Below are 144,179 nucleotides of genomic sequence, written 5' to 3'. Positions count from 1 at the left end.
AGTCCCTCGCCAAATGCCCCACACCGTTGCACTTGGAGCATTTTTGCGCGGGGCAGTCCTTGCTAATGTGGTGAAAATCACCACATCTGTGACACATGCGAGGCTGACCCGGGTAAAAACACTGAATCCGGTCCCTGCCAATGTAGGCGGCCGACGGGACATGGACCGCATGCCTCAACCGAACCTTGGCCTCCCAAGCACCGCCCCACACCTCCAACGACCCAGGGGCCTTGACCAGGGGGGTCTGCAAGGAGTCAACATATCGCAACAACCAAAAAGTTAGATCAACCACACTTATTGACTCGTTTCTGACCAAAATTGTTACCTTTACTGTGTCCTGACGCGTAATTGCAAGTGCCTTGAACTTGCACCAATAAGTCAAATTTTTATAGACTGGCCAGTAGGACCAGAACATCTGTAGACCGTTATAGGTCATGAAACTGAGATCAAAATCCGGTGTTCCCACCGGATGAATGCAAGCGAAAAGATAATCCGCCTTAAAGCCCATCTTGAAAAATTCTATTAGAAAGTCAGTACGAGACGGGGGGGTACCTTCCCCCATCCACTTGAGCTGCACTGCATTGCGGCGCTTCACAGGCTGCCCACCACCACTAGAGACCGGTGCAATCCTAGACCCGCCACCAGGCACATCCGTCACCACCTTGGCATAGGAGTTATCTGATCCTGAGACCACCACCGGAGCCACCACCGCACCTTGCACCGATTTACCACCACCACCTTGCATCGATTTACCACCACCATCACCACTAGAGGAAGCAAGAACACCACCACCACCAACAGCCCGACCTACTAAGGCTTGCCCCTGCGCAACCACTTTCTTCTGTTGCTCCGCCAACAGCGCCAGAGCTGGTCTAGCCCTAAGTGGAATCTCCAGACTCCCATATATTGAGTCCACTACAGCCATCTCCTGAACACCCAACACCTCCTTATTCAGAGCTAGCAGACCTTGGGCCAACCTATCACTGACCACACTGCAAACATTCTTAGGTACACCATTGGACAAAATTCCATCAGCTGCTGGGGTAACGTCCTCAGTACCCACCGCAGATGGCTTCGACGGCGGCACCTCCTTTCCTTTAACAGCAGAAATGACACCAGCCGCAGGCATATCAGAGACCCTCTCTAACTCAAGAGGGGTCATCACAACGCTGCAAGGCCTTAAAGCAACAGTCTCAAACGATAGTTCTTTCTCAGGTAACTCTTCCTCCAACACCCGAATCTGAGCGTAGAAGGGGTGCTCCCCCTCCACCACCTCAATGTCCTGAGCCACCATGTTAGGCGGCAAGTCCACACTCAGAGCCACCTCCGTTGACCTTGCTTTAATAGCAGCCACCACAGACTCAAGGAGACATTCCTTACTCCGCAACTTCTCCTCAATCCAATCTCCTCCAAGTCTTTGGTAATGGCAGGCCTGTCCCTACTGTAGGAAGTATTACGCTTCTTTCTCTTCGCCGCAACTACCCTCGTAAGTCTTGCAATTTCCGCCTTGAGCTCGGCTACCGAAGCCTCTGCGCTCGATGGGTCCGCCACACCTTGCGACGCATCAGGCACCTGCGACATGGCCATCCCTGACTGCATTGGCGGTGAAGGACCACACTCCGAGGTCTCACCCGACGGGCTGACATCACCACCCACAGCAGGCGCAGAAACTTCCACAAGCATGTCAGGCTCCTCTTGACACTGCAGCGCTAAATCCTGCACCGCAAACTCAGCCACGCCAGGGACCCTGCTTGGCACCCCGTCAGATCCAGAGGACTGCAGATCCCCCACAAGGGTCGCCTCCACCTTCTCTTGCGGAATGTCCCCATATGCAGCAAGCTCCACACACATAGACTCAGCAGATATTTCTTCAATGCAGGCAGCACTACATATATCAGCTCCAGCAACATCCACCATCTGAACAACTGGGGACATAGAGACATCCATCACTGTACTTTCAGCATTCGGATCCAACTCGCCAGGACCCCCACCACCTTCAGCCACAGATGGCAGAACACCTGCAGCCACAGAGGGGGCTAGAACAGAGATGCCAGTAGCACCTGGCAGGGCACCTGCAGCCACCATCCTTAAACAGGGTCCACTATGTCAGGGGCAGCACTATCGACCAAGTCCCCAGTAACACACTACAGACCCCCCCCAGACACACCTGCAGCCGCCATTTTAGAAGCGGGACCCGCGGGTGTAGATGAAATAGGCACATGAACAGCTTGCCCCTCACAGTCCTGTCCCCCCACAGCCCCAAACATGGTACTTACGTCACCCACGGCCGTGGGGGGGGGGGGGAGGGAACCAGCACTGGTCTCTGGCTGCAAATCCTCCTTAAGCTGCACAGACGCCGCCAGGGGGGGGGCAACTTGCATGGGGGAATTAACTGCCTTCCACTAGGCAGAATTGCATGAAACTTGGCAGGCTTGTTTATATGTGTTGGAACTTCACTCGTGTGAGCCCGATAGTCCCTTGGCCCACGGAGATAGACTCCTCCAAACACAGTTTCATATCTGTTAAATCCACGGCTGCCATTTTGGGACACACTGCAGCAGCATCAGGCACAGGCTTGTTGCAGACTTTATCCTGCTTTTCCACACTTTTCCCTGGATTTAATGACATATCCAGGGGCTCCTCCAACTCCTCTCCCCCTGGGGAGTCCATTTCCACTGGGGTGGCACCCCAAAAAAAACTCCAAACAGGATTTTCCACACTGATTTGAAGAGCTCCTCTCACACCTCACCGCAGCTGCAGGCACCAGACTTGCCCTCCAATGGGTCCTCGTTAAAGGATTTAAAGTGTACTCATTCCAATTACAGGGTCTCGAAAGAGTCCTGTATTGTTATTTTTCGTCACTACCTCCCCGAGTCGGGAGTGGGTAATTTGCGCGCCTGCTGCCTTCCTTGGATGTGGTAGCCGTTTCTCAGGATCCCTCTCCGGAATCGAACCCTGATTCCCCGTTACCCGTGGTCACCATGGTGGGCGCAGAAAGTACCATCGAAAGTTGATAGGGCAGACATCCGAATGCGTCGTCGCCGTCACGGGGACGTGCGATCGGCCCGAGGTTATCTAGAGTCACCAGAGAGGCCGGGGGCGGCGGGAGGCCGGGGCCGACCCACCTGGAACCCCCGGATTGGTCTTGGACTGATAAATGCACGCATCCCTGGGGGTCAGCGCTCGTCGGCATGTATTAGCTCTAGAATTACCACAGTTATCCAAGTAACAGGGTCGAGCGATCAAACTGATAACTGATTTAATGAGCCATTCGCAGTTTCACTGTACCGGCCGTGTGTACTTACACGTGCATGGCTTAATCTTTGAGACAAGCATATGCTACTGGCAGGATCAACCAGGTAGCTCTCGGTATCGGCCAGCGCGTGCCCAAACGGGGGCCACGGCACACACCGTCTCGAAAGCGGCGGGTCCGCCGGACCGGGCTCCATCCGCCGGCGCACAGCAGGGCGGACCGGGGGCACCGGGGCAGGTCTCGAGCCAAGGGAGCCCTCAGAAAAGGGGACGGGAGGAGGAGGACGGCCATCCTGGTCGGGCCAATTGGGAAGCTCGGAGTCAGAGTGGATGGCGGGGCCAGGCCGCCCCGCGCCATCGGGCGGACACCCCAGGGAGGGGGACGTTACCACGCTCGATTTCGCCTGTTTTCGCCTCACCCAACAACCTGTTCGCTAGGAAACCGGTGCAAGCCGTCCTGGGGGGTGGTTTTTTTCGCTGGGATGGCAGCAACTGCCCCCAGCCCCACCTCATCCCGATCTACGCCTGACAGGTTTCATCTTGTCCCGGGGGGGTGAAAGGGTGTAAAGAGGTTCCATCTTGCAGGGCTCCATCGCCCTTCCGGGATGCCGTCACCTGGCACCCAGGCATCCGCGGCTTCCGCCGGCTTCCTCTGAAAAGCGTCCTGGTCGGGCCGATTGGGAAGCTCGGAGTCAAAGTGGACGGCGGGGCCCGGCCGCCCCGCGCCGTCGGGCGGACACCCCGGGGAGGGGGACGTCGCCACGCTCGATTTCGCCTGTTTTCACCTCACCCAACAACCTGTTCGCTTGGAAACCGGTGCAAGCCGTCCTGGGGGGTGTTTTTTTCCGCTGGGACGGCAGCAGCTGCCCCCAGCACCACCTCATCCCGATCTACGCCTGACAGGTTTCATCTTGTCCCGGGGGGGTGAAAGGGTGTAAAAAGGTTCCATCTCGCAGGGCTCCGTCACCCTTCCAGGATGCACCCGCCTGGCGCCTGGGCATCCGCAGCTTCCGCCGGCTCCCTCCGAAAAGCGCCTCCCGCTCTCCCTGTCTCCTGGACGGTCTGCTGCCGGCCTCGCTCCGAGTCTGCGCTTCTCTCCCGCCCTGCCGCAAGACTCGACTCCTCTCCCGCGCTCTCCCTCTCTCACTCTGACCTCCGCCCCATCTGGCCCTCCCGTCCGTGGCGGGGGGGGGGGGGGGGCGGCGGGCAAACCCTTCCATGCGGCCGCCTTGCCGGAGCATGGGTGGCACGCAGGGCCCTCTCCTGGGGCTGCGAGGAGCGGTCGTCGGGGTGACCTCGGATCTCGATGCGACGCTCGTTCGGTTCCTGGGAAATCGTGTGCTCCGCCAGGGTCCAGGGGCAAGCGCCCTTCGCTGGGCGAGGGGGGCGCTTCCCCGGCACCCTTGGCGGCATCAGGCACCTGCGGGTGCTGACAAACGGAGCAGACCATGCCGCATGGAGTCGGGTGCAAGCCCGCCCGGCTCCGGCCCAGAGCGCTCGGGCAGGCACCTGGGGACCAGACACCCTCAAAAGCAGAGGGGTTCCGGGAGCGCCATGGGCAGAGGGAGGGTCGGTTCGCCTGAAGCCAGCCGAGACCCCTGGGTTCCGGACGAGCGATCGTCCCTCCCCACCGGGGTGCAGGGTGCCACATCGATCGGGTTGCAGAAAGAAAAGAGTCATTTTCATTCGGTTCACTGTTTCCATACCGTAATCCATCCACCACCTGTAGATCTCGCTGAGGAGTTCTCTTGGACGTAGTGGGACAGGAGGCGCGCGCGACGCTTTCGCGGTGCGCTCTGCAATTTTTCCCCGAGGCCTTGGAAGTGCCTCCCAGCCTGAGGAACACCGGTCCGCACTCATCGGCGAGACTTCAACAAATTGCAGTACCCGATTTGGGCCGCTGGGGGGCGCTGCCTCCGGGGGAGAAGGAGACGTGCCCGGGCCGTACAGCGGGCTCCAATGGACGCCCGTCGCGGACCCTTTATAGGCCTCATCGGGGAGATGGCCCTGCCCCTGCTGTTCTCCGAGCTCCGCAGCTCTCCTGTCACGAGCCCCTTCACAGGAGCTCCAAAGGATTTTGCTTTTTGGAACCCGGTTCCTGGAGCCCTGCCTGGGCAGAATCGGGTGCAAGAAGGCCCTGCCCATGCTGATCTCTGAGCTCCGCGCAATCTTCTGTCACGGGTCCTTTCGCAAAAGCTCCAGGGAACCAGGCTTCTCGGCCCCTGCCCTCCGCTTGCTCCTAGAGATCCGCCGGAGGTGTGCTGTGGCGGGTAGCGACACGAGTGACCGAGGGCGCGCTTGACCCAGGATTCCTCCTCTCCTCCCCGAATCCCTGAAAGCGCCGGCTGGACCCGGGCGCTTCGGTCCGCACTCATCCGCAAAACTTCCGCACGGGATGCGGCCGCGTTCCCGGACCTGGGGTCGCCCGAGGAGAGGACCGGTGCATGTGTGGGGGAGGCACCGAGTGGCGGGGGCGTCCCAGCGCCACCCGCCGGCACCCCCCGGTGGCCGGAGTCGGCTACGAACCGCGCCGCTGTGGGGAAAGGGGGAAACGGTGGAGCGCTACGTGCCCCCGGCCCCCACGGCCGGGCGGACAGGGGGGAGGCGCTCGGCCTGTCCCGGGCCGCTGCTGCGGCGCCCCCCGCTGGCCGCCTGATGCCACTGCGTGGAGATTTCACGCGTTGTTTCGGGGGGGGGGGAAATAAATACCACAGGTGGACGCAAGACGGACAGAGGGCCCAGGACCTCGTATGTCGAAGCCCGGGGCCCGTATCTCCGCCGCGGCGCCCCCCGCTGGCCGCCCGATGCCACTGCTGGGAGATTTTACATGTTCTCTTGGGGGGAAAAATCCCCCGGGGCAAAAGAAAGCGGGACACGGGGGGCCCGTGCCCGGATCCCCGCAGCGGCGCCACCCGCTGGCCGCATGGTGTAACTGCAGCACTTCGCAAAAAAATAAAGAAACAGTGAAAAAAAATTATACAGTAAGTGCCGAGTTGGGAAAAAATATTGATCCCACTCTCCCCGCCCGGGCAGCCAGGGGAAGGGTGCAATGAGGTAGCTGTGTGAGTAAGCTAAGCGACCCTAGTGGCCGACACAAACACCTGGCCCATCTAGGAGTGGCACTGCAGTGTCACGCAGGATGGCCCTTCCAAAAAACACTCCCCAAACAGCACATGACGCAAAGAAAAAAAGAGGCGCAATGAGGTAGCTGTGTGAGTAAGATAAGCGACCCTAGTGGCCGACACAAACACCTGGCCCATCTAGGAGTGGCACTGCAGTGTCACGCAGGATGGAACTTCAAAAAAATACTCCCCAAACAGCACATGATGCAAAGAAAAATTAAAGAAAAAAGAGGTGCAAGATGGAATTGTCCTTGGGCCCTCCCACCCACCCACCCTTATGTTGTATAAACAGGACATGCACACTTTAACCAACCCATCATTTCAGTGACAGGGTCTGCCACACGACTGTGACTGAAATGACGGGTTGGTTTGGACCCCCACCAAAAAAGAAGCAATTAATCTCTCCTTGCACAAACTGGCTCTACAGAGGCAAGATGTCCACCTCATCATCATCCTCCGATATATCACCGTGTACATCCCCCTCCTCACAGATTATCAATTCGTCCCCACTGGAATCCACCATCTCAGCTCCCTGTGTACTTTGTGGAGGCAATTGCTGCTGGTCAATGTCTCCACGGAGGAATTGATTATAATTCATTTTAATGAACATCATCTTCTCCACATTTTCTGGAAGTAACCTCGTACGCCGATTGCTGACAAGGTGAGCGGCGGCACTAAACACTCTTTCGGAGTACACACTTGTGGGAGGGCAACTTAGGTAGAATAAAGCCAGTTTGTGCAAGGGCCTCTAAATTGCCTCTTTTTCCTGCCAGTATAAGTACGGACTGTCTGACGTGCCTACTTGGATGTGGTCACTCATATAATCCTCCACCATTCTTTCAATGGGGAGAGAATCATATGCAGTGCCAGTAGACGACATGTCTGTAATCGTTGGCAGGTCCTTCAGTCCGGACCAGATGTCAGCATCAGCAGTCGCTCCAGACTGCCCTGCATCACCGCCAGCGGGTGGGCTCAGAATTCTGAGCCTTTTCCTCGCACCCCCAGTTGCGGGAGAATGTGAAGGAGGAGATGTTGACAGGTCGCGTTCCGCTTGACTTGACAATTTTCTCACCAGCAGGTCTTTGAACCCCAGCAGACTTGTGTGTGCCGGAAAGAGAGATCCAAGGTAGGTTTTAAATCTAGGATCGAGCACGGTGGCCAAAATGTAGTGCTCTGATTTCAACAGATTGACCACCCGTGAATCCTTGTTAAGCGAATTAAGGGCTCCATCCACAAGTCCCACATGCCTAGCGGAATCGCTCTGTGTTAGCTCCTCCTTCAATGTCTCCAGCTTCTTCTGCAAAAGCCTGATGAGGGGAATGACCTGACTCAGGCTGGCAGTGTCTGAACTGACTTCACGTGTGGCAAGTTCAAAGGGCAGCAGAACCTTGCACAACGTTGAAATCATTCTCCACTGCGCTTGAGACAGGTGCATTCCACCTCCTATATCGTGCTGAATTGTATAGGCTTGAATGGCCTTTTGCTGCTCCTCCAACCTCTGAAGCATATATAGGGTTGAATTCCACCTCGTTACCACTTCTTGCTTCAGATGATGGCAGGGCAGGTTCAGGCGTTTTTGGTGGTGCTCCAGTCTTCTGTACATGGTGCCTGTACGCCGAAAGTGTCCCGCAATTCTTCTGGCCACCGACAGCATCTCTTGCACGCCCCTCTCGTTTTTTAAATAATTCTGCACCACCAAATTCAAGGTATGTGCAAAACATGGGACGTGCTGGAATTTGCCCATATTTAATGCACACACAATATTGCTGGCGTTGTCCGATGCCACAAATCCACAGGAGAGTCCAATTGGGGTAAGCCATTCCGCGATGATCTTCCTCAGTTGCCGAAAGAGGTTTTCAGCTGTGTGCGTATTCTGGAAACCGGTGATACAAAGCGTAGCCTGCCTAGGAAAGAGTTGGCATTTGCGAGATGCTGCTACTGGTGCCGCCGCTGCTGTTCTTGCGGCGGGAGTCCATATATCTACCCAGTGGGCTGTCACAGTCATATAGTCCTGACCCTGCCCTGCTCCACTTGTCCACATGTCCGTGGTTAAGTGGACATTGGGTACAGCTGCATTTTTTAGGACACTGGTGACTCTTTTTCTGAGGTCTGTGTACATTTTCGGTATCGCCTGCCTAGAGAAATGGAACCTAGATGGTATTTGGTACCGGGGACACAGTACCTCCAACAAGTCTCTAGTTGCCTCTGCAGTAATGATGGATACCGGAACCACAATTCTCACCACCCAGGATGCCAAGGCCTCAGTTATCCGCTTTGCAGCAGGATGACTGCTGTGATATTTCATCTTCCTCGCAAAGGACTGTTGGACAGTCAATTGCTTGGTGGAAGTAGTAAAAGTGGGCTTACGACTTCCCCTCTGGGATGACCATCGACTCCCAGCAGCAACAACAGCAGCGCCAGCAGCAGTAGGCGTTACACGCAAGGATGCATCGGAGGAATCCCAGGCAGGAGAGGACTCGTCAGAATTGCCAGTGACATGGCCTGCAGGACTATTGGCATTCCTGGGGAAGGAGGAAATTGACACTGAGGGAGTTGGTGGGGTGGTTTGCGTGAGCTTGATTACAAGAGGAAGGGATTTACTGGTCAGTGGACTGCTTCCGCTGTCGCCCAAAGTTTTTGAACTTGTCACTGACTTATTATGAATGCGCTGCAGGTGACGTATAAGGGAGGATGTTCCGAGGTGGTTAACGTCCTTACCCCTACTTATTACAGCTTGACAAAGGCAACACACGGCTTGACAAATGTTGTCCGCATTTCTGTTGAAATACTTCCACACCGAAGAGCTGATTTTTTTGGTATTTTCACCAGGCATGTCAATGGCCATATTCCTCCCACGGACAACAGGTGTCTACCCGGGTGCCTGACTTAAACAAACCACCTCACCATCAGAATCCTCCTTGTCAATTTCCTCCCCAGCGCCAGCAACACCCATATCCTCCTCATCCTGGTGTACTTCAACACTGACATCTTCAATCTGACTATCAGGAACTGGACTGCGGGTGCTCCTTCCAGCACTTGCAGGGGGCGTGCAAATGGTGGAAGGCGCATGCTCTTCACGTCCAGTGTTGGGAAGGTCAGGCATCGCAACCGACACAATTGGACTCTCCTTGTGGATTTGGGATTTCGAAGAACGCACAGTTCTTTGCTGTGCTTTTGCCAGCTTGAGTCTTTTCATTTTTCTAGCGAGAGGCTGAGTGCTTCCATCCTCATGTGAAGCTGAACCACTAGCCATGAACATAGGCCAGGGCCTCAGCCGTTCCTTGCCACTCCGTGTGGTAAATGGCATATTGGCAAGTTTACGCTTCTCCTCCGACAATTTTATTTTAGATTTTTTAGTCCTTTTTTTACTGATATTTGGTGTTTTGGATTTTACATGCTCTGTACTATGACATTGGGCATCGGCCTTGGCAGACGACGTTGCTGGCATTTCATCGTCTCGGCCATGACTAGTGGCAGCAGCTTCAGCACGAGGTGGAAGTCGATCTTGATCTTTCCCTATTTTTGGAACCTCAACATTTTTGTTCTCCATATTTTAATAGGCACAACTAAAAGGCACCTCAGGTAAACAATGGAGATGGATGGATACTAGTATACTTATGGATGACGAGCGACTGCCGACACAGAGGTAGCTACAGCCGTGGACTACCGTACTGTGTCTGCTGCTAATATAGACTGGATGATAATGAGATAAAATTAAAATATATATATATATATATATATATATATCACACTAGTACTGCAGCCGGACAGGTATATATTATGTAATGACGGACCTGCTGGACACTGTCCGTCAGACTCAGCACTGCAGACTCCTAAAGTAAGCTACTAGTATCAAGAAGATAGAAAAAAAAAAACCACGGGTAGGTGGTATACAATTATGGATGGACGAGCGACTGCCGACACAGAGGTAGCTACAGCCGTGGACTACCGTACTGTGTCTGCTGCTAATATAGACTGGATGATAATGAGATAAAATTAAAATATATATATATATATCACACTAGTACTGCAGCCGGACAGGTATATATTATGTAATGACGGACCTGCTGGACACTGTCTGTCAGCACTGCAGACTCCTAAAGTAAGCTACTAGTATCAAGAAGATAGAAAAAAAAAAACCACGGGTAGGTGGTATACAATTATGGATGGACGAGCGACTGCCGACACAGAGGTAGCTACAGCCGTGGACTACCGTACTGTGTCTGCTGCTAATATAGACTGGATGATAATGAGATAAAATTAAAATAAGAATTTACTTACCGATAATTCTATTTCTCGGAGTCCGTAGTGGATGCTGGGGTTCCTGAAAGGACCATGGGGAATAGCGGCTCCGCAGGAGACAGGGCACAAAAAGTAAAGCTTTAGGATCAGGTGGTGTGCACTGGCTCCTCCCCCTATGACCCTCCTCCAAGCCAGTTAGGTACTGTGCCCGGACGAGCGTACACAATAAGGGAGGAATTTTGAATCCCGGGTAAGACTCATACCAGCCACACCAATCACACCGTACAACTTGTGATCTAAACCCAGTTAACAGTATGATAACAGCGGAGCCTCTGAAAAGATGGCTCACAACAATAATAACCCGATTTTTGTAACTATGTACAAGTATTGCAGATAATCCGCACTTGGGATGGGCGCCCAGCATCCACTACGGACTCCGAGAAATAGAATTATCGGTAAGTAAATTCTTATTTTCTCTATCGTCCTAGTGGATGCTGGGGTTCCTGAAAGGACCATGGGGATTATACCAAAGCTCCCAAACGGGCGGGAGAGTGCGGATGACTCTGCAGCACCGAATGAGAGAACTCCAGGTCCTCTTTTGCCAGGATATCAAATTTGTAGAATTTTACAAACGTGTTCTCCCCTGACCACGTAGCTGCTCGGCAGAGTTGTAATGCCGAGACCTCTCGGGCAGCCGCCCAAGATGAGCCCACCTTCCTTGTGGAATGGGCCTTAACCGATTTAGACTGTGGCAGGCCTGCCTCAGAATGTGCAAGTTGAATTGTGTTACAAATCCAACGAGCAATCGACTGCTTAGAAGCAGGCGCACCCAACTTGTTGGGTGCATACAGTATAAACAGCGAGTCAGATTTTCTGACTCCAGCTGTCCTGGAATATATTTTCAGGGCCCTGACAACTTCTAGCAACTTGGAGTCCTCCAAGTCCCTAGTAGGTGCAAGGCACCACAATAAGCTGGTTCAGGTGAAACACTGACACCACCTTAGGGAGAGAACTGGGGACGAGTCCGCAGCTCTGCCCTGTCCGAATGGACAAACAGATATGGGCTTTTTTGAGAAAAAACCACCAATTTGACACTCGCCTGGTCCAGGCCAGGGCCAAGAGCACGGTCACTTTTTATGTGAGATGCTGCAAATCCACATATTTGACTGGTTTTAAACCAATGTGATTTGAGAAATCCCAGAACTACGTTGAGATCCCACAGTGCCACTGGAGGCACAAAAAAGGGGTTTGTATATGCAATACTCCCTTGACAAACTTCTGGACTTCAGGAACTGAAGCCAATTCTTTCTGGAAGAAAATTTACAGGGCCGAATTTGAACCTTAATGGACCCCAATTTGAGGCCCATAGACACTCCTGTTTGCAGGAAATGCAGGAAACGACCGAGTTGAAATTTCTTTGTGGGGCCTTCCTGGCCTCACACCACGCAACAAATTTTCGCCACACGTGGTGATAATGTTGTGCGGTCACCTCCTTTCTGGCTTTGACCAGGGTAGGAATGACCTCTTCCGGAATGCCTTTTTTCCCTTAGGATCCGGCTTTCCATCGCCATGCCGACAAACGCAGCTGCGGTAAGTCTTGGAACAGACATGGTACTTGCTGAAGCAAGTCCCTTCTTAGCGGCAGAGGCCATAAGACCTCTGTAAGCATCTCTTGAAGTTCCGGGTACCAAGTCCTTCTTGGCCAATCCGGAGCCATGAGTATAGTTCTTACTCCTCTACGTCTTATAATTCTCAGCACCTTAGGTATGAGAAGCAGAGGAGGGAACACATACACCGACTGGTACACCCACGGTGTTACCAGAACGTCCACATCTATTGCCTGAGGGTCCCTTGACCTGGCGCAATACCTGTCCCGTTTTTTGTTCAGACGGGACGCCATCATGTCCACCTTTGGTATTTCCCAACGGTTTACAATCATGTGGAAAAAACTTCTCAATGAAGTTTCCACTCTCCCGGGTGGAGGTCGTGCTGAGGAAGTCTGCTTCCCAGTTTCCATTCCCGGGATGAAAAACTGCTGACAGTGTTATCACATGATTTTCCGCCCAGCGAAAAGTCCTTGCAGTTTCTGCCATTGCCCTCCTGCTTCTTGTGTCGCCCTGTCTGTTTACGTGGGCGACTGCCGTGATGTTTTTCCCACTGGATCAATACCGGCTGACCTTGAAGCAGAGGTCTTGCTAAGCTTAGAGCATTATAAATTTACCCTTAGCTCCAGTATATTTATGTGGAGAAAAGTCTCCATACTTGATCACACTCCCTGGAAATTTTTCCCTTGTGTGACTGCTCCCCAGCCTCTCAGGCTGGGCTCCGTGGTTACCAGCATCCAATCCTGAATGCCGAATCTGCGGCCCTCTAGAAGATGAGCACTCTATAACCACCACAGGAGAGACACCCTTGTCCTTGGATATTGGGTTATCCGCTGATGCATCTGAAGATGCGATCCGGACCATTTGTCCAGCAGATCCCACTGAAAAGTTCTTACGTGAAATCTGCCGAATGGAATTGCTTCGTAGGAAGCCACCATTTTTACCAGGACCCTTGTGCAATGATGCACTGTTTTTAGGAGGTTCCTGACTTGCTCGGATAACTCCCTGGCTTTCTCTTCCGGGAGAAACACCTTTTTCTGGACTGTGTCCAGAATCATCCCTAGGCACAGCAGACGTGTCGTCGGGATCAGCTGCGATTTTGGAATATTTAGAATCCACCCGTGCTGATTGTAGCAGTATCCGAGATAGTGCTACTCCGACCTCCAACTGTTCCCTGGACTATGCCCCTATCAGGAGATCGTCCAAGTAAGGGATAATTAAGACGCCTTTTCTTCGAAGAAGAATCATCAATTTGGCCATTACCTTGGTAAAGACCCCGGGGTGCCGTGGACAATCCAAACGGCAGCGTCTGAAACTGATAGTGACAGTTCTGCACCACGAACCTGAGGTACCCTTAGTGAGAAGGGCAAATTTGGGACATAGAGGTAAGCATCCCTGATGTCCCGGGACACTATATAGTCCCCTTCTTCCTGGTTCGTTATCACTGCTCTGAGTGACTTCATCTTAATTTGAACCTTTGTAAGTGTTCAAAAAAAAATATATTTTTTTTTTAGAATAAGTCTCACCTAGCCTTCTGGCTTCAGTACCACAATATAGTGTGGAATAATACCCCTTTTCTGTAGTAGGAGGGGTAATTTAATTGTCACCTGCTGGGAACACAGCTTGTGAATTTTTTCCCATACTACCTCCTTGTCGGAGGGAGACTTGGTAAAGCAGACTTCAGGAGCCTGCGAAGGGGAAACGTCTCGACATTCCCATCTGTACCCCCGGGATACTACTTGTAGGATCCAGGGGTCCTGTACGGTCTCAGCGCCATGCTGAGAACTTGTCAGACGCGGTGGAACGCTTCTGTTCCTGGGAATAGGCTGCCTGTTGCAGTCTTCTTCCCTTTCCTCTATCCCTGGGCAGATATGATCTTATAGGGACGAGAGGACTGAGGCTGAAAAGACGGTGTCTTTTTCTGCAGAGATGTGACTTAGGGTAAAAAACGGTGGATTTTCCAGCAGTTGCCGTGACCACCAGGTCCGATGGACCGACCCCAAACAAGTCCTCTTCCTTTATACGGCCATACTGTGCCGTTTGGAATCTGCATCACCTGACCACTGTCGTGTCCATAACATCTTCTGGCAGTTATGGACATCGCGTTTATTCATGATGCCAGAGTGCAAATATCCCTCTGTGCATCTCGCATATATAGAAATGCTCTATAGTCAATAAAATACTGTCCCTGTCAAGGGTATCAATATTTTTAGTCAGGGAATCCGACCAAGCCACCCTAGCTCTGCACATCCAGGCTGAGGCGATCGCTGGCCGCAGTATAACACCAGTATGTGTGTATATACTTTTTATTATATTTTCCAGCCTTGTCAGCTGGTCCTTGAGGACGGCCCTATCTATAGACGGTACCGCCACTTGTTTTGATAAGCGTGTGAGCGCCTTATCCACCTTAAGGGGTGTTTCCCAACGCGCCCTAACTTCTGGCGGGAAAGGGTATACCGCCCATAATTTTCTATCGGGGGGAACCCACGCATCATCACACACTTTATTTAATTTATCTGATTCAGGAAAAACTATGGTAGTTTTTTCACATCCCACATAATACCCTCTTTTGTGGTACTTGTAGTATCAGAAATACGTAACACCTCCTTCATTGCCTTTAACGTGTGGCCCTAATAAGGAATACGTTTGTTTATTCACCGTCGACACTGGATTCAGTGTCCCTGTCTGTGTCTGTGTCGACCGACTAAAGTAAACGGGCGTTTTAAAACCCTTGACGGTGTTTTTGAGACGTCTGGACCGTACTAATTGTTTGTCGGCCGTCTCATGTCGTCAACCGACCTTGCAGCGTGTTGACATTATCACGTAATTTCCTAAATAAGCCATCCATTCCGGTGTCGACTCCCTAGAGAGTGACATCACCATTACAGGCAATTGCTCCGCCTCCTCACCAACATCGTCCTCCTACCTGTCGACACACACGTACCGACACACAGCACACACACAGGGAATGCTCTGATAGAGGACAGGACCCACTAGCCCTTTGGAGAGACAGAGGGAGAGTTTGCCAGCACACACCAAAAACGCTATAATTATATAGGGACAACCTTATATAAGTGTTTTCCCTTATAGCATCTTAATATATATATATAAGCATATCGCCAAATTAGTGCCCCCCCTCTCTGTTTTAACCCTGTTTCTGTAGTGCAGTGCAGGGGAGAGCCTGGGAGCCTTCCCTCCAGCCTTTCTGTGAGGGAAAATGGCGCTGTGTGCTGAGGAGATAGGCCCCGCCCCTTTTTCGGCGGCCTCGTCTCCCGCTCTTAACGGATTCTGGCAGGGGTTAAATATCTCCATATAGCCTCCGGAGGCTATATGTGAGGTATTTTTAGCCAAAATAGGTATTCATTTGCCTCCCAGGGCGCCCCCCTCCCAGCGCCCTGCACCCTCAGTGACTGCCGTGTGAAGTGTGCTGAGAGGAAAATGGCGCACAGCTGCAGTGCTGTGCGCTACCTTTAGAAGACTGAGGAGTCTTCTGCCGCCGATTCTGGACCTCTTCTTACTTCAGCATCTGCAAGGGGGCCGGCGGCAAGGCTCCGGTGACCATCCAGGCTGTACCTGTGATCGTCCCTCTGGAGCTGATGTCCAGTAGCCAAGAAGCCAATCCATCCTGCACGCAGGTGAGTTCACTTCTTCTCCCCTAAGTCCCTCGTTGCAGTGATCCTGTTGCCAGCAGGACTCACTGTAAAATAAAAAACCTAAGCTAAACTTTCCTAAGCAGCTCTTTAGGAGAGCCACCTAGATTGCACCCTTCTCGGCCGGGCACAAAATCTAACTGGCTTGGAGGAGGGTCATAGGGGGAGGAGCCAGTGCACACCACCTGATCCTAAAGCTTTACTTTTTGTGCCCTGTCTCCTGCGGAGCCGCTATTCCCCATGGTCCTTTCAGGAACCCCAGCATCCACTAGGACGATAGAGAAAATATATATATATCACACTAGTACTGCAGCCGGACAGGTATATATTATGTAATGACGGACCTGCTGGACACTGTCTGCAGAATGCGTTTATAAAAACACCACACGACGAGTGTTTAACTTTTTCAGGCAGACAATCACAATATACTGGTGGTCAGCAGACAATCACAATACTGGTGGTCAGTGGTCACTGGTCAGTCACACTGGCAGTGGCACTCTGGCAGCAAAAGTGTGCACTGTACTTAAAATATGTACTCCTGCTATAACTGCTCCCCAGTCTCCCCCACAATTAAGCTGTGTGAGCAGTGAGCACTCAGCACAGTCAGATAATGATATACAGTATTACATATGATGCAGCACACTGGGCTGAGCACAGATATGGTATGTGACTGTGTCACACTGTGTATCATTTTTTTTCAGGCAGAGAACGGATTAATTAAACTGGTGGTCACTGGTCACACTATCAGCAGCAAGTAGTACTCCTCCTAATAATATGCTCCCCAAAATTTGTGTCTCTCTCTAGTACTCTAGTCTAAACGGAGAGGACGCCAGCCACGTCCTCTCCCTATCAATCTCAATGCACGTGTGAAAATGGCGGCGACGCGCGGCTCCTTATATAGAATCCAAGTCTCGCGATAGAATACGAGCCTCGCGAGAATCCGACAGCGGGATGATGACGTTCGGGCGCGCTCGGGTTAACCGAGCAAGGCGGGAAGATCCGAGTCGCTCGGCCCCGTGTAAAAAAACCTGAAGTTCGGGCGGGTTCGGATTCCGAGGAACCGAACCCGCTCATCTCTAGTTGAGACATGACTCCCCTATCACCTCCCAGGGTCAGACTCATGGGGACCTCATTTTAGGTCCCCACCATGTCGGAGGTCCCGCCAGTGTTGGTGTGCTGTCCGGCCATTGTCCCCATTAGGATATATAAACAAGTGCACACACACACACACACGCACACACACACACACACACACGGCCATTTCTAGATAATTTAAATTCCAGTGCTAACAGAAACAAAATGCACCCACCCCATGCACATTATGAAAACCAAACAATAGCAAGGTACAAAAAAAAAAAAAGGGGTATGGCCCTTCTGCAATGGGTGTGGCCTTGCTGCAAGGGGCATGATCTTACAGGAAAAGACTTCCTTACAGCCCAGTTTTGCACCCTGCACCCCCAGATATTGATTTATGACCCTTACATTATTTGTCATTTTTCCTCCTTATAGTAATGCCCCTTACGAAATATGCCATGCAACGTAATGCCCTTACACATTATGCCACACACCATAATGCCACTTATGACATTAAGTTCCACATAAAACTTATTATGCCCCACAAAATAGTGCCCATTAACATGCTCCACGCAAATAGTGCCCCTTACACCATATTATTTATGCCCCACACAATAGTGCCCCTGACATCGTGATATGCCCACACAGTAATGCCCCTTATAAATTAAGGCCCTACCTGCTTTCTGTCTTTTTGTCAGGGGTTACATGAAGCATGCCAGCATCTTGTTTGCACCCTTTCCCCCATAAGTCAGGGGTCCCAGCATGTCCAGGGTGTGCAGTTCAATAAGTTGGTCTTGAGAGACAGGTTAAAGTTTTGTTAACAGGTGGTGCGTCTGATTGGGAGAGGTAGAGAATTCCAGAGGTAGGGAGTACCACGCCCAAAGTCTTGGAGGCAGGAATATGAGGAGGTAATTGGCGTCTAATAAATGATCACATGGACCCCAATATGTAGATCAAAGTTTCAATCGTATTCAAAGATTTTTGTCAGGATAAACATTAATCACACCATCCTACCTTAAATAAGACCACCACGTGAACCATGCCCTATACCCATCTCAGACGCAGCATCAGAGATGTCATAATTGGATACATGTGCACCCATCCCACAAATTAAACAATACAAAAGTCCATAATAGTCAAAAAGTATCAGATACATACAGTATAATACGTATGGGTGGTCTTCAGTTTGCCGGCTGTTGGGATCCCGGCGCACAGTATTCCCGGCATACCGACACCTTTTCTCCCCCTGGAGAGAGAATAGATAGCGTGGAGCGCATAGTACACCACCGTGCCTACAAGGGGCTCATTTGCGCTCACCCAGCTGTCGGTATGCCGGCGGTCGAGATTCCGGCTCCGGTATGCTGGCCGCCAGGAGCCCGGCCGCCGGCATACCATACTACACCCAATACGTATACATGGTAGAAAAACATCACAGAACGCTGTATAAGCTAGACGTGAAAAACACTGATATATGTAGTAAATGTAATTCATTAAATATAAAGTAATTCATTAAGTATATGGAAAATCCATAAACCTCAAGACTCATAGTGCACCTTCCGACAAAAAAATGACATGGGAACTAGAGAATAAAGTGGTGAACATAGAAAGAACACTGCGCTTGGGACACTGGTAAATATAAATCATTAAATCTCTAAAAGTGCTGTCTGTCAGAATGAATAGACTCCGTGAAGCTCATTCATATAAAAAGAATCTTTGTTTTCTAAACATAAATTCACAAACAACATACTTGTTTTCATATAAAAACAATTAGCACATGTCTATGAGCTTGCAAGCTCCAGATATTGGTTATTAAAACAAACTGCTTTACAATAGAGATAAAGTGCAATAATAAACAGTAGCAATTTTAATACTAGTTAGTAAAATTGCTGGGATAAATGTCTCTCCTGAATGATATGTAAAACTGCTGGCGTCCCAGTGGAGTTCAGTTGTAAGTAATCTGCTAGTTGGCTCTCACAGTACATGCGCCTAATGATTAGTATGATAGTAACAGCATGCAGTCACGTATTGACATGTATAGTTCCCACCGTGCTGGTTCCTGTATAGCAGTCAGGGATCCTGTAACAATAATGTGCACATGGTATGTAAAGCAATGTTCATTTGAAAGGGCTGCAGCCTTTGAATAGATCAGTGCACTGCCTGTCCACTGTATGAAAAGACCGTCTCCGCGATGTGCACAAAAAAAACCCTGCGGCTGTGTATATCTCTGCAAATGTCAACCGCCGCTGTGAGGCCAGTGGAGCGCGCACCCCACAGACGGACCCTGAACGCGGACCAGCCAGCAGCAGGAGAGTACGGTCGGGCAATGGACGTATGATGTGAGAGCCAGATAGCTGTAGAAGGCAGCCAGAAGGTCCAACAGCGAGAGAGAGTGCAAACGAAAGGAAGTGGGCGTCAATGCATTTTGTTTCCTAACAACCGGAAGCTTCATTTTAACATCATTTAAAGTGGTAACAATAACTCAGTCCTGACAATGCAAGTACACTCGAAATTGGTCATCTGAATAACTGAATATAACAGGCACTCCAGTAACGATTCTAGCAAGACATTATAGTAATATTAGAATGCTATCTCATAAGAATACATGTAGGCCAAGATTTTCATTCAAACCTTGTTTAGTTTGTGGTGATGGGTGCACATGTATCCAATTATGACGTCTCTGATGCTGCGTCTGCAACGGACATAGGCGTAGTTCAAGCGGTGGTCTTGTTTAAGGTAAGATGGTGTGATTAATATTTATCCTGATGAAAATCTTTTAATAAGATTGAAACATAGATCTACATATTGGGGTCCGTGTGATCATTTACTGGACGCCGTGAGTGGCGCCTCTCTGCAGTATATATGGTGATTGACCCATCGGGGCTGAATAGACCTGGAGGGCACCGGGCGCAATTATCCTTACACAGCATTGGAGTGCTGGCTCGTGCATTGATACACACATATAGGGGGTCATTCCGAGTTGATCGCTTGCTAGCAGTTTTTTTAGCAGCAGTGCAAACGCATTGTCGCTGCCCACGTGGGAGTGTATTTACACTTTGCAGGAGTGCGAACGCCTGTGCAGCAGAGCGCCTGCAAACACATTTTGTGCAAAGCAAGACCAGCCCTGTAGTTACTTATCCTGTGCGATGATTGCTGCGACGAATGACACGGTAATGACATCAGATACCCGCCCAATCACGCCTGCGTTTTTACAAACACTCCCAGAAAATGGTCAGTTGAAACGCCCTCTTCCTGTCAATCTCCTTGAAATTGGCTGTGCGTTTGGAATCGTCGCTAGAACCAGTGCAAAACCACAAAGGACTTTGTACCCGTACAATGCGCGTGCGCATTGGGGTGCATACGCATGCACAGATTAGCCATTTTTTTCACTGATCGCTACGCAGCGAGCAACAGCAGCTAGCGATCATCTCAGAATGACCCCCATAGTCATTTTGGACTTTAGGAGCCTGCCTACTGCATGCGATGAGTGTCTAGCATATGATTTTATCTTTATTGCTCCTCTCCCTGATGTCACATCTAGATCATCCATACCTCAGTTTCTTTCTAGGTAACAAAGCTATACAATAGTGAAAACGCTATCCAAATTCATCCAGTGGTTTTTGCATGATATTGGAACGAATAAGTGATAGTACTTTATAACTGATACCCTATAATAACATAAAACTGCATAAACATTGGGCCTTATGCAAAATTATGGCATTTGTATAGAAAAACTGGAGAAGTAAAATATGTTCACCATAAAAACATAATTGCAGCATGGGGTCCCCTTTTCATAATCTTACTCTACCCTAGCTTGGTCAAGACAGGACTGAATTTCTGTGCAGGAACAAGCAGCCCTGACCTCTAGAAGAAAAAAAAAAAAACCCAGTGCTGAAAACATCACTTGTTAGTGAATGCTAGGATATTTAAAGTTAGATTTAGCATTTTATTGTTGAATGGTGCACTAATGGTTCCAGCATGCCCTGGAAGGCCTAAACTCTTACAACAGAATGGTGCCTGAAGAACTAAAAGAACCAGCAATCCCATGGCTGTCAGATCAAGCTGCTGCTTGTAGAACTACATAATTGCTTTCATGCCCTGGCATGCTGCATCAGCCACAGGAGTCAGTTGAGCAGATATGAGAGACCAGGCACCAAAAGTTGTTGCAGGGTTTGTTATTGTGTAATACAGTACCTACTGAAATATGAGCAGAGTGGCGCTTTAACTAGCACAATAATTATGGAGAACTAGGTACAGCTGGAATCATGTTTTTGCAAAATGTCCAAGAATTATTGCTGGGAAAGTGGCTCAGATAGGGAGGGGTAATGAAGTCACTTATACTATTAATTACTGCCTTTTCCGGAATTGCACATTTACAGTATTTTATGAAAACCAGCCAAATATTTTTTCAAATGGCGTGTTTACTATCTGCGCACACTCAAAAAAGTAAAAATAGAGAAAATAGAAATGGGTTTCTGCCACAGTACACACTAGTACCTCTTCTAGTGAGAGACATAGGGGGTCATTCCGAGTTGTTCGCTCGTTGATGATTTTCGCTATACTGCGATAAGTCGCAAACTGCGCATGCGCAAGGTTCGCAGAGCGCATGCGCCTAGTTATTTTACACAAAAGTTAGGTATTTTACTCACGGCATAACTAAGCTTTTTCATCGCTGTGCTGATCGTAGTGTGATTGACAGGAAGTGGGTGTTTCTGGGCGGAAACTGGCCGTTTTATGGGAGTGTGCGGAAAAACGCAGGCGTTCGAGTTGCAAAATGCAGGAGTGGCTGGAGAAACGGGGGAGTGGTTGGGCAAACGCTGGGTGTGTTTGTGACGTCAAATCAGGAACGAAAAGGACTGAGCTGGTCGCAATGGCTGAGTAAGTCTGGAGCTACTCAGAAACTGCTAAGAAATTTCTATTCGCAATTCTGCTAATCTTTCGTTCGCACTTCTGCTAAGCTAAGATACACTCCCAGAGGGCGGCGGCTTAGCGTGTGCAATGCTGCTAAAAGCAGCTAGCGAGCGAACAACTCGGAATCACCCCCATGGTCAGAAGACTCGTTCTTAATGATAATCTCAATAGATGTACTGTTAGCGCACAAAACCACTTAAAGGAAGAATAGGGTATGAAAGGAAAGGGAAAAAAAGGTGGATAGAGAACAGGGCGGGGAGACATGGACTGAATCATTACCATCAATGGTTAAAACTCACGTTTAATAAAATTGGTCTGTCAAAATGGGCAGGCAGGGTAAAAACACACATACTGTTTTGTAGCTAATACAAAAATTATCAATTCATTATGCAAAGAAAAATAATCTTATACATTGTTTCCTAATTTAACCCTGGGTTAGTAGTACTAGTTTGCCAAGTCAAGGTTAGAAAAATGGCCTGTGGATAAAGTCATTTCTCTAACGTCCTAGTGGATGCTGGGGACTCCGTCAGGACCATGGGGAATAGCGGCTCCGCAGGAGACAGGGCACAAAAGCAAGCTTTTAGGATCACATGGTGTGTAATGGCTCCTCCCCCTATGACCCTCCTCCAAGCCTCAGTTAGGTTTTTGTGCCCGGCCGAGAAGGGTGCAATCTAGGTGGCTCTCTTAAAGAGTTACTTAGAAAAAGTTTTTAGGTTCTTTATTTTCAGTGAGTCCTGCTGGCAACAGGCTCACTGCATCGAGGGACTTAGGGGAGAGATTTTCAACTCACCTGCGTGCAGGATGGATTGGATTCTTAGGCTACTGGACATAGCTCCAGAGGGAGTCGGAACACAGGGCTCGCCCTGGGGTTCGTCCCGGAGCCGCGCCGCCGACCCCCCTTGCAGACGCTGAAGATGAAGAGGTCCGGAACCAGGCGGCAGAAGACTCTCAGTCTTCATCAGGTAGCGCACAGCACTGCAGCTGTGCGCCATTGTTGTCAGCACACTTCACACAGCGGTCACGGAGGGTGCAGGGCGCTGGGGGGGGCGCCCTGGGCAGCAATGTATAATACCTGTATGGCGAAAAATACATCACATATAGCCCTTGAGGCTATATGGATGTATTTAACCCCTGCCAGATATCTAAAACTCCGGAGAAGAAGCCCGCCGAAAAGGGGGCGGGGCCTATTCTCCTCAGCACACAGCGCCATTTTCCCTCACAGAAAGGCTGGTGGGAAGGCTCCCATGCTCTCCCCTGCACTGCACTACAGAAACAGGGTTAAAACAGAGAGGGGGGGCACTGATTTGGCGATATGTATATATATTAAAATGCTATAAGGGAGGAACACTTATATAAAGGTTGTCCCTGGATAATTATAGCGTTTTGGTGTGTGCTGGCAAACTCTCCCTCTGTCTCCCCAAAGGGCTAGTGGGTCCTGTCCTCTATCAGAGCATTCCCTATGTGTGTGCTGTATGTCGGTACGTGTGTGTCGACATGTATGAGGAAAATATTGGTGAGGAGGCGGAGCAAATTGCCTGTAATGGTGATGTCACTCTCTAGGGAGTCGACACCGGAATGGATGGCTTATTTATGGAAATTACGTGACAATGTCAACACGCTGCAAGCCGGTTGACGACATGAGAGGGCCGGCGAACAAATTAGTATCTGTCCAGGCGTCTCAAACACCGTCAGGGGCTGTAAAATGCCCATTTACCTCAGTCGGTCGACACAGACCCAGACACGGACACTGATTTCAGTGTCGACGGTGAAGAAACAAACGTATTTTCTTTTAGGGCCACACGTTAAGGGCAATGAAGGAGGTGTTACATATTTCTGATACTCCAAGTACCACAAAAAAGGGTATTATGTGTGAGGTGAAAAAACTACCTGTAGTTTTTCCTGAATCAGATAAATTAAATGAAGTGTGTGATGATGCGTGGGTTTCCCCTGATAGAAAATTATTGGCGGTATACCCTTTCCCGCCAGAAGTTAAGGCGCGGTGGAAAACACCCCTCAGGGTGGATAAGGCGCTCACACGCTTATCAGAACAAGTGGCGGTACCATCTACGGATAGGGCCGTACTTAAGGAGCCAGCTGATAGGAGGCTGAAAAATATCCTAAAAAGTATACACACACATGCTGGTGTTATACTGCGACCAGCGATCGCCTCAGCCTGGATGTGCAGAGCTGAGGTGGCTTGGTCGGATTCCCTGACTAAAAATATTGATACCTTTGACAGGGACAGTATTTTATTGACTATAGAGCATTTAAAGGATGCATTTCTATATATGCGAGATGCGCAGAGGGATATTTGCACTCTGGCATCAAGAGTAAATGCGATGTCCATATCTGCAAGAAGATGTTTATGGACACGACAGTGGTCAGGTGATGCAGATTCCAAACGGCACAAAGATGTATTGCCGTATAAAGGGGAGGAGTTATTTGGGGTCGGTCCATGGGACCTGGTGGCCAGGGCAACTGCTGGAAAATCCACCGTTTTTTACCCTAAGTCACATCTCTGCAGAAAAAGACACCGTCTTTTCAGCCTCAGTCCTTTCGTCCCTATAAGAGTCATATCTGCCCAGGGATAGAGGAAAGGGAAGAAGACTGCAGCAGGCAGCCCATTCCCAGGAACAGAAGCCCTCCATCGCTTCTACCAAGTTCTCAGCATGACGCTGGGACCGTACAGGACCCCTGGATCCTACAAGTAGTATCCAAGGGGTACAGATTGGAATGTCGAGAGGTTTCCCCCCTCGCAGGTTCCTGTAGTCTGCTGTACCAATGTCTCCCTCCGACAGGGAGGCAGTATTGAAAACAATTCACAAGCTGTATTCCCAGCAGGTGATAATAAAATTACCCCTCCGACAACAAGGAAAGGGGTATTACTCCACACTATATGGTGGTACTGAAGGCTAGGTGAGACCTATTCTAAATCTAAAAAATTTGAACACTTACAAGGGTTCAAATCCAGATGGGGTCACTCAGAGCAGTGATAGCAAAGAACAAGGGGACTATATGGTGTCCCGGGACATCAGGGATGCTTACCTCCATGTCCCAAAATTTGCCTTTTCTCACCAAGGGTACCTCAGGTTCGTGGTACAGAACTGTCACTATCAGTTTCAAGACGATGCCGTTGGATTGTCCAAGGCACCCCGGGTCCTTACCAAGGTAATGACCGAAAGGAGGATTCGTCTTCAAAGAAAATGGACGACCTCCTGATAAGAACAAGGGCCAGAGAACAGTTGGAGGTCGGAGTAGCACTATCTCAAGTAGTTCTACGACAGCACGGGTGGATTCTAAATATTCCAAAACCGCAGTTGTTCCGACGACACGTCTGCTGGTCCTAGGGATGATTCTGGACACAGTCCAGGAAAAGGTGTTTCTCCCAGAGGAGAAAGCCAGGGAGTTATCCGAGCTAATCGGGATCCTCCTAAAACCAGGAAAAGTGTCAGTGCATCATTGCACAAGAGTCCTGGTAAAAATGGTGGCTTATTACGAAGCGCTTCCATTCGGCAGATTTCACGCAAGAACTCTTCAGTGGGATCTGCTGGACAAATGGTCCGAATCGCATCTTCAGATGCATCAGCGGATAACCCTATATCCAAGGACAAGGGTGTCTCTCCTGTGGTGATTACAGAGTGCTCATCTTCTAGAGGGCCGCAGATTCGGCATTCAGGATTGGATGCTCGTGACCACGGAGGCCAGCCTGAGAGGCTGGGGAGCAGTCACACAAGGAGTGTGATCAAGTCTGGAGAATTCTCTCCACATAAATATACTGGAGCTAAGAGCAAATTTATAATGCTCTAAGCTTAGCAAGACCTCTGCTTCAAGGTCAGCCGGTATTGATCCAGTGGGATAACATCACGGCAGTCGCCCACGTAAACAGAAAGGGCGGCACAAGAAGCAGGAGGGCAGTGGCAAAACTGCAAGGATTTTTCGCTAGGCGGAAAATCATGTGATAGCACTGTCAGCAGTGTTCATTCCGGGAGTGGACGACTGGGAAGCAGACTTCCTCAGCAGGCACGACCTCCACCCGGGAGAGTGGGAACTTCATCGGGAAGTTTTCCGCATGATTGTGAACCGTTGGGAAAGACCAAAGGTGGACATGATGGCGTCCCGCCCGAACAAAAAATGGGACAGGTATTGCGCCAGGTCACGAGACCTTCAGGCGATAGCTGTGGACGTCCTGGTAACACCGTGGGTGTAACAGTCGGTGTATGTGTTCCCTCCTCTGCTTCTCATAACCAAGGTATTGAGAATTATAAGACATAGAGGAGTAAGAACTATACTCGTGGCTCCGGATTGGCCAAGAGGGACTTGGTAACCGGAACTTCAAGAGATGCTCACAGAGGACTAATGGCCTCGGGAGCTAAGAAGGGATTTGCTTTCAGCAAGTACCATGTCTGTTCCAAGAGGAACCGTGGCATCGGCCTTTAAGAAAGAACCTGCTCCAGCAGGGACCTTGTCTGTTCCAAGACTTACCGCGACTGCGTTTGACGGCATGGCGGTTTGAACGCCGGACCCTAAGGGAAATGGCATTCCGGAAGAGGTCATACCTACCCTGGTCAAAGCCAGGAAGGAGGTGACCGCACAACGTTATCACCACATGTGGTAAAAATATGTTGCGTGGGTGAGGCCAGGAAGGCCCCACGAAAAAATTTCAACTAGGTCGATTTCTGCACTTCCTGCAAACAGGAGTGTCTATGAGCCTCAAATTGGGGTCCATTAAGGTTCAAGTTTCGGCCCTATAGATTTTCTTCCAGAAAGAATTGGGTTCAGTTCCTGAAGTCCAGACGTTTGTCAAGGGAGTATTGCATATACAGCCCTTGTGTGCCTCCAGTGGCACCGTGGGATCTCAACGTAGTGTTGGGATTCCTCAAATCATATTGGTTTGAACCACTCAAATCTGTGGATTTGAAATATCTCACATGGAAAGTGACCATGCTGTTGGCCCTGGCCTCGGCCAGGCGATTGTCAAAATTGGCGGCTTTGTCTTACAAAAGCCCATATTTGATTTTCCATTCGGACAGGGCAGAACTGCGGACTCGTCCCCAGTTTCTTCCTAAGGTGGTGTCAGCGTTTCACCTGAAACAACCTATTGTGGTGCCTGCGGCTACTAGGGACTTGGAGGACTCCAAGTTGCTAGATGTTGTCAGGGCCCTGAAAATATATATATATATATAATTCCAGGACGACTGGAGTCAGAAAGTCTGACTTGCTGTTTATATTGTAGGCACCCAAAAAGCTGGGTGCTCCTGCTTCTAAGCAGACTATTGCTTGTTGGATTTGTAGTAGAATTCAGCTTGCACATTCTGTGGCAGGCCTGCCACAGCCAAAATCTGTAAATGCCCATTCCACAAGGAAGGTGGGCTCATCTTGGGCGGCTGCCCGAGGGGTCTCGGCTTTACAACTTTGCCGAGCAGCTACTTGGTCAGGGGCAAACACGTTTGCTAAATTCTACAAATTTGATACCCTGGCTGAGGAGGACCTGGAGTTCTCTCATTCGGTGCTGCAGAGTCATCCGCACTCTCCCGCCCGTTTGGGAGCTTTGGTATAATCCCCATGGTCCTGACGGAGTCCCCAGCATCCACTAGGACGTTAGAGAAAATAAGATTTTACTTACCGATAAATCTATTTCTCATAGTCCGTAGTGGATGCTGGGCGCCCATCCCAAGTGCGGATTGTCTGCATTACTTGTACATAGTTATTGTTACAAAAAAAAAAAAAAAAAAAATCGGGTTATTATTGTTGTGAGCCATCTTTTTTAGAGGCTACTTCATTGTTATCATACTGTTAACTGGGTTCAAATCACAAGTTGTACGGTGTGATTGGTGTGGCTGGTATGAGTCTTACCCGGGATTCAAGATCCTTCCTTATTGTGTACGCTCGTCCGGGCACAGTACCTAACTGAGGCTTGGAGGAGGGTCATAGGGGGAGGAGCCAGTACACACCATGTGATCCTAAAAGCTTGCTTTTGTGCCCTGTCTCCTGCGGAGCCGCTATTCCCCATGGTCCTGACGGAGTCCCCAGCATCCACTACGGACTATGAGAAATAGATTTATCGGTAAGTAAAATCTTATTATAATAGTACACAGAGAAATTCCAACAACAGCCTAAACTGCTCAAACAATGTCCAGAGAACTGTATATCCTGCCAAATAGGCTATCCTTACGGTGTTGGTGGTCAAAAGGATGCCTCTAATATGGAGGCTTATCACTCAAGTGGTGCATTCAAATAACTAGGCAACAAAGGTTGTACTAACAGTCACAGTACACCTGTTGCTGTGGTAGTTTATGTCATCCCTCTGGATAATGCAGGAAAAATGCTGCGTTAACCTGGGTGATATGTTAAGTTGTTATGTCCTGCTGATAGATGTAGATATAGATCTAAGCCCACTTACCAGATGTTACCGGGTGGGACAGGCGGTGTTCCTGTAACAGTTTTTCTGTTGTTATGAACTTGATTATCTGGTACACTGGAAAGTGGGTGGCAACTGGGGAGTTCCAGAAGTCATGTGTGGAACTGTGGCTGGATATAGATAATAGCAGCTAACCCTATTCTAACCACTAACTCCGTTATTCCTCCCAGTAGTCGGTTGGTGCCTGCAGAGCTAGTCTTTTCCTATAGCAGCCGCGTTTGAATGGGCGAATTAGGTCCGCCCAGACTCCGATGCCCCCAGGTCTTACAAGGAACAAGGCACTAACTGAGACTGAGAGTAAATAAGGGGAAATCTAACTAAGACTAACATGACCACAACGGGAGAGATTACAAAGAAAACAATAACAGATAATGTGCGGCGTAGCCACCAAAACCCCAACGCAGGAACCAAGGCAAACGGCGAAACCGAAGAGGACGATTCTGGTGCTACTCAAGGTGAACAACAAAAAGTATCGTGGCCTAGCCACAACATGCGATTCCATCGCAAAAATAAACAACAAAGGCCGCGAGGAACTTACGGTGCCACGAGAGGCGAACAAAGAAACTACCGGAGTTCCGAGGTGTACTAGAACCAGATATACTCCACTGGAAGCAGACCAGGAGACAAGCTGGATATGATCCCTCCAATTAGATGCAGATAACAGGAATAGCAGGCTGGAACTGAATCTACCAGAGACAAGCAGACTGGCTCACAGGAAGCTATCACTGGCGGGGCTGTACTATCCTGGCTTCCCTAAAAAGGCCCTGCCATACAATAATGTGAGGACCAGGCAGCCCAGCCCCCCGGGACCCTGATGATAACAGCTGAACCTATGCGCGCTAAGCGTGGTGTCCCGGCTGCTTAGTAACAGCTGGGACAGAACTACAGAGCGGCAGCATGGTGTCTCCGGTCGCCAAACAACCACCCAGACCAGGACGCCCGGCGACAGAAGTGACGCACCAGCCCCGTCGCCTAGCAACGGCTGGGGTGACTTACATCTGTCCACTTACCCGTTCCTGGGGGGATCAAGTGCTGTGCTACTGTTGCAGGCTGGTTGAACGTCGGAATCTCCAAAGCCGCTGGGTAACAGGTGTGGCACCTTTGTTTCAGGCTGGCCTCTGGGATACTGTGTGTGGGACATCACGGGCGACACCACCTCTCACTGGCCGCCCAGCCGGAAGCTGCAGCCTGCACCACTGGTCCCAAAATTAGGGTCCCCCACGTCACCCAGCCCAGAAGTCTCTGCGGGGGGTGTTTAGGGAGTGGCGTGGAAGAGGCACGAGAGGTCTGCACGTGGAGCCCAGCAAGTGAAGGACGTCTGCTGATGCTGCTGCTGCTCCTCACCCTGGTGTCCCTGCTGTCCAGACTTTGGCTGCTGCTGCTGCATTCACCACTACCTCTGCCCCTGATGAGGAATAGAGAGAGAAGAAGGTCCTGTGACGAATGGACCTCGAGCACTACGGGTCCGGCGGTCCAGGTAGGCCCTTAGTGAGGCTCCCTCTCTGTATTGTCTGATTGTGTTTCTTTGCATCACTCTAGATAGCATATACTGTAGGTATTGTGTTTCACTGTATTTCCATAGACTGTTGGTATTGTGTTCCACTGTATTTCTATACACTGTGGGTATTGGGTGTCACCGCATTTCTCTATGATGGGTGTCGTGCTTTGCAGTATTATCCTGTATCATATTCCCCGTTCGCATAGCATTCTGCTGTATTTTCTCTGCATAGAGGTTAGTGGGTTTTAGACGTTAGGCCGCAGGCATCGCTTAGGTGCCGCAGGTACCCAGCCTGGGTTCCCCCCGCTTGTTACTTCACAGTCAGGGCCCCATTAAAGGTATGCTGTTAGCACGTGAAGTCCGGCCAGTGGCCAGGAGCCGCTCGCACCTGGCCGTTGTCGTGTTTCGCCTCCCTGCAGTGCCTCTCTCGTGTATTTCTGTCTAAGGTACCGGAAGTGAGACCGCTCGTCATGCAAGCTAACAAGATCGTGTCTGGTGAGCAATCCTGTGTTTCGTGTGTCACGTAGGTTCGTCGCCCGAGTCCCCACCCCTTTTTGTGGGTGTTTCCGTCCAGAGTCACACTGGGTGCTTCCGCACCTCACAGGCACCCAGTCTGAGGTCACAAGTGCCTATCATTGAGCCCGCCCGGGGTGTCTCTCCTTCTCTTCCTCCCTGTTGTGCATATGTTGGTTGTTGTCCCTTACAGGAACCACTGGGGACCATCAGCCCATTCCCATCTAGTGAGCCGGAGCCACCCTCGAGGTGAATCAGGAGCGTTCGAAGAGGAGCAGAGGGATCACCCTTGGTAAGTGTGACAGACACCCTACCCACATCGGGTCCACATTCCCCTCCCGGGGCCACCTTCTACATGTGCAGTGTTGCCAGGTGATTTCTGTTTTTTGCTGTTGCTGGCAATGGTGCTCTGCTGGACGGGAGCACATTGTAAGCTACTTCCATTGCGTTTCTCCCCCTTAGGGGCTTCATCAGTGGACCCTGTTACATATGGGCTGCATGATGCAATGATTGGTCCGGTCCTCGGGAGGTTAACCCTTTTGGTTCTGTTCCCAATTGTGGCTGCATATTTCAGCAAAATGGACAACCGGTATTCTTGAATAAAACTTCTTGCGGCATATAGTTTATCAGACAATTTATACCATGTACATATGGGATTCTGTGTAACAACATAAATTCAAAATCTTTTTCCAGGGTAACCACACCACTATTCAATGCATGGTTTTATTAAGTGTGTACTTAAGAGTTTAGGTATGAATCTTCACATGTCCCAAAAAATGGTATATACATTTTATTCATATATGTATGAATGCATGTCTTTAGATATAAACTTAAGAACCCCCTGCTGTTTAGGTATATAGTTCAGTCCATTAAGTGCTAAGGGATTGATCAGTGATGGTTGGGAGGGATTAACTAGACTCTGGGATAGAGGGTGATGGTGAGGGAAGGAGGTGTGGGCTAAATCAAGGAATTGACAGATGGGTGTCGAGGCAAGAGGAGAAGAAGGGGGGGGGAATAAGAAAGAACAAAGTGCAAGGTACTACAATGTAGTGTGGTATCTGAGGAAGGCTCCTAGGTCAAAATCAATGTTTAGACCTTTAGGAGAAATGGTGTCCATATCGTAAATCCATTTGTCTTCTTCTTACGAAAATTCCACAATCCTTTCCCCTGCTCTCCAGTTAGATTGTATTTTCTTAATACCCAGGAACTTCAGACCAGTGGGGTTACTGTCATAAAGTGTACTGGGATCTTGGGGGTCATTCCGAGTTGATCGCTCGCTTCCGTTTTCACAGTGCAGCGAACAGGTTACTACTGCGCATGCGTATGCACCGCAATGCGCAGTCGTGTCGTACGAGTACAAAGCGGATCGTTGCTGGGCGATGGATTTAATGAAGAATCCATTCGCCCAGCCGATCGCAAGGAGATTGACAGGAAGAGGGCGTTTGTGGGTGGCAACTGACCGTTTTCAGGGAGTGTTTGGAAAAACGCAGGCGTGTCTAAGTGTTTGCACGGCGGGTGTCTGACGTCAATTCCGGGACCAAAAAGACTGAAGTGATCGCAAGGACTGAGTAAGTCCAGAGCTACTCAGAAACTGCAAAAAACAGTTTTGTCCCGCTCGGCTGCACACGCGTTCACACACTTGTAAAGCGAAAATACACTCCCCCGTGGGCAGCAACTATGCGTTTGCACGGCTGCTAAAAGTAGCTAGCGAGCGATCAACTCGGAATGACCCCCACTGTGTGTTTCTTCATTGTTAATAATGTTGCATGTATGTTCCGCAATTCTGTTCTTCAATGGTCGGATGGTTCTCCCCACATACTGTAACCGACAGGGGCACTCCAGTAGATAAATGACTCCTTTCGTGTCACAATATATGGCATCCTTAAATTTTAAATTCCTCTTTTTTAATGTTTGTGAATGTTTCAACCATCTTAGTGCTTCCTTGTTTCGTGATCTTACTGCATTTGCATTCAAGATAATGACGGGGTATTGATGCTAGGGACGAGAGTATTATACTCCCGTTATATAAATCACTAGTGAGGCCACACCTTGAATACTGTGTACAATTCTGGGCACCGTACTACAAAAAGGATATCCTGGAGCTTGAAAAGGTACAGAGGACGGCGACCAAACTAATTAAGGGCATGGAGACGATGGAATACAAGGAAAGGCTTGAAAGACTAGGCATGTTTACATTGAAAAAGCGGAGACTAAGAGGGGATATGATCAACATCTACAAATATATAAGGGGACAATACACAGAGCTTGCGCGGGACCTGTTTTTGGTTAGATCAACACAGAGGACTCGTGGACACTTGCTCAGGTTAGAGGAGAGGAGATTCCGCACAATACGGCGTAAAGGCTTTTTCACGGTAAGGACAATACGTGTTTGGAATTCCCTGCCCGAGGGAGTTGTAATGGCGGAATCTGTCAACACCTTTAAGAATGGGTTAGATAAATTCCTAATGGATAAGTATATCCAGGGGTATGGTGCATAGTCATGCATTATAGTTACTATAAATAGGGATAAAATGTAACGGCTGACAGCAGCATCAGTCAGAAATTTTAGTCAAATCATCATGCATAGGAGACCACAAATAGGTTGAACTCGATGGACAATTGTCTTTTTTCAACCTCAGATACTATGTTACTATGTTACTATGTTACTATGTAATGAAAGCTCTTTCTGTTTGTAGTGTTTAGCCATGTTTGTTTGGATTTGTTTACATTCCCTGGTGGTATAGCACTTTTCACCAGTTTTGCCCTTATATTTCTAGCCCTTCTGTAGATCAGTTTTGGTTTTGCTGGCAGTATTGTATGCAATTTGTCATCCTTAAGAAGGATAGGCCAATGGGGGTGATTCCGAGTTGTTAGCTCGTTAGCTGCTTTTAGCAGCATTGCACACGCTAAGCCTACGCCTACTGGGAGTGTATCTTAGCATAGTAGATTTGCTAACGAAGGGTTCGCTAATTTTCTCGTAACGATTACCCCGCAGTTTCTGAGTAGCTCCAGACTTACTCTGCCAGTGCGACGAGCTCAGTCCTTTTAGTTACTGGTTTGACGTCACAAACACACCCAGCGTTCGCCCAGCCACTCCCCCGTTTCTGCAGACACTCCTGCATTTTCAATTAGCATGCCTCCGTTTTTCCGCACACTCCCATAAAACGGCCAGTTTCCGCTCAGAAACACCCACTTCATGTCAATCACACTACGATCAGCAGAGCGATGAAAAAACTTTGTTACGCCGTGAGTAAAATACCAAACTTTTGTGCTAATTTACTTGGTGCAGGCGCGCTGCGTACAATGCGCATGCGCAGTTTGCGACTAATCGCTCCATAGCGGAAAAAAATAACGAGCGAACAACTCGTAATGACCCCCAATGTTTATTGAGTATTTTCTCAAATTTGCGTGATTGTGAGCTGTATTGTGTGATAAACGCAGTGGTGCAAGTGTGTGGGTACGGGTGGGTACGGCGTACCCGTAAGAATTTAGCCGTGGTTACACCGTACCCACACCGACGGGCCGCCGCTCCTCCTCCCTCCCTCCCTCTGCTGCTCCCCGCCGTCCCCGCCGCACCGCCGCTGATGTGAGGGAAGGAGAGCGCAGCCTGCACCCTCTCCTTCCCCTCAGTCTCCGGTGGCTGTCTCAGTTTAATTCAGCGCCGATCCGTGAGCCAATCAGAGCTCGCGGGTGCCTCTCCTTCCCTCACACAGACAGGACGGCGACAGCAGCGGCAGCGGTGAGCAGGGGGGGGGGCATGTATACCTGACACTGGGGGATATCTGGCACTGGGGGGGCATGTTATACCTGGCACTGGGGATATCTGGCACTGGGGGCATATCTGGCACTGGGGGGGGGGGCATGTTATACCTGGCACTGGGGGATATCTGGCACTGGGGGATATCTGGCACTGGGAGCATATCTGGCACTGGGGGAGCATGTATACCTGGCACTGGGAGCATATCTGGCACTGGGGGACTTGTGTACCTGGCACTGGGGGATATCTGGCACTGGGGGGGCATGTATACCTGGCACTGGGAGCATATCTGGCACTGGGGGGGACTTGTGTACCTGGCACTGGGGGATATCTGGCACTGGGGGCATATCTGGCACTGGAAGGACATGTGTATCTGGCACTGGGGGGCATATCTGGCACTGGGGGGACATGTGTATCTGGCACTGTGGCCATATCTGGCACTGCGGAGACATGTGTATCTGGCACTGGGGCATATCTGACACTGAGGGCATATCTGGCAATGGGGGCATACTTGTGTATCTGGCACTGGGGGCATTTCTGTATCTGGCACTGGGGGCATATCTGGCACTGGGGGCATACTTGTGTATCTGGCACTGTGGGGGAATTTCTGTATCTGGCACTGGGGGGCAATGTATATTTGACACAGTGGGGGCATTTGTGTATCTGGCACTGTGGGGCAATGTGTATCTGACACTGTGAGGCAATGTACATCTGGCACTCTGGGGGCATTTGTGTATCTGGCACTGTGAGGCAATGTGTATCTGGCACTGTGAGGTAATGTGTATCTGGCACTCTGGGGACATTTGTGTATCTGGCACTCTGGGGGCATTTGTGTATCTGGCACAGTGAGGCAATGTGTATCTGGCACTGTGGGGCAATGTATATCTGGCACTGTGGGGCAATGTGTATCTGGCACTATTGGGGTCATACGTGTATCTGCCCCTCCCCCCATATGTGTATCACGCCCCCATTTTCATTGGCCACGCCCATGTGGCATTTGGCCACACCCATTTTTGCACGCGCGCCGAAGGCGCGCGCACACAGTACCCGTACAACATTTTTTCTACTTGCACCACTGGATAAACAAGACCTTTGTTTCATTTTACCCATCTTCCTTTTCTTTTGTGCGTTTGGAGTCAGAAGTTTCTTTCTCTCTTGTGTGCCTACTTCTTCATACTCTTTTGAGTTTATCTTCCTCGTAGCCTTTTTCCACAAACCGTTTATTTTAGTTCTAACGCTTGCTTTTCATAATCTGTTGTTTTGGTGCAGTTATGCTTTATCCATTTGAATTGACCCCTTGGGATACTACAGAGCCAATTCGGATGGTGTGCGCTTTTCTTTTTGATTAATATATTACGGTCGATGGGGGTAATTTCAAGTTGATCGCAGCAGGAAATTTTTTAACAGTTGGGCAAAATCATGTGCACTGCAGGGGGGGGGGGCAGATATAACATTTGCAGAGAGAGTTAGATTTGGGTGGGTTATTTTGTTTCTGTGCAGGGTAAATACTGGCTGCTTTATTTTTACACTGCAATTTAGATTGCAGATTGAACTCATCACACCCAAATCGGTCTCTCTCTGCACATGTTATATCTGCCTCCCTTGCAGTGCACATGGTTTTGCCCAACTGCTAAAAAATTTCCTGCTGCGATCAACTTGGCATTACCCCCAATGTCCTTAATGTGGGTACGTGTATGTAAGACATGGTCATTTATGAAGATTTCTAGATCCAGAAAACTCACTTACATGATACTTTGCTCCGTCATGAAGTATAGATTGAGATTGTTCCTATTAATGAGCTCCCCGACCACACAAATATCACGTCATCAATAAATCTCTTCCAGAGCTTTACATCATCCTATTTGGCAGGATATACAGTTCTCTGGACATTGTTTGAGCCATTTAGGCTGTTGCTGGAATTTTTCCATGTACTATTATATGACATTATCCACAGGCCATTTTTCTAACCTTGATTTGGCTTACTACTAACCCAGGGTTAAATTAGGAAACAATGTAGAAGATTATTTTCTTTTAATAATGAATTGATACATTTTTTATTAGATACGAAACAGTATGTGTGTTTTTACCCTGGCTGCACATTTTGACAGATGAATTTTATTAAACGTGAGTTTATAACCATTGATGGTAACAATTCAGTCCATGTCCCCCCACCCTGTTCTCTATCCCCCCTTTTTTCTTTCCTTTCATACCCAGATATTTTTTCAACCATTATAAACTGGCTACATGATGGTGTTCCACATAAAACCTAGTTACATGATGGCCTCAAACATCACACCTGGTTACATGATGGCCTCCCATATGGAATCTGGTTACATGATGGTCTCCCACACCAAACTTGGTTACATAATGGCCTCCCACATCACACCTGGTTACATGATAGCCTCCCACATGAAATATGGGGGCAGATGTATTAACCTGGAGAAGGCATAAGGAAGTGATAAACCAGTGATATCTGCAAGGTGATAAAGGCACCAGCCAATCAGATCCTAACTGTTAATTTACATAATGGATCTGATTGGCTGGTGCCTTTATCACCTTGCAGATATCACTGGTTTATCACTTCCTTATGCCTTCTCCAGGTTAATACATCTGCCCCATGGTTACATGATGGCCTCCCACATCACCCCTGGTTACATAATGGCCTCCCACATCACACCTGGTTACATGATAGCCTCCCACATGAAATCTGGTTACATGATGACTTCCCACATCACACCTGGCTGCATGAAAGCCTACCACATCAAACATGGTTACATGCAGCCCTCCCACATCACACTTGGTTATGTGATAGTCTCAATATCAAGCCTGGTTACTTGATGGCCTCCTTACATGATTGCCTTCTACATAAGACGTGACTCTAAGATGGCATCTAGGAATTTATGGTGCTGAAACATTGCTGCTGTTAATATTCTAATGCTATGACTGGTTTTGGTTGATCTAAGCTAGCTAGTGATTTTTTTTTTGTACAGAAAAGTAGGTGATCTGACAGCCTATCACATCTGATATTCACAACATACCACTGAAATGCATTACACCAGGGGAATAGCAGGAACTTTGTGGACCCTATAGCAATATTTTGGAGGATTCCCTGTCCCAATGCTGCCACAGAGACACTTCACTGCAGCATTTGTTAATTGTATACCTTATAATAGTGCCCTAGTTAATTTTTTGAACAATAGTAATGCCTTTTTTAATTTTATGCCCCATAGTAGTGCCCTAGTTCATATTACAGTATGTCATATTGTAGCGCTACACAGTACCCCCAATTCACATTATGACATACAGTGTCCCTAATTCATATTACACCACATTACAGTGCCCCTAGTTCATAGTATACCACACTATAGTGCCTCCACTTCATATTGTGCCAAATTACAGTGCCCCTAGTTCATATTATGTCACACTATAGTGCCTCCACTTCGTATTGTGCCACATTATAGTGGCCCTAGTTCACATTATGATACACAGTGCCTCCACTTCATGTTTTGCCACATTATAGTGGCCCTAGTTCACATTATGCCACACTATAGAGCCTCCACTTCATACTTTGCCACGTTACAGTGCTCCAGTTCATATTAAGTAACATTATAGTGCTTTCCAGTTCATATTATACCACATTGCAATGAGCAGCTAGGATTAGGCCTTATTAAAGTGGCTTCTAGCTCACATGATGCCTTATTACAGTGCCCATTTCAGATTATGCCACATTACAGTGCCCCTTACCATTATAACATCCTCTACACACATCTCTTAATGAAACTGGAATGTGTCCCCATTCAAGCTGGGCAACTTGGTGGACCCAAATTCAGGAAATTTACATATAACTGGAGTATATAAATTGGGTCAGGAGCCCCCTAAGCCTCTGGGCACCATAGCAATGGCGCAACTATAGCTATGCTCATGCAATACACCATTGAAGAGTATAAAGAAACTGAAAGAAGAAAGAAATAACTATTTATGAGACAAACTGCCCAAGTCACGCATTTAAATACCTCAATGTATTATCATTAAGATCATTTCCATCACACTTCTATTTCCACAAGTTATACTGGAAAGTTGGTTTTAATAACTTGCTGTCTTTTTCTATCAAAACAGCTGTTGTAATAAGGTGTATAAAGGTTAAAATATGGCAGAGCCATTATCTTGGTTATGATTGAAGTTCTCAAAATAGACCACTTGTGTGAATGAGAAACAATTTCCAACAACTTATTTAAGACTTTATATGGAGATTGTATCCGTTTCATTTTGATGGGAGGCTGCACTTGTGGTCATTATGCATGATTGTAGCACTCTTCAAAGGATAAAATAATGGGGACCCAGATAATAATCTTGTGATTGCAAATGGAAGTTCTGCTGTATGAGTCATCAGCTCCTGCCAGTGCTATCAGCATTTATAGATGTCAAACATTTATGTTGCTATAATATCCACAAGTCTTTATCTATAGTGTAGGTTAAAACTCTGTTGTGAGGCTAAGGGTGTGCACACACGGTGAGATATTTTCTTTCGATTTTGACTATATAGTCAAAATCGCAAGAAAAGTTAGTGCAGATCGCAAGGTGAAAGTCACCTTGCGATCCCAATTCGATCCCGATGCGCGGTCCCACCAGGTCGGCATCGCAAGAAAAGGTAGACTGTGCAGGCAAGTCAATCCTTGCTAGATCGGTGTACTATCTAGTTCATCTCACATGTAAATGACATCTCACATAAGCCAAAATCTCACATAAGACAAAATCGTAAGCACACATAGTCCATATCTCAAGAAAAGCTAGTCAAAATCGGTGGTGCTTGGCTCCGGGGAGTTCAAGGGAAATCGCAAGTGAAAATCGGGCATAGCAAGGATCTCACCATGTGTACACACCCTTAGTCTAATTCAGCAATTTCATTTTCCCCCTCTTAGAGTGTCAACTCTTCCTAGCAAAAAAAAAAAAGACTCTCACATATGGTTCCAAAATCAGACGTTTGAAGATCTTTTCTAGGTTAATGATGTTAAAGACAACATGGGGCCTGGGGCAGAATCCATGGTGGAGATGCGTATGTCATGAATACAGCCCCAGCAGCTATGGGCAATTTCAATAACATATTGACATATTACACAGATCAAAACTCCTTGCCATATTGGCAGCTGAGAGAATGGGTTTCCTGAATCAGATTTCGTCAAGTTTCGACAGTGAAATAAATGAAAAGGGTAATGATTACTGTAGGTCCATATACTCTTGTTCACATAGACAATACGAATATCTTGTCAAAAATCAAAGTGATGGAAGCTCAACAGGGAAAACAGGAACTCGCAAGAGATGAAGTGATTTTATTAAGAAGAGATAATAATATATGAATTAATCCGCAGATTTAGTTTACTACAAAATGTTAAATCCTATAGAATGTAAGCTGTCATGAGCAGGACCCTCTTCCCCCATGTGCTTTGGATTCCATTACTTATACTGTACTACCTTCTGCGACATACTCCATACAACGGCACATAACCACCAGTGGTTTCTGCGACCCTGCTGCTTATTTGAGTGTGTAAAACATGTACTTGTCCTGCATTGTCTTTTACTGTAAGTCACTGTTTTTTTGTTTTACTCAATTGGTATTTTGTTTATGTATTTTGTTAGGCGCAGTAAAACCCTTGTGGTGCCATATGATTAAAGGATAATAATAATAATAATAATAATAATAATATAATACAGCTGTGATGAAATAGTGAGAACAGCTGATCATATATAGATCATCTATTTTACATAATAAATTCACAACCTACAGTATACTGATAAAGGAATTAAAACCTTTCTTTTTCATCTTTAAATGGTGATTTGCGGTAATTGAATCTATAGTACCCTTCCCAATAGAAATGGCAAAGCATCTCACCTTTGTTCATGAACATGGTGAGTAACAGTCATACAAATCATCATTGAAAAGATATAAAAACTGTAGTCAATTGTAGTAACCAATTGTATTCATAGAAAAAGATCTTTTTGTTAATAGGTAAAGACAGTGGCAGTGGTTTAACTGGGTGGGTGTGGGTTGTATGCTCCTGTAACATACACATTGGCCTACTTGGCACCTTTTTATGTACCATAACCAGTTCTGTTGCCAGATAGAGACAATTTGACAGTGCAATGGGACTAACACAAGATGGTGCTGCCCAGGGATTACATCAAAATGGTGGCTTCTGCAGGAGAAGGGGATAAAGTGCATTTTCCATGATAGCTGAAGACCGGTGTGGAGAGGAAACAATGGGAGAACTGAAATCTCATGGTGTAAACACCGGAAATGGAGCTTATAAAAGGTGACTGTTTTTTTTTTTACTCTATACTTACCTTCACTTCAAAACCTGACTACTCTCAGTGTTCAGTGGCATGGCTGTTTTAAAGTGTAGGATCACTATTATGAATTACCTTAATGTGCTAAAATATTGCTTGGCTGCAAGTCTTTAAATTTAAAGCCCCTTTGGAGGCTGTATGATTTTTGTTGTAACCTTAAAAATGTTCTACAAACATATTGCATGCCACATGGGTCAGGGCATAAATTCATCCCAGTCGACCGGAGGTAAGTCAGAGTTGCCCCCCTCCCCCCCCCCCATTAAAAAAAAAAGAGAGAGAAAACTTATATGATATATAGGGGTACATTTACTAAGCAGTGATAAGAGCGGAGAAGTGAGCCAGTGTAGAAGTTGCCCATGGCAACCAATCAGCACTGAAGTAACATCTATAATTTGCATACTGTAAAATGATGCAGAGCTGCTGATTGGTTGATGGGGAAATTTCTCCACTGGCTCACTTCTCCGTTCTTAACACTGCTTAGTAAATGTACCCCATAAACACATACGACTTACAGAATTATATAGAGACCACAGTGAATTGTTAGGGCTCAAGCTACACTGTGATGCAGCCGTCTGCAGCATGCGGAATCAGAGTTCACAATAGTTCTGAATATATTACTATCTGATGGTAAATTATTTGTAAAAGGGATGAAATATGGTTTTCTCCAAATAATAAACTGGATTATGTGAAAAACAGAAAGAATGGAAAAGTATTACCTTGATCGTGGTATTCAAAAGCAATGGGAAGATAACTGAAAGAAAGTGACTAGAACAAATGTGTTTCCAGAACAAAAAGTTAAAGAGGGGTAGTGTGTGGAATGTATTCTGTTTGTAAATTGTAACATTAACATTTTCTGCCTGTATTTTTTGTGTGTATATATATATATATTAGCCAATTAGCTTACGCATGGAAACAAATTTTTTTTTAGCTGTTGGTAATTAAGAGCCTGATTCAGAAGCGGACGTCATAGCAGCTGCTACTACTGCATCTGTATGGTAATGCTGTGGTCGATGGGCATCCTATTATTTATTATTACCAATTATTTATATAGCGCACACATATTCCGCAGCGCTGTATAGAGAATATTTGGCCATTCACATCAGTCACTACCTCAGTGGAGCTTACAGTCTATGGGGCAGATGTATTAAGCCTGGATAAGGCATAAGGAAGTGATAAGGCAGTGATAAGTGCAAAGTGATAAATGCATCAGGCAATCAGCTCCTAACTGTCAATTTGCATATTGAAGCTGATTGGCTGGTTCGTTTATCACCTTGCACTTATCGCTGGTTTATCACTTCCTTATGCCTCCTCCAGGTTAATACATCTGCCCCTATATTCCCTACCACATGCACACGCACAAACATTCACACTAGGGTTAATTTTGTTGGGAGCCAATTAACCTACCAGTATATTTTTGGATTGTGGGAGCAAACCGGAGTACCGGGAGGAAACCCATGCAAGTACGGAGAGAATATACAAACTCCACACAGTTCTGCCGGTGTGCACACAAAAGGCATACTATTGATCGGACATTGGCCTCACCATCTAGACAACAGCGGTACCCTATGATTACTTAAGATCTTCAACGGTACATGGCCGCCACTGCCAATGGAACTGCGTCTCTCCATGCAGCCCCTGACATCAACATGCCTCCGACACGCCTGCCATCAATAGCCTACTCCCAGTCATCACCATGGATTGCTCTTCAAAATTGCATATATCTCCATTCAATCTGATCTACGCCCCACCCCCTGCAGTAACTATTGGGACACATGCACAGTGTGTTTGGGTGAGTGTGCAGAAGTATATTACTTGCATCTACCTGGAATCACCCTATATGTTCCAAGATGTCTTTAGGATTCTTATGATTATTATTATTATTATTATTATTTTATTTTTATTTTTTTCAGTATATATAAAGTGTACAACAATTTCAGAGAGATACACAAACATTACATTTTAAATTAAACAGCAACAAATGGGGGAAGAGGCTGATGAGATCATAATACAATCTAAAGTAAAGGGGAAAGGAGACACTTAGTATGAGCAAACTGGACGACATTGTGGTGAATGGAAAGCAGAGAGACATGGGGAATAAGAAGAGTTAAGGTAAGCCTTCTGAGAAAATGATTTTTGAGCTACAATAGAAATGTTCTGAGGGTGAGTCCCCAATTTGGGTCCCACTGATTTTCCACCCAACACTATTTATTACTCTAAAAAGAGAACCAGCTTTGAAAACACCTAAAGTGGCCATAAATAACAGAAGATTGCTTTGAGTACAAAATGTGTTCTTTTGAAAATAATAATACTTACTGTATGGGTAAAAAGACTCCTGATTGCTTGTCCTCATTCTTTGTCTGTGCTAGAACACCTAATTGCACTATAAAAAAAGGAAAAAGTATTGTAACATGGATCAGCTATAGTTGTGATATGACCTCCTTTTAATTTAGAAATAAATGCAACTTAAGTAAAGCATAAAAAATGTGGAGGACTAAGTAGTTCTACTCCAACTCCATTATTTGCTGCAATACCAGTGAGGCCAGTCATGGCCTTCACTTATAACTTCTGCATAGTATTAAGGAACACACATATTGAGCTACATTTATAAAACAGAATAGACAATCTTCAACATCAGCAAATGTTTGTTTTTTGTAAACTTTTTATGTTTCAGAAACATTGCCCGAGGAGATCATTGTATTGTTACCCACCATCGCTCGGCTCTAGACTATAACTAATAATAACAGCAGGGAATGTTCTCCACAGAGTCCCATATCCACTATTTCCTGCCGCTGGCCACAGCTGTCTCCTGATGGAGTCTGGCATTTTTCTACATTGAGGGGCAGCCTCCAATTCTTGGCAATAGGCCTGGGCATTAGGGACTCTGGCATCCAAGTGTAATAGACTGCTAACTGTATCAAGTCAGAGCAGTACAGGTAGCACATGACAGTTGATGCATTGTGACAGGGCCATAAGTAAACATTGAGCCCAATTAATGATTGTTAGGAATTGCACAGCTGCAAGGAAGAACCTGTGCAATCCTGAGTCATTCAAATTCTAATGCAGCAGGAGGCATCTGTAGGTGATAGATGCCTCCTGTTTGCATTAGCGAGGATCCACATGCTGCATCTGACGATGCAGCCTTGGATTACCGTTGTGACCATCAGTTGCGAATCCCAATGGTTTTAGGCACTGGCCAGCCTGTGTAAGCTTAAGCTTTGAGCAGGCTGGCCAAAGGATCCGAATGTCTAGATACAGATGTGTCCAACAATGCAAACTCTGGACCATCACACCTTCAAAATGGGTGTGACACGCCCCCATTTTGGACAATGGTGCAGGGTGCTGCCCTCACTCTGCCCCCCAAATACAGCAGCATGTTAATCATGCTGCGGGTGATGGGGCTACAAGTGACATTGCAATACCTGTTCTCACTGGCGTATCTATAATGGTTGCAGTGTGTGCAGTGCACACGGGCCCCTGTGTCCACAGGGGGCCCATACCACACACACTGCACCCATTTCTTCTATACTTACCTTTCTGGCGTCCATCGGTGACTGTTTGTGGGCCCCCTACTCTCCAGTAGCTGTCACTACCACTGCTATGCTGCTAGCACATGGAGCACTAGAGACTCTGCACAGTGCCAGAGTCTACAGCGCATGCACAGGACTCCAAAAAAATGGCACGGCGGCCATTATTCCGGAGTCCTGCGCATGCGCTGTAGACTCTGGCACTGTGCCAGAGTCTCAGTTCTGAGAGCGCTAACAGCGGCAGTGATGGCTACAAGAAAGGATGCCTCTGCCTGCTCTGCACATGCTTAGCATCGTATTTGTATGCAAACCATTGGGTTTGCCTACAAATATGAATCAGGCCCACTATACGATAGTGGCAAGTGCTACTGTGATAGTGTGTATTTTGTTAGACAGTGGAAATTGTATATAAATATTACATACAAAGGGACCAATACAGAGTTGAAAGTCAAATGGGAGTACATTATGCAAATGTAACATGCTAATTTCTGCACACATACAGTAGGTTATGTATCTCGAGATGCCTATGTATTTGCATCGGTAGCATATAGATGTGTCCTTTCGTATTGCTGCTTCAGTCATGCAAAATAGCGCCTCTGGCGCACCTGGTCCCGGGCTAATACGATGGGCGATGGGACCCTGCATCGGGAAGTGCATACACAATTACTAGGGATAAACGGGTTTGGTTCTCTGTGAACTGATCCCCCCCCCCCCCCCGAACTTTGAGATCCCAACCCTGAGTCAGGCTCAGTCTTTCACGCCTAACTTGGATCCAATAAAGAGGCAAAACATTATCATGCCGCTGTCGGATCTCGCGGGTTTTGGATTCTATATATAGTCCCGGTGATCAGCACCATCTTCACTCCAGACTTGGAGAGTGCACAGTAAGGACGTGTTTACTTCTGTGCTGTATTCTGCGCTGTAATGGGATAGGCAGGTTAGGGAAGAGGGGCAGGAGAGAGCAGAGAGGGTGCAACAGGAGAGTTGAGTTAACCTGGGGTGCTGCTTGTGTAAGTGCGCTGTGACTGTCACTGTGTTAGGGCTCTGCATAGTAGACAGTGCACTGCATATAATATACTGTGGCTGTGTATAGAACCAGGTGCTGTTCTCTGTCTATAAGGGGCTGTGTACTACCGTACACTACTGCTATATATCCTCTGTATGTGATCCAAAGCAAAAAATATATATCTATTGGTGCATCACTCGGACTACTAGTACAGCGTCTGCTGTACACTACTACTATATATCCTCTGTGTGTGACTCAAAGCAAAAAAAAATTCTATTGGTGTGTCACTCTGACTACTAGTACAGTGGCTGCTGTACACTACTGCTCACTGGCGTTTCTATAATGGGTGCAGTGTGTGCGGTGCACAAGGACCCCTGAGTCCAGAGGGGGCCCCCACCGCACACACTGCACCCATTTTCTAAATACTCACCCCTCCAGAGTCCCACGTCGAAGTCCAATGCAGTGTTACAACTGGTGCTGTGGCCATTTTCACGGAGTTCTGCGCATGCGCAGTACAAAAATCACTGGAAAAATGGCCACGTGCCATTTTACCGGAGATCTGTGCATGCGCAGTAGAGTCTGAGTGCTCTAGTGCTCAGACTCTCAGCGCTGCCGGCAGAGAGGAGGGGGCCTGAATGGAGGAGGCTGCACCCGGGCCTCCTCCTCTCAAAGTGCCCCTGCTACTGCTATATATCCTGTGGGTGTGATGACTACCAGTACTGCCATACACTACTGCTATATATAACAAGAAAAGTTACCAAGGAAATTGGTCTGGCGCATTTGAAAAAGAGAAGAAAAAGAAAGACTGTGTTGGGGCACACTTAAATGAAAATGATTAAAACATAACTTTTAACTACGTCAAGTAAAATAAGATTTATACACAGAAGGACACAAAACACTTAAAAGGTTTTCACCTCCACATTCAATATATTGTTCAATGTTATTGAAACATTATGTTCTAGGAGATCCACAGAACATAAACATAAGAGTATGCCAAGGTGAAAATAGTAAAAATTAAAATAAAATCACTGTGGATATAAAGGAGATATGTATTGAACAGACGTAGATATATGATGAAAAGGACTGGGAAGGTTCTGTAACGGAGGATACTACATATTGGATATTAATACAGTCCTTTTCATCATATATCTACCTCTGTTCCCTTATATTTATTTTAACATACACCTGTTGGATATTCATGTTCAGGACTTAAAAGCACCATATATTTGACAATTACAAAGTCCATATGTTTGTAAGTGTGCCTATAGTTCAATACATATCTCTTTCTGGATATCCACAGTGATTTAATTTTCATTTTTAATATTTTCACCTTGACATACTCCTATGTTTATGTTCTGTGGATCTCCTAGAACATAATGTTTCAATACCATTGAACAATATATTAATGTGGAGGTGAAAACCTTGTAAGTTTTTGGTGTCCTTCTGTGTATAAATCTTATTTTACTTGACGTACTTAAAAGTTAAGTTTTAATAATATTCATTTAAGTTTGCCCCAACACAGAGCCTTTCTTTTCCTTCTCTTAATCATTGTTTACCATTGACTCTGGGAGCACCACCAACTATTAATACTTTAAGACCCCTTTGGGATCTTTTATCCATCTATATACTGTTGGTCTTTAGAGCCATATACAATAAATAGAGCTCTTTTCTAAGATTATTTATTCCAGTGCGGTACCAAACCAAATCTTCTCCGCATTTGAAAAAGAGTTGCTTAACCTGCAGCTGCTGACTGGAGGGATAATTAGTCCCTTATAGGTAATAGAAACAATAAATGTAAAAACAGCGCTAATACCTGGATATGGTATATATTGAATGAACATTTATTTAAACATGGGAATAAGTTCCGATAAAACAATAAAAATCACAACATTTAAAACAAGAAAATCTGGGCTTATGGTTTCATGGACCTATAGGCGTTGCTCCAGGTAGTTGTAAGTGTTCCAATTGTGCCCAGCTCCTGTGGTACAATGCCTAGAGGTCCGTGAAACCATAAGCAGCGAATCCACTGTGTTATACAGTCTGCCAAAGATCAGAGCTTTCAATAGGACTATCATCAGGTCCGGAATCAAGACTAACAAAGGGTCTTCTGTCATCTTTACCAGTGGACTACAAATCACACTGCTGTGTGTATCCCCAGGACTGTGGCTATTATCCATGGACGCTATTTATTAATAGGACCCAGTCTCCTACAAATGGTAATATCCATATCTATTTTGCTGTGCTTGCCCTGATTTTCTTGTTTTTAACGTTGTGATTTTTATTGTTTTAGCAGAACTTATTCCCATGTTTAAATAAATGGTCATTCAATATATACCATATCCAGGTATTAGCGCTGTTTTACATTTATTGTTTCTACTACTGCTATATATGCTCTGTGTGTGTTCCAGATCCAAAAATATATTTCTATTGGTGCATCACTCAGTGATGACTACTAGTACTGCCGTACACTACTGCAATATATCTGTGTGTGAACCAGAGCAAAAAATATATTTCTATTGGTGCGTCACTCAGTGACGACCAGTACTGCCGTACACTACAGCTATATATCTGTGTGTGATCCAAAGCCAAAAATATATTTTTACTAGTGCGTCACTCAGTGACGACTAGTACTGCGGCTGCCATGCACTACTGCTATATATCTGTGTGTGATCCAAAGCCAAAAATATATTTCTATTATGTATTTGAAAGGGGTGCTCTGTCTGCTGTATCTGAAAGGGGCGAACTGTCCATCCTTCCAGGGGCTCCGCCCCAGTGTAAAAATAAAGTAATAAAAGCTAAAAACAAAAAGACTAAAATTATAATTATAAAAAAAAATATTTTTTTTTGTTTGTGCTGAACCCCAGTGTACTATACAATTTTAATTTTATTTTCATAAGTACTGTGACACTGCCGGTCAGACCGCAGTATATTATTTACTACTCATAAACACATTGTGCGATGCTGTCGGTGTAGTCAACTGCAGTGCGTAATTATTATATCTATGTATTTATGATTCATTTGTGCGACACTGTAACCACAGTGCGTGATATAAAAAATACTTCTACATATTTTTGACTCATTTGGCGACACTGTAACTGCAGTGTGTGATATAAAAAATAATATATGTATTTTGATGTAAATTAATATTTTGTGCTGTGTCATGCCAGTATACATCCAGGGACTACAGCTTCTCCATCCATCTAGGTGTGTTCTGTCTGTCCACCCAAAATAAAAGACATCTTTTTTTTTAAATATTTTGTGCTGTATCTTCCCAGAATACATCCAGACGTGCTCTGTCCATTTCAGGGTGTGGTGTCTATAGCTCATATTCTTATTATAACTTATTGTCCTATTTTCATAACTCTTATTATCACCACATTGTAATAAATTAAAATTAATATTATTAATAATAATAATTATAAATTAGATAAATTTAAATTAAATTAATATAAATAAACTCCTTACACTCAAATAGTGAACTTTCTGCATATCGAAGATATCTTGGAGGAAATTAAGAATTTGATTCTAAATAAATGAAATAAATTAAATTAAAATAAATTGAAATTAAAATAAATTAAATAAATTAAATCTAAAATATTGTCTTTTTTATTCTTCTTTGCCTTAATCATCTTTTTGTGAACTGAAATCTTGAGTCCTAACTAAAGCGTCTTTTTTTAAATACATTTTTTTTTCTATTTTGTCCTTTCAGTATATACATCGAAGGGCTGCTGCTGCTCTGTCCAGCTACCTCGGTGCAACCTTTTGGCCTAAACTACATAAAAACAATATTGTGAGCTGTGAGGTGTTCAGAATAGTCTGGAAATGAGTGGAAATGAATGTTATTAAGGTTAATAATACTGTAGGAACAAAAACACCCCAAATTCTGTTATTTTAGCTGTTTTGATGATTTTTTTTTCTTCAAAAAAATCCAAATCTAAAACCAAAACCCGCAAGGGTGGGTTTAGCAAAACCAATCCAGACCTAAAACATGAAGGAGATCCAGATTGAAACACAAAACACAAAACCAGAGAAATGGCCTAGCGCACCCCCTAACAATTACACAATGCAGGAGACGACGGCGTGATCTAACATGCCATGCTGCTATTTGCAGCATGGCATCTTTAGCAATATATTTGGATGACCCTGCAGCATACACACTTAATGATATGCCCAATTTGTCATTCCAATTAGCCTGGAAATAACAAATCATGCCAATATTGTTCTAGTGTGTACCCACCCTTATTATCAGGGCCGGTGCGAGGGTGTTTGACGCCCCCCTGCAAACTAGAAATTTGCACCCTCCCATATTTATTAAAGGAATAGTGCACACCAAAATGGTGTGGTATCACAAGGAAGGGGTGTGGTCACACAACAGTACCCCAATATAAAGTACGCCACACAATAGCACAATCTTATTCACATTACACTGCACACAATGCCCCTGATTCACATTACATCATATACAGTAGTCCCTTATGCTACACAGTAGTACCCCTTATACAGTAGTGCCCCTTATTCACAATGCCCAAAATAGAACCCCTTATACACACTGCCCATAGTAGTAGCGCCACTTATACACATAATGCCCACAGTAATGCCTCATACACATAATGCCCACAGTTGTAGTACCCTTTATGTACATAATTCCCACAGTAGTAGTGCCCCTTACATATACTGACCACAGTAGTTGTGCCTCCTATACAGATAAAGCCCACAGTTGTAATGCCGCTCATACATATAATGCCCACAGTAGTCATACCCCTTATACACATTATGACAGGTAGTTTTATAAATTACACTGGGGAGGAGGGGGGGGGGAGAGAGAGTGAGGCAGAAAGAGAGACTGTGTTTTTTTATACTGACATTTGCTCCTAAAGCAGCTGTCTTCCATCAGAGGCAGATTGTATCAAGGGATGGAAAGCTGCAGTGCTACCTGGCTACCTATGTGACAATTTGAATCTTGACAGATACACAGCAGGTCTCTATCATTGCCTTATTTCATTGGTGAATACCACTATACCATCCAGCAGGACTATCACAAGTCCAGTAGTGTTCCTTGTGATCTTTTGCACTTTGGTTCAACACAAATGTTGGCTAGCACATCTAAATATACCCTATAAAGGATCATTTTTACGAACGAAATGTGTATTCTTTTATTTGTTTATGTGGATAAACAAATATGATAATTACCCCTGAGTTAGTCCTTTGGGACGAAACGCGTTGGTTCTGTGTCTTCTTGATACATACATGACCTTTTTTGAACTATTTGGCAAGAAAATTCTGCTTGATTAAATTAGAACTATTCCCTATGTGTATAGTTTTGATTATATCTGTATTGTGGAAATTGTGAATACATTTTATATATTTTATATTGTTCTTTAATATTTCTGATTCCGACTAATATTAGCAACCTCAGAAATTGTGTTCCATGTTTTGTGTGTGGGCCCTTACTAGCATAGGGCTTTTTTAGAGGTACAACTGACTCCTGATTTTAGCGCAGTGGGGTATTTGATGTATATATATATATATATATATATATATATATACAAACAAAGAACCCAGCACTCACCAAAGTAAACTCACTTATCCTCAACAATTCAATAAATAAATGATGGGGGTTTAGTTAGTGGATTGGCCAATGCACGGAAGCCTGCATACCGATTTTCAAGGTACCCCACCTTCATGCAGGTCCTACACTATCACAGAGTCTTAAAACCTGACTACTTCACTGCTGTTACACACATCATCTGCCTGCTAGATTTAATGTGTACCTGCCACACCTTTATGGCTTTTAAAGGTACACTAGTCACCTTTTGCACTGGCTCAAAGATGATTGCTAAGGAACAGCTGAGACAGGTTCAGGATAATAAAGTCCACAGAGGGGTGCATGAGAAAGCTAGTGGCCACGGTTAATAAGAGCTAACCATAGATTAACCCCATCGTATACACACAGAGAAAAAACCACAGCACTCACCACTTACCACTCACGGTTAATAAGAGTCATGTAGCCCATGACTCTTATTAACCGTGGCCACTAGCTTTCTCATGCACCCCTGTGTGGACTTTATTATCCTGAACCTGTCTCAGCTGTTCCTCAGCAATCATCTTTGAGCCAGTGCAAAAGGTGACTAGTGTACCTTTAAAAGCCATAAAGGTGTGGCAGGTACACATTAAATCTAGCAGGCAGATGATGTGTGTAACAGCAGTGAAATAGTCAGGTTTTGAGACTCTGTGATAGTGTAGGACCTGCATGAAGGTGGGGTACCTTGAAAATCGGTATGCAGGCTTCCGTGCATTGGCCAATCCACTAACTAAACCCCCATCATTTATTTATTGAATTGTTGAGGATAAGTGAGTTTACTTTGGTGAGTGCTGGGTTCTTTGTTTGTATTTATTAGAGCGATGTGGTCATGGGCTACATGCACCCCGCCCTGTGAGTGGTAAGTACAGCTGTGTACCCCGCTTTTGTGGTGGAGAGTGCTGTGTTACATGCACCCCACCCTGTGAGTGGTAAGTGCATAGCTGTGCCCCGCTTCTGGTGTGGTGAGTGCTGTGGTTTTTTCTCTGTGTGTATACGATGGGGTTAATCTATGGTTAGCTCTTATTAACCATGGCCACTAGCTTTCTCATGCACCCCTGTGTGGACTTTATTATCCTGAACCTGTCTCAGCTGTTCCTTAGCAATCATCTTTGAGCCAGTGCAAAAGGTGACTAGTGTACCTTTAAAAGCCATAAAGGTGTGGCAGGTACACATTAAATCTAGCAGGCAGATGATGTGTGTAACAGCAGTGAAGTAGTCAGGTTTTAATACTCTGTGATAGTGTAGGACCTGCATGAAGGTGGGGTACCTTGAAAATCGGTATGCAGGCTTCTGTGCATTGGCCAATCCACTAACTAAACCCCCATCATTTATTTATTGAATTGTTGAGGATAAGTGAGTTCACTTTGGTGAGTGCTGGGTTCTTTGTTTGTATTTATTAGAGCGATGTGGTCATGGGCTAAATGCACCCCGCCCTGTGAGTGGTAAGTACAGCGGTGTACCCCGCTTTTGTGGTGGAGAGTGCTGTGTTACATGCACCCCACCCTGTGAGTGGTAAGTGCATAGCTGTGCCCCGCTTCTGGTGTGGTCAGTGCTGTGTTTTTTTCTCTGTGTGTATATATATATATATATATATATATATATATATACACTAAGCTCAGAACATCCAGCGGCACCAGCGGCACTAACTCTGGACCGTTACCTACAGACCTCCAGTCATGAGCACCATGCGGTAATAGCAGCGGCGGGCATGGCTCCTTTCTCTACCCTTGGAGGTGTGGACACACACCTTCTCTTGGTCCTCAAATTACACATCCCCTCTCTTCAGAAGGGGATGCACGATACCTCTCATACTACTTTATCCAGAGTCCATTGATTCTCCTAGGATCCCAGGTAATCTGAAATGTAAGAAGGACTGAGACCTGCAACTTTCTACAACTTTCTACAATTCTACAATTCCTTTGCCATTGAAGTAGCAGCCTTTCATCTCTTCTGCACCGTGAGTGGTGTTTTTCGGCATATGTGATGTGTCTAAGACCTAATACGTTACAGTTCTCTTGGAATGTCTCAGTCACACCTGGCATCTTGTGTCACAGCTGTTAGCCTGAGGAGAGACGCTGACACCGAGGACCATGCTGAGAGGAGGAGTGTAGACCGGAACTGGAAGTGGTGAGACAGAGAGTATGCGGTGCAGAGCTCCAAGCTCGGAGCGCCGGGCTTTGAGTGAGCGCTGCTAGTCTGTGCTGCTAGCGCAAAACTAGATTGTGTGTTGTGAGTGTGTACTGTGCGCTGCTAGTGCAGGGTGTAAGTGTGTCTTGTGTGCTACTAGCTCCTAGCCAGCACATAACACAGACATACAGGTAGGTGAGGGGCCCACAGGAGCGGGCATCGGTGCGGATGAGGTGCCTGTAGGACCAGGCATGAGAATGGAATGGGGATCGGTGATCATGGAAAGGGTCACTAAGTAGCTTGTGAGGGACACCAAGCTCCTTGTGGGGGTCGTCCCTTGTGGTGGTCTCTGTGGGGTCCAGATCTCTGTCGCCCACTGTCATGCGAGAGCCGGACATGCAAGTATCATCATCTTTATCATATACTTAATTAAATACTGATGCTCACAAGTAGAGGGTAATCTGTATATGTGTCCATTTTTCTGTAATTGTACTTAAACTGGATTTTAGTGCTTTAAGTGGATTGTAGTGTGTTTTTAGACAGGTCTCTATACACATAAGGGGGATATACAGTACTGTAATTTGATTTACATATAAATTAAAGAGTATACCACTGTAGATAAGGGATTTAGGGAGAAGGATTGATAATCTCAACCAGTGTATATTTTGTCAGATGTATGCACACTTGGAGTAAGTGTTCCCGGGTGAGTACCTCTACACAAGATGTGAGTAAATGGTCTATTTGGAAGTCCAGGTGACTAATCTAAGGCAGACCATTGCAACACTGATGGAGATTGCCAATCTTGAACAAAGTTTGCAGCTCACTGTGGATGCATTAGGAGAGAAGGAAAAGGCAGAAACACAGGAGGATGGAAAGGTAGGCAGTTGGGTTAAAGTTAAAAGGAGAAAGAGGTGAGCCAGCTCTGAGTTGAGCAATCCCAGCAGATTCACCTGTTTAGATGAAGATACTAGGGATGGCAGCACAGAATTGGTAGAGCTGGGGGAGATTGTTTCCTCTACCAACCAGAGGAGCGGTCCTTCTGGCATAGAGGGGAACAATGTCACTGAAGCACCTAGCCAGATTGTGGTGGCAGGGGATTCAATCATTAGAAAGTTAGATATGGCAATCCGCTAATGGGGCCGCGATCGTAGAGTGGGTTGTCTTCATGGTTCTTGGGTACGACATATCACGGATTAGGTAGACAGATTTTTGGGAGGGGCTGGGAAAAACATGACGGTCTTGGTACATGATGATTACAGGAATCTAGGTTGGAAACTTAAAGCAAGGACATCTAAGGTAAAATTTTCTTAAATATTACCTGTGCCACGCTCTAGCACAGGGAGGCAGAGGCAAATTAGGGAGGTTAATGTGTGGCTAAAAGATTGGTGTAAGAAGGAGGGATTTGATTTTTGGAAAACTGGACTTCTCGGTCATGATGGATTGCACCTGAATGAGAAGTGGGCAGATGTGCTTGAGGGAAGGATGGTTAGAAGGTTGGAGGAGATTTTAAAATAAGCGGCAGGGGGGAGGGAATAGCAGGAAATTATGAGAGGATCAATGAGAGCAGTAAGGAGGGATGGATTCAGAAAAATGGGGGTGGAGAGGGGAGAAGGGGGAAAAAACAGACAATAATAGTAAATCAGGGAAAGCACAAAAAAGTAAAGAATTTCTATCAATGTATTAAAATACTGAGAAGGGAGTAAATGACCTAAAATGTATGGTTGCAAACGCAAGAAGCCTATCAGGAAAAATGGGAGAATTAGAAGTGATAGCAACGAATGAGCAATATAACATCATAGGTATTACTGAAACATTGTGGGATGATTCTCATGACTGGGCAGTAAATTTGGAGGGCTATACTTTATAGATTAAAGAGAGAGTCTGTTCTTCTGATGGCACTGGTACGATCCACATATGGGGTCATTCCGAGTTGATCATAGCTGTGCTATATTTAGCACAGCTACTATCATCTTCCCAGACATGCGGGGGGATGCCCAGCACAGGACTAGTCCCCCCCGCATGTCGGTCCAGCCCCCCCCCCCCCCCCCCCCGCACAAGTACAAAAGCATCGCACAGCGGCGATGCTTTTGTACTTGAAGAGTAACTCCCGGCCAGCGCAGCTCCTGCGGCTGGCTGGGAGTCACTCGTCACTGCCCCGGGTGACATCACGAAGCCACTGCAACCCCCCCCACACGCAAGGTCCGGCCGTGTTTGCGTGGTCCCAAGTCCTAGGTCCCAAGGATCTATTGGAGGTGCAAACAGAGGCTGAGTGTGAAGCATTCCCTGGAAAAAGGTGCAAACATCCTGTAGATTTGCAATTTTCCTTAGGAACTATATGGTTAATGTTGACACTTGTACCTTCAGGTAAGTTATACGGAGACCTCGTTCCATTCCAGCTTAAATAAACGCTAGAATTCTTGAAACTCTGATATTTTCTGGCAGATCACCACTGAAAATAAGCATGCCATATTTGGTAGTAGATGTGGGCTGAGGATAGCTTCCTTGCTTTAAGCATCATTTGAATTACCGCTTGTGAAAAGACCTTTGCTTTTAATAAGAATGTTTCAAGTGCCACCCTGTCAAATTCAGTTGTGCGTAGTGACAGGGACCCTGAATCAGTAGATCTAGTCATTGAGGCAGTAGGAATGGAGCATCCACGGATAGCCTCTGCAAATCGGTGTACCAATTTTGTCTGGGCCACGCCGGAGCTATTAATATCACAGTGCACCCTTCCTGTATGAATTTTCTAATCACCCTGGCAACCGGAGGATTGGTGGGAAGACATATGCCAGCTTAAATTTCCATCTCACTGACAGGGCATCCACAAAGATTTCTTTGGGATCCTTTGTTCTTGACCCATATGCTGGTACCGTATTGTTCTGACGTGAAGCCATAAGGTCCACTTCCTGCAGTCTCCATTTGTTTACCACAGTCTGAAATACTTCTGGGTGCAAGGCCCATTTGCATGCATGAATGTCGTGCCGGATGAGAAAGTCTGCTTCTCAATTTAGGACTCCGGGAGGTATATTTACTAAAATTCCGAGTTTGTCCGATTTGTGTTTTTTTTTCGAAGTGGCAACACGGGAATTTACTAAGCACAAATCTCGGCAGTGTTTGAGCAATTCATAATGGTTTTCACGGATAAGTTCAGAAATACGAATAAATAGACCATCGGTCAAACGCGGCTGTTTGTTCATACAACACGGGAATTTACTATTCATTCGTATTTGGGTGTTAGTTTCTGAATGCTCTATTGCGGTCATTTTTTATTTGCGAATCGTTAAAAAAAGCAGCAAAAAAATAGACCTGCTTTTTCCAGGCGAGTTTGGATAATCATGCACGGATCAGTGAGATCTGTGCATGGTTATCTATGGGAAAGGGTCTGTTTAGTGTAAAAAAAAATTGTAAAAAAATTGCGTGGGGTCCCCCCTCCTAAGCATAACCAGCCTCGGGCTCTTTAAACCGGCCCTGGTTGTAAAAATGTGGGGGGAAAATTGACAGGGGTTCCCCCATATTTTAACAACTAGCACCGGGCTCTGCACCTGGTCCAAAAAATACGGGGAACAAAAGACGTAGGGGTCCCCTGTATTTTTAACACCAGCACCGGGCTCCACTAGTCAGAGAGATAATGCCACAGCCGGGGGACACTTTCATATTGGTCCCTGTGGCCCTGGCATTACCCCCCCCCAACTAGTCACCCCTGGCCGGGGAACCCTGGAGGAGTGGGAACCCCTTAAATCAAGAGGTCCCCCCTTCAGCCACCCAAGGGCCAGGGGTGAAGCAAGAGGCTGTCCCCCCCCCCCCATCCAAGGGCGGCGGATGGGAGGCTGATAGCCTTTTGTTTTAAAAAAAAGAATATTGTTTATTGTAGTAGAACTACAAGTCCCAGCAAGCCTCCCCCACAAGCTGGTACTTGGAGAGCCACAAGTGCCAGCATGCGGGGGGGGGAAATGGGCCCGCTGGTACCTGTAGTTCTACTACAAAAAAAATACCCAAATAAAAACAAAACACACACACCATGATAGTAAAATTTTATTAAATATACATGCACACTTACATTCATACATACTTACCTGTGTTGACACGAAGCAGTCGGTCCTCTTCTCCAGTAGAATCCACGGGATACCTGTAAATAAAATTATACTTACAAAAAATCCGGGGTAGATCGGTCCTCTTCTTATAAATTATAACCCAGGGACTTGGTAAAATAAAAAAATGGATTACTTGAACCACGCACTGAAAGGGGATCCATGTTTACAAATGGATCCCCTTTCCCTGACTGGCAGGACCCCCTGTGACTGCTGTCAAAGAGGGTCCCTTCAGCCAATCAGAGAGCGCCATGTCATGGCACTCTCCTGATTGGCTGTGCGCTCCTGAGCTGTCAGTCAGACCGCAAAGTTAAGTGGGTCACTTTTGTGGTTGGCCCCACTTAACCTCGCGGTCTACCGCAGACCGCAAAGTTCCCACCATTGGATACAATGGAGCGCCTATGCGCTACATTGTATTTACAGCGCGCAGCCTGACTGACAGCTCAGGAGCGCACAGCCAATCAGGAGAGTGCCATGACGTGGCACTCCCTGATTGGCTGAAGGGACCCACTTTGACAGCAGTCACGGGGGGGTCCCGTCAGTCGGGGAAAGGGGATCCATGTGTAAACATGGATCCCCTTTCAGTGCGTGGTTCGGGTAATCCATTTTTTTTATTTTACCAAGTCCCTGTGGTTCTCCAAGTACCAGCTTGCGGGGGAGGCTTGCTGGGACTTGTAGTTCTGCTACAAAAAGCAATATTCTTTTTTTAAAACAAAAGGCTATCAGCCTCCCATCCGCCGCCCTTGGATGGGCGGGGCAGCCTCGGGCTTCACCCCTGGCCCTTGGGTGGCTGGAGTGGGGGACCCCTTGATTTAAGGGGTTCCCACTCCTCCAGGGTAACCCGGCCAGGGGTGACTAGTTGGGGGGGGTAATGCCACGGCCGCAGGGACCAATATAAAAGTGTCCCCCGGCTTTGGCATTATCTCTCTGACTAGTGGAGCCCGGTGCTGGTGTTAAAAATACGGGGGACCCCTACGTCTTTTGTCCCCGCTATTTTTTGCGCCAGGCGCAGAGCCCGGTGCTGGTTTTTAAAATATGGGGGAACCCCTGTCAATTTTCCCCCCATATTTTTACAACCAGGACCGGCTCAAAGAGCCCGAGGCTAGTTATGCTTAGGAGGGGGGACCCCACGCAATTTTTTCCCAAAATTTGAACACTTTAAACACTTTATTTAAGCTACACAATGAAGCCCTGCACGGATCTCACAGATCCGGCCGGGATTCATTGTGTTTTGTCAGGCAGTGTTTTACTAATCACTCCTGTAAAACACTGGTTGACATTACAAATCACATCGACATCGGAAAACACGAATGTGGCAAACTCGGCAGCTTAGTAAATTACCGTATCAGGATTCAAAAAGTTGCAGTAAAATGCACCCGATAAAAAAATGAGTTTAAACACAACACAAATCGACTCAAACACAAATATTAGTAAATATACCCCCGGGTATAAATACTATGGACATGGCTGGATGATGAAGTTCTGCCCACCTTAATGTGTGGCTTACATCCCTCATTGCCATCCGACTGCGATTGCCTTCTTGGTGATTGAAGTATGCTACTGCTGTGGCATTGTCTGACTGAATCTTAATCGATTTGGCAAGAAGTACTTCTTTTGCCTGGGTGAGTGCCATATAGATGGTACGAAGTTCCAGGACATTGATTGGCAGACAACTTTTCTCTTCGGTCTAACGCTTCTGGAGAGAGTATTGCCCTGTTACGGCTCCCCATCCCTGGAAACTGGTGTCTGTTGTCAGAATCACCCAGTCTGAGATCCAAAAGGGTCGACCTTTGTCTAAATGGGACATCTGTAGCCGCCAGGCTAATGACTGGCGTACTTTCTGTGAAAGGGTCCTTGTCTGACTTTTTGTCGTCTGATGCTGTCCATTACATCTGAAGAGAATCAGAAGTTGAAGATGTCTTGAATGGAACTGGGCATATTCTACCTTGTCGAATGCCGAGACCATTGATCCCAGAATCCGCATTGCTGCATGAATGGATACTCTCCGACTGTGTAGCAATCCGTAAATTCTCATCTGTATTGTGGATATTTTGTCCAGAGGTAGAAAGATTTTATGAAGACTGGTATCCAAAACAGCCCTTAGGTGCGTCATCTGTTGGGATGGGACTAGGGAGGACTTTACCCAATTTATGAGCCAGCCATGAGTTTGTAGGCAAGCTATTGTCACTTGTAGATGGCAGTGGAAGATTTCCTGGGATTGATACATGATTAGCAGGTTATCTAAGTATGGGAAAATCCTTATTCCCTGACGATGAAGGTGAGCTGCCATCATCACCATAATTTTGGTAAATACCCTTGGAGCTGTGGCAAGCCCAAAGGGTAGTGCCTGAAACTGAAAATGTTGCTGGAGGATTGTGAACCTGGGATAGCACTGATGAGAAGGTGCTATTGGTACATGTAGGTAAGAATTTTGAATGTCCAGGGACACCATGAAATTCTCCGGCTTCATTGCCAGGATAATGGTTTGTAATATTTCAATATGGAATCGAGGCACCCAAATATATTTGTTCAGAGTTTCGAGATTGAGAATAGGTCAGTGAGACCCATTAGGTTTCTGAACCAGGAACAGGGTTGAATAGAAACCTAACCCTCGTTGTGCTAAGGGAACTGGTACTATCACTCCTGATTGAAGCAACTTCTGAATTGCATCTTGTAAAGCCCTGGACTTTGTTGCCACTGGTGGCGGGCTGGTAAAAAAATAACCGTTGAGGGGGGTGCTTCTTGAAGGAGAAGGTGTACCCATGAGACACAGTTTCTTGCACCCAGGTATCTGTGGTGGACTGCTGCCACACCTGTGCAAATTGAAGAAGTTGGCCTCCCACTCTGGGGTCCCCTGGGTGGAAGCCTGTGCCATCAGGCAGGAGACTTGTCTTCTGGCTTAGAAGTCGGGCACCTGGCTGATGAAGCCTGTTTGGCCTTAGTCGTGACAGTTTTATTTGTTTGAGACTGTTTAACATAAGCCTTTCCCTTTGCTTTAAGTTGTGGCCAAAAGGTCTGAAAAGCAGGGAATCTAGATTTTGATGTAGATGCTGAGGGAAATCCAGCTGATATAGAGTATGCTTCAGACATCAGAATACTGTCCAAGTCTGTTTCAAACAAAATATTTCTGACAAAAGGTAGCGATTCCAATACCTTTGTGGATTCTGTGTCAGCCTTCCATGAACGTTGCCAAACTACTCTGTGAGCTGCTATCAAGGAAGCTGAAGCCTGAGAAGCTAATATACCCATATCTAGGCCTGCTTCTTCCATATAGGCAGCTACTTGCTTTATATTAGTTACATAGGATAACTGTTTTCTTGTTCCACGAACTGAGAAATAATTTCCCAAAGCTTCCGAACAGCCTGACACTGCTTTAGCCACCCAAGCTGTGGCCATAGCTGTTCTTGTACTTGCCCCTGTTAGGGAAAACACAGACTTAAGATAACTAGCAATTTTTCTGTCTGTTGCATAATTTAATGATGTTGAAGGCAGAGGTAAGGTAGATTTGTGCACTAATCGAACTATGTGAGCATCCACCTTGGGAGGTATATTCCTTTTAACACAATTCACTGGTTGGAGATAGTGAGAAACCAATTTTTTGGGTAACTTAAACTTCTTACTGTGTGTTACCCAAGCCTCTTGTATAATTTCCGTCAACTGATCTGAGTTTGGAAAAGGAGTGTTATGGTAGTCTTACCATGGTTAACACTCTTTCTGCGAGGTACATTGGTTCCACAGAAAAACATTAGTGTGTAGAGTGGATCTTCATCCAGAGGCACCAACAGGCAAAAGCTTTAGATTGTCCCAGGATGCATTGGAGCCTCCTCTATAAACCCCGCCTCCAGGCACAGGAGCTCAGTTTCGTTAACCAGTCCAATGCAGGAGCAGGCAAAAGAGAAGGCAGATGTTAATCACATAGAACCAGATTCTCACGACAGGAGTAGGTATCAGCAGCTAATGCCATACAAACCCATAGAAGGTAGGTGCGTCAGGGTGGGCATCCTGTGGAACCAATGTACCTTGCAGAAAGAGTGTTAACCATGGTAAGTCTACCATAACTCTCCTTTTCTGCAGCAGGATACATTGGTTTCTGCAGGAAAACATTAGGGATGTGGATCTGGAATTCCCTACCAGAGGAGGTAGTAATGGTGGACTCACTAAATAAGTTAAAAAATGGATTAGATAAATTCCTAACTGATATAAATATCCAAGGCTACAGCATCTAAGTGATATATAATTTTATAATACACGTTGAACTCGATGGACATCTTGTCTTTTTTCAACCTCACCAACTATGTAACTATATAATTATGGGGTTATTCTGACCTGATCGCTCGCTGCAGTTTATCGCAGAGATCAGGTCAGAACTGCGCATGCGCTGGTGCCACAGTGCGCCAGCGCATGGTTGACAGCCGACGGCTATCACTGCATAGCAATCGCCTCTGCCTGATTGACAGGCAGAGGCGGTCGCTGGCAGCAAGGCGGCATTTGGCCACCGTTTTGTGGGGGTGGTCCGGCCAATACAGGCATGGCCGGACCATGTGGGGGGCGGGCCGCAGCATCTGCATGACGTCACATGCAGCTGCTGCGACCCTGGGCAGCAACGAGTAACTCCCGGCCAGCCGCAGGAGCTGCGCTGTCTGGGAGTTACTGTTCAAGTACTTGTGCAGGGGACGGGGGTGGCCTGACATGAGGGGCGCACTAGCCCTGTGCTGGGCGTCCCACCGCATGTCAGTGTAAGTGATCGTAGCTGTGCTAAATTTAGCACAGTTACGATCAGGTCGAAATGACCCCCTATGTCCTAAAGCAGTTCCTCAAGGGATGGGACGCGCCTTAGCGGGTATGAGAACCCGGCGTCCAAAGGAAGCATCCTGGGAGGCGTAAGTATCAAAGGAATAGAACCTAATAAACATGTTCACTGAGGACCACGTAGCCGCCTTGCACAATTGTCCAACAGTCCGAGTAGAATGGGCTTTAATAGCAGCAGGAGCTGGGAGTCCAGCCTGCACATAAGCTTATGCAATCACCATTCTAATCCATCTGGCCAAGGTTTGCTTATTCGCAGGCCAGCCACGTTTGTGGAAACCAAACAGTACAAAAAGGGAATCTGACCTCCTGATACAGGCAGTCCTTTCCACATAAATACGGAGAGCCCTTACCACATCCAAAGAACGCTCTTTGGAAGACAAGTCTGAAGAGATAAAGGCCGGGACCACAATCTCCTCATTAAAGTGAATAGATGACACCACCTTAGGCAAATAACCCCATCGAGTTCGTAGAACTGCCTGGTCACAGTGAAAAATCAAATAGGATGGACGATAGGACGAAGCGCTTAAGTCTGACACCATCTTGCAGAGGCAATAGCCAGCAAGAACAGGACATTGGCCGTGAGCCCTTTAAGGTCCGCCGACTCAAGAGGTTCAAATGGAGACTCTTGCAGGGCATTCAGTACAATAGCCAGATCCCATGGAGACACCGGAGGGACATAGGGAGGCTGAATCCGAAGGACACCCTGGGGTATATTTACTAAGCTCCCGATTTTGACCGAGATGGCGTTTTTTCTTCAAAGTGTCATCTCGGTCATTTACTAAACACTAATCACGGCAGTGATGAGGTCATTCGTATTTTTTTGCTAGTCCAAGTTCAAAATTACGAATGAATACACCATCGGTCAAATTACGCCTGTTTAGATATGAATCTCGGTCATTTACTAACCATTCGTAATTGCATTTGCTGCCGCGAAAATGATTTCGCGGCCGCGAAAAATTACGATTCGCATTTTTTTCCTAAAAAAAAACGCGCCAGCCTTTGAAAACCGCGTTTACATGTGAACTTAATTATCCATTACTCACACCTGTTTTTTTGGGCCTATAAAAGTGTTTCAGGCACATTCTGAACTACTCTCACTCTGAAATGGCGGCTGTAGTGTGTGGCAATGGTTTTTTGTTGGCTGTGGGATACGTTAGACTGCTCCATGAGGCTTCCAGGAATCAGGACCAGGTAAGTGAACATGGCCAACAGGTTGTCCAGGTACCGCGGAGGCTGCGCCAGCCTCGTTTTTTTAGAGGGAGTTTAAACTTAAATGCATTGTCCGATGATAGGGTCATACAGATGTTCCGCCTAAATAGAAACAACATTTTCCACCTGTATGACCTTGTCAAACTGGGCATAGACCCTGAGACAGCACGCTCTCGCTCTGTCTCAGGCCTACACAAACTCCTGGCTGTGTTACACTTTATGGCTACTGGGAGCTTCCAGGCTGTGGCAGACGACGTCATTGGGATCTCACAGCCCACCTTTTCAAGATTTTTGATGCAGGTGAGTCTAAAAATACATATGCGGTTATGGCTAAGTGTTGCTTGTGTAAGTTGAAACACCACAGTATTGTAGAGAATACCTAACATGACACTCACCTTAGCTTATTTAATGTCCACTCAGGTTTTGGATGTGTTGGAGCCACACATTAAAGCCTCAATCTGCTTCCCTACTGAGGAGTCGGAGTGGAGTGCTGTCAGGGTAGCTTTCTATGAGCTTGCAGGCATGCCCAATGTGCTGGGGGCCATAGATTGCACACACGTTCAGCTGAGATCACCTAAGGGCCGCCAGTATATATATACTAATAGGCATATGGATCAATCAACTAATGTCCAGGTGGTCTGTGATGCAAATTTAAAAATTATGAGTGTTGTTGCAGGTTACCCTGGTGCCTGCCATGACTCCTTCATCCTCAGTCAGTCATCGCTCTTCGATAAATTTGAGGAGGGACAAATGCCTGATGGCTGGCTGTTGGGTATGTTGAAAATGTTATGTGTGTATGTCTTTTAACCACAGCCTAGATTTTGGAGGAGGTGATAGAATAATCTAACATATGTCCTAATGTTGACTATATATGTTTTTCAGGTGATGGGGGTTACGGCTGCTACTCTTGGCTCCTTACTCCATTGTCCCAACCTGATTCTCCTGCTGAACACAGTTATAATCATGCACATAAGGCTACGCGGAATGTGATAGAAAGATGTTTTGGGGTGCTGAAGTCACGTTTTCGGTGTCTGGATAAATCTGGTGGCCTTTTGTTGTATAGTCCCTCAAAGGTGACTCGGATTGTGTTCTGCTGCTGTTTTCTCCATAATCTGTGTTTAAGTCAACATCTGGCACATGGTGAGGGAGAAAGCAGTCAGCAAGCAGAGGAGTTAGATACATCTGGTGACAGTGTGAGTACAATTGTAGGGAGGCAGGTACGTCAAGAAGTGATCCTGCGATATTTTACAGGTAAGTTTTATTATGCTGTAATTATCCTTCACTAAACACTTTGCTCTACTTTCTATTGTGTGTTCTGTTACTTACTGTTTGTTGTTTATAGTGGTGTGTCCATTGTGCTTAGTTGATGCTAACAAAACATTTACAGTCATTACCCTTGAAAAACATAACTACATACATACAGACCAGCTTAAAAATTTTTGGAGACGGACACAGGAATGTTTTTTTTTAACAAATTTTTTATTTATTTGCACAAAAAGATTGGTGTTATTTTTTTCGCTTGTGTGTGCTGGGTGCTGGCTCACTGGCACGTGCTCTTGAGGAACGCCGGACAGGGGAGGTTACTGGCGTTTGAACAGGGGTCGTGGTCCCCGAGCTGGAGGTAACTTGCTGAGCTCCCATCATAGCAATATTGCTGCTCAAATTATTTAAACTGGCAATCAGCTGAGTGTTTGTAGCAGTGTGGCTGGCTACAATCCTGGATAAGGCCTCTTTCACCACTTGATTGTGTTGAATGATCTGAACGAGTGCCTGCTGATGTCGCTGTTGCTCATCTATAATGCGGGATAAATGTGCATTCATTTGGCTGTTTTCAGCCCTAATTTGCTCCATTGAGGTAGCCATTCTCCCTACTTGTACTATCAGTCTGCCCGAGTTGCGACTAATACGCGGTAGATGATGGGGCAGACTGGCAAGGTGTTGTGTATGTTGGGTCAGGGTGGCATTGCTTTGGGCCTGTTGGCTTGTCCAACTGGCCCAAAAATCGCCAGGAATTTGGCTTGGGGGCGGAGCTTGTGCCAGTTGGGGACTGATGGATGGTTGGGGTATATCCTGCAACTGTATTGGCATGCTTGGATCAACAGCTGTAAGTTGCAGTGTGAAGGATGGCTCTTGTTCTGGTCCCTGCTGGTCCTCGGCGGACATCAAGTTGTGCTCTGTATGGGGTAGGCAACATGCAATGTTATTTTTTTTAATTTGGCCTGGCTAATGCAACACATTAATACATTCCTAATACTACATTTTTGCATTATTAGCACTTGTTTTTCTCAACGTTAACAATTTATAATTTTTATATTTTAAAAAACCAACACAGGCGCAAACATTGCCAAATTTGCATATTCCTCAATTAACTAACTTCCCTCCACACCATTACACTGTTAGATTCCCTCCCCTCACCACGATATAGACTACTTACCTGTATAGTCCAGAGGAGCGGAGCAAGTAAGCCATCTACATACTGGTCAGGGGCGATGTGTGAACACTCTAATGGTTTTTTTATTTCGGTCCAACATTTAATTTTATTCATATTTTTTTAAAAATGTGAACGTGTGTGTGCTTAATGTATCCTCAAATCTGTTGTTTTCATACAAATAGGTTGTCTAGACCATCCACTAAGACCTTATCTAATTTTATTAAAGCACCTTGAGCAATTGAAGACGTTACATCACATTGATTGTTGAGGAAAACATGTAAACTCCAAACCAACTAACAACATCTTAAGTGTACTGTGTATATTATTGCTTATGTGTTTAATTTATGTTTTTACTCACCAGATAACTGAGGTGATCTGGCCTCATCACTCTGCGAACTCGACAATAGTGCCAGTGGTGGCTGGGGTGACACTGCCGAAAGTCTTCGCCTGGGTGGGGATGATGGAGGTGCGGAATCAGAGCCAAGACGCCGTGTCTTAGTTGGCCTCCTGGGTAAGTGGCCCAAGCCCTGTGATGGGCGGCTTACAGGAGGTCGGCTTCCAGAAGCAGAACCTAGGTGCAAAATTTAAACTTAATATTTTGTACTTCTATGAGTTTTCAGAATATGTGACTACAGTGAAGACTTACCTGCAATACCGGCATCATCCTGACTTGTGTGAGGCCTGTCTGGGCGGCTGGTCTGTGTGACTGTGGAAAAAGTGACCCCAACATTATTACCATGTTTTTGGAAAAATGACCCACTGAAAACCATTAATGTACTGTAAGCATCTATATGGTTTTGTTTAAAACAAATTTTTAAGCTTAAGAGCTTCTACATTCATGATTTTGAGTTGAATATCAAAATGTACTTGATGTGGCACACAATAAATTTATTTAAAATAAGTTTTTGGTCTCAGATATTGCAGAGATTGAGTACTTGCAAATATTTTTAAAATGTAATGTTTTAAAAATTTCCCCGCTTTTCTGTTTGTTAAAAAAACAAAAACCTTTTGTGGATTTTAAACAAACACACATGTTCAAGCATTATCGCCAAAAATTGCAACAAAAAAAGAAAAAAAAACATTCAAAACACAAACACACCTTAAGGGAGCTTAGGCACGCAATCTGTTTTGTGAGAAAAAAATCATCCTTTAAACTTTAAAAATGAAATTAACTAAATTTTACAGACATTTTAAGAACAATATTACAAAACAAACTTACCATCCTGCGTGGGTCGGTCCGAATCCCGGACATGAGTAGCAGACACCACTTCGCCAGGAATCAATGCCCGCACAGGCTCCTCCCAGTCCCGATAGCTTACATGTAAAGGTGGCCCACCTCCGGTTCTCCGTGCAGATTTGGACTCTTTGGCCATCTTGGCCTTGACACGCCGCTTAATATCATAGAAACGCTTGCGGCACGTGTCCTCTGTCCGCCTCACCACACCCTCACTATTCACAGCAAGTATGACTTGCCCCCACAGGGCAGACTTCCTGCGGGAGGACACCCTGGCAGCATCCTGACCAAACAATTGGCGATGGTGCTTCATCAGCTCACGCACCAACGCCATGTTTTCAGCATAACTGAACTTTATATTCCTGCCAGTCTTGGTAGTGGTGCGTGGCTGCGGTGCCACAACACCATCACTATCACTGGAAAATCCAGCAACAGGCACCCCCTCCTCCTCCTCCTCCTCCTCACTAACCTCCTCCCTCTCACTACCCCCCTCCACCTCACTACCAGCCTCCACCTCACTACCAGCCTCCACCTCACTACCAGCCTCCACCTCACTAACCTCCGCCACCACACTGACCTCTGAGTCGGACATGACAAACAACATAAAACACACAAAAATGAAAACACAAAACACACTCCTCCACTACTCCTACTACACACCACACAGCCAACACACACGCTCACTCACTCACAAACAATGACAAAAGACTGAAAAAAAAAACAAGGACAAAAAAGTTTACAAACTGGGAAAAAACAATACTACAAAGATCACAAGACTACTAACACACACAGTACAGCACTCAACAATCGCCAAACTCCTCTCCAAATCCACCAAAAACTCCACCAAACTCACCAACTCCAAATACACCTTCCTCTCTCCTCTCCACTAGCTAAACCCACGAGGTGCGGAGTGTTTGGGGCGTTTTTATAGTAACATGCACAGACACTCCTCCTTCACGAATACAACCAATCACGGCCGCGTGACGTAAACGAAACTTAGGAGTAAAAACGCGGCCGCAAATTCCAAATCACTGCCGTAACAGACTTGTGACGCAGTCGTAAAAAAAACGCAACAACGCGGCCGCAAAATAGCAAACGCGGCCGCATTCAGCAGCAAAAAAACACGAATGACATCGACATCGGAAGATACGGAAAATACGAATACGACTGCTTAGTAAATGAGTCGTAATCAATTCAAAAAGTTGCAGATTTACACTGTCGATGTCAGTCGTGATTGAACTTGAACATGATTCTGAAAAATACGAATCTTAGTAAATATACCCCCCTGAGTGAAAGTATGAACGACAGGTATAGACGCAATTTTCCTCTGAAACCATACCAATAAGGCAGATATACGAACCTTGAGGTTGGCAAGATGAAGACCTAGGTCAAGGCCTTGTTGCAGAAAAGCCAGGATTCTGGATGTTGTGAATCGATATGCATCATAATTCTATCAGCACACCAGGTGAAGTAAGAATTCTAGACCCTGTAATAAATCTTGGCAGATGCCAGTTTGCGGGCTTTCAACATAGTTTGGATAACCACCTCGGAAAATCCGGTTTAGGCAGAGGGAATTTCTTCCCTGGAGTAGACCAGGGATCCCGTCTGATGTCCACTAAATGGTCAGAATGGGGTGACAGAGTTTTAACCACCTTCTGCCATTTAAACATATCAGTTTTCTTTGCCATAGTAGTGGAATTCTCATCATCAGAGATTTGTAGGATTTGTTTAATAGCAACCACTAAGGTAGGGACATCAGTCTGCAAGGGAGAATCCTCATCAGTAACACCAGATTCAGTGTCTGACAGGACCGTATGCTCCTCCTCCTCTTCAGATGAAACATCAGAGAGGTATGTGGACTCTGAGGAGGAAGTAGCCCACTTAGATGATCCAGAGGCACGGGAGTGACCTGGGGTGGATTTCTGTCTAACCAAAGACTGATGTAATTGTTGCAGTTGGTTAGATAATTTTTCCGCCCAAGGCAGAGTAACCATAGGGACAATATGTGGCTGTAGTGGCACAGGTGGTCCCATAGGGGGGGCGTAAGGTGTTCTACCAGAGTACCCAGTAGGTTAGTGAACGCAACCCAGCGTGGCTCCTGAGTACACCCAGGAGCTGCGGACTGACTAGGTGGTGTATGACACATAGGGGGTGATTCCGAGTTGTTCGCAAGATTCTTCGTGCGCACAACATATTCGCATTTTTGCGAACACGTTGCACAATAGCAAATAACCGGCCCAAACGTATTTTTGCTGTTTCGTACGCAGTATTATACAAAGTAGGCGTATGCCAAATGACACCGCACTAATGCGTACCCATCGCAATTTCACAATCCTCATCGTAAAAATCCTAACTCCTCGTAAATTTACACATTCTTCTTAAAAATGCTCACGCTTTTGCGGAAAAACGCACAGCAATGGTTTTTTCCCCCCAAGTTATATTACACCTTTCAATTCAAACTCAACAAGCCTTCCTCAATTACGAATCTAATTAGTGTAATGAATGATTGTGGTTATGACCAATTAAGTCTTCAAAGAATACCTACAGAACACTTTGTAGGCATAATTGGCCATTACCATGTTTGTTTTTAAATAAGTGAAATAGATGTGTAAACTGTGCCGGGGTTAATGTTAAATAGCATATTTTAATGTGGAGGTGTAGTGTGTGAATATATGTGTTTACATGTTTTTCTAAACAATAAGCTCCTAACTGACATAATTTGTTTGTTTGTAAATAATAAGATTAATAATCGTAAGTTTGATGTGTGTTTTTTGCAAGGTAACCAATTTCTGCTAGGCAATATGCTGTTCCTTTATTGCATTAAATAACACAACAACCGCTTAACTGAAAAAAAAAAAAATATTTTTTGAACATTATTTTTTTTGGTTTATTTTAACATATATAAAAAAAAAAGTCAAATTTAACAAAATTTTTGGAGCCTTTCCACATCGGCCATCATGGCCTGCAAATGGGCCTTTAAGCTGGCAAGGATGCCAGGCAGGCTTGTGGGATCTCCAACTGCACCATCTGAAATGCAGAGCAAAAATAATATTTAAAAAATTACTCACATTACCTATTACACAAGCAAGCCACAAAGCACACTTTAATGGCAAAGGGACTACATCATGGATGTTTGAATGTTAAAACAGTACCAACACACAAGCATGCTCAGCAATGTTTGTTATTGTTAATTAAAAAAATTAGAAAGTGTACCACACCATGATGTACATTTACTAAGATGGGAGTTCTATTTAAGATGGGACGTTGCCCATAGCAACCAATCAGATTACACATATCTTCTAGAAGGTGCTAAATAAATGAGAAGTTGAATCTGATTGGTTGCTATGGGCAACATCCCATCTGGAATAAAACTCCCATTTTAGTAAATGTAACCCCATGCTGGGATTAATTCACATCTGGAGTGAAGCAGACTGTATTTTTAGGTGTTTGCCCTGCATCATCACACTGCATATCAACATCTTCAGAAGGACAACATATCCTAGCATGCCCACACTCCCTGAAAGCCTGCCTTACTACATAAGGTGAAACATGTTTTTTTTAATCTAAAAAAAATTTTTTTTGAGTGTAACTTTCACAACACAAAGCATTGTGTCCTTAGCCTGGCTAACAAAGTGAAGCATGCGAGTTGAATGTGCAAATATTAGGAATACCCAGGCACAAGTGTAAAAGAACAACAACATACTAAACTCCACTCAGGTCTAACTGTTTCACTGACAACCTAGCACATATAAACCCTGTTGTCCTGGCAACCCTGTCGACCTACTGAGTATCGACCTAGAGTGGACACCCTAAACAATGCAGACATAGACACTGTACATCTAATGATACTCACACAAATGTAAATGCAACATCCATACCATGATGAAGAAAACAAACATTTTTCCTTGGGCCAAGATTGGCCACAGTACAACACTGCATGTATTGGAATTTGAAGTTAAAGTAGGTAACAAATACATTATAAATGTGTTAACACTTACTCTCATCAGCCACATGCGCAGCACCCTCAACAGCCTTAGGGGCTTCTGCTGCCCATTCACTGGGTGGGGAAGGAGGCTGGATGGGGGAAGGAGGGTGGATGGGGGAAGGAGGAGGGATTGGGGAAGGAGGATGGAATGGGGAGTTGTTTACAGAGGGTGGGTCTGATTGAGAGGGGGAGGGGGGCGGAGAGGGTGTTTGGGCCACAGAGTGGGAGGGGGCCAGAGAGGGGGAATGGGAAAGAGAGGGGGAGGTGGGCGGAGTGGTGGTTTGGCCTACAGAGGGGGAGGGGAACAGAGAGGGGTATTGGCATAGGCGTGCGCAGCACATTTTATTAGGGGGTGCACTGTTGGAGGGGTGTGTCTAGCACCGCCTTTTGGGAGTGTCTAGCACCATCTATTGACGGTCAGCGTAATAAAAAATATCCACCCTTGTACCAATCCTAATAAAGCAGATACATTGTCAGATGTTGTGGTGTGCACCAAACAAACACTCCTGATGGCACTCACTGAAATTACACTGCTCCTCCTCAGCCTGGTCTGGCTCCCCCTCTCTTTCCCCTGCAAGCTGCAGTCACTCACTGACACTGACAGTCACATACTAGTTACTGCTACTGCTGGAAAAACGCGTTACGTGTCAATGCTGCTGCCGGCCGTCTGCCAGTATTGAATTTGCGCTCCTAAGAGGAATACTGGCTGCATGCTGCTCCTCATCAGTGGCGTTGGCTAGAATAGAAGGAAAGAGGTGGGCGTGTGATGGGTGGGCGTGTGAGCAGCATGATGTCATCACGTCACATCACACAGTTTTTGTACATGGAGTTTTTGTACATGGAGGTGGAGCCGGGAGTTTGAAAGCCGATAAAGGGTGCCTTGATTAACCCAGACGTCCGGTCAGTAATGCAGTCCTGACAGGGTGCAGCACAGAGGGGACAGTAATCAGCCTGCTCGGCAATTGCTGCATCCGGCATGTGAGATCGGCTTGTCGGACATTAGGGGGTGCCTGTGCGCACCAGGCACCCCCCCTGCGCACACCTATGGATATTGGTAAAGAGAGGGGGAGGGGAACAGAGAGGGGTATTGGTAAAGAGAAAGGGAGGGGGCTGAGAAGGGGATTGGGAAGGAGAGGGGGATTGGGCGACAGAAGGGGAGGGGGGCTGAGAAGGGGATTGGGAAGGAGAGGGGGTTTGGGCGACAGAAGAGGAGGGGGGCTGAGAAGGGGATTGGGAAGGAGAGGGGGATTGGGTGACAGAAGGGGAGGGGGGCTGAGAAGGGGATTGGGAAGGAGAGGGGGATTGGGCGACAGAAGGGGAGGGGGGCTGAGAAGGGGATTGGGAAGGAGAGGGGGATTGGGCGACAGAAGGGGAGGGGGGCTGAAAAGGGGATTGGGAAGGGCTTGCTGCAGCAGCTTGCCGTTGTGTTCGCCCTAGAATGACATAGGTAATATTTAGGTTGTTGGTTTAAAAATTATAACAACAGTATTTTTCAATTACACTGTTCTGTCTCATGTTAAAGACACAGGGGTAAAATTGATAATTTTTGAATATTTTAAAAACTGGTGATGTTGCCCATAGCAACTAATCAGATTCTACGTAACATTTATTAGGCTGCTTCTAGAAGATAATATATTTAATCTGATTGGTTGCTATAGGCAACATCATCAGTTCTAAAAAGCTCCCACCTTAGTAAATTTACCCCACAGAGCAAGTTATTAGGGTTCAGTTGACAGCCTGTGTAGCAAGCAACTCAGTACAACAGCATTCACTTTTTCAGAAGCACTTTGCTACACAGTCAGTACTGCTTGCCCTAACCACACACACTGTGTCATGTCTGTTCTACAATAGTTCATTGTCAGTGTGCTAATTTTCACACTATATAATTTAGTGAAAATATGCAAGTTTTGCATTACAAAGTTCTGCTAATAATCTCAGTGTTATTTAATGTAATATGACACTTACTGCGCCTACGTCTAGTGCGGATTTGTTGGCGGAGCTCTGCCAACAGGTCCGGTGTGCGACGGCGGAGGTCGCTCCAGCGCCTTTCAAGCTGGATTATGGAGCGTGTGGTCCGGGTGCGGCTGCGGAGTATGCGACGGACCTCCGAGTAGGCCTAAAGGCTTTATCCTATTGAGGATAAAGGGGGCTGCACGGCCTACGCGGCGGTCCATCACCGCGACCAACACGCGCAGCTCACGGTGGCTAAATGCTGCTGCGCGCATGGTGCCAATGGCGTTTTCCATATATGGGTTTATATTTATAGTGTGTGGTGGCATGTGATTGGTTGTAAATTTATGGTGTCATCTAATAAACTTTATTGATGTGTGCATTGTTGTGAAGGACAGTGGGTACAGTTCGCAATAGCAAAAATTTGCAGCCGCGGAAGAACAAAAAGCACAATACATACACTCACAATTACACTCACAATTACACTCACTCACACTCACATACACACACACTTATAGAAAAGTAATGGTACAATCTGTGTACTCACCACATTTGACAATAACAATCAGCTGCACAAAGTCACTAAGTTTACGACATTAAGGATCATATGTTGTGTAATTTGTAATGTAAACAGATGCACAAGCCAAAACAAAATTAAAATAAAATTAAAATAAAAAAAACCCAGTTTTTAAACCATAAATAAGCACTACGCAACACAGCATTAAAACATTTGCTAACTAACAAACGCACATTTGTCTGCAATATACTGAAACAAAAACTCACTCTGCACAGTTGGACCAGACACGACAACCTTCTCTGAAAAACATAAAACCTCCATCTGCCATCATACACCCACTCACACAGGCTGCAATCCAGACTCTTAAATAGGCTGTACAATTAATGGAAGAATTAGCATAATTGACATCTGTGTGAATTACCGCACTGGACACGCAGCTATAAATAGCTACACACCTGTGCAAACACACATGCCACCAGCAACATGGCTACTCGTGAGCAGTTGGCAGCAGAAATGGACCGCGTGCACCAGCAGATGTCCGCTTTGACACATAGGCGCCTAGCGTTAAGGAGGCAGATGATGGAATCCGCAGGTGCGGATTCTGAAGTAGCGGGACCCAGTACTAGAGACATTCCATCTTCTGATACCCAGCAGTTAGCAGTGGATACCCTGCCAGACATACATACTGGGGGAACTGAGGGAGATTCTGCAATACCCTCACAAACACAAACTACACAGGCAGCTAGTGAAGAGGGACAGGACGAAAGCTCACAGGCTACTTCTAAGAAAAAAAAAAGGCAGCCCACCTTCACTAAGAGGGAGTTACGTGTTTTGGTCACACAGGCCATGGCAAAAATACATAGAGGACCAAAAAACATGGGTGCTGCAACCAACGATAGAATCTGGAGGGACATCACTGATTCTGTTAATGAAGTCGGCTCAATAGTTCGAACATCACAAGAAGTTCGAAGACGGTAAGTGTATATTGCCAGTCCATTTTCTGTGCCAAGTATTCTTAAAAAGTTAGTTAGATGTGATGTTGCCTATAGCAACCAAATGCATAACATGTGTACTATATATTAAAGCAGGTATTCATAATTTTTCTCTACCTTGCCCCTATTTTTCCCCACATATGTAGTTGGGCCGACTTCAAATCCCGCCTGAAGGGCAAGAGGTCTGCGGAGTGGAATGCCTTGAGGGCAACAGGGGGAGGTCCAGCTGCCACTGTGGAGTACACAGAAATTGAGGAGATGGCGATGGACTGTGTCCGTTACGAGGAGGGGGTAGGGGTGTCTTATATGGACACGGACCTGCCTGAAATACTGATGGCACATGACTTGCCAGGTAAGTTTACACACATATTCCTAAACAACTAATTAAGTGGATCCAAAAGTCTCATGTTTAATTGTAAAACTCTTTTTCCACTCATTCTTCTATTTCCTTTGAACATAACACAGCACAGGTGGATGATCAGCTAGAGTCAGAGGAGGGTAATGTGGCTGAGGCTGAGGTGGAGGGACCTAGTGTCTCTGGCACTGTGGGACCACAAATCCCACCCATCCAGATTCCAACTGGACCCCCCACCCAACCCTCTGCTATCCCGGACATCCTGTCTCAAATAGCAAGGTATGGTGAGAGCCTGAATGCTTTTCAAGACAGGATGATCCGGGAGGTTAGCCAGACACCTGTCCAGCTCACTGAGCACAGAACCAGTGTGGAGCAAGGTGTAGCTCAACTCTGCCAAGGTCTGGCAGAGATCAGGCAGGGCCAAGAGCAACTCGCCTCCTCCTTCAAAGACACAGCAAAATCCATCTTGCAAGGGCTCCAGGACATCGCTGTCTCCCTTGCCCACAGTGGCAGAGAGCCAGCCACATCTGCTCCCTCCCCTCCCTCTGCCCAGGAAGAACATCCCACTGGGCAGGGCCCTCGAAGGTCGCTTCGCAGACCGAGCCATGAAGAACTTCATCAGGCGGGAAAAAAGAAGAGAAAGTGATGTCTCTCCAGATGGGCAGCACCCATGTTTTTCATGTTGCCTCAATGTATTTTTTGTGTTGGCTTGTGTGGCCAGAATGGAGAACTCCCTCAAAGTGAAATGATCTATTTCTGTTTCTGTATATTGTAGCCTGTGAGTTTTTTTCCTGTACACCAGAGCCATCTTCCTCTTCCTAGCGTGCTGTGTATTGTTGTGTTTGTGTGTTGGTTCCAGAATCTAACTCAGTTCCCCTAAAAATTATGTCTGGCTGGGTGTTCACAACATATTTTTTTTTTCTTTAAAATTCAAATTTTGTCAGAAGATGGTGTTTCCCTAGTACTGGGTTCTGCTATGTGATTTGTGTCAGTGGCATCTGCTTGCTGCTATGTCCATCTTTGTCTGTGGCTACAGGTAGCCATGTTGTTTTGCCCAATGAATATACTTTTTTAGTAAAAAAAAATTTGAAATTATTTTTGTTTGTGTACTTTATTAAAGTTAATGCATTATGTACAACTTAGCCCAGTAAAGTTTAGCATGGCATATAGACATTTGTGGAACAAGGGAACAATCCAAATATTCATACAAACATTGCATCTTTCAAAATGCAACAGGTATGCCTTGCACAACACTTTACTGGCCATATAAAAATAGTATTTACAAATAGGTTCTTGGGTTACTAGGGGCAACATGACATAATATCAAACATTGACAGATATTCCCACCAAAGTTAAACATTTATAAAAAAACAAACAAAAAAAAGGTGTAGGCTGCATTATGTTGCTCATGATATTTGTTATGTACAAAGGAATATTTTTATGTCGTTTAGATTTTGCTGATGTAGTTTTTAAGTTTGGTTATTTCCACTTGTTTGCATTTGGTAGTATTTATGTCAAAATTAAAACATGCATTTAACAACAATGTTTAGTTAATAACTAAAACAAATCATGCCTTATTTGGCAGCGTGTCAGATTTATAGTTGCTAACAACAAAAATGTAATGTGTCCACACATTTGCTGTTTGCAGTATTTCAGAAGAGCAGTGCTTGGAAAGTAATTGGACAACAGATGAATGGAATTTCTAATTAACTGCTAATTATTGCAGACACACTTGTAACAGTACTTCGCAAATGCAGAGTAACTGCAGACCTACTCCTATGCTGCGTCAAGATGGCGAACATTTGTTGTGTTCATTTTACTATCGGGAACGCATTTCTGCTCAAAACACGCCTACTGCTGGTTGCATACTCCCACACTAGCCGCCCACTTTCACGCCCATTTCGTTAGATAGCGAAGCCGAGCCTCTGTCACGCCTTTGTCACTCCCTGTTTTCGGTTGTGTAGTACGAGAAAAAATTATGTTAGCAATTTTGCACAAGCGTCGTATCACTGCCTGTGCGCACGCGCAGTTCAGCAGTTGCGCATGCGCAGTTTGCGGATTTACGCCGTTTGCGATGCGATGAACTGCTGCGAACAACTCGGAATGAGGGCCATAGTACATAGACCATCATACAAAACTTCCCCTTTTGGCAAATCCCTGGAGCATGACAAAGGAGACCTTAGAAGAAAAGGGGGGTGTTGTAGGTGCACTGTCTCTAGCATTACTGATATCATACAGCTTAGCATATAATAAATAGTGGAGTTTAGTTATGTATTGATCAATGCATGTAGCTGCAGCCCCACGGCAAGGGACTCCACTGTGCTGCAGTACCTAACACTATAGGGGTTCAAACCTAGGGCACGGGACCCCCCAAAAAACCATAGCCAAGCAACCCCAGGGCATCGCAGGGAATAATTATGTGTAGTGAGAAGGATTAAGGGATAGGTGAGAAAAAAAGGGGTGTTATGGGGTGAATTAATATAAGTGAAAAAAAATGTGTAACATGTATAATAAACAAACGGTGAAAGTGCCAAATTAAATGTAATGCTGCGATGCCCTGTTGTCGCCCAGCCACGGCAGTCCAGGAGGCCCCGTACCCAAGGAGCCACCCCATTTCTGACCTATTGTTCAGAATAATTGGACTTACCTAGAATTGTGCCATATTCACAAGTGCAGTCATGCTAGGTACCCTAGTTAAAATAAATGAGGGTCAGGTGCGGGTGGGTGCAAGTCTAAGAATGAAGGTGTCTCACTCCTTCAGGTGTGTCTATACAAAACACTTTTAGTTTGCTAGGGAGGGGCTTTAGACTGCACACCTAAAGCTGCCAGTAATGTGAGGTGCTACCTACTGAGACTTGTAGTTCTACAGAAGAAAAGGGGGGTGTTGTAGGTGCACTGTCTCTAGCATTACTGATATCATACAGCTTAGCATATAATAAATAGTGGAGTTTAGTTATGTATTGATCAATGCATGAAGCTGCAGCCCCGCGGCAAGGGACTCCACTCTGCTGCAGTATCTAACACTATAGGGGTTCAAACCTAGGGCACGGGACCCCCCAAAAAACCACAGCCAAGCAACCCCAGGGCATCGCAGGGAATAATTATGTGTAGTGAGAAGGATTAAGGGATAGGTGAGAAAAAAAGGTGTGTTATGGGGTGAATTAATATAAGTGAAAAAAATGTGTAACATGTATAATAAACAAACGGTGAAAGTGCCAAATTAAATGTAATGCTGCGATGCCCTGTTGTCGCCCAGCCACGGCAGTCCAGGAGGCCCCGTACCCCAGGAGCCACCCCATTTCTGACCTATTGTTCAGAATAATTGGACTTACCTAGAATTGTGCCATTTTCACAAGTGCAGTCATGCTAGGTACCCTAGTTAAAATAAATGAGGGTCAGGTGCGGGTGGGTGCAAGTCTAAGAATGAAGGTGTCTCACTCCTTCAGGTGTGTCTATACAAAACACTTTTAGTTTGCTAGGGAGGGGCCTTAGACTGCACACCTAAATCTGCCAGTAATGTGAGGTGCTACCTACTGAGACTTGTAGTTCTACAGAAGAAAAGGGGGGTGTTGTAGGTGCACTGTCTGTAGCATTACTGATATCATACAGCTTAGCATATAATAAATAGTGGAGTTTAGTTATGTATTGATCAATGCATGAAGCTGCAGCCCCGCGGCAAGGGACTCCACTCTGCGGCAGTACCTAACACTATAGGGGTTCAAACCTAGGGCACGGGACCCCCCAAAAAACCACAGCCAAGCACAGCAGGCACGACCTCCACCCGGGAGAGTGGGGACTTCATCCAGAAGTCTTCCAGCTGATTGTAAATCGTTGGGAAAGGCCACAGGTGGACATGATGGCATCCCGCCTCAACAAAAAGCTAAAAAGATATTGCGCCAGGTCAAGGGACCCTCAGGCGATAGCTGTGGACGCTCTAGTGACACCGTGGGTGTACCAGTCGGTTTATGTGTTCCCTCCTCTTCCTCTCATACCAAAGGTACTGAGGATAATAAGAAAGAGAGGAGTAAGAACTATACTCATCGTTCCGGATTGGCCAAGAAGGACTTGGTACCCGGAACTACAAGAAATGATCTCAGAGGACCCTTGGCCTCTGCCGCTCCGACAGGACCTGCCACAGCAGGGGCCCTGTCTGTTCCAAGACTTACCGCGGCTGCGTTTGACGGCATGGCGGTTGAACGCCGGATCCTGATGGAAAAGGGCATTCCGGTTGAAGTCATTCCAACGCTGATAAAGGCTAGGAAGGATGTGACAGCAAAACGTTATCACCGCATATGGCGAAAATATGTTGCTTGGTGTGAGGCTATGAAGGCCCCAACAGAAGAATTTCAGCTGGGTCGATTTCTGCACTTCCTACAGTCAGGAGTGACTATGGGCCTAAAATTGGGATCCATTAAAGTCCAGATTTCGGCCCTGTCTATTTTCTTTCAAAAAGAACTGGCTTCACTGCCTGAGGTTCAGACGTTTGTTAAGGGAGTGCTGCATATTCAGCCCCCTTTTGTGCCTCCAGTGGCACCTTGGGATCTCAACGTTGTGTTGGATTTCCTAAAATCTCATTGGTTTGAGCCACTTCAGACCGTGGAGTTGAAATATCTCACGTGGAAAGTGGTCATGCTTTTGGCCTTGGCTTCGGCTAGGCGTGTGTCAGAATTGGCGGCTTTGTCATGTAAAAGCCCCTATCTGATCTTCCATATGGACAGGGCAGAATTGAGGACTCGTCCCCAATTTCTCCCTAAGGTGGTATCAGCGTTTCATTTGAACCAACCTATTGTGGTGCCTGCGGCTACTCGGCACTTGGAGGCTTCCAAGTTGCTGGATGTAGTCCGGGCCCTGAAAATCTATGTTTCCAGGACGGCTAGAGTCAGAAAAACTGACTCGCTGTTTATCCTGCATGCACCCAACAAGCTGGGTGCTCCTGCTTCTAAGCAGACTATTGCTCACTGGATCTGTAGCACGATTCAACTTGCACATTCTGCGGCTGGACTGCCGCATCCTAAATCAGTCAAAGCCCATTCCACGAGGAAGGTGGGATCTTCTTGGGCGGCTGCTTGAGGGGTCTCGGCTTTACAACTTTGCCGAGCTGCTACCTGGTCGGGATCAAACACGTTTGCAAAATTCTACAAGTTTGATACCCTGGCTGAGGAGGACCTTGAGTTTGCTCATTCGGTGCTGCAGAGTCATTCGCACTCTCCCGCCCGTTTGGGAGCTTTGGTATAATCCCCATGGTCCTTACGGAGTACCCAGCATCCACTAGGACGTCAGAGAAAATAAGATTTTACTCACCGGTAAATCTATTTCTCGTAGTCCGTAGTGGATGCTGGGAGCCCGTCCCAAGTGCGGAATTCTGCAATACTTGTATATAGTTATTGCTTAACTATAGGGTTTTTTGTTCTGAGCCATCAGTTTAATGAGGCTCAGTTGTTGTTCATACTGTTAACTGGGTATAGTTATCACGAGTTGTACGGTGTGATTGGTGTGGCTGGTATGAGTCTTACCCTGGATTCCAAATCCTTTCCTTGTAATGTCAGCTCTTCCGGGCACAGTTTCCCTAACTGAGGTCTGGAGGAGGGGCATAGAGGGAGGAGCCAGTGCACACCAGATGTAGTACCTAATCTTTTCTTTAAAGAAGTGCCCAGTCTCCTGCGGAGCCCGTCTATTCCCCATGGTCCTTACGGAGTACCCAGCATCCACTACGGACTACGAGAAATAGATTTACCGGTGAGTAAAATCTTATTTTATCCCTGTCTGTGAGGCCCTCACTCAGGTTGGATCGCTGTTGTCCGAAAATCACAAACAGGTGATTGACTTCTGCGCATGCACTGTATTTGCACCGCGCATACATGAACTAGCAAAGTGCGATCGCATCCCAGAGGGATGCAGTCGCACCTTGACTGACAGCGACTTTCGTGGGGTGGGCGGCGATGGACTGTTGCTGAGGAATGGTCCGGCCAATGCAGTCATGGCCAGACCATTTTTGGGGGGGCTGTGTGACGTCATCATACCTCCCAACATAACCCTCTCCAGGAGGGACAGAATGCTCTGCTTCTGGACTTTTCTCTTAATTTATGATTGATGGCACCTGTTTGGAACAGGTTAGTGGATAAGAAAGGCATTGCAGCACAGATGATGGCAATCATATATTGAGGGAAGTCCAGGAGCAGAGCATTCTGTCCTTCCTGGAGAGGGCCATGTTAGGAGGTATGCATCATACACAAGGATAGGTGCGTGATACAAAAGGATAGGTGCTATTTATTGCATATTTACCCACCAGACTAAAAAGGCTCTTGGTGGGCTGCATGACATGGCCACACAGCAATGATGAACTGGGGTCAGGTGGGAATGGAAAAGAAAATATGTGTAGACTGTACAGTGGGTATATAATTTTGATTGGAAAGCTTATGAAGGTTATGTGAGCTGTTCTGGCATTTTATAAGCTTGTCTGAAGTGGTGAGTTTTCAGGGAACTCTCTCTGCACATGTTATATCTGACACACCCGCAGTGCACATTAGCTAACAAATTTGCTGCTGCAATCAGGTCTGAATTACCCCCCATGTGCACTGCAGGGAGGGCAGATATAACATGTGCAGAGAGAGTTAGATTTGGGTGAGGTGTGTTCAAACTGAAATCTGAATTGTGTAAAAATAAAGCAGCCAGTATTTACCCTGCACAGAAACAATATAACCCACCCAAATCTAACTCTCTCTGCACGTGTTATATCTGCCCCCCACTGTAGTTCACATGGTTTTGCCCGTTAGAGTACAAATTTGCTGCTGCGATCAGGTCTGAATTAGGCCCAGTGAGTGTGGATGAGAGAGGTAGGGTTAGGTTCCAGATCCTCTACAAAATGCAAAGACGAGGCTTGACTGGTTTGCTAAGTTTTATGTATAATTTGGGGTCCATTAAAAAAATAAAATTGTAGTGTCTAAGAGTTTTGCCATTTTTCTCTATGTGCAGCAGAGGTCTCACCGCCGCAATTATTGACACTTATCTGCTGGGACATCTGTTGAGAAAAATAGCTGTCCTGGCAAGGGCTTTTGTGCATACCCTGATTAATTCCCTTTGAAGATTATCTGAATATTATGCTCCTTGTGACACAGGGGCTTTGCTTGTATTTTGCATAGGATCTCAACTTAGACAAAATAGTGACATTCTTCTTTTGTATCCAGTTGGGTGGAGAGGTCCTTTGTCCCTTTGTACTTAATAAATGTAGGATTATTCAAAACTATTTCCTTATGTACAGTATTTGAACTCTATTCCTCACTTGCAGGGCTTGTTACAGTAATGGTAATACGTCCACTTATGCATTAAATACCTAAAATGGTTAAATTACCTCTCCACTTTATTATCTTTCTACCTCTTGCACAGCTTAGCATTAACCAACTATGGGGGTCATTCCGACCTGTTCGCACGCAGCGGTTCTTTGCTGCGGTGCGAGCGGGTCGGAACTGCGCATGCGCGGCGCCCGAAATGCGCATGTGTGCATTTTTGCCCAGCGACAGCCGTCGCCAGGCAATGACAAGAAGAGAGAAGAAAGTGATTGCTAGCGCGATCGCAAGAAGATTGACAGCGGGGAGGCGTTCTGAGGTGGATACTCACCGTTTTCCGGGCGTGGAGATCCGAATGCTGGCGTGTACAGGCGTTTGGAGGGCGGATATCTGACGTCAATTCCGGGACCTTCATCGCTGGCTCCATCGCACAGGGTAAGTAAGTCTGACCCCGGTCTTGTTTTGCAGGAAACTTTTTTAGCATAATAGGGCTGCACAAGCGTTCGCAGCCCTGCTATGCTAAAATACACTCCCCCATAGGCAGCAAGTTGATCACACGAGCAGCAAAAAGTGGCTACGTGCGATCAACTCGGAATGAGGGCCTATATGCTGAAAACTTTAGTTTAAACTGTGATATGTTTCCATCTCACAAGCTGTGTCAGCTTGTTCCTTACAGTACATACATCACATTATACAATACACCAATTTTACATAGTTGCATTGATTTCTATTGCATAGATGTAGAAACTAGAGATGTGCAGTGGACACTTCTTGGGTTTTGTGTTTTGGTTTTGGGTCTGGATCCCCGCTCGTGATCCTACAGTATTATTAACCTCAATAACATTAATTTCCACTCATTTCCAGCCTATTCTGAACACCTCACAATATTGTTTTTAGGCCAAAAGGTTGCACAGAGGTAGCTGGATGACTAAGCTAAGCGACACAAGTGGGCAGCACAAACACATGGCCCATCTAGGAGTGGCACTGCATTGTGACAGGATGGCAGTTTTAAAAACTAGGCCCAAAAGAGCACCTAATGCAAGGAAAAGAAGAGGTGCACCGAGGTCGCTGAATGACTAAGCTAATAGAGATGAGCGGGTTCGGTTTCTCTGAATCCGAACCCGCACGAACTTCATGTTTTTTTTCACGGGTCCGAGCGACTCGGATCTTCCCGCCTTGCTCGGTTAACCCGAGCGCGCCCGAACGTCATCATGACGCTGTCGGATTCTCGCGAGACTCGGATTCTATATAAGGAGCCGCGCGTCGCCGCCATTTTCACACGTGCATTGAGATTGATAGGGAGAGGACGTGGCTGGCGTCCTCTCCGTTATAGTAGAAAAGAGTAAAGACTGAGTGACTTAGTTATAATTGTGGGGAGGATTGGGGACGGGGAGCAGCTGTTAGGGAGTACAGTGATTTAGATTAGGAGAGAGAGAGAGAGAGAGATTGACCTGATTTACTGGAGCTTAGGAGTACTGTAGAAGAGAGTGCAGAGTTTACTAGTGACTGACCACAGTGACCACCAGACAGTGCAGTTTTATTTAATATATCCGTTCTCTGCCTGAAAAAAACGATACACACAGTGACTCAGTCACATACCATATCTGTGTGCACTGCTCAGCCCAGTGTGCTGCATCATCTATGTATATATTATATATCTGACTGTGCTCAGCTCACACAGCTTATAATTGTGGGGGAGACTGGGGAGCACTGCAGTGCCAGTTATAGGTTATAGCAGGAACCAGGAGTACAAGACAGTCACATACCATATCTGTGTGCACTGCTCAGCCCAGTGTGCTGCATCATCTATGTATATATTATATATCTGACTGTGCTCAGCTCACACAGCTTATAATTGTGGGGGAGACTGGGGAGCACTGCAGTGCCAGTTATAGGTTATAGCAGGAGCCAGGAGTACATATTATATTAAAATTAAACAGTGCACACTTTTGCTGCAGGAGTGCCACTGCCAGTGTGACTGACCAGTGACCTGACCACACTGACCACCAGTATAGTTAGTAGTATACTATATTGTGATTGCCTGAAAAAGTTAAACACTCGTCGTGTGACTTCACTTGTGTGGTGTTTTTTTTTTTTATTCTATAAAAAACTCATTCTGCTGACAGACAGTGTCCAGCAGGTCCGTCATTATATAATATATATACCTGTCCGGCTGCAGTAGTGATATATATATATTTTTTATATCATTATTTATCATCCAGTCGCAGCAGACACAGTACGGTAGTTCACGGCTGTAGCTACCTCTGTGTCGGCACTCGGCAGTCCGTCCATAATTGTATACCACCTAACCGTGGTTTTTTTTTCTTTCTTCTTTATACATACATACTACGACATCTCTTTATCAACCAGTCTATATTAGCAGCAGACACAGTACAGTATGGTAGTTCACGGCTGTGGCTACCTCTGTGTCGGCACTCGGCAGTCCGTCCATAATTGTATACCACCTAACCGTGGTTTTTTTTTCTTTCTTCTTTATACATACATACTACGACATCTCTTTATCAACCAGCCTATATTAGCAGCAGACACAGTACAGTACGGTAGTTCACGGCTGTGGCTACCTCTGTGTCGGCACTCGGCAGTCCGTCCATAATTGTATACCACCTAACCGTGGTTTTTTTTTCTTTCTTCTTTATACGTACATACTACGACATCTCTTTATCAACCAGTCTATATTAGCAGCAGACACAGTACAGTACGGTAGTTCACGGCTGTGGCTACCTCTGTGTCGGCACTCGGCAGTCCGTCCATAATTGTATACCACCTAACCGTGGTTTTTTTTTCTTTCTTCTTTATACATACATACTACGACATCTCTTTATCAACCAGTCTATATTAGCAGCAGACACAGTACAGTACGGTAGTTCACGGCTGTGGCTACCTCTGTGTCAGCACTCGGCAGTCCGTCCATAATTGTATACCACCTAACCGTGGTTTTTTTTTTCTTTCTTCTTTATACATACATACTACGACATCTCTTTATCAACCAGTCTATATTAGCAGCAGACACAGTACAGTACGGTAGTTCACGGCTGTGGCTACCTCTGTGTCGGCACTCGGCAGTCCGTCCATAATTGTATACTAGTATCCATCCATCTCCATTGTTTACCTGAGGTGCCTTTTAGTTGTGCCTATTAAAATATGGAGAACAAAAATGTTGAGGTTCCAAAATTAGGGAAAGATCAAGATCCACTTCCACCTCGTGCTGAAGCTGCTGCCACTAGTCATGGCCGAGACGATGAAATGCCAGCAACGTCGTCTGCCAAGGCCGATGCCCAATGTCATAGTACAGAGCATGTCAAATCCAAAACACCAAATATCAGTAAAAAAAGGACTCCAAAACCTAAAATAAAATTGTCGGAGGAGAAGCGTAAACTTGCCAATATGCCATTTACCACACGGAGTGGCAAGGAACGGCTGAGGCCCTGGCCTATGTTCATGGCTAGTGGTTCAGATTCACATGAGGATGGAAGCAATCAGCCTCTCGCTAGAAAAATGAAAAGACTCAAGCTGGCAAAAGCACAGCAAAGAACTGTGCATTCTTCGAAATCCCAAATCCACAAGGAGAGTCCAATTGTGTCGGTTGCGATGCCTGACCTTCCCAACACTGGACGTGAAGAGCATGCGCCTTCCACCATTTGCACGCCCCCTGCAAGTGCTGGAAGGAGCACCCGCAGTCCAGTTCCTGATAGTCAGATTGAAGATGTCAGTGTTGAAGTACACCAGGATGAGGAGGATATGGGTGTTGCTGGCGCTGGGGAGGAAATTGACCAGGAGGATTCTGATGGTGAGGTGGTTTGTTTAAGTCAGGCACCCGGGGAGACACCTGTTGTCCGTGGGAGGAATATGGCCGTTGACATGCCAGCTGAAAATACCAAAAAAATCAGCTCTTCGGTGTGGAGGTATTTCAACAGAAATGCGGACAACAGGTGTCAAGCCGTGTGTTCCCTTTGTCAAGCTGTAATAAGTAGGGGTAAGGACGTTAACCACCTCGGAACATCCTCCCTTATACGTCAGCTGCAGCGCATTCATAATAAGTCAGTGACAAGTTCAAAAACTTTGGGTGACAGCGGAAGCAGTCCACTGACCAGTAAATCCCTTCCTCTTGTAACCAAGCTCACGCAACCCACCCCACCAACTCCCTCAGTGTCAATTTCCTCCTTCCCCAGGAATGCCAATAGTCCTGCAGGCCATGTCACTGGCAATTCTGACGAGTCCTCTCCTGCCAGGGATTCCTCCGATGCATCCTTGCGTGTAACGCCTACTGCTGCTGGCGCTGCTGTTGTTGCTGCTGGGAGTCGATGGTCATCCCAGAGGGGAAGTCGTAAGCCCACTTGTACTACTTCCAGTAAGCAATTGACTGTTCAACAGTCCTTTGCGAGGAAGATGAAATATCACAGCAGTCATCCTGCTGCAAAGCGGATAACTGAGGCCTTGACAACTATGTTGGTGTTAGACGTGCGTCCGGTATCCGCCGTTAGTTCACAGGGAACTAGACAATTTATTGAGGCAGTGTGCCCCCGTTACCAAATACCATCTAGGTTCCACTTCTCAAGGCAGGCGATACCGAAAATGTACACGGACCTCAGAAAAAGACTCACCAGTGTCCTAAAAAATGCAGCTGGACCCAATGTCCACTTAACCACGGACATGTGGACAAGTGGAGCAGGGCAGGGTCAGGACTATATGACTGTGACAGCCCACTGGGTAGATGTATGGACTCCCGCCGCAAGAACAGCAGCGGCGGCACCAGTAGCAGCATCTCGCATCGCCAACTCTTTCCTAGGCAGGCTACGCTTTGTATCACCGCTTTCCAGAATACGCACACAGCTGAAAACCTCTTACGGCAACTGAGGAAGATCATCGCGGAATGGCTTACCCCAATTGGACTCTCCTGTGGATTTGTGGCATCGGACAACGCCAGCAATATTGTGTGTGCATTAAATATGGGCAAATTCCAGCACGTCCCATGTTTTGCACATACCTTGAATTTGGTGGTGCAGAATTTTTTAAAAAACGACAGGGGCGTGCAAGAGATGCTGTCGGTGGCCAGAAGAATTGCGGGACACTTTCGGCGTACAGGCACCACGTACAGAAGACTGGAGCACCACCAAAAACTACTGAACCTGCCCTGCCATCATCTGAAGCAAGAAGTGGTAACGAGGTGGAATTCAACCCTCTATATGCTTCAGAGGTTGGAGGAGCAGCAAAAGGCCATTCAAGCCTATACAACTGAGCACGATATAGGAGGTGGAATGCACCTGTCTCAAGCGCAGTGGAGAATGATTTCAACGTTGTGCAAGGTTCTGATGCCCTTTGAACTTGCCACACGTGAAGTCAGTTCAGACACTGCCAGCCTGAGTCAGGTCATTCCCCTCATCAGGCTTTTGCAGAAGAAGCTGGAGACATTGAAGGAGGAGCTAACACGGAGCGATTCCGCTAGGCATGTGGGACTTGTGGATGGAGCCCTTAATTCGCTTAACAAGGATTCACGGGTGGTCAATCTGTTGAAATCAGAGCACTACATTTTGGCCACCGTGCTCGATCCTAGATTTAAAGCCTACCTTGGATCTCTCTTTCCGGCAGACACAAGTCTGCTGGGGTTGAAAGACCTGCTGGTGAGAAAATTGTCAAGTCAAGCGGAACGCGACCTGTCAACATCTCCTCCTTCACATTCTCCCGCAACTGGGGGTGCGAGGAAAAGGCTCAGAATTCCGAGCCCACCCGCTGGCGGTGATGCAGGGCAGTCTGGAGCGACTGCTGATGCTGACATCTGGTCCGGACTGAAGGACCTGACAACGATTACGGATACGGACATGTCGTCTACTGGCACTGCATATGATTCTCTCCCCATTGAAAGAATGGTGGAGGATTATATGAGTGACCGCATCCAAGTAGGCACGTCACACAGTCCGTACTTATACTGGCAGGAAAAAGAGGCAATTTGGAGGCCCTTGCACAAACTGGCTTTATTCTACCTAAGTTGCCCTCCCACAAGTGTGTACTCCGAAAGAGTGTTTAGTGCCGCCGCTCACCTTGTCAGCAATCGGCGTACGAGGTTACATCCAGAAAATGTGGAGAAGATGATGTTCATTAAAATGAATTATAATCAATTCCTCCGCGGAGACATTGACCAGCAGCAATTGCCTCCACAAAGTACACAGGGAGCTGAGATGGTGGATTCCAGTGGGGACGAATTGATAATCTGTGAGGAGGGGGATGTACACGGTGATATATCGGAGGATGATGATGAGGTGGACATCTTGCCTCTGTAGAGCCAGTTTGTGCAAGGAGAGATTAATTGCTTCTTTTTTGGTGGGGGTCCAAACCATCCCGTCATTTCAGTCACAGTCGTGTGGCAGACCCTGTCACTGAAATGATGGGTTGGTTAAAGTGTGCATGTCCTGTTTATACAACATAAGGGTGGGTGGGAGGGCCCAAGGACAATTCCATCTTGCACCTCTTTTTTCTTTTATTTTTCTTTGCGTCATGTGCTGATTGGGGAGGGTTTTTTGGAAGGGACATCCTGCGTGACACTGCAGTGCCACTCCTAAATGGGCCCGGTGTTTGTGTCGGCCACTAGGGTCGCTAATCTTACTCACACAGCTACCTCATTGCGCCTCTTTTTTTCTTTGCGTCATGTGCTGATTGGGGAGGGTTTTTTGGAAGGGACATCCTGCGTGACACTGCAGTGCCACTCCTAAATGGGCCCGGTGTTTGTGTCGGCCACTAGGGTCGCTTATCTTACTCACACAGTCAGCTACCTCATTGCGCCTCTTTTTTTCTTTGCGTCATGTGCTGTTTGGGGAGGGTTTTTTGGAAGGGACATCCTGCGTGACACTGCAGTGCCACTCCTAAATGGGCCCGGTGTTTGTGTCGGCCACTAGGGTCGCTTATCTTACTCACACAGTCAGCTACCTCATTGCGCCTCTTTTTTCTTTGCGCCATGTGCTGTTTGGGGAGGGTTTTTTGGAAGGGACATCCTGCGTGACACTGCAGTGCCACTCCTAAATGGGCCCGGTGTTTGTGTCGGCCACTAGGGTCGCTTATCTTACTCACACAGTCAGCTACCTCATTGCGCCTCTTTTTTTCTTTGCGTCATGTGCTGTTTGGGGAGGGTTTTTTGGAAGGGACATCCTGCGTGACACTGCAGTGCCACTCCTAAATGGGCCCGGTGTTTGTGTCGGCCACTAGGGTCGCTTATCTTACTCACACAGTCAGCTACCTCATTGCGCCTCTTTTTTTTCTTTGCGTCATGTGCTGTTTGGGGAGGGTTTTTTGGAAGGGACATCCTGCGTGACACTGCAGTGCCACTCCTAGATGGGCCAGGTGTTTGTGTCGGCAACTAGGGTCGCTTAGCTTAGTCATCCAGCGACCTCGGTGCAAATTTTAGGACTAAAAATAATATTGTGAGGTGTGAGGTATTCAGAATAGACTGAAAATGAGTGGAAATTATGGTTTTTGAGGTTAATAATAATATGGGATCAAAATGACCCCCAAATTCTATGATTTAAGCTGTTTTTTAGGGTTTTTTGAAAAAAACACCCGAATCCAAAACACACCCGAATCCGACAAAAAAAATTCGGTGAGGTTTTGCCAAAACGCGGTCGAACCCAAAACACGGCCGCGGAACCGAACCCAAAACCAAAACACAAAACCCGAAAAATTTCAGGCGCTCATCTCTATAAGCTAAGCGACACAAGTGGGCGGCACAAACACCTGGCCCATCTTGTTAATTTTATTCATATTTTATTTTTAAATAAAACAGCCCCTTAGATGTTTTAGCAGCCCCTCCTGAGCCCCCACAGCAGCCCCGGATGGGGCAAGTTGAGTTCGGGAGAGTTTGGTAAAGTACTAAGCACAACTGTGCAGTACATTTTTTTGTTATTGAGCCCCTGCCCTAGTGGATCATACCACTCTACAGTCCAAACTCATTTCATACCATAAGTAGGACTGTGACAGGAAGCAATGCTAACCTCTGTGCCCACAGCATGCCTCAGCCTGGCAAGCCAGACATCTTCCTGGCTGTAAGCCACCTTGAGACTCCATACTGGGCCTTATTCAGTAACTGTTTGTGCCTCACAGGAGCTCCTGACCTATATAGTGCTGCAGTGCAAAGGAAAGCTGATACAGTGCAAGATCACTGAAACTCTGTTCTTCTAACACTGCAAGGTCTTGCGATAACCCTACGCAGCCCTTAGGAAAAGAAGATCCCTGTACAACAAATGCGGATCTTCTAAATAAATAATCCCAAAATGTGGAACATCAATAAAAAATCAAAATTAAGGTTGACTAATTGAAGCCATTCATTTGAGTCCCTAACATGAAATAATTGAGAAGAACCTCTCTCTAATGCTCCGGCAGAAAATATCACTTTTACCTCTCTGGCAGTTGCGCTGGATTATGATTCAGGCTCTTCTGAGTCACACTGACTTTGGCCACAATTGTGGTCTCTCCCCACTCCCACATTTCGGCAATTTCTATTTCCACCTTTGCGCCTAGTTTTCACAAATCTGTTTGTGATGTTGAAGCTTGTTTCACATCTGCTCTAGGCTTTCATTTAAACCTAGGATCAAGTACAGCAGCACCCCTGGAATTATAAGACAGCACCCCTGGACTTATCCAGCATAGGCAGCACCCCTGGAGAATTACACAGCAAACAGGCAACAGCACCCCTGTACTTAAAGAGCAGTGGGGCAGCACCCCTGGACTGATAGGCAGAGGGGCAGCACCCCTGGAATGATGTAGCAAAGAAAAGATGTGCAAGATGGAATTGTCCTTGGGCCCTCCCACCCACTCTGATGTTGTATAAACAGGACATGCCCACTTTAACAAACCAATCAAATCAGCGACAGGGTCTGCCACACGACTGTGGCTGAAATGATTGCTTTGTTTGCATAACCACCAAAAAAGAAGCAATTAATCTCTCCTTGCACAAACTGTCTCTACAGTAGCAAGATGTCGTCCTCATTATCAGATTCCCCCCATCAGTGTTTACATCCTCACAGAGAAATACTAATCAAACAAACAAACCACATCATTTAGGTGTCAGTGGACTGCTTACGCTATTACCCAAAGTTTCTGAACTTGACAATGAATTATGATGAATGCACTGCAGGTGATGTATAAGGGAGGATGTTCCTCGGTGGTTAACGTCCTTACCCCTACTTATTATGGATTGAAAAAGGCAACAGATGGCTTGACACCTGTTGTCCGGATTTGTGGAGAAATAATTCCACACCGAAGAGGTGGCTTTTTTGGTATTTTGCCCAGGCATGACAATGGGCTTTTTCATCCCATGGGCAACAACTGTCACCACTGGTGCCTTATTCAAACAAACCACATCACCATCAGAACCCTCATCATCAACTTCCTCCGCAGCGCCAGCTACACCCACATCCTCCTCATCCTGGTGTACTTCTACAGTGACATCCTCAATCTTAATATCAGCAACTGGACTGGCGGTGCTCCTCCCAGCACTTACAGGGGGTGTGCAAATGGTGGTAGGAGCCTCCTCTTCCCATACAGTGTTGTGAAGGTCAGGCCTAGACATCGCAACCGCAGATAGTGCCAGCACCCCTGTATTTTCACAACACCCCTCTAATTTTACAGCATACAAGACAAGGCCAGTGTACATTTATTTTCACTGCACCCATATATTTTTACAGCAAACGGGACCAGTGTACTTTTATTTTAACAACAGCACCCCTGAATTTTTACAGCATACAGGGCCAGTGTAAATTTATTTTCACTGCACCCCTGAATTTTTACAGTATACAAGACAGGGCCAGTGTTCATTGATTTTACTGCACCCCTGAATTGTTACAGCATACAGGGCCAGTGTAATATTATTTTAGAAGCAGCACCCCTATATTTTTACAGCATACAGGAGCAGTGTGCTTTCATTCTTTAGCAACTGCACCCCTGAATTTTTACAGCATACAGGGCCAGTGTAATGTTATTTTAACAGCACAACCCCTATATTTTTACAGCATACAGGACCAGTGTACTTTTAATTTTTAACAACTGCTCCCCTGAATTTTTACAGCATACAGGGCAAGTGTAATGTTATTTTAACAGTATCACCCCTATATTTTTACAGCATACAGGACCAGTCTGCTTTTAATTTTTAACAACTGCACCCCTGAATTTTTACAGCATACAGTGCTAGCGTAATGTTATTTTAACGGCAGCACTCCTATATTTTTACAGCATACAGGACCAGTGTGCTTTTAATTTGTAACAACTGCTTCCCTGAATACTTACAGCATACAGGTCAATGTAATGTTATTTTAACAGCAGCACCCCTATATTTTACAGCATACAGAAGAACAGTGCCCCTGCCCCCTTTACAACACAGTGACAGCCAGGACAGCAACTCCCATGTACAGCTGCAGCACCCGTAACAGCACATGAAACACCAGTGACAGCCAGGACAGCACCCCTAACACAGCACAGCACAGGTACACCACAGTGACTGCAGCAGAACCCCTACAGAGCACACACTAACCCCACCCGATGCTACCACCCACAGAGAAACAGAGGTCTGTCTCCCTCACTCTCCAAGACCAGAATGAAAATGGTGGCATGCATGGCTTTTTATATGGAATCCAAAACCCGTGAGAATCTGACAGCAGGATGATGATGTTTTGGTTTTGCATTGTTCTGGTTTCCGAGTTCTGAGCCAGGCTCGGATACCAACTCGGAGCGTGTAGTTCAGGTGGGTTCAGTTCTCAGGGAACTGAACCTGCTAATCTCTAATAGAAACATATAAAAAATGACATACAACAATTAATGCTAACCTGAAAGTGACCTTGCCACTGTTGGTGCACTTAGTTGTGGAGGACCAAACCCATGTTTGGTAGTATTGAGTTTCTGTAAAGCCCTGGTTCATTCAATTCTTTACCTCCATACTGGGCTTAAAAATTAATTAAAATTTGACATAATACCTCTTGAGTCTTAGTGTCACATTACCAGGATGCTGGATTCCAGGAAGTCTGGGACTTGCCGGTCCGGGCCTTGTGGTGGGAGGCCATTTGGGAGAGGGGGAGGCTGCTGGTGGCTGGCATTATATGCAGGGAATCTGGGAGTCACTGCGGCAGTGTTCAGGTTCAGGCTAGCTGCGGGAGGTACTGCAGGGCCGGATTAAGCCTTGGGGGTGCCCTGGGCACTTAAGACAGGGGGACCTCGATAGAAGGTAGGGGATGTAGATTAAATTGTGCATACCTCCCAGCATGTCCCATTCCAGGAGGGATAAAATGCTCTCTACCTGGACTTCCCACTTAATATATGATTGGCGTCACCTGTGTTGAACTATTTAATTGATAAGAAAGGTGTTTCAACACAGGTGATGGCAATCATAAATTAAGAAGAAAGTCCAGCTAGAGAGCATTTTGTCCCTCCTGGAATGGTTCATGGTCGGAGGTATATATTGTGTATATTAAATTTAAACCAATGGTGTATATTAGTTTTAACTAATAGTTTAATAATGCCTGGGTACTGTTTATAGCTCCACCTAATTGAAAAACAACTATTTTATAAACTGTTCTTGTAGTGGAACAAAGACAACTTTACCTTAAAATACACATAGAAAAATAAAATAATTTATCTTGTCACATGCAAGAATAGCAGCAGCCTCTGTACTACTTACACACTGGGAGAGGACTCAAGAGGACTCCATGTGTGTGTCTCTATATCTAGACCCAAATGGTTTAGTTGCATAACAGTTTACACAGGACCCAGACACCCAGGTGGGGAGGAGGAGAAGCTGGGATCCCTGTGTCATTTACAGCTCCATCCACCCTTCTATCTCTCCTCTGGTCAGAAAGCTCCGTCGGTAGCTCATGACACATGATATTCCTGTGTCTTTGCCTGCACTGCATACTGTCCTGCTCGCATTCTGGCTGTTGTTTCTGCTGCTGTTTAAGAGGGAAAGCTAGTGATGTCAGTGTGCTCTGGCCAGGGGGCCCCCTGACAAAGGGAGGCCCAGGGTACAGTATACCCTCCATGCCCCCCTTAATCTGGCTATGAGGCACTGTTCAGTGTTTGGTCAATCAGCACTGGCCTGCAGGTGTTTAACTGGTGTCTTTTGGCTTTAGGATTATCAGTGCAATGTCTCTTGTCACACAGGAGCAGTGTGGCTACTCTGTGCTCTGCAGTCTTGCTTCTAAGTATCCTGAGTGTACTCTGCATCTGACCTCCAGTTTGGTGCAATTCGCTGCTTCAGCCCATCTATCCTGTCCTTCCCAGTGGATATATTTGCTGTCCGTTCGGCACCTTTGCTATTTCTACCACAATTACCGGACCCTCCCGGCGTGGTTCCCTTTTACCCGTATCATGGTAGTGGCCTTCCTAGTCTCAACCAAATACGCACTCTTGGAAATTTCCTGCTGCGTAGGAATAAACCTGTATTTTTCATAAATAAATATATAAAAAGACTTTCATTCGACCGGCTCGGCTATTATTTAAAAGAACAGTCCACTCATACTCAATAGCATCTGAACCGGGTCCACAAACAGTCTCAGATTTGACAGTTAGTTATCAGTAATTTGCAATACTTTTATTCTCCCTGTATCTCCTGTTAAAATGTGGAGGATTGGAAAATGGACAGTAAGTGATAATGGGGTGGTCATTACTTCCACACTTCTGCTGACTGTCTGCATCAAATATGTCTCCAATTATTGGTGAGTTAAATGAGAAAAATTGTTGTCTTGAAAACAGCTATTGTGTTACTGTTTCACCAATACAGGTTATCAGTTTGTTCCTGGAAGCTTATCTATTGGGTTCTAAATTCAGTTATTATCAGTTGCTGCGAGTATAGAGTACCCGGAAGTGGAGGTGCCTGTCCTGGAATGCCTCCATATAATGCCACAGGTAGATTGGTAGGTCTCACTGTCTTATTGTCTCCTTCCTACTGAAACAGATAGTTACTATGGAATACATATGTTTGACTGGCAGACGGGATGCCGGCTATCACTATACTGACAGAGGCATCCCGTCTGTCGGAATCCCGCTTCGGGCCCACTCGCCGCAGGGTATATTCCTACTGGAGGCGTGGACCCACCAACTGAGTGAGAATAACCTGTGTTGGTCGGGATTCCATCGGCTGGCATTTCACCAGCTGTGGTGATTGTGGCATCAGTCTCCTGATCACCGGGATTCTGACAGCGGGTATATTAACTGCATCCCATTACTATAGATAAGTCTCTTTTTTCTTTTGTCTGTTTAGCTATTCCCTTTGTTTTTGTTGTCATTCCCTGTGGTGAGGCACAGGTATCTACTCTAGATGAGAGTGCTGCACTGTGTAAATATAGAGGGACTGATGCTGAGGAGGCATGCATTCTGACCCACCTAACCCTCACTGATCCTCACAGGAGAAGTGGTTAGTGACAGTTCTTCCTGTCCCAGGGAGCAGCGTTTCCCCTGCACTTTACAATCCTCTTACTGCCGTCTCAGCATCAGGGAGCTGCTCTTCAGCCTGCTGGCAATAACTGTCCTTCCTCTCTCCAGCTGACATTGGGCCTAATTCAGACTGCAGCAATCACATTCTGAAGCCCTTTGGGGAGTGCGCATGCATGCACACCCTGGGAGGCCCAGTGAGATGCGGGCGTTCCAATGGCATTAGAACGCTGTTGGTGGGTGGCGGCCTGGACGACGCAGGCATATCCAGACCAATGCGGGGGCGGGCCGCGGCGGCTGTGTGACGTCACATGCAGCTACTGTGACCCAGGACTCAGTGGGTAACTATCTGGCAGGGAGCTACTCAACGGGAGCAAAAGCATCGCTGCCATGCAATGCTTTCGCAGCCATGGGAATGGGGGGTGGGGGGACAGGGCTGACATGCAGGGCGGACTAGCCCGGTGCTGGGCGTCCCCCCGTATGTCTGAGTAATCAGATCTGAATCACCCCCATTGTTTTAAAATAACTTTATTATAATTGTCACTTGCCTCTCTGCCTTTTTCAAAATGGCCCTATTTAAGTGTGATCTCATCTCCTATGAGATGGTCAGAGTCACCTGTAAAGTAATAGTCTGCAATGGCCAGGTATTATCTGTGGCTGGGACAGGTATTTAACTAATACCGCACAACTGCAGGGTATAACGTGATGACCATTTAATGTGAGTGCATAAGACTTCTTCCATGTGGATTAGTATGGTGCACATACGTGACACTAAAGGGTTCCTCATACACGGTAAACTGGATGTATTACTAGACCTGTCCTGTAGTATAATGCTGTGGATTTTTTTAATTTTTTTTTTTTGCATTTTCTGAAATTTCTTTGCACTTTTATCTATGCATGGTAACAGAATGTGCAACAATGTACAGCAAATAAAAAAAAATCATGAATCATTCCCTTAAGATGTAGTTCTCTGATCAAAGCTGACAAGCACCAGGATTTTGGATCAAAATCATTAAATGTGCCGCTTGTATTGCTATAATATAGAAGAGGGTTTTTTCCCCCCTCTTTTTAAACAACAGGTTACCTTCCTGAGCTCATTATTCTGTTCTTATACTAACAGTTGTCTTTTGAGGATTCTAAAGGTACAGAGCATTATATTGCAGTTACAAATAATTATAGCAATTTGTTTATGACTTTGGATGCTGCATATGCTGTTTCCAGATCTGACGAAACTGACTTCATTTTCATCACGCTCATATTTAGAATGTTTTCAGCTAAAACAGTTTACAGTAGGGATGTGCGCCAGCCCAAATCATGGGTTTTAGGTTTTGGATCTATATCTTCTTTGTGTTTTGAATCTGTATTGGTTTAGCCAAAACACCCTTACAGATTTTGGTTTTGGTTTTGGATCTATATTAAAAAAAAATCATAAAAACAGCTAAAATTACAGAATTTGGTTCTGTTTTTGTACCTACAGTATTATTAACTTCAATAACATTCATTTTCAGTAATTTACAGTAAATTTTGACCAACTCACAGATCACAATATTGTTTTCACCCATTTTAGGCCAAAGGCTGCAACGACCTGGTTGTTTACTAACTCACACAGCAGCGGCATAAACACGCAGCAGTTTATAGCACATCTATGAAACACTGCCACACAGCAGTGTAGAAATAAAATGTGGTACAAGATTGAATTGTCCTTCCACCCTCCCTCCCAACCTTATGTTGGATATTAAAAAGATCACACATAGTTTAACAAACCAAGCCCTTCAGCGACAGGGACTGACACTTTTGTGGCTTAAGTGCTTGATTTGTTTGGGCCTCAGCATAAATTTTTTTGGGAAGGACTACCTCCAATCACTAATGAGGAGATTTATAATGAGGGTGTTAATAACATTATAATCTTGTACAATAAATTTCATGAACTCACTGCAAACGACGTGACATGGAGTTGCCTAGATGGCTAACATCCCTACCTCTACTAACTTTGTCCTCACAAATGGAGCAGATCCCTTCACAGACAATGGGCGTCATTCTGAGATCATCGTAGCTGTGCTAAATTTAGCACAGCTACGATCATTCACACTGACATGCGGGAGGACGCCCAGCACAGGGCTATCCCGCCCCGCATGTCAGTGCCGGCCCCCATGCAGAAGTGCAAAGGCATCGCACTTCAAGAGTAGCTCCCGACCAGCGCAGCTTTAGCATGCTGGCCGGGAGCCCTTCATCACTCCCCGGCCCGCAGCGGCTGAGTGTGGCATCACGCAGCCGCTGCGGCCCGTCCCGTGCCTGCATTGGCCGGACCGCGCCCACAAAACGGCTTCCGAACACCACTATTCGGCCCCCCCCACCCAGCGACCACCTCTGCCTGTCAATCAGGCAGAGGCGATTGTAGCGGCCCGATGGCCTTCGGCATGCGCCAGCACACTGCGGCGCCGGTGCTTGTGCAATTCTGACCCAATCGCGCCGCTGCGATAAACTGCAGCGTGCGATCGGGTCAGAATGACCCCCATTGTCAGGATGTGGGTAAAAATAATCCTACACCTAAGAGGTGGCTTTTTTGATCTTATGCCCAGGCAACACACACACTTGCTATTGCCAGCAATGCCGAGCGATGGCAAGGGGTGAGCAGGGCCATGCTGCATTTGGCAGCATGGTATCATTCACCACCACCTCAGATCCTTCTGCTTGTTGACGGGATCTGAGGTGTAACGAACAACCCACGGGTGCGCGCATCGGTGTCGTAATTATACCCACACACAGCACTTTGTAAACAATGTGCCATTCCGAGTGGTTGGAAATGCCCACATATTTTCAAATATTATGCCCTGTGTGTTGACTTTTGGATTTCTGAACATGGGCCTGGGCCCCCTACTTTGTACCCAGCCAACCCCTCACAGAACCCCTGAATTACATATCTGACATTTTCTAATTGAGAACTTTAAAAAATAACTTTTATCTCACTAATCATCACAAATGCATGAACTGCACGCTGTCCATTGCCTTTGTAACATCTGTGATCAAACAGTGATCTGACAATTCAGGGTGGTCTGGGAAACACGGCTTGCAGCACTAATCTGGTGGCTATAACAAGTTGTATATTGCATAACACTGTGTGGGCTGATACAGAGAAACTTATATAACACCATGTATGGTCTGAACAATGATCACATCCAGCAGCGGTCCCTACTTATGCTGCAGCCTATATAAGCCAGATTGGGCTGCGCCAAAGGCAGGGAGTGGCTTCTTATAGCAAGAGAACTCTCTGTTTATTACAGCATATTCTTGCAGTCCCTGAGGGAGAAAAAACACCTCCCAATGGGACTGCTTTGTATGTCTGTGACTGACAGGTAGGCCTTCCAATAGGAAACCACTGCCAGTCACAGTGAAGCCAGTGCAGTCACGGACTGCATCTGGCTTCATTGACACTGAGCTGGGTGTCGGATTTTACCTAGGAGTGGTGATTTCCTGCAGCCCATAAGTAAAATCCACCACCCATCATGTTGTTTGCCCACAATATAGACTTTTTAATTATCCACAACACATTGTTTCAGAGTGGTTGCTCCTTCCAACAATTCATCTGGGATTTATAAGATACATTTTATTTGTATAGTTACACTTGCAAGTGGAATAATATGTTACTTAGTATAACAACTTTGACATACAAAGACAACTAAGGCTATGTACACAGTAGACGATATGCACATGATGCGACATCGCTAGCGGCGGGGAACCCGGCATCGGCAAGTGCATACACACTTGCCGATGTCAGGAGTGACAAGGTGACGGGGGAGGCAGAATGGCCCTCGTAAGCATACGACCTACTATCACTGCCCCCTTGGTGTTTGTATTGTTTATTATCCACCAGTGCGGTGTGGCAGGGACCCAGGTACAGGAAGTCTGTGTCCAATGACGCAGAACCTTGATTCAACTGTGCTGAGTGCCACACCTACTCAGCCCCCCAAAAGCCACAGCATGTCATTCATGCTGCAGCTGACAGGGAGCTATGAGCAGAGGCGTAAATGGGGGGTGTGAGCAGGGTGCATGCCCTGGGCAACATGGCAGGCCCAGCAGAGGGGGGTGCCACCGGTCAGGGCAATATACCCACCTGCCTCCATCATTGTGCTGCTGTTGCTGCCTCCTGCCCATTACCATTGCACCACCGAGTTAGGCCCGTGGTGCTCGGTGGCATTCGTACAGCAGCTTCCAGCCTCCCACCCACTTTGTTCAATGCGGTGCTGCTGCTGTGAGGGAGCATGACCACAACTCCAGCTCGTGAAACCCCTGGCAATAAGCAAGACAGCCAGTGTGTGAAACCCCAGGCAACGAGCATGACACCCAGTGCGTGAAATCCCTGGCAATGAGCATGACACCCAGCACCTGAAACCCATGTCAACGAACATGACACCCAGCGCATGAAACCCCTGGCAACGATCAGGTAATTTAAAAGTAATTTTAAGCTTTACTGTAGGGCATAATGTATCACGGGCATTGCGGTGTATGGCATAATATGGTGCAAGGAGCATTACTGTGTGGGGCTTATTATGGTGGAATTTTTTTTTTCTGTGATGGCCTAGGTCTGTCGGTGCAGGGTCAAAAACTGGGGTGTAAGGTAGTCTTTTCCTGCGAGGCCACTCCCATTTTTGTGAGATCACACCCATTTTAGTGAGGCCACGCCCCCTCACCGGGAACGTGTGCGCCTTCGATAGTTTTTTTATGCTGGGGGGTGCATTTTTTTTACTGTTCACACTGGGAGCCAAATTGTCTAGAAATGGTCCTGGTGGTATGATGCTGACCTTTAATATTCCTACACAAACAGGCATCTTCTGGATAATCTGATCTCCTACATGAATAGTGAATACCGACGAAGATGCTGTTTGCCTTAGAGGATACATTTCTTCAGAGTTTCCACATTGTAAGAACCCATAATATATGGTTAAGGTGCATATGGAATGAAAAGAATGTTCCCAGTGTGACAAGGAACAGGTGGCGTGACATGTTAGCACCCGCATGCCTCTTCTGGTATGTGTTCACACTAGTGATGTGCACCGGACATTTTTCGGGTTTTGTGTTTTGGTTTTGGATTCGGTTCCGCGGCTGTGTTTTGGGTTCAGACGCGTTTTGGCAAAACCTCCATGAAATTTTTTTGTCGGATTCGGCTGTGTTTTGGATTCGTGTTTTTTTTTATACAAAAAACCCTAAAAAACAGCTTAAATCATAGAATTTGGGAGTCATTTTGATCCCATAGTATTATTAACCTCAATAACCATAATTTACACTCATTTTCAGTCTATTCTGAACACCTCACACCTCACAATATTATTTTTAGTCCTAAAATTTGCACTGAGGTCGCTGGATGGCTAAGCTATGCGACACAAGTGGCCGACACAAACACCTGGCCCATCTAGGAGTGGCACTGCAGTGTCAGGCAGGATGGCACTTCAAAAAAATTGTCCCCAAACAGCACATGATGCAAAGAAAAAAAGAGGCGCACCAAGGTTGCTGTTTGACTAAGCTAAGCGACCCAAGTGGCCGACACAAACACCTTGCCCATCTAGGAGTGGCACTGCAGTGTCAGACATGATGGCAGATTAAAAAAATTGTCCCCAAACAGCACATGATGCAAAGAAAAAAAGAGGCGCAATGAGGTAACTGTGTGATTAAGCTAAGCGACCCAAGTGGCCGACACAAACACCTGGCCCATCTAGGAGTGGCACTGCAGTGTCAGGCAGGATGGCACTTCAAAAAAATTGTCCCTAAACAGCACATAATGCAAAGAAAAAAAGAGGTGCACCAAGGTCGCTGTGTGACTAAGCTAAGCGACACAAGTGGCCGACACAAACACCTGGCCCATCTAGGAGTGGCACTGCAGTGTCAGGCAGGATGGCACTTCAAAAAAATTGTCCCTAAACAGCACATAATGCAAAGAAAAAAAGAGGTGCACCAAGGTCGCTGTGTGACTAAGCTAAGCGACACAAGTGGCCGACACAAACACCTGGCCCATCTAGGAGTGGCACTGCAGTGTCAGGCAGGATGGCACTTCAAAAAAATTGTCCCCAAACAGCACATGATGCAAAGAAAAATGAAAGAAAAAAGAGGTGCAAGATGGAATTGTCCTTGGGCCCTCCCACCCACCCTTATGTTGTATAAACAGGACATGCACACTTTAACGAACCCATCATTTCAGCGACAGGGTCTGCAACACGACTGTGACTGAAATGACTGGTTGGTTTGGGCCCCCACCAAAAAAAGAAGCAATCAATCTCTCCTTGCACAAACTGGCTCTACAGAGGCAAGATGTCAACCTCATCATCATCCTCCGATTCCTCACCCCTTTCACTGTGTACATCCCCCTCTTCACAGATTATTAATTCGTCCCCACTGGAATCCACCATCTCAGGTCTCTGTGTACTTTCTGGAGGCAATTGCTGCTGGTGAATGTCTCCACGGAGGAATTGATTATAATTAATTTTGATGAACATCATCTTCTCCACATTTTCTGGAAGTAACCTCGTACGCCGATTGCTGACAAGGTGAGCGGCTGCACTAAACACTCTTTCTGAGTACACACTGGAGGGAGGGCAACTTAGGTAGAATAAAGCCAGTTTCTGCAAGGGCCTCCAAATTGCCTCTTTTTCCTGCCAGTATACGTACGGACTGTCTTACGTGCCTATTTGGATGCGGTCACTCATATAATCCTCCACCATTCTTTCAATGGTGAGAGAATCATATGCAGTGACAGTAGACGACATGTCAGTAATCGTTGGCAGGTCCTTCAGTCCGGACCAGATGTCAGCACTCGCTCCAGACTGCCCTGCATCACCGCCAGCGGGTGGGCTCGGAATTCTTAGCCTTTTCCTCGCACCCCCAGTTGCGGGAGAATGTGAAGGAGGAGATGTTGACGGGTCACGTTCCGCTTGACTTGACAATTTTCTCACCAGCAGGTCTTTGAACCTCAGCAGACTTGTGTCTGCCGGAAAGAGAGATACAACGTAGATTTTTAAATCTAGGATCGAGCACGGTGGCCAAAATGTAGTGCTCTGATTTCAACAGATTGACCACCCGTGAATCCTGGTTAAGCGAATTAAGTGCTCCATCCACAAGTCCCACATGCCTAGCGGAATCGCTCTGTTTTAGCTCCTCCTTCAATGTCTCCAGCTTTTTCTGCAATAGCCTGATGAGGGGAATGACCTGACTCAGGCTGGCAGTATCCAGTGTCTGAACTGACTTCACGTGTGGCAAGTTCAAAGGGTTGCAGAACCTTGCACAATGTTGAAATCATCTCCACTGCGCTTGAGTCAGGTGCATTCCCCCTCCTTTGCCTATATCGTGGGCAGATGTATAGGCTTGAATGGCCTTTTGCTGCTCCTCCATCCTCTGAAGCATATAGAGGGTTGAATTCCACCTCGTTACCACCTCTTGCTTCAGATGATGGCAGGGCAGGTTCAGGAATGTTTGGTGGTGCTCCAGTCTTCGGCACGAGGTGGCTGAATGCCGAAAGTGGCCCGCAATTCTTCGGGCCACCGACAGCATCTCTTGCACGCCCCTGTCGTTTTTTAAATAATTCTGCACCACCAAATTCAATGTATGTGCAAAACATAGGACGTGCTGGAATTTGCCAAGATGTAATGCACGCACAATATTGGTGGCGTTGTCCGATGTCACAAATCCCCACGAGAGTCCAATTGGGGTAAGCCATTCTGTGATGATCTTCCTCAGTTTCCGTAAGAGGTTGTCAGCTGTGTGCCTCTTCTGGAAAGCGGTGATACAAAGCGTAGCCTGCCTAGGAACGAGTTGGCGTTTGCGAGATGCTGCTACTGGTGCCGCCGCTGCTGTTCTTGCTGCGGGAGGCAATACATCTACCCAGTGGGCTGTCACAGTCATATAGTCCTGAGTCTGCCCTGCTCCACTTGTCCACATGTCCGTGGTTAAGTGGACATTGGGTACAACTGCATTTTTTAGGACACTGGTGACTCTTTTTCTGACGTCTGTGTACATTTTCGGTATTGCCTGCCTAGAGAAATGGAACCTAGATGGTATTTGGTACCGGGGACACAGTACCTCAATCAAGTCTCTAGTTGCCTCTGAATTAACGGTGGATACCGGAACCACGTTTCTCACCGCCCAGGCCTGAGTTATCCGCTTTGCAGCAGGATGACTGCTGTGATATTTCATCTTCCTCGCAAAGGACTGTTGGACAGTCAATTGCTTACTGGAAGTAGTACAAGTGGTCTTCGACTCCCAGCAGCAACAACAGTAGCGCCAGCAGCAGTAGGCTTTACACTCAAGGATGCATCGGAGGAATCCCAGGCAGGAGAGGACTCTTCAGACTTGCCAGTGACATGGCCTGCAGGACTATTGGCTTTCCTGGGTAAGGAGGAAATTGATACTGAGGGAGTTGGTGGTGTGGTTTGCAGGAGCTTGGTTACAAGAGGAAGGGATTTAGTTGTCAGTGGACTGCTTCCGCTGTCATCCAAAGTTTTTGAACTTGTCACTGACTTATGATGAATGCGCTGCAGGTGACGTATAAGGGAGGATGTTCCGAGGTGGTTTACGTCCTTACCCCTACTTATTACAGCTTGACAAAGGCAACACACGGCTTGACACCTGTTGTCCGCATTTGTGTTGAAATAATTCCACACCGAAGAGCTGATTTTTTTTGTATTTTGACCAGGCATGTCAATGGCCATATTCGTCCCACGGACAACAGGTGTCTCCCCGGGTGCCTGACTTAAACAAACCACCTCACCATCAGAATCCTCCTTGTCAATTTCCTCCCCAGCGCCAGCAACACCCATTTCCTCATCCTGGTGTACTTCAACAGTGACATCTTCAATTTGACTATCAGGGACTGGACTGCAGGTGCTCTTTCCAGCACTTGCAGGGGGCGTGCAAATGGTGGAAGGCGCAAGCTCTTCCCGTCCAGTGTTGGGAAGGTCAGGCATCGCAACCGACACAATTGGACTCTCCTTGGGGATTTGTGATTTAGAAGAACGCACAGTTCTTTGCTGTGCTTTTGCCAGCTTAAGTCTTTTCATTTTTCTAGCGAGAGGATGAGTGCTTCCATCCTCATGTGAATCTGAACCACTAGCCATGAACATAGGCCAGGGCCTCAGCCGTTCCTTGCCACTCAGTGTCGTAAATGGCATATTGGCAAGTTTACGCTTCTCATCAGACGCTTTCAATTTTGATTTTTGGGTCATTTTACTGAACTTTTGTTTTTTGGATTTTACATGCTCTCTACTATGACATTGGGCATCGGCCTTGGCAGACGACGTTGATGGCATTTCATCGTCTCGGCCATGACTAGTGGCAGCAGCTTCAGCACGAGGTGGAAGTGGATCTTGATCTTTCCCTATTTTGACCTCCATATTTTTGTTCTCCATTTTATAATGTGTGGAATTATATGCCAGTATCAATAGCAATGGCCTACTACTATATATACTGCGCACAACTAAAATGCACCACAGGTATAGAATGTAGATGGATAGTATACTTGACGACACAGAGGTAGGTACAGCAGTGGCCTTCCGTACCGTACTGCTATATATACTGGTGGTCACTGTGTCGGCAAACTGCAAAACTAAAATGCACCACAGGTTTAGAATGTAGATGGATAGTATACTTGACGACACAGAGGTAGGTACAGCAGTGGCCTTCCGTACCGTACTGCTATATATACTGGTGGTCACTGTGTCAGCAAACTGCAAAACTAAAATGCACCACAGGTTTAGAATGTAGATAGATAGTATACTTGACGACACAGAGGTAGGTACAGCAGTGGCCTTCCGTACCGTACTGCTATATATACTGGTGGTCACTGTGTCAGCAAACTGCACAACTGAAATGCACCACAGGTATAGAATCTAGATGGATAGTATACTTGACGACACAGAGGTAGGTACAGCAGTGGCCTACTGTACCGTAATGCTATATATTATATACTGGTGGTCAGCAAACTGTGCAAAACTGAAATGCACCACAGGTATGGATGGATAGTATACTTGACGACACAGAGGTAGGTACAGCAGTGGCCTACTGTACCGTAATGCTATATATTATATACTGGTGGTCAGCAAACTGTGCAAAACTGAAATGCACCACAGGTATGGATGGATAGTATACTTGACGACACAGAGGTAGGTACAGCAGTGGCCTACTGTACCGTAATGCTATATATTATATACTGGTGGTCAGCAAAATTATGCACTGTACTCCTACTATATACTGTCTACAATGCAGCACAGATATGGAGTGTTTTTCAGGCAGACAACGTTTACTGGTGGTCACTGGTCAGCAAAACTCTGCACTGTACTCCTCCTAAATAATATTATACTGGTGGTCCCCAGTCCCCACAATAAAGCAGCACACTGAGCACAGATATGGAGTGTTTTTCAGGCAGACAACGTATACTGGTGGTCACTGTCAGCAAAACTCTACACTGTACTCCTGCTATATAATACAGCTGCTCAACAGTCCCCACAATTAAGCAGTGTAAGCACAGATATATGCAGCACACTGAGCACAGATAAGGAGCGTTTTTTTCATGCAGAGAACGGATAAAACTGGTGGTCACTGATCAGCAAAACTCTGCACTGTACTCCTCCTATATTAATATACAGCTGCTCCCCAGTCCCCACAATTAAGCAATAAGTAAAGCAAGCACAAATATTTGCATCAACAATACACGGAGAGGACGCCAGCCACGTCCTCTCCCTAACATTTCCAATGCACGAGTGAAAATGGCGGCGACGCGCGGCTGCTTATATAGAATCCGAATCTCGCGAGAATCCGACAGCGGGATGATGACGTTCGGGCGCGCTCGGGTTAACCGAGTCATACGGGAGAATCCGAGTATGCCTCGGACCCGTGTAAAAAGGGTGAAGTTCGGGGGGGTTCAGTTTCCGAGAAACCGAACCCACTCATCACTAGTTCACAACAAACAAAAAGGAATGGACCACCAGCGCTGTTGTTATTAATTAAATGCAGAGAGTCTTTCAATGGATGTTATTCTTCAAACCACCAACAGGAATATTTTCAATCAGAATATTTCTTGTTTGATGTACCTCACTCACCGCTATGCAGCGTAATTTCCTCCTATCAAGGTATCTTTTCTTTATACAATTGGGGTCAGCATGACATACATTCTTACACCTTTATAAGAAACGGAAGATAGCTTTTGGATATACCTTACTCACCGACGTCAGGTGAGATTTCCTCTTATAAAGGTATCTTTTCCTCTAGCATACACATCAACATCTATAAAGCGCATATGGTCATGAACTCACCATTGGTCTATGCCCTATATTCATCCAAAGGTTTCTTTATAACTGCAACGTGTATCACTCCCAAAGATCAGCCAGTAGGATTTTGCAATAAAAATATGGATAGGAATTCTGGATTCTTCGTAAAAAATTGATTTAATTCATAAAACAAAGATATCCATTCATAAAATGCACTTAAAAAGGTTCAGGGATTACATCACTCCACTCCATAAGGAACTCAGAACATTAACCACTCTGCCAATAAAGTCCCCAAAGATCCCTTTGAGAAGGACAAAAAGGTGAATATTACGGGTTATGATCTTACTCCTCATATGGATGGGGATGTGTCCTCCCTCTAACTGGTATCACCAACGCGTTTCGGAAATGTTTCCTTCCTCAGGGTGTGGAGTGTGTAAGCCTGGTACACAGTTTTATACCAAATACACCTCACCATGTGACTTCTACCCAATCACTGTACAGCATTCCTATCCATACACTAAAAACATCTTTATACTGTTCATCCTCGCGAAATTAATATTTCCTTACATTGCAAATTCATATATTTCCATCTTCTTTAAACATAATCTATATACAAAATATCTTTAATATCTAAAATAGCAAAATCTTCTTAATTGAGACATACAGAAAATATGGATAACGATTTAGATTTCCTTTGTATATTTAACCTTGGAATCCATCTCGCTATTTTAATATGTCTTGTATTTATGTAAACTGCCCAATCATACTCTACTTCCCAGAAATCTCCCCGGTATACCGAGTTCGTAATTGGTGTGAAAGTGCGCCAAACAGTTGTCCTGGATACAGCTTGCGTTCCATATGAATCCGGAAATAAGAGCATCATTGGTACGTCTCCAGTGTGTGTTTTTCTTACACTGTTCACAGCAATTCATATCCGGACGTAACACTAAGTATCGTCGACCGGAAGTTGATGCCGCTAACATCCGCTCTCTTGTGGAACGTAAACAGGAAGTGATTCTTATGTTCTCTTTCTCAGTGGAACGCAGATCGCGGATAGTTGCAGAACAAGATATTTAAATGCTCATAGGGCACCAAAAGTCCAGCCAGGGGAGAAAAAAAGAATAATAGCATTTAGTATTACCTCTATATATACTATTAACAGTATGTATTGCATATATCTGAACTAAACATAGCTTTCTTCTGCATATATTTATGTATGCTTTGATGAACACCAATCCTCTACTTCTTTTTTCTTTTTCAAATTATAAGAACCATTTGGTCTCGAAATCAGCATTGAGACCTCTGGGAGAAAGGGTTTTAAGATCATATATAGTTCTCATTTCCAGTTGTGCCAACTTGATATCTCTATCGTCTGTCCTCCAACTGGATTTAACAGTTTTTATACCACAAAAACTAACCAAATTGTTAATATTACATTGGTGCTGGTTTTTGAAGTGCATAGACACATTGTGGGTTTCCAACCCTTTTTTTATATTTCTTGCATGTTCCGCTAACCGTGTTTTTAACATGCGTGAAGTTCTGCCCACATATTGAACACTGCAAGAGCATTCCAGCAGATATATGCAGTATTTTGAACTACAAGTCACAAAATCTCTAATCTCATATACCTTATTTGTTTGACAAGACCTATATTCGGTGATTTTGCTATTCTGGCTCTTACAGGTACGGCACATAATACACGTACCGCACCGGTAGAAGCCTTTGGAGGAGTTCACCAATAGGGGTTTAGGTACAGTGACCACACTTCTGACCACATGATCTTTAAGGTTGCGTGCTTTTCTATACACAAATTTTGGAACCTCTGAGACATGTTCCTTCAGCAATGGGTCATGTTTTAAAATACCCCAATGTTTGGATATTATTTTTTCCACCTGTTTATGCTGGCTAGTATAGTTGGATACAAAAGGTATATCTTCATTCCTAAATTTTAGATTATCCTTCTTATTTATATTTTTGAGGGTAGTCGGTCTATCCATTTTTAGAGCTCTATTTGAAGCTTCACTAATAATATCTTCTCTATACCCTTTGGCCCGGAACTGTTGTTCCAAAATACCCGCCTGACTTTCATATTCTGATATTTCTGTACAATTTCTACGAATCCTTTGAAACTGGCTAATGGGAATACTTTTTAACCAATTTGTGTGATGGTTACTAGTGGATGTAATGTAAGAATTACTGTCAGTGGGCTTAACATAATTTCGTGTTTTTAATAGACCACCTTCTATATACACATTCAGATCCAAGAAGTTTACACTGGATTCACTGATATTGAAAGTAAGATGAATATTCTTATTGTTGCTATTCAAGTGTGTGCAAAATGATTCCAAAGATAACCGATCTCCCCTCCATATAAACAAAATATCGTCTATGTAGCGAAACCATGACACCAGGCTGGCGCCAGAGTCATGACCTGTCCACACCTGGTGTTCTTCCCAGTGGGCCATAAATAGATTTGCATAACTCGGCGCCAGCCTGGTGCCCATGGCCGTTCCCGTTAGTTGCAAATAAAAACTGTCCCCAAACCAAAAAAAATTATTGTGCAAAATAAGTGATATCCCCTCTATGATGAAATTTTTCTTCCCTTCTGACATCTCTGTTTTATCGAGGAAGAAACGGGTGGATTCTAGACCTTGTTCATGATTTATCACCGTATAGAGGGATGTTACATCCGCTGTTATGAGTATATAACTCTGATCCCACTCGATTTCCTCTAATTTATTTATCACCTCTATCGTATCTTTTACATAAGATGGAGTAGCTTTTACCAAAGGTTGTAGAGAACTATCGATAAAAAAGGATAAGTTGGACAAGCAGGAGTTTGTACCGGCTACAATGGGGCGGCCTGGGGGTTTATTAATATCTTTATGTATTTTTGGTAAAATATATAGAGCTGGTAAAGATGGATTCTCTATATGGATGAACAGGGATTCCACCTCTGTGATTATACAATTGGAAGTATATAATGATAAAAACACATCCAATTTTTTCAAGATACCGACATTTGGATTACCTCTTAATTTTCTATATGTTTTTTTATCCATTAGTTGTCTAACAATTTCTTCATTATATTGTTCCAGATCCATAATTACTACCCCTCCCCCTTTATCCGCCGGTTTAATCACTATCTCTCTATTATCTTTTAAACTTTTAAGTGCCAACCTCTCTTCCTTAGTCAGATTTACCTTCCTATTGGGTTTGAATTTTATATTCTCTAAATCTTCTTTTACTAGTCGTTCAAATGACTCTATAAAACATCCCTTTTTATGTCTTGGGAAAAAATGTGATTTCCTTTTAAACTTGGTCACCACCACATTATCATTTGAGCTACTAGGGTTCTCTTCAAAGAATCTCTTCAAAGTGACTCTTCTGATAAATCTTTCAATGTCTACAAATACATTGAACTCATCCGTCTTATTAGAGGGTGCAAACTTTAAACCCCTTTCCAACACACTTTCTTCATGTTTGGTGAGCGTATAACTACTTAGGTTAAATATTTTTGTTTTTCCAAATTCTTCCCCTTTGGATGTATCTTCCAGAATATCTTTTTCTAATATAGTTTTTTAAGCTTTTTATTCTTTTTTTTATTATTTTTAATACCTCCTCTAGTACCTCTTTTTGTGGGACCTTTCCTCATATCCTCTTTGGGTGCCTGGGAATCCTTTGTTCTAAAAAAGCATCCTGAGAATCCAAAGGATGAAATCTATTTTGCAGTGTCAAATGTGGAGATGAATTATCAATATATGGATTTCTCCAATGTTCCTTCCTTAAATTCTCATCTCTATCATTTCTCCTATATACCTCTTTCCTATCACGGGAGAAACCTCCTTTTCTAGAAAGGTCGGAGCTATTGTACATTTTGTCTGGGTATCTTCTCTTCCAACGTGGTTCTTCCCACCGCTCTAACCTATCTCTACTCCTATTCCTATATCCTTCCTTGGGATCCCCCATCTTTCTTTTATCAAAAAATTTATTTTTATATGGTTCTTCCATAGTTCTATTTGGACGTGGATATCTGTTAGGACGGATTTCTTGTATATCCTAACAGATATCCACGTCCAAATAGAACTATGGAAGAACCATATAAAAATAAATTTTTTGATAAAAGAAAGATGGGGGATCCCAAGGAAGGATATAGGAATAGGAGTAGAGATAGGTTAGAGCGGTGGGAAGAACCACGTTGGAAGAGAAGATACCCAGACAAAATGTACAATAGCTCCGACCTTTCTAGAAAAGGAGGTTTCTCCCGTGATAGGAAAGAGGTATATAGGAGAAATGATAGAGATGAGAATTTAAGGAAGGAACATTGGAGAAATCCATATATTGATAATTCATCTCCACATTTGACACTGCAAAATAGATTTCATCCTTTGGATTCTCAGGATGCTTTTTTAGAACAAAGGATTCCCAGGCACCCAAAGAGGATATGAGGAAAGGTCCCACAAAAAGAGGTACTAGAGGAGGTATTAAAAATAATAAAAAAAAGAATAAAAAGCTTAAAAAAACTATATTAGAAAAAGATATTCTGGAAGATACATCCAAAGGGGAAGAATTTGGAAAAACAAAAATATTTAACCTAAGTAGTTATACGCTCACCAAACATGAAGAAAGTGTGTTGGAAAGGGGTTTAAAGTTTGCACCCTCTAATAAGACGGATGAGTTCAATGTATTTGTAGACATTGAAAGATTTATCAGAAGAGTCACTTTGAAGAGATTCTTTGAAGAGAACCCTAGTAGCTCAAATGATAATGTGGTGGTGACCAAGTTTAAAAGGAAATCACATTTTTTCCCAAGACATAAAAAGGGATGTTTTATAGAGTCATTTGAACGACTAGTAAAAGAAGATTTAGAGAATATAAAATTCAAACCCAATAGGAAGGTAAATCTGACTAAGGAAGAGAGGTTGGCACTTAAAAGTTTAAAAGATAATAGAGAGATAGTGATTAAACCGGCGGATAAAGGGGGAGGGGTAGTAATTATGGATCTGGAACAATATAATGAAGAAATTGTTAGACAACTAATGGATAAAAAAACATATAGAAAATTAAGAGGTAATCCAAGTGTCGGTATCTTGAAAAAATTGGATGTGTTTTTATCATTATATACTTCCAATTGTATAATCACAGAGGTGGAATCCCTGTTCATCCATATAGAGAATCCATCTTTACCAGCTCTATATATTTTACCAAAAATACATAAAGATATTAATAAACCCCCAGGCCGCCCCATTGTAGCCGGTACAAACTCCTGCTTGTCCAACTTATCCTTTTTTATCGATAGTTCTCTACAACCTTTGGTAAAAGCTACTCCATCTTATGTAAAAGATACGATAGAGGTGATAAATAAATTAGAGGAAATCGAGTGGGATCAGAGTTATATACTCATAACAGCGGATGTAACATCCCTCTATACGGTGATAAATCATGAACAAGGTCTAGAATCCACCCGTTTCTTCCTCGATAAAACAGAGATGTCAGAAGGGAAGAAAAATTTCATCATAGAGGGGATATCACTTATTTTGCACAATAATTTTTTTTGGTTTGGGGACAGTTTTTATTTGCAACTAACGGGAACGGCCATGGGCACCAGGCTGGCGCCGAGTTATGCAAATCTATTTATGGCCCACTGGGAAGAACACCAGGTGTGGACAGGTCATGACTCTGGCGCCAGCCTGGTGTCATGGTTTCGCTACATAGACGATATTTTGTTTATATGGAGGGGAGATCGGTTATCTTTGGAATCATTTTGCACACACTTGAATAGCAACAATAAGAATATTCATCTTACTTTCAATATCAGTGAATCCAGTGTAAACTTCTTGGATCTGAATGTGTATATAGAAGGTGGTCTATTAAAAACACGAAATTATGTTAAGCCCACTGACAGTAATTCTTACATTACATCCACTAGTAACCATCACACAAATTGGTTAAAAAGTATTCCCATTAGCCAGTTTCAAAGGATTCGTAGAAATTGTACAGAAATATCAGAATATGAAAGTCAGGCGGGTATTTTGGAACAACAGTTCCGGGCCAAAGGGTATAGAGAAGATATTATTAGTGAAGCTTCAAATAGAGCTCTAAAAATGGATAGACCGACTACCCTCAAAAATATAAATAAGAAGGATAATCTAAAATTTAGGAATGAAGATATACCTTTTGTATCCAACTATACTAGCCAGCATAAACAGGTGGAAAAAATAATATCCAAACATTGGGGTATTTTAAAACATGACCCATTGCTGAAGGAACATGTCTCAGAGGTTCCAAAATTTGTGTATAGAAAAGCACGCAACCTTAAAGATCATGTGGTCAGAAGTGTGGTCACTGTACCTAAACCCCTATTGGTGAACTCCTCCAAAGGCTTCTACCGGTGCGGTACGTGTATTATGTGCCGTACCTGTAAGAGCCAGAATAGCAAAATCACCGAATATAGGTCTTGTCAAACAAATAAGGTATATGAGATTAGAGATTTTGTGACTTGTAGTTCAAAATACTGCATATATCTGCTGGAATGCTCTTGCAGTGTTCAATATGTGGGCAGAACTTCACGCATGTTAAAAACACGGTTAGCGGAACATGCAAGAAATATAAAAAAAGGGTTGGAAACCCACAATGTGTCTATGCACTTCAAAAACCAGCACCAATGTAATATTAACAATTTGGTTAGTTTTTGTGGTATAAAAACTGTTAAATCCAGTTGGAGGACAGACGATAGAGATATCAAGTTGGCACAACTGGAAATGAGAACTATATATGATCTTAAAACCCTTTCTCCCAGAGGTCTCAATGCTGATTTCGAGACCAAATGGTTCTTATAATTTGAAAAAGAAAAAAGAAGTAGAGGATTGGTGTTCATCAAAGCATACATAAATATATGCAGAAGAAAGCTATGTTTAGTTCAGATATATGCAATACATACTGTTAATAGTATATATAGAGGTAATACTAAATGCTATTATTCTTTTTTTCTCCCCTGGCTGGACTTTTGGTGCCCTATGAGCATTTAAATATCTTGTTCTGCAACTATCCGCGATCTGCGTTCCACTGAGAAAGAGAACATAAGAATCACTTCCTGTTTGCGTTCCACAAGAGAGCGGATGTTAGCGGCATCAACTTCCGGTCGACGATACTTAGTGTTACGTCCGGATATGAATTGCTGTGAACAGTGTAAGAAAAACACACACTGGAGACGTACCAATGATGCTCTTATTTCCGGATTCATATGGAACGCAAGCTGTATCCAGGACAACTGTTTGGCGCACTTTCACACCAATTACGAACTCGGTATACCGGGGAGATTTCTGGGAAGTAGAGTATGATTGGGCAGTTTACATAAATACAAGACATATTAAAATAGCGAGATGGATTCCAAGGTTAAATATACAAAGGAAATCTAAATCGTTATCCATATTTTCTGTATGTCTCAATTAAGAAGATTTTGCTATTTTAGATATTAAAGATATTTTGTATATAGATTATGTTTAAAGAAGATGGAAATATATGAATTTGCAATGTAAGGAAATATTAATTTCGCGAGGATGAACAGTATAAAGATGTTTTTAGTGTATGGATAGGAATGCTGTACAGTGATTGGGTAGAAGTCACATGGTGAGGTGTATTTGGTATAAAACTGTGTACCAGGCTTACACACTCCACACCCTGAGGAAGGAAACATTTCCGAAACGCGTTGGTGATACCAGTTAGAGGGAGGACACATCCCCATCCATATGAGGAGTAAGATCATAACCCGTAATATTCACCTTTTTGTCCTTCTCAAAGGGATCTTTGGGGACTTTATTGGCAGAGTGGTTAATGTTCTGAGTTCCTTATGGAGTGGAGTGATGTAATCCCTGAACCTTTTTAAGTGCATTTTATGAATGGATATCTTTGTTTTATGAATTAAATCAATTTTTTACGAAGAATCCAGAATTCCTATCCATATTTTTATTGCAAAATCCTACTGGCTGATCTTTGGGAGTGATACACGTTGCAGTTATAAAGAAACCTTTGGATGAATATAGGGCATAGACCAATGGTGAGTTCATGACCATATGCGCTTTATAGATGTTGATGTGTATGCTAGAGGAAAAGATACCTTTATAAGAGGAAATCTCACCTGACGTCGGTGAGTAAGGTATATCCAAAAGCTATCTTCCGTTTCTTATAAAGGTGTAAGAATGTATGTCATGCTGACCCCAATTGTATAAAGAAAAGATACCTTGATAGGAGGAAATTACGCTGCATAGCGGTGAGTGAGGTACATCAAACAAGAAATATTCTGATTGAAAATATTCCTGTTGGTGGTTTGAAGAATAACATCCATTGAAAGACTCTCTGCATTTAATTAATAACAACAGCGCTGGTGGTCCATTCCTTTTTGTTTGTTGTTCTAAATTATTTCAAGTGTTGGTACCCTTGAGAAGGGACCTCAGCGGCAGTTGTTTTTTGGCGCAAATAATAACATCATCTCCTGAGAATCACTAGTTCACACCCACTTTTTTTGGCGCATGCACCTTCGGCGCTCACATATACCTTACGTTATGATTTATTTATTTTTTAATGTGTGGGGGCATTCTAAATCTTGCCCTGCGCTCCAAAAACCCTAGTTACACCTCTGGCCATGAGTGACATCGTAAGACCCGTCCTGCACATGTATGGAACGAGTCTTGCACCTGCTCGGAGCACCAAACATCGTATTTGTGTGCAAACCATTGGATTAAACTTGAATTAGGCCCTATAAGCACAGGATAAAGAAGTAGTGTTTTTGAAAATGTCTTTAATCATGCCTTATTGTTTTATTTGCTTTTAATTTTATATGCTATTGAAGTGAGTGCAACTGCCTGCTGCGCTGTGCCATTTTTTAAGTTACATTAAAGCCTATGACCTGGTAATATCAACAGTTAGAGTGGCCCTCATTCCGAGTTGTTCGCTCGGTAATTTTCATTGCATCGCAGCAATTTTCCACTAATTGCGCATGCGCAATGTTCGCACTGCGACTGCGCCAAGTAAATTTGCTAAGAAGTTTGGTATTTTACTCACGGCATTACAAGGTTTTTTCTTCGTTCTGGTGATAGTAGTGTGATTGACAGGAAGTGGGTGTTTCTGGGCGGAAACTGGCCGTTTTATGGGTGTGTGTGAAAAAACGCTGCCGTTTCTGGGAAAAACGCGGGAGTGGCTGGAGAAACGGGGGAGTGTCTGCCCGAACGCTGGATGTGTTTGTGACGTCAAACCAGGAACGAAACTGACTGAACTGATCGCAGTGGCAGAGTAAGTATCGAGCTACTCAGAAACTGCAAAGAAATTTCTATTCGGAATTTAGAGAATCTTTCGTTCGCAATTTTGCTAAGCTAAGATTCACTCCCAGTAGGCGGCGGCTTAGCGTGTGCAATGCTGCTAAAAGCAGCTTGCGAATAAACAACTCGGAATGAGGGCCAGTGTCATGATTTCAATGCAAATAAGAGGATTCATGCTACCATCTAGAATTGATATGACCAATAACTAGGACGATGAGTCTAATGCAGCGTTTTTTACCAGGGCCCCCTGCAAGGGGTATAGGCTTAGCTGCGACCTGCACATACTGTAGGTCACAGCCCCTGAGTTGGTTCTTAGCGTGGCAGGCTGGAGAGCAAGGATCGGTACACTTAGATGATGTAATATAGCCAAGATGTTTTGTTTTTTTAAATCTGTTTATTTTGATTTTCATAGAATATAAGGCAAAACATGAACAAATCGTCAGCATTTGATGAAGTAAACAATTAGATCATGTAGGTGGGTACATCAAACTATATCAGAAAGTAAACATTCGATCTCATCTGAGTATGGGAACAGAGGTAATACTCCAGTAACTACATCATACTCTACAATCCTGTAGTCATTAATGATATGAAAATCGTTAAATCTCTTACTCCAAGAACAAGTCATAAAGCATAGGGTAACATTAATAAGAATAGTACTCAAAGTTACAGGAGTATGGAGGTAGAAGAAGGCACCTATACCCACAGTTCAGGTACTCAATATTTGTACCATAGTAACCCACAAGAAGATATTCCCTGAAACTAAACATTAGAAACATCATTTGAAAATCTATTTTAATATGAAGATAAGAAAAAAGTTCAGAAAGAAGAAGAAGAGGAGGGCAGGGAAGTACACTAGGGTAAATAGGGAAGGAGGGTAAAGATGCTCTTAACAATAAAATCGAGGAAAGATAGCAGTGAATGTATCATTCTCCTGGCAGGGTGTGGAGGGGTTCAACATTAGGTCATAACAGCATAAACGACACGGATGATCATGAGGTAGGCTCTTCTAACAGTTTCCTATAGAGGAACCATTCGGTATGTTCAAAGACCTTAAATATCTGGGCCTGTGTGGACTGATCCCGCGACTCTATATAGAGACCCCATTTCTTGTAGAAAGTTTTAACCCCCACCTCTATATTGACTTGAACCGATTTCCTGTCGTAATATAGTATCTGTAAAAGTTTACCATGAACTTCCACCAGTGTAGGGGAAGAGGACAATAACCAGTGAGAAAGGATAATTTTCTTTGAGACCATTACCAAAATAGTGAGAAATGGTATTATTCGCCGTTTCCCAGGTCCTAAAGTCCAGTCAGAAAAATTTGCACACAAACAAGATAGGGGTGTTGCTGTTACACATATATTCAGGAGCTTATTAATGTAGGCCAGAAGTTTGTTCCAAAAACGTCTAATCAGACCACACTCCCAAAACATATGGTAGAAGGAAGCCGTACGTACATGACATTTGGGGCATTCCCCAGTTTCCGTGGGGTGGAACCTAGCATGTTGACTCGGGGAAATATAGGCTCTCAGTAGAGTACGGAGGTGGACCTCCTGTAAGTAAGGTGAAGCCAGGGCTTTAAGGGTAGAGACATAATGATCACTGAGTTGGTGATGACTAGTCAGGCTAGGTATATCCTTACGCCATTGGGTAAGTAGTCTATCCCATCTACATTCTGTTGTACTAGATGTCAGAATAGAATATATTTGTCTAATGTGTGTCGGGCCCGTTCTATGTGTATTAAGCGAGAGCAGTAGTGGGTTAGAAGATGGAGGGGCTTCATGTGGATTAGTAAACATGTGATTGACTGAGCCTAAATAGTGTCGTGTCTGGAGGTACATGAAAAAATGAGAATGGGGTAGGTCAAATTTCTCTTGGAGTGATGAGAAGGAATACATAGAGCCTCCCGTGTCGAATACTTTGGAAGAGTTTGAGAGTCCTTTCTCTTTCCAGAGCCGGTAATTTGAGTTAATGAGAGATGGGGGAAAAGCTGGATTACCCCATAGCGGAGTGCATATGGATTTCTCGGGATTACATTTAAATTTCTTGTGTAAAGAGCGCCAGTTATAATAGATATCACGAAAAAGGGGGTTGGTGAGGATGTGGTTCGGGACCAGTGAGGGTTCGGACAGGAGCAATGCCCCCGGGGAGTAAGGAGTGAATAGTGCCTCATCTAAAGCAGAGTCTGTAAAGAGTTCCCTGTCAAACAGTCAGTCAGCAGCACATCTAAATAAAGACGCCATTGAGTAGGACGCGTAATCAGGAACACCAAATCCACCTGCGGACTTAGGGGCCATCAATTTATCCAAAGCGATGAATGCTTTTTTGCCTTTCCATAAGAACCTCGACATAACTTTCCGTAAATATTGAATGTCATGCTTAGTAAGGCGGACTGGGAGCATCTGCATGAGATAAAATATTTTTGGAAAAACTATACTCTGTAACACAGCTATTCTCCCTAACAGGGACAGGGGCAACAATTTCCAACCATCCAATAGTGTGGTGATACGTGCCAGGACAGGAGTGAAATTTTCCTCATATAGTCTGGAAAGGTTCGCTGGGATTTGAATCCCTAGGTATGTAATCTTTGTGTGGGCAATTTTGAATGAAAGAGACGGGAGAAGTGTGGAAATGGTACGGGAGGAGGGGCCTAAGGGTAAAAGTTCTGACTTGGCCACATTAATCCTATACCCCGCCCTAATTCCGAATGCCTGTATCAATCCAAGGATCTCTGGGATAGAGGTCGACGGATCTGAAACAAATAATAGCATATCATCGGCAAAGAGGGCAAGGCGGAGGTCAACATCTCCAATTTTAATTCCCTTAATTACACTCGATTGGCGTAAGGCTATCGCCAGGGGCTCCAGTGCTATTGCAAATAGTAAGGGCAATAAAGGGCAGCCCTGTCTGGTACCCCTCTGGATCTCAAAGGGAGAAGAGAGAACTCCATTACAGGATATCTGGGTTTGTGGAGCCGTGTAGAGAAGTTTTAAAAGATTTACAAAATCTGCAGGGAAGCCAAAGTGTAGGAGTGTGGAAAAAAGATGGTCCCAGTCCACCATATCAAACGCTTTTTCCGCGTCGAGTGAGAGAATAACTGGAAGAGAGGAAGGAGTAGTTGAAGAGGAAGCATAAATGGCAGATAGTACTCTCCGTACATTGATCTCCGAGTGTCTGCCCCAGATGAACCCAGTTTGATCTTTATGTATGATATGAGGGAGTAATAATTTAATCCAATTAGCTAAGATTTTAGTGAGTAGCTTGTAATCAAGATTTAACAGCGAAATTGGACGATATGATCCCGGTTGGGATAAGTCTCTACCAGGTTTGGGGAGGACTTTGAGGATGGCAGTGTTGAAATCTTTGGGGAGAGTGTCAGAAGACAAAATCGCATTAAGGACAGACACCAGGGTGTCTCCTATTCGGGATAGAAGAATTTTATAAAAATCGGCACTAAAGCCATTAGGGCCCGGTGCCTTGTCCCTGCCAAACTGTCCAATGACACTCCGGACTTCCTCTAATGAAATAGGAACTAGCAATGGTGATACCATGGAAGAATGGAGCTGGGGAACAGAAAGATTATCCCAAAAGTCTTTGGGCCATGGCGACTGGGTGGGAGGAGTGGAAAGGGAGGAGCCTGAGGAAGAGGAATATAAGTCCTTGTAAAATGATTTCATAACATCAGAGATCTCCTGATTATTAGTAGATAAAGTGCCAGCGGGGGTATGCAAAGTATGAGTTACCATGGGAGGGCGGGAACCAGTAAGGAGTGTCATCAACAACTTGCCCGTTTTATTGCCAAATTTGAAGAACCGATAGTTCACCGAGAATGAATATCTATTACCCATGGAAGACATGAATTCATCAAAGTGTGCTTTGGCTTCGATGTATATGAGGCGATTTTGAGGAGTCGGAAAAGATTTGTATTGCTGATAGGCTGCCGACAGGGGTCTCTGAAACTCTAAATACTGAGAGGCATATTTCTATTGGTGGCTGAGACATAGGATATGATGTCTCCCCGGAGGACCGATTTTGCAGTCATCCAGAATAAAATTGGATCTTCATCCAAGTGGGATGTATTGTTAGTTTTAAAGGCCTCCCAAGAGGATTCCAATCTTTGTTGAAATTTCAGGGAGTGTGCGGGATATGAGGGGAATCTCCACAGTCTAGGAGAAGGGGATACGTCTGGAAAATGAAGTGTTGCAGTAACTAGGGCATGATCCGATAAGGAAATTGCTTCAATTTGCGAATCTGATACATTCGGTAATAGAGAATGGGATAATAAAATATAGTCTATCCTAGATAGCGTGTGGTGGGCCGCTGAGAGGCACGTGTATTGCTTCTCTGTGGGGTGTAAGGCTCTCCAGATATCTACCGTCTGTAACATAGAAACATAGAATTTGTCGGCAGATAAGAACCACTTGGCCCATCTAGTCTGACCCTTTTTTTTTTTAATATTATTTTTATCTCTAACCTTATTTGATCCTTATTTCTTTGTAAGGATATCCTTATGTCTATCCCATGCATGTTTAAATTGCTCTACTGTCTTAGCCTCTACCACCTCTGATGGGAGGCTATTCCACTTGTCCACTACCCTTTCTGTGAAATAATTTTTCCGCAAATTTCCCCTGAACCTCCCCCCCTCCAGTCTCAGTGCATGTCCTCGTGTCCTATTGCTTCTCTTCATTTGGAGAATGTTTCCCTCCTGGACTTTGTAAAACCCTTGATATATTTGAAAGTTTCTATCATGTCCCCCCTTTCCCTTCTCTGCTTCAAACTATACATATTGAGCTGTATAGTTTAGGCTGTCAGCTAATAGAGCTAATAGAGGGACCCCAAATTTGGGCAATGAAAGAGGTCTTGTCGGTGTATGGGATCGGTCTAAATAGGAGGAGGAGATAAGGTTCAAATCTCCGCAGAGTATTAAGGGGTCTGTGAGAAGGGGGGTCAATTTGGCGAGTAAGGATTGAAAGAAACTCTTGGAATAAACATTGGGTGCATAGACGTTACATAGTGTATAGACTCTACCAGTAATCTTAACAGACATTATCACATAACGACCCTCAGGATCAATAACAGTGGACAGGACTTCAGTGGGCATAGAACGTTTCACCAATATAACAACCCCTCTAGCCTTAGAATTGAAAGAGCTAAAACCCGCCAGTTCAGTGCATTCAATTTTGCCGTTTCCTCTGGAGTTAGGTGCGTTTCTTGGAGGAATGCCAGGTCTATTTGCTGTTTACCCAAATACAGGAGTATTTTCCGTCTCTTTGCTGGGGAATTAAAGCCCCCGACATTCCAAGATCCCACCATCAGATCAGGCATAGTTCAGAGGAAAAGGCAAAACAGAGGAATTGTATGCTGTCCGCATAAGAGGCATGAACATAATCACCTTCCTGAGGAAGGGGGGTGGGAAAGAGGGAGGAGGGGAGAGACAAAACAAGAGGAGAAAAGAAGAAATAGAAATAGAAAGCAGTAGTAAATAACAGGCCATACAATTGAAAATGTGATACTTCAATAAACAGACGATACTTCTGTGACCAGTGACCTCTGGTCAACGAGCATGGGCGAACACCAGCGGTAGCGGTCCCGCACCCTGGCATTAAGTGGTGTGCACCAGCAGTAAAGGAGGAGCCCCCCCCCACCGCGATGTACGTAAACAAATCCCACCCAGAAACTCCTAGTAATTAAGCTATTTAACCAAATGCTCCAAAAAACAGTATGTTATAAGCGAGATGCAGTGAGCAGCATGTAGTAGAAGACCTGTGGCTAATGTAATGAATAAGGCGATATAACCATTAAAGTTCAGCATAATGGGGTATATCCCAGCCAACATAAAAATTTACCCAATTTGCATCTGTAGAATAAGCACGTAAGTAAGAACATTTCAAAAAGAAATAGAAAAATCGGTCAAAACAGAATCTAAGAACAGGCAGAGCAATTGCGGAGTAGCGGCGGCTACAGTAGTGTCCGTGCGTAATTGTTGCCATAACAAAACGAACCAGGGCAGTCCATGTGAAATGAATGACTAGACCGTAGGGGGATATTCAGTAGCACACGGTCAAGTTGTCGCTGAGGGGAGATCAGAAATGTCCGCGTTGTCTTCTCTGGATATATTACGGAGGTAGGCCACCGCGGCAGCAGGCGACAGAAAATCTTTGTGGGAGGTACCCTCATAAATGCGCAAGCGAGCGTGGTAGAGCAGGCCAAACTTGCGACCCTCTGAAACAAGTTGAGTGCAAATGGGGGAAAATGCTTTGCGGGCCCGGGTCAGTTCCACCGAATAGTCCTGGAATGTGAAAAGCTTGTTACCCTCCCATTGGATATCTCTCATTTTGCGAGATGCGGACCAGAATGCTACTTTATGAAGGTAGTTCAGACATCGAACAAAGTTACACGTGGGCGCGGTCTGTTGGGGGTGGGCACAGGACCCACACGGTGTACTCTCTCAATTACTAGATCACTGCATTCCCGTTCTATATTTAAAATTGCAGGAAGGGTAACACGGACAAAATGAGCCAGCGCCGTGCCTTTAAGTGATTACGGCAATCCCACAAGTCTGATATTATTTCTTCTTGAGCGATTTTCCATATCATCTAATTTATTCCAAATCTGATAGTTCTCCGTAGTAAGAGATTTCACTGAGTGGTGCAGCCCTTCTATGTCATGTGTAGCAGCCTGCAGTTGAGATTCAGTGTGTGAGACTCTCTGCTGTAAGTGCTGCAGCTGTGTTGTAATATCACTGACAGCCTGTGAAAGCAGGGGAGCCATAGTGGCTTTTATAGCTGCCACAACGTTCCCATATGTTACAGGGGCCTCCGGATCTCGGCATACCTGTGAGCCTGCATGATCAGTCCCCTCCGCCGCGGCTTTCTTGGAGGCAGGAGTGGTGACTTCTGGTCCAGCGCCAGGCGCCATATTGCTGCCCGCGCTTCTCCAGCCTCGTGGCTGCGCCAGCAGGGGGTTGTGGAGCCGCGGTTATGGGCGTCACGAAGCGATCCATAGTGATCGCGGGTCTCGCCGGAGGTAGTCTGGGCGGTGTGGAGGCTGTAGCAGCCTTGAAAAGATTAGATGCAGCGGGCGGCAGGACGGAGCTCCGGCGCTGAGAGACTCACTCCATGGGTCCCGGAACCGGAAGTCATAGCCAAGATGTTTAAGGGAATACAGCATATTCAACGGGGGTGGTTCATCAAATCGACAGTATCTAGGTCGACAATGTTTAGGTCGACCACTATAGGTCGACAGTCACTAGGTCGACATGGATGGAATGTCGACAGGGTTTCTAGGTCGACATGTGCTAGGTCGACAGGTCTAAAGGTCGGCATGAGGATTTTTTTTGTGTCGTTTTCTTCGTAGAGTGACCGGGATCCCAAACTAGTGCACCGCGTCCCCTCGCATGGCTCGCTTCGCTCGCCATGCTTCGGGCATGGTGCCTTCGCTCCGCTACCGCTTCGCTCGGCACACTTTACCGTTCCAATCGTAGTCCACGTGGATCGTTAAGTATGAAAAAAAAAAAGTGAAAAACTCATGTCGACCTTTAGACCTGTCGACCTAGCACATGTCGACCTAGAAATCCTGTCGACCTTCCATCCATGTCGACCTAGTGACTGTCGACCTATAGTGGTCGACCTAAACATTGTCGACCTAGACACTGTTGATCTTCAGACCGGATCCCTATTCAACATGTTGCCCTCCAGATGCTGTGGAACTATACACCCTAGCATACCCTGCCACAGTGTTAGCATCCCTTAATATCAAAACTGTGACAGGGCATGCTGGGATGTGTAGTTCTACAGCAGATGGGCTGTGTGTTGAATACCCCTGGAATAGATCAAAGATGTAGCGAGAAGCAGGTTAGCGACAAAAAGGGTCATACACATAAGTCAGAATTAGTTACACAGGAATGCTGGAGACTAAGGGAAAATGTATCAGACCTTCTAAATAATGGAGTAGTTGCCCATAGCAACCAGTTAGATTCTAGCTAGCATTTATCAAGTATATTCTATAAAATGGTAGGAAGAAGCTGAGTGGTTACTGCTGTATGTGCAACTTGTCAACTTGAACACTTCTTTAGAAGATTTGATATATCTACCCCTAGGCGTGGAAGCCAGGTTTTATAGGTGCAGGATTTAAATATGCCATCCACAGTGATGTCATCAATCACCTCACTACAAGTACAGTATGTGAATCCATCCATATAGAGGACACAGAGATGGTTATAAGTGTTGATCATGGACACAGACAGAATGAGTTAGTGGACCCAGGAGACAGCAGTGTCTGCCCAGGTAAGTACTTGCTTTACCTTAACCAGGCAAATTGGGACCAGTCACCACTGTCATATCTATATTGTGTGCAAGGGTGTAATACACATCGGCCCCTCGGCCCAAAGGGGCCCCCACACTGCATACCCTGCACCCATTTAATTATACTTACCATTCCCTTAGCATGATCCTGGCTGCATTGATGCAGAAATCACTGGGAAAATGTCAGCCGCCATTTCCAGTGATTTGCACATATGCAATAGAGATGTCTCAGGGAATGCGGTGTGGGCGCCATGTTCCCAGAGACCTGCACATGCGCAGTAGCCAATGGCACAATTCCAGAGTCTACTGCACCACCAGAGAGGAGGGGGCCTGATCAGAACCTGCACACGGGCCCTCTCCTCTCTTAAAGCGTCTCTTCAGTCACGGTCACCAGTGATCCACCCAGACTGCACATCAGAACAACCTAATAACCATATCGTGCTGACCGCTCACGCTCTTTATTTCCCATGTGAAGTAATGGGACTGTTATTTAAAATGTATATATTTTTGGGTGGCTCAGGTACAGTAAATAAAAACAAACCCCCAAAAAATGAATACAATTTTTTTTGCCATGTCGTTCAAAGACATACTGTAGATATAATAATGTCTGAAATAAGAAAACCTGTGGAATATCACGTGGATATGACAGACTACTGTATGCCATGCAATCAGCAAGTACAGTATGTAATGTGCTAATTAAAGAGTTCGGAAACTAACCATTTTCATAAGTGTTATAGGTATCCCAACCAGAAAAGCCACATTTCTGTTGTTTTTTGGTGGACATAAATATATTATTACATGTCAGGAGTAAAAACCCTTATAAAATGCCTATAAAGTCCTGCTCAATTACCTGCCCCTCAAAAATCTGCTTCTGTAACCTATTATGTAGTTCAGGCTGTCAGGCAAATGTCAGACTTTCTAAATGTCAGATTTAATACCAAGTTATTAAACAAAATAACGCTGCAAAACATAGTCAAAATCATCTTTCTTATTTCATCTTTCCTTTTTTAGTATCAAAATATATCATCAAGGTTACTCATCTGTAACTGTACTTGACAGATACAAGAATCATCAAAATAAAAACCAGGACAAGTTACAAGACAGACCAGTTAAGCAAACCTTTTCAAGATGATGATCAGAGCTACAGTATCATACACCTCCCAACATGACCCTCTCCGGGAGAGATAGAATGCTTTGCTCCTGGACTTCGCTCTTAATGTATGATTGCCAGCACCTGTGGTGAAACACCTTTCTTATCCACTAACGTGTTCAAAACAGGTGCCGGCAATCATAAATTAAGTGAAAAGTCCAGTACCAGAGCATTGTGTCCCTTCTGGAGAGGGTCATGTTGGGAGATATGGCATCACCTAAGCCCCAAGACTATGCTTCCGGTAGAACACAGGTTCTGAAACTCAGACCTCAGGACCCCACACATTGCATGATTTCCAGGTGTGGACCTATGCACCTCCAGGGTTATTGGTAAAACATGCACTGTGTGGGGTCCTGAGGACCGAGTTTGAGAACCACTGCAGTAGAATATCTTGAAATGTAAGTATATGGTGAACATCAGAGCAAATGATTAGTAACAAATGAGAGTGTCTGGTCAGAAGGTCACCAGTAACCACGTAAACAATATAATGTTGTTATGATTCACACTGATGGCAGAGACATGATCTGTTTGGGGTCCTGAGGACTGAGTTTGAGAACCTGTGCTTTATTGTATACTGTCTCACCACCAGAGGTAACCAGACACTTTAGTATGTAGGGTGTCTCTGTTGTATACTGTCTCACCACCAGGGGTCACCAGACACTTTAATCTGTAGGGTGTCTCTGTTGTATACTGTCTCACCACCAGAGGTCACCAGACACTTTAGTTTAAATTATTCCAGTTCTGGTTCCTGCCAGAGGTGCTGTTGTCTGGTCATTGCTGAGATCAGTTGCCTGGTGGGTTATTACCAATCAGCAATCATGGACGTCACCTGTTTGCTAGCTTTATAGGCTGCTTGGGACCAGCATACCTTGCTGGTCATCAATCTTGTTTTCTGGTCCCTGTAGAAAGGATTCTGTTTCTGCTCTTGTCCTGTACCAGCTCTAAACTACCTGTGTGATCTCTGGACTCTAATTTATCCTGCCTAAACTGCTGGCTCTGTGCTATGGTATGCTTCATGTTAATTCTGATTCTTTGTGCCTGCAACCTGCCACTACTAGCAATAATTATCTGTGTGATTTCTGGACATTAAGTATTACATTTACTTCTATACTGGACTCTGCCATTAAACCTGGTACATCTTGGTAAATTACATCCTGCTCCTCTACCTGTTTGCGAATGTTAAGTACTTGCAATTCTAGCTACTACATTCAAGAACTGCCACCTGGTCATAATTTCAGCTGTGCATACGTGCACCATTAGCATGTAGTCATGTGACTGATGGTCAGGAGACCAACGGTCACACAACCTCCCCCCTACATCCCGCCCCCTCATAATCCCGATTGTCGGCATGCCGACTAACAGGGATTTTTCCCACTCGTGGGTATCCACAACAGCCATAGGGACAAATGAATTAGCCTGGAGAAGGCATAAGGAAGTGATATACCAGTGATAAGTGCAAGGTGATAAACGCACCAGCATATCAGCTCCTAACTGTTAATTTACATATTGGAACTAATTGGCTGTGTTCTGCCCCAATGAGTGGAAGTAGAACCTGTGATGACCGCAGCGAGTGTGCAAGGGGCTTGCTGAACTTGCAAACCCCCCCCCTGCCGGGATTCCGCTGCCGTAATCCCAGCATCAATATGCTGGCCGGTGGTCTCCATACCACACCCGCTCCATCATGCTAGTGTTCTCCATACATGCATATCTGTCTGTTTTGCATTACAAGTGTTTCTGAAAATCAAGCCACTATGAATCGTCTATGCTCATTTTTATCCAGTCACACCCAAGTGGGATTCCCTGTGTTGTCCTTGTGACATAGATGTCTCTATAATGGGTGCAGTGTGTATGGTGCACATGGGCCCTAGGTCTAGGGGAGGGGGCCCAAACCGCATACACTGAGCCCATATGGTATCCTTACCCCTCCGGATTTCAGTAGCAGCGAACCTGCAGCGCAGGCACAAATCACTTAGAAAATGGCTGCCATGCCAATTTCTGAGTGATTTGCAAATGTGCTATGGAGATGTCCCTGGGAACAAGGTGCGGGCACCATGTTCCTAGAGACCTCCAAATGCGCAGTAGACTCTGGCTTTATGCCAGAGTCTACTAGCTGCCAGCGATGAGGGGTTATGTAGGTCGCCTTCTCTCTTATAACACCCCTGCCATGTGATGTGACAGCTCTGGGTAATGAAGCGGATACTGCGAATTGTGCGCCGGCTTCCATGGTGTGTGTAGGCGCTACCAGTGCACTCTCTCATTATATAGAGTTTAAATGTATATATTTACTACATTGCGCATTCTATCTCCGCCCTTAAAAAAGTGTGACATATTACATTGTGTGGGATACCAATACAGTACAGGATAGAGCCTGCCCATTTGAACATTAGCTGCATGAAGACAGCAAATTGATTGAATGTAAGAACAGCATCTATTTATTATTACACCACATGATTAACCCAAGATATAATTGCGAGCTGCAGTTATATAGTCCAGTAATAGGATTGCTAATATAACACTCATCCTCAACATTTGGTTATACTATGGCCAGAGCCAGCGACAGGGGGGGCCAAAGGGGACACCTGTACAGGGCCCTAAAGATACACTGCATAGTGCCCGGCAGGGATGTGAACCGTCTTGTCCAAATAGGGCAGCGAACTATAGGTGGTGTGAGTGCAGTCTAAGAATGAAAGGAGCCTCTCACACTCACTGACTGTGTGGTGCAAGTGTGCACCCGCTCTTCCAGGTCAAGTTCTGTTGCAGGCAGTTACGGGACATGGCAGCAGCTCCACTGGCCAGGATTTCCATGCCCTGCGCCGGCCTCTTCTGGTGGGGTGTGAGGGCTGCATGGTGGGGGGTGTATGGGAAGAGGAGAGACGGACACACATACTGTAGTGGGGGAGGGGGGGAGGAAATATACATATATATTTATATTACAGATGAGCGGTTTTGGATTCACTCGGTTCTTAATGCCAGAATTAACGCAAGTTCAAATTTTCCAGATTTTTCTTATTGGCTAACCAAAACACATGACATCCGAGAGCTAATAAGATGCCGTTTTGAGATCCGGGTAAATCTGAATCCGCGCATCTCTAATTTTATATACTGTATGTTCATAAATGGTAAAACTTCTGTGCCTTCAGTGCTCCAATAGCGATCTGTGCTTCTAAGTCATTTTTTCACTATTTGCACAATATTTAAATGTGTATAATAAATAATAATAATTTTATATAGTGCTGTTTTTCCAATAGGACTCAGGGTGCTTATAAATATATATTTATTTGTTAATAATTTCTTATATAGTACAGCAAACTCTGTTGCACTGTAATATATATCTCTATCTCTATCTAAGTGGGCCCGAGAGATATCACTGTACCGGACTCCAAGATTTCTGTTGCTGGCCCTGACTATGGCAATAAATTGATATAACACTGAACCTAGATACAATGTATCAAGATGAATAGATACATCAGTGCAAGAATTAAAGTGATGTTCACAGAAGTGTAACATATGAGGACCCTGTAGTTCACTAAATAAATGTATCCACATAGTAATATTTCTTTTCGGCGCCCCAGTATTGTTAATACTGGGTAATCAGATGGTTTATATATCGCCTAATATATTTACCAGCGACAGTGACGTATAACCTTTGGAGAGTCATATTGTATATTAACTGGCAAACTAGCACCACACTCCATATCAAGGGTGGAATCATAATATCTAATATTAAAAACTGAGATGGTGTTAGCGACATCAACATATAAATCACGACACTTGTGATAGATCAGGAGACTGAATCTTGGTAACAAAACAAAAATAAGACTCAATCTTACATAAATTCTTTATTGTAGTTTATATAGGAGACTCATAATACAGATGGAACCACGCTAATCGTGGTTCCATCTGTGACTGGGCGTGCACCCCTACTGACGCGTCCCGGGCGCGTGTGTCCGTAATGTGCACGTGCCCAATTTACTTGAATGAGAGCATCTCTGTGCGCTCCCGGCGTGACTAAGTGGACGGATCGCCTAGTCATGCCGGGAACGCTGCTATGCGATGGAGCTACCTCAGATGAGCGCAGCTCCCTCTGAATGTGCATTAGCATTCTCACACACAGTATATTTTATACCACATTGTTCTTTCTCGCCTTCTTCTCTTCAGAATTTTAAATATATTTTTAAACTAATTAATAAAACTACATTTTTATCTTTTAGGTGCACCACACCAAGACAAATCCTTTTATCTCTCTTGTTACATGTAGAACACTCACCAGAAAGCTGCTGCTAAGACATCGCTACCGGAACTGATCCTCATGTGACCACTAGGACCCCGGAAGAAGATGCTTGAGCTGGTGCAGCCGCAGGGAGAATGTAAGACAGTTCATCATGTCAATATATCATCCATGTAGACATGAATGTCACCATGATCACTGTCAACATGCTGGGCATGTTGATAGTTCTATGATAACTGTCAACCAATCTGACCCAACCCACAGATCAAGTATAAATAAAGGTGAAATTATTGATTCTTGAATATTGTTAAAATGTAATTGACATTCCCATTACATAATTGTAAAAGTGTAAAATAAGCAGCCTAGACATGCGTGATTGTTGCGTCTTCCTCTTTCCTCTGACTGATTTCTGTTTTTGGTTCATAAAAAGGAGCTGTGAGATTACTCGTACTGTAGTTTCAGCAATTCACAATAACAAGACTAGCAAAGGTGTAAAAAGAAATGAATTCCAAAGTGTCTGTGACATTGGTACCACACAATTTCCCTACAACACTGGTTAAGAGCATAATTCACTATTTCTTCTAATACGGTATGCTCAATACTTAGTGCATCCGGAAAGTATTCACAGCGCTTCACGTTTTCCACATTTTGTTATGTTATAGCCGTATTCTAAATTGGAATAAATTCATATTTTCCCTTTGAATTCTACACACAATACCCCATAATAAGAACGTGTGAAAAGTTTTTTTGTTGTTGTGATTTTTGCAAATCTATTAAAAATAAAAAAATAAAATTGAGCTCTAGTGCATCGTGTTTCCACTGATCAACCTTGAGATGTTCCTACAGCTTAATTGGAGTCCACCTGTGGTAAATTCAGTTGATTGGACATGATTTGGAAAGGCACACCCTTATCTATATAAGGTCCTACACTTGACAGTGTATGTCTGAGCACAAACCAAGCATGAAGTCAAAGGAATTGTCTGTAGACCTCCAAGACAGGATTGTCTCGAGGCACAAATCTGGGGAAGGGTACAGAAAAATATCTGCTGCTTTTGAAGGTCCCAATGAGCACAGTGGCCTCCATCATCCATAAATGGAAGAAGTTCAGAACCACCAGGACTCTTCCTAGAGCTGGCTGGACGTCTAAACTGAGCGATGGGGGAGAAGAGCCCAGTAAGGAAGGTGACCAAGAACCCAGTGGTCACTCTGTCAGAGCTACAGCATTCCTTTGTGGAGAGAGGAGAACCTTCCAGAAGGACAACCATCTCTGTAGCAATCCACCAAGCAGGCCTGTACGGTATAGTGGCCAGATGGAAGCAACTCCTTAATAAAAAGCACATGGCAGCCCACCTGTGGGCCAATGTTGATATTTATGGAGTTGAGCAATTTGTTGCTACTGTGGGTGCACGGAAATCTCTGATAACTTGTACAGCGCCTGCATTACAGAGGCGCAGTTGTGACTGAGACACATGGCATCAGAAATGTGACTGGGAGGTTATCTGTTCAGATGCACTAAAGTGGTTATCTCTTATAGGAGTGTTATGGAAGCATTGCAGGCATGTCACTGCACTGGTTGTATACAAAATGCCAAAAGTGTGCCAAAATGCAACTGAAGGACTCTCAGACCATGAGAAACAAAATACTCTGGTCTGATGAGACAAAGATTGAATTCTTTGGTGTGAATGCCAGGCATCATGGAGGAAACCAGGCACCGTTCATCACCAGGCCAATACCATCCCTACAGTGAAGCATGGTTGTGGCAGCATCATGTTGTGGGAATGTTTTTCAGCAGCAGTAACTGGGAGAGTAGTCAGGATAGAGGGAAAGATGAATGCAGCAATGTACAGAGACATCCTGGATTAAAACCTGCTCCAGAACGCTCTTGACCTCAGACTGGGGCTACGGTTCATCTTTCAGCAGCATAACAACCGTAAGCACACAGCCAAGATATCATAGGAGTGGCTTCAGGACAACTCTGTGAATGTCCTTTAGTGGCCCAGCCAGAGCCCAGACTTGAATCCATTTGAACATCTCTGGAGAGATCTGAAAATGGCTGTGAACCGATGCTTCCCATCCAACCTGATGGAGCTTGAGAGGAGCTGCAAAGAGGAATGGGCGAAACTGTCCAGAGATTGGTGTACCAAGCTTGTGGCATCCAATTCAAAAAGACTTGAGGCTGTACTTGCTGCCAAAGGTGCATCAACATAGTATTGAGCAAAGGCTTTGAATAATTATGTACATGTGATTTCTTAGGTTTTTTTATTTTTAATACATTTGCGAAACTCACATAACTTTTTGTACGTTGTCACTATGTGGTAATGTGTGTAGAACTTTGAGGAAAAAGATTAATTTATTCCATTTTGGAATAAGGCAGTAACATAACAAAATTTTAAAAAGTGAAGGGCTGTGAATACTTTCCAGATGCACTGTACTTTTGGATGCTCCAACTTTTTGATCATTAACACTACAGTGTGGATCAATGTTGATATTTATGGAGTTGAGCAATTTGTTGCTACTGTGGGTGCACGAAAATTTCTGATAACTTGAACAGCGCCTGCATTACAGAGGCGCAGTTGTGACTGAGACACATGGTATCAGAAATGTGACTGGGAGGTTATCGGTTCAGATGCACTAAAATGGTCTATTTTATAGGAGTGTTATGGAAGCGTTGCAGGCATGTCACTGCACTGGTTGTATACACAGACACCATAAGAAGCCACAATCAGACAGAAAATCTGCACCTGCCACAGGGCTGGGCAAGTTTCCGTGGTGTGAATGATGGTGGCGTCTATAGATCTATCAAGCAGTATTACAGCATCTATGAGTGGAAATCTCAATACAATACATGTACTCTATGGGAATGGCTGTTTCTAGCATTAGCATAAATTTGCAAATGCAACTATGATAAATGCTATTTAAGTATGGCCCCCTATGTGAGTGGACGACTGTGTACGCAAATACTTTCACCGACACAGCTGTTAGACATCCATAAGACAGACAATATCTGTGCATGCACCAAGACACTTCTCTGCCACTATCCAGTAATGCCCAATACATTTTCAACCAGTGATGGACTGTAGCTCTTAGTCCAGGCACTTCACTGCATGTGCCCGCATGTCAAGAGGGCATGGAGAAGACTGAAGGGGGTGTGTCATGAGTCATGGGGGACTGGCCTCAATACACGCCCTGTCTTTCTGAATACCAGGTGGCCAAGCAGAGTGCCGGGAGGCAGAGTTGCTCAGCCAAAATGTGGAGAAGATGATATTCATCAAAATGAATTATAAATTCCTCCGTGGAGACATTTACTAGCAATTGCCTCCAGAAAGTACACAGGGACCTGTGATGGTGGATTCCAGTGGGGACGAATTAATACTCTGTGATGGGGAGGATGTACACAGTAAAAGGGGTGAGGAATTGTACGATGAGGTGGACATCTTGCCTCTGTAGAGCCAGTTTGTGCAAGGAGAGATTGATTGCTTCTTTTTTGGTGGGGGCCCAAACCAACCAGTCATTTCAGCCACAGTCGTGTGGCAGACCCTGTTGCTGAAATGATGGGTTTGTTAAAGTGTGTATGTCCTGTTTATACAACATAAGGGTGGGTGGGAGTGCCGCCCACTTAGGTCGCTTAGCTTAGTCATCCAGCGACCTCTGTGCAAATTTTAGGACTAAAAAATAATATCGTGAGGTGTTCAGAATAGACTGGAAATGAGTGGAAATTATGGTTATTGAGGTTAATAATACTATAGGATCAGAATTACCCCCAAATTCTATGATTTAAGCTGTTTTTGAGGTTGTGTGTTGTTTTTTTTTTTTTTTTTTAAACACCCGAATCCAAAATGCATCCGAATCCTACAAAAATTCGAAAGGGTGGTTTTGCCAAAATGCATCCAAAACACGAAAAATGCCTGCTGCACATCCATATCTCTCTCTCTCTCTCCAAGGTGTTGTGGTTTGCACACGGTGATATCGAGCAGAGACGTGGTATTGTTTTCTCGACCCGTACTGGGTGTTTATTGTGATAAAGAGTCTTTGGGGCATGGTAGTCTATCCTTGTGTCCGTTTTTTGTTATTGTATGTATACTTATGTGTGTGTTTATGTTTTCTTTTGTAGTAATCAATATGTGATGCTTTCTAACTATTGTGTATTAACGGAAGCTTGTCTTGATAAAGATCCTAAACTGAGGATTGAAACGTCGACCAAAATAAGCCTGATATTGACTGCAATAAAGTTATTGTGAAAAACTGAAGCTGCTGGAAATCATGTGACTGGATGAGTGCACCTCCACATTGTTGGACTCTCTCTATATATTGTGGGCTCACCTGCTGAGGGAGATCCCCACCAGGAGCACCCCACCGTTGTTAATACTTTTCGATGCGAGTGCAGGATTCTTTTCTCTCTCTCTCTCTCTATATCTCTTTCTCTCTCTCTCTCTCTCTCATAAATATATATTTATATATATATATGTGTGTGTGTGTGTGTGTGTGTGTGTGTGTGTGTGTGTGTGTATATATATATGTGTGTGTGTGTGATATATATATATATATGTGTGTGTGTGTGTGTGTGTATATATATATATATATATATATGTGTGTGTGTGTGTGTATATATATATGTGTGTGTGTATATATATATATATATATGTGTGTATGTGTGTGTGTATATATATATATATATATATATATATGAGTACAATATTCGGAGGGCGCACAACAGTAGCTAATAATTATAAAGTGACAATCAAACCAGCGTGACCCGAAGGACAATAGTTTCAATAAAACGATATTAAAATTATCGTACAATATTAAAATATTTCATAAGTACAATGCTCATTAGTACCAAAACATAGTACTATTACACATGTATGTATAAAACCCAACGCGTTTCGTCCGCTATGGACTTCATCAGGGGTACAGGTCGTTGCTGGTGATGTGGATGGAGGAAGAACAGGAAGAGAACAAAAGAGCAAAAGAAACATCAATTGGTATCACATATCTCTTAGACATTTCTTTTTAAATTAAGATAATCATATATATCAAAAAATCGTTGGAATCCAATGAAGAAGAGGGGAAACTGTTACATTCCATAATCATACTAAGGAGAAAAGCTATATTCTCTTACATTTTATGAAACAATAAAAAGGATATATTGAGAGAAGAATATTCTCCACTGTCTAAATATTGGTTTAATACCGCCCAATTTTATGATTGGAATCTTAATATGGCTACTTACTGCGAAGATACTTTAAGTGAGGGACACTTTAAGTAAGGAACACAAGAATAGTCTCACTGTAGAAGATGATATTTATATAGTGGACGTATCTGATGGAAGAAATAAACTTATTACATTTTATAAACTAGTTGTAGATCTTAATATATTATTTGTACCATTAGTCACTCACATATAGAAAATTCTAGGGTAATCTTTTTAATAGAGTTCAGATATTCCTTATTCGTTATATAACAAAGATGATTCTATAAGAAATATTTATATGTCTAAAAGGAGAATTTGATTTAGTGCCTAATTACACCTCTATTGATATATATCATCATACTCGCATTTAATTCTAGTGATGGATATAACCAATTATGTAGTATCCTCCAAGATGGATGAAATACCATAGGTATCTAAATTAATAAAATGGCACTTAATGGAGTAATGTTCAACTCTTAGATGGATTAGATATTCAATATATACCTATACGGACTTACTTTAAAAGCAAGGTCAGAATAGTGACACCAAACAAAATGCCCAGAGGGGTAGAAAGTATCCAACTGAAAATTAAGTACAAGTTTACATTACTTCAATTAAAGGTAAACCCAATCAATGGACATAGAAACCAGTGATTACTACTTACAATAAAGGATTCTGGATATATGTGACTGCCTCCTCTCCTGAATGTCAAGTGAACTGGAGAGTGTGAGTCTAGTCTATTTATACCCATCTGGGTTTACCTTTAATTGAAGTAATGTAAACTTGTACTTAATTTTCAGTTGGATACTTTCTACCCCTCTGGGCATTTTGTTTGGTGTCACTATTCTGACCTTGCTTTTAAAGTAAGTCCGTATAGGTATATATTGAATATCTAATCCATCTAAGAGTTGAACATTACTCCATTAAGTGCCATTTTATTAATTTAGATACCTATGGTATTTCATCCATCTTGGAGGATACTACATAATTGGTTATATCCATCGCTAGAATTAAATGTGAGTATGATGATATATATCAATAGAGGTGTAATTAGGCACTAAATCAAATTCTCCTTTTAGACATATAAATATTTCTTATAGAATAATCTTTGTTATATAACGAATAAGGAATATCTGAACTCTAATAAGAAGATTACCCTCGAATTTTCTATATGTGAGTGACTAATGGTAAAAATAATATATTAAGATCTACAACTAGTTTATAAAATGTAATAAGTTTATTTCTTCCATCAGATACGTCCACTATATAATATCATCTTCTACAGTGAGACTATTCTTGTGTTCCTTACTTAAAGTGTCCCTCACTTAAAGTATCTTCGCAGTAAGTAGCCATATTAAGATTCCAATCATAAAATTGGGCGGTATTAAACCAATATTTGGACAGTGGAGAATATTCTTCTCTCAATATATCCTTTTTATTGATTCGTAAAATGTAAGAGAATATAGCTTTTCTCCTTAGTATGATTATGGAATGTAACAGTTTCCCCTCTTCTTCATTGGATTCCAACGATTTTTTGATATATATGATTATCTTAATTTAAAAAGAAATGTCTAAGAGATATGTGATACCAATTGATGTTTCTTTTGCTCTTTTGTTCTCTTCCTGTTCTTCCTCCATCCACATCACCAGCAACGACCTGTACCCCTGATGAAGTCCATAGCGGACGAAACGCGTTGTTTTTTTTTTACATACATGTGTAATAGTACTATGTTTTGGTACTAATGAGCATTGTACTTATGAAATATTTTAATATTGTACGATAATTTTAATGTCATTTTATTAAAACTATTGTCCTTCGGGTCACGCTGGTTTGATTGTCACTTTATAATTATTAGCTACTGTTGTGCGCCCTCCGAATATTGTACTCTATTCTATTTTTATCTCCCACCAGCAGGGAGATTGTTCTTGAGGTGCTGCCCGATTTATTACAGCGCGAGTAAAGGGTATTGTTGTTTCATATATATATATATATATATATATATAGCTCAAACAAATAAAGGGAACACTAAAATAACACATCCTAGATCTGAATGAATGAAATATTCTTATTAAATACTTTGTTCTTTACATAGTTGAATGTGCTGACAACAAAATCACACAAATTATCAATGGAAATCAAATTCATTAACCCATGGAGTGTCTGGATTTGGAGTCACACTCAAAATTAAAGTGGAAAAACACACTACAGGCTGATCACACTTTGATGTAATGTCCTTAAAACAAGTCAAAATGAGGCTCAGTAGTGTGTCTGGCCTACACGTGCCTGTATGACCTCCCTACGACGCTTGGGCATGCTCCTGATGAGATGGCGATGGTCTCCTGAGGGATCTCCTCCCAGACCTGGACTAAAGCATCCGCCAACTCCTGGACAGTCTGTGGAGCAACGTGGCATTGGTGGATGGAGCGAGACAAGGTGTCCCAGATGTGCTCAATTGGATTCAGGTCTGGGGAACGGGCGGACCAGTCCATTGCATCAATGCCTTCGTCTTGCAGGAACTGCTGACACACTCCAGCCACATGAGGTCTAGCATTGTCTTGCATTAGGAGGAACCCATGGCCAACCGCACCAGCATATGGTCTCACAAAGGGTCTGAGGATCTCATCTCGGTACCTAATGGCAGTCAGGCTACCTCTGGCGAGCACATGGAGGTCTGTGCGGCCCCCCAAAGAAATGCCACCCCACACCATTACTGACCCACTGCCAAACCGGTCATGCTGGAGGATGTTGTAGGCAGCAGAACGTTCTCCTTGGCGTCTCCAGACTCTGTCATGTCTGTCACATGTGCTCAGTGAGAACCTGCTTTCATCTGTGAAGAGCACAGGGCGCAGTGGCGAATTTGCCAATCTTGGTGTTCTCTGGCAAATGCCAAACATCCTGCATGGTGTTGGGCGGTAAGCACAACCCCCACCTGTTGGCGTTGGGCCCTCATACCACCCTCATGGAGTCTGTTTCTGATCGTTTGAGTATACACATGCACATTTGTAGCTTGCTGGAGGTCATTTTGCAGGGCTCTGGCAGTGCTCCTCCTTTTCCTCCTTGCACAAAGGCGGAGGTAGCGGTCCTGCTGCTGGGTTGTTGCCCTCCTACGGCCTCCTCCACATCTCCTGATGTACTGGCCTGTCTCCTGGTAGCGCCTCCATGCTCTGGACACTACGCTGACAGACACAGCAAACCTTCTTGCCACAGCTCGCATTGATGTGCCATCCTGGATGAGCTGCACTACCTGAGCCACTTGTGTGGGTTGTAGACTCCGTCTCATGCTACCACTAGAGTGAAAGCACCGCCAGCTTTCAAAAGTGACCAAAACATCAGCCAGAAAGCATAGGAGCTGAGAAGTGGTCTGTGGTCACCACCTGTAGAACAACTCCTTTATTGGGGGTGTCTTGCTAATTGCCTATAATTTCCACCTGTTGTCTATTCCATTTGCACAACAGCATGTGAAATTGATTGTCAATCAGTGTTGCTTCCTAAGTGGACAGTTTGATTTCACAGAAGTGTGATTGACTTGGAGTTACATTGTTTTGTTTAAGTGTTCCCTTTATTTTTTTGAGGATATATATATATATATATATATATAATGTGCGAAAGCCCACACTCACTGATTATTAATTTTCTTACTTCCCGATGTGTTAGGAAGATGACATTTAACATACTGAAGGTAAATAAACCTCCCTTAAGGGGATGAAATGGGGTTGACCTAATGATGTTATTACCGATGCGTTGCTTGTGTTGCATGAATGATAATGCCCAAATGGACAATCGGATCAAAATTTGGGTTGCACCTGCAGTGTTTAGAGTTTAGTAAACGACAAACATGGACCTGTCACTTTTTACTGTATCTGCTACAGGTGCTCCTTGGGTAATGCCAAGAACTATGGATTAATATTTAGTTACATTAAAATGTTTCATATTTACAGCTCTATAGATTTACCACTCATTTATATTTACAACTGTGAAATCAGAAACTCCTGTGCGAAAAACAGGTGAACAGCTAGTTCCTCCTATAAGACTCTTAGAAAAGCAGCCGGAGAAACTGAAGGAGGTGCTGAAATGAAGTGAGTAGACTAAGCATGTCGGACTTGTAGATCAAACCCTTAATTCGCTCCAAGGGTCATCAATCTCTTGAAATCAGATCACTATATTTTGGCGACCATATTTGATCTTAGGTTTAAGTCATATGTTGTATCTGTCTTTTCAACGTACACATCTGAAGAGATGCAAAGAACTGTTGATGAACAAATTGTCAGCTCAAGCAGCACGTGACATGGCAATATTTCCTCCTTCAGTTTCTCTGGCAACTGCGGCTGCCAGGGAAAAAATATTTTTTCCCAAGAGACTCACTGGTGGTCATGCAGATCAGTCACCAAATCCTTATGACATCAGGTCAGGCCTAAAAGAACTGTCTACAATTAGTGATGAATCTACAGTGACTCCATCTGATACGTTTACCATTCAAAGAATGGTTGATGATTATTTTAGTGATAGCATTGAAATAGGCATATCAGACAGTCCTTTTTACTACTGGCCGGAAAAAAAGGCAATTTGCAAGCCCTTGCACAAACTGACTTTGCTTTACTTAAGATGCCTACCCTCCAAAGTGTACTCAGAAAGAGTTTTCAGCACAGCTGGGAACCTTGTCAGTGATCAGTGTATGAGGTTACTTCCCCAAAATGTGGAAAAGATGATGTTCATTAAAATGTATTGCCAATTCCACGAGGAAGACCTTTACCAATTGCATCCAAAAAATACAGAGGCACCTGTAATGGTGGATTCCAGCCAGGACTAATTAATATTGTGTAAAAAAGAGGATGCATACACTGAGGGGGGTGAGGAATCGGATGATGATGATGATGACATCTTGCCGATGTAGAGCCAGTTTGAGATCACTGCCAGTAATGTTCACGTTGGCAGTTTGTTTTGTGGGGGTCCAAACAAACTAGAGATGTGCACCGGACATTTTTCGGGTTTTGGATTCGGTTCCGCGGCCGTGTTTCGGATTCGGATGCGTTTTGGCAAAACCTCCTTTAAATTTTTTTGTCGTATTCGGGTGTGTTTTGGATTCGGGTGTTTTTTTTTTTCAAAAACAGCTTAAATCATAGAATTTGGGGGTAATTTTGATCCTATAGTATTACTAAGCTCAATAACCATAATTTCCACTCATTTCCAGTCTATTCTGAACACCTCACAATACTATTTTTAGTCCTAAAATTTGCACCAAGGTCGCTGGATGACTAAGCTAAGCGACCCAACAGGGCGGCACAAACACCTGTCCCATCTAGGAGAGGCACTGCAGTGGCAGACAGGATGGCACTTATAAAAATTGGCCCCAAACATCACATGATGCAAAGATAAATAAAAAAAAAAAAGGTGCAAGATGGAATTGTCCTTGGGCCCTCCCACCCACCCTTATGTTGTATAAACAGGACATGCACACTTTAACAAACCCATCATTTCAGCAACAGGGTCTGCCACACGACTGTGTCTGAAATGACTGGTTGGTTTGGGCCCCCACCAAAAAAAGAAGCAATCAATCTCTCCTTGTTCAAACTGGCTCGACAGAGGCAAGATGTCGACCTCATCCTCATCCGATTCCTCACCCCTTTCACTGTGTACATCCCCCTCCTCAGAGTATTAATGCGTCCCCACTGGCATCCACCATCTCAGGTCCCTGTGTACTTTCTGGAGGCAATTGCTGATGAATGTCTCCACGGAGGAATTGATTATAATTCATTTTGATGAACATCATCTTCTCCACACTTTGTGGAAGTAACCTCATCCGCCGATCACTGACAAGGTGACCGGCTGCACTAAACACTCTTTCGGAGTACACACTGGAGGGGGGCAACTTAGGTAAAATAAAGCCAGTTTGTGCAAGGGCCTCCAAATTGCCTCTTTTTCCTGCCAGTATACATACGGACTGTCTGACGTGCCTACTTGAATGCCGTCACTCATATAATCCTCCACCATTCTTTCAGTGGTGACAGAATCATATGCAGTGACAGTAGATGACATGTCAGTAATCATTTGCAGTTCCTTCAGGCTGGACCAGGTGTCAGCACGCGCTCCTGACTGCCCTGCATCACTGCCAGCGGGTGGGCTCAAAATTCTTAGCCTTTTCCTTGCAGCCTCAGTTGCGGGAGAATGTGAAGGAGGAGCTGATGACAGGTCACGTTCTGCTTGAGTTGACAATTTTCTCACCAGCAGGTCTTTGAACCTATGCAGACTACTTGTGTCTGCCAGAAAGAGAGATACAACGTAGGCTTTAAACCTAGGATTGAGCACGGTGGCCAAAATGTAGTGCTCTGATTTCAACAGATTGACCACCTGTGAATCCTGGTTAAGCGAATTAAGGGCTCCATCCACAAGTCCCACATGCCTAGCGGAATCGCTCCATTTTAGCTCCTCCTTCAATCTCTCCAGCTGCTTCTGCAAAAGCCTGATGAGGGGAATGACCTGACTCAGGCTGGCAGTGTCTGAACTGACTTCACGTGTGGCAAGTTCACAGGGTTGCAGAACCTTGCACAATGTTGAAATCATTCTACACTGCGCTTGAGTCAGGTGCATTCCCCCTCCTTTGCCTATATCGTAGGCAGATGTATTGGCTTGAATGGCCTTTTGCTGCTCCTCCATCCTCTGAAGCATATAGAGGGTTGAATTCCACCTCGTTACCACCTCTTGCTTCAGCTGATGGAGGGGCAGGTTCAGGAGTGTTTGCTGGTGCTCCAGTCTTCGGCACGCGGTGGCTGAATGCTGAAAGTGGACCGCAATTCTTCGGGCCACCGACAGCATCTCTTGCATGCCCCTGTCATTTTTTAAAAAATTCTGCACCACCAAATTAATTGTATGTGCAAAACATGGGACATGCTGGAATTTGCCCACATGTAATGCACGCACAATATTGGTGGCACAAACACACAAAGAAAGAAGCCTTTCTTGGGGTGCACCGAGATTCAAATACATTATCAATTAATATATAACTTTTATTGTTCTATATTAAAAAGTTTTTAGCCACATGAAATATAAAATACAATTTTTAAGTGAAAATAAAGTGAAAAATAGTGAGATTAAAAATCTGTTATTCTCCACAGAGACTGCTGCTGCTGTGATGAAATATCCTCTTTCAATAAAGGCTCAATGGCCCCTGCTGCTATTATTGTTATTCACAACCTTGCTGATTTCATTGTTTTCTTTCAGCAATCACCAGTACCTCTTCAATCAATTCATATTTAATGTTTATTGTTGAAATAAATTGTGACTGGTGTGTTATTTCAATAAACTAAATTGTTTATGAAAACATATGTCTATACTGTAGTCTTGTGTCAATATAATAGGAAGCACTCAATTTATTCCACACATCTTTATTACCACTAGTTGTCTTTACTCTTGTTTTATCAGTGTGTCTGCATGGTTAATTTCACTTCTAATAACAATCAGTACGTAGGAATGTTTATTCATTATATTGATATCAGATGCCAGTGATATTCTTTCTCATATTCCCCCAAATATTGGATTATATGCCTGCATCTGGCCCAATATTAGTCATAAATGTGTTTGTGAATACATAAATGCTGATATATTGATCGTTTAATATCTATAAGTTCATATAGTAGTTCCAGATATTGATCATATATGTTGCCGGTTAATTATCTCAGCCAGCACTTATAGACACCTGTTTCCAAATCTGCAATTATGTTTCAATCCAACGTCTCCAATTAATTTGAAAACTGTAGCCAGTATATAGTCATAACATTCCTTTACTTTTAATCGTTACGTTCGTATAGTGAATTGAATCATTTAAATTATGCCCACAGTATATTTGGGTTTAACCTTTTATGGTACACACACTTATACACATGCTTATGTTAATTAAATAGTGGGAGCCAGTAGCGCTAATCTATTTCTTAGAGCCGGGTGTTTAGATTGATTAATGTTGCCTGACCTCACAACCACCTTTCCATGTAATCACATATGTTTCCTGGTTAATTTAATATCTCCGTGGTATGTTAGATGGTCAGGCTAGCATTTCACAGTGTTAGTGCTGTCTTAGATCTCAGCCGCGTGCTGCGGCTCTGGACAGCCGTCGCGTGCGTCTATCCCTCCGCCTACACGTCTCTGCACCCGCTCCTAATCTAGCCGCCCAGTGTCGGGTGTTACAAGGCCGTTCGTTCTCCTTTCCCCCGGCTACTCTATATCTGGCCCAAATGAGATCACTACAGTATACAATTATAATTTGACATTATGTTTCCATTCTAAAGCAGCAGAATATCACAGCAATGCAGCAGTCTCTGAAAAACGCCAATGCACATTTCACAGAGGCTGCTTCGTCAGGGCATCAACCTGATTGTTATTCCTTATAGGTTTATATACCCCTCCCCTCCTTCCTATTAGTCATCATGTGCCTGATGTCGCATTTATCAATGAGAGCATATTGAAGCCCTTTCCCTCAGAGCCATACATCCATTATTTCTCTTATATATAAAAGGGAGATACTATTTCAGTTGTATGAACCACAATAATTTTAAACCATTCATGTTCTAACCAAATGTTAACATAAATTTGTATTAGTTAATTCACATATATTTTATGTAATTTATATATTTTCAATTTTTTTTACACTTATATCCTAACTTATTTATTTTTAAATTTCCCAAAACTCCAATTGTTCCTATCAATTTCCAATTTGATGGTTTGTGTAGATGGGTACTCTGCTCATTCTTTCTTTTACCTATATGTGTATTTTTCTATTTGCAAGAAATCATATTGTTGGTATTATAACATCATTTCTGGCTCTACTTGTATATTTACATTATTTCTTTTTTCATAGGGTATATGATTTATTAAATATTTTTATCATCTCTTTAATATATTAGAGCGGATACTGTCTGTGATGGAATTATATATATTTATTAAAGTGCTGTTTATTATTTTGATACATTGAACATAGTGTATATATAGTGAAAAAACTAATTATTTAAATAGTGGATATTATATCTACTAGTGTTATCAATAATTATAATCATTATTTGCTCTGTGATGTACTTGCATAATTATAAATGTGATGCAGATAATCTGCTAGTGAACATGTCTAATTGATTTATTACATTATTACATTACTCCTACCCAGAGCCGGCCATAGGCATAGGCAAACTAGGCAATTGCCTAGGGCATTTGATATGCCTAGGGGCATCAGCAGCTTCTGCTGATTAAAATGATATGCGGCATGCCTATATTCTGTGTGTAGCATTTCATATGCAGATACAGCCACAGTCTCACACAGTATATAGGCATGCTGCATATCATTTTAATCAGCAGAAGCTGCTTGTGCATTCTAGCCACATAGCAATGCAAATAAAATGCACTTTCATTAAAAAAAATGTGCCCGACGTTAGCACTGAGGCAAGATTTATGAGGACACATCTGTATCCAAGCAGAGGCAGAGGTCACAGTTTTAGTGGCAGTGTGAGTGCTGTGTGCATGTGAGTGGGTTGGTTGTGCAGTAGTGTTCGGAATATGTGTAAGGGGCACTATGTGTTTTATTATGTGTATAAGGCATTAATAATGTGCGGCATATGTGTAACAGGGTACTACTGTATGTGTGTCATTTTGTGTATAGGGGCACTAATATTGTGCAGCAAATGTGTAGGGGGCACTATGTGTGTCATTATGTGTATAAGGGCATTAATAATGTGCGGCATATGTGTAAAAGGGTAGTACTGTATGTGTGTCATTATGTGTAAAGGGGCACTAATAATGTGCAGCAAATGTGTAGGGGGCACTATGTGTGTCATTATGTGTATAAGGGCATTAATAATGTGCGGCATATGTGTAAGGGA

The 144,179-nt window shown here is 44.8% G+C and overlaps 2 long non-coding RNA genes across 2 annotated transcripts; one reads left to right on the top strand and one right to left on the bottom strand.

Annotated features, from left to right (window-relative positions):
* The first annotated feature begins 40,160 nt into the window (after positions 1-40,160).
* Positions 40,161-141,544, top strand: LOC135058084 (uncharacterized). Its single transcript, XR_010244586.1, has 3 exons — positions 40,161-40,346; positions 129,117-129,272; positions 141,435-141,544. It is a non-coding gene; the product is annotated as an uncharacterized LOC135058084 (long non-coding RNA).
* On the bottom strand, positions 64,796-65,864 carry LOC135058083 (uncharacterized). The gene is made up of 3 exons (XR_010244585.1): positions 65,802-65,864; positions 65,514-65,726; positions 64,796-64,898 (listed from the first exon to the last, which is right to left on the bottom strand). It is a non-coding gene; the product is annotated as an uncharacterized LOC135058083 (long non-coding RNA).
* Positions 141,545-144,179: the final 2,635 nt, after the last annotated feature.

The sequence above is a fragment of the Pseudophryne corroboree genome, chromosome 3 (assembly GCF_028390025.1).
Source record: "Pseudophryne corroboree isolate aPseCor3 chromosome 3, aPseCor3.hap2, whole genome shotgun sequence".
Lineage (NCBI taxonomy): Eukaryota > Metazoa > Chordata > Amphibia > Anura > Myobatrachidae > Pseudophryne > Pseudophryne corroboree.
This window is presented reverse-complemented; position numbering and strand designations above follow the sequence as displayed.